General features: G+C 41.6%; 1 protein-coding gene across 2 annotated transcripts; it reads left to right on the top strand.

Moving 5' to 3' along the window:
* Positions 1 to 44,270: 44,270 nt before the first annotated feature.
* Positions 44,271 to 110,645, top strand: CPXM2 (carboxypeptidase X, M14 family member 2). 2 transcript variants are annotated; one of them, XM_059477015.1, is made up of 13 exons: positions 44,271 to 44,952; positions 64,864 to 64,973; positions 71,810 to 71,949; positions 86,169 to 86,253; positions 86,546 to 86,696; positions 92,982 to 93,070; positions 95,716 to 95,839; positions 96,743 to 96,939; positions 97,754 to 97,933; positions 99,077 to 99,374; positions 103,430 to 103,569; positions 104,930 to 105,029; positions 110,283 to 110,645. In XM_059477015.1, exons 1-13 carry the CDS (start codon positions 44,640 to 44,642, stop codon positions 110,531 to 110,533), a joined length of 2,178 nt encoding a protein of 725 aa, XP_059332998.1. In that variant the 5' UTR covers positions 44,271 to 44,639; the 3' UTR covers positions 110,534 to 110,645. The 2 variants fall into 2 exon arrangements, with proteins under 2 accessions (XP_059332998.1, XP_059332999.1); XM_059477016.1 differs by lacking the exon at positions 97,754 to 97,933.
* Positions 110,646 to 130,374: the final 19,729 nt, after the last annotated feature.

A 130,374-nucleotide genomic window follows, 5' to 3' on the forward strand; every position in this document is an offset into this window, starting at 1 on the left:
TAAAAATGGTCTGCACTAACACTGAGTGTGTTTCCTTAATTCTGAAAGAAAGATGAAGTGCATTCACATAAATTTGCAAGTCTCATTTATATCTTCAAGATAAATGGACTTTGCTAGCCATAGTTCTTGTAAGAGAAAATTTTATAATCCAGGTGAGAATGGATGGCTGAAACCTAAACAGGCCAATTTGGTGTTTAGCACAACAAATTCATTGCCTTCCATATTTTGTTCATGTAAGTATGAATATGTATAATTTACTCATATCACTCACACATTTTCCCAGGAAACCACTTTTATTTAAAAGTCCATTCCCGGCCATGAAGGGCTTTTATGGATATTCCTGCTAAATTCTGCAGGATTATTCTTCTCCGTTCTGAAGGAATACACATTTTAAAAGCCATATGAAATTTTGCTATTAAAATAAAAAATGAGCAGGATTCTCAGTACCTTGCAGAAAGGATGTGTTACCTGAGGAATTAGGTTATGTGTTTCCCTCTTCAGGAAAAATGTCCATATTTAGTTAAAGAAGTTGAGATATGCAGACTTGAGGAAAAAACCCAATATTTTGAAAGTTATGGAGAAACTTTGGACTACCTGAAAGTTTTAATTTGACAAAAAAAGCAGTTTTTTTCTATGGATGTGCAGCAATTCAATCTTTAATTTCAAACACAGCTGGTTAGGCCACTGTCAGCTACAATCTGCAGCCTTCTGCAGGTGGAAGTCCCACCTAAGCAAAAGATTTTTAAGAAACAAATATAAATGCTACCTGTTCATCATTAGCTCTCATGGGCTAACCTATTTCCTCCTCAATGTGTGTTGAGTGGGTCAAAGGAAGCTCCTACCCAGCTATGGAACCCCCAGAGAATCCTTTCTGATTGCCTTCACTTGTCCTTTCAACCACAGTGCAGTTTTATTGATGGTTTCACGAGTACATTTACAAATATTACAGGTACCTTCTCCCTATCCCCCTCCATGGGGACTTATTATTCACTTCATGTGTTTCTAAACTGAGAATTAATGCTGAAAACTTGATGGATCCTGCACATTTCACACGGGGATATGATTGCTGACATGTGAGATGTTTTGCAACAGAAGACTGTTCCTAGGTTCTTTGCCAGCTGGTAATGTGCTGTTTAAAAAAGGATTCAATCTGGGCTTTGAAAAGCCTAAAATAAGTAATTTAATTAAGTATTCTAGACAACCAGAACAGATTAGTTCTAGTTCAGAAATGCTCAGAGACCAAAAACGGTTGGAGAGCTGAGAATGGACTACTTTAGTAAGTACAAATAAAAGTATCATGGGACTGTGAAACAGAAAATCAGAATAATTTGCCACCATTTGTTGATGTAAAAATTTAATCAACAACTTATTTACACCAAAGAGTTCACCCAGCTGTGCTTTGATTTGGAATCAACACTGTGTGGTCAGGCTAACTCTGCACAGATATTTCCTAACCTGGCCTGCCACAGTCAAATATTTCCATTTGGTTGTCAACTACAGCCATGATCTAATGGTATTATTTTACCAGCCCTAGAAGCTAATTAATACATCTGCCCTTTTCATTAGCTTGAGTACTGAACAGCTCACACACTGATTTGTGCCTGTGGTCCTTCTGAAAGTCTTCAGTGAGGCTGATTTTATGTCTCCATCTCTTCCATGAGCTCCAAAATAGGCTCTCCTGATTTTAACACATTGTAGTGTGTTGGGTTGTGGCATGACTAAGAATCAGACAGCAGCAAATACTGGTCAAGAAGTCATTTTGGAGGTAAGGATATCACTCTCTAGCTCAGGCTGTAAAAATAAAATTGATTTGGTGACTCAGAGTTAAACAAACCAGCATTTCTTCAAATGATGTGGCAGTGCTGGGTGTCAGAGCTCCTCTTCCTCAGCCACAGCCAGCCAGTGGCTTCACAGTAAATCTCTACACAGGACAAGGCCCACCCAGTAATAAGTTCTTCCAGTTCCTTTTACCTTTCTGCTAACAATTCCAGCTGTGAAAAAAAATCATTTTTTTTGTTATTAGTCACTGTAGCACTGAGATGACCCCCAACCCCAAAAGAGCAATCTGCCAAGAAGTTGGAATTAACATCAAGACAACATGTTTTCATTTTTGGTGTCTTGTGCCAGAGCACAGCAGTGGCTCCTTGCAAAGACCTCAGAAACTCCGTGTCTCACGCTGTGCTTTTGCTCTTATCTCTGCTGAACAAAACTAATCAGACAAAGATGCAGCTTTCCTGAGTGCAGAGGCACTGAGGAAAGGGTTGTTTCCAAATGTTCTCACTGCTACTGCAGAGGAATGTGAAATGTGTTTTCTGTGAGACCTTGAGTGTTTGGGCCAAGCACCTTGGCTGTCTGGAAGAAGGACAATGAAAACAAAGGGAAACAGGCACTGCTTGACATGGAAAAGGATGTGTTGTTATCTGCTGAGTCCAAGCCACAGACCTTGAGCTTCAGCTTGGAAAACTGAGGAAAAATTGTCAAGTTGTTGCAGTTCTGAATGCGTCTCTCTGCCAAGAAATTAATCTGTTTTCCAAGTAGGCCAAACGTTCTTTTGTTAAAGACAAGGCACAAAAGTGTCACAAAAAGTCATTTCTGCTTGAGCGCCCTCACACAGGTGAGGGGACATTCAATAGGACCAGAGGACAGGGCCTAAATCTGCATCAGGGAAGGTTTAGATTGGATTGTAGGAGAAATTTCTTCACAGAAAGGGCTGACAAGCATGGAACAGGGCAGTGAAGTCACCACCTCTAGAGGGATTTAGAGGACCTGTGGATGTGGGGACATGGGTTAGTGGTGGCCTTAGCAGTGCTGGGGGACAGTTTCAGATCTCAGAGGTCTTTTCCAACCTTAATTCCACGAGCAGTGTGTGTCCAGCACGAATTCTTGTCTTGCAGTACCATCTCGTGGCCAAGCCCAGCACTGCCATGAACACGGGTTTTTCCTGCTCTGGAAAAAGAAGAGGCAGATGCAAAAGGAAAAAGATAATTTCTGTTGCTTTTCAGATGCTCACAGGAATACAATTTCCAGTGCAGCTCTGGAGCTGGTGAGCGTGTGAAGTGCTGGCTTGGCACTGCCTCAGCACTGTGGGATCACAGAATCATTTAGGATGGGAAAGACCCCTGAGATCATTGAGACAGAGACCCCAGCCCTGCCAAGGCCACCACTGCCCATGTCCCCAAGTGCCACATCCACACAGCTTTTAAATCCCTCCAGGGATGGAGACTCCACTCTTTCCATGTGTAATTTCCCCCTAAAATCCAATTTAACCTCCCCTGCTGCAGGCTGAGGCCTTTCCTTGTCCTGTCCCTTGTTGGGAAAAGAGACTGACCTCACCTTATCCAGGGGAAGATGTCACCAGGAGCTGCTCCCCTCTGCTGGATTCCTCCCTGTCCTGCTGGGGACAGATGCTCTTGAGCCACAGCTCCTGTGAAAAAAAAAACCCCTGCACTGCCTCAATCAATAGAGAGACCCTCAAAATGATTGCCAGCATGGCAGGGGCCTAATGGGCCACCAGGCTGCAAGCTGCCATTAAAATTAGAGGCCTGCTGTGTCTGTATTAAGGCACAATTAGCAGAAAATAAGGTCTGAAAGAGACATAAATGGTAATAACTGCATCACAGCTCAGTGAGGAAAGTCACTTTCCCTCACCTTCATCATCTCTGAACTTGCCTTTGCTGGGTGAAAAACTTCCAGCAGGAGTTGATGTGATGGTGCCTCAGCTGGGCTGGCAGGGTGGAAGATCTACTGAAAAAATGCTAAAATACAACTCAAGTGGTTGGAAATTGCAGTTTATTCTCTGAGGAGCAGTTGCTGTGTGACACTGAACAGCAGGGCAGCTGCACAGGACACCTTTCTTGAGGAAAATGGGGCAGATTTCCAGTTCTTTCCTCAGTCTGGGAATGTCCCACACACAGAAAATTATTTATTTCTCTATTAATGAACAGGAATGAGGAAAGAAAAGGCTCTGCTGCTACTCAGAACACTGCAGTAGATGGACAGCCTCAGAGCAGCTCCCAAAACTTCATTTAATTTGAGCTACAGAGGCCTAAGCAATAGATGACTTGCAAATAACTTGGAGTTTAGCTTTTAAAGAAGCTAAAACCAGCACATCCTGATTATTGAACACACTGGGTGTCTCAGAGACCAAACATTTGGGGCTGTTGCTGCACTGTCTGGGTGGTTAATGGGGTCAACACACATTATTTCCTCCTCTAGATTGTTGAAATTAGAGATAGAAAGCAAAGAAAACTTCTGTCCATCAATACAAGCTGGGCACTCCTACAGGGCAAGGAGGCAAAGGCTGTGGTAAAACAGCTACAGAAAGGAATGGAGAAATGGGAAAAAACAAGAAAGAAATCCTGCAGCTGTGTCTAGTGAGATCCTGGAATGCTGAGAACAAACTGATGACACAAAATTGCATGGAAAAAAGTAAAGCCAAGCAAGGCGGCCAAAAAAACACCCAGAAGAAATAAGACAGAGAGATAAGCAGAAAGGGATGTGTGGCTGTGAGATGAAAAGCTGATTTTTTTTTTTTTTTTTTATCATCTGAAAAGGCTTAGGAAAGGAAAATAATGATATCACCTGGGAAAGTGTTTTGGCTTGACTGGAAAGGATCAGCTGAGCACACTGCAGGCTTTGCTTTTGTTGTTCATTGCACTGAGAGGTTTAAATTCAGCATCAGGGGTGGGATCCATAGAAATGTGGGTTCCTCGCTTCCTCTGCCTGGCTTGCACCAGACTTAAGTGCTCCATTTAAGCTTGGGAAGGAGCAAACACTGAAAGGGAACAGAACAATTATTGAGGGGAAGGTCTGAAAAAAGAGCAAGAGGTGCTTGGCTGGATTAAGAGTCTGAAGGAGAGGCTAAAAGCTGCATTTCTGGCTAAAAAAGAGGAAAGGATTTGCATTAGAGATGTCTCAGGTATCATCTGTCCCTGAGTGCAGCCTTTAGTGAGAGGAGCCATAAAAGAGCAGGATGTATAACAGGTAGCAAAAATACAACATGCCTTTTATTTAGGGCTCTGTCTGGGGGAAAACTCACTGGTTTCAGGTGCTGGGGTGTGCTGCTGCTGACAGAGGCAGGTGGGGTGCAGCACTTTGCCACCCCAGCCCTCACCTGCAGCTCTGAGGGGTCACCAGGCAATTTTTTAATTTTCCAGTGATGTAAAAGCAGCAAGAAGTAAGCATGACTGGGCCAGCAGCACACCACGAGAGGGCAGGGCATAGCTGGAAATCCACCTGCAGCTGGAAATCCAGTGCTACACCAGAGGCAGCTCCTTGTCCTGCATCACAGGACACCTGGAAGGTGGGAAAAGGAGGGACATGGCTGCTAGTGAGTGTCTGGTGGGCAAAAACCTCAGAGATTTCACCAGAATTGCAGCAACTGGGGGAGAGAAATTGGTTCTCATGCTATGGAACATGATCACACACATAACATAGCACAATATAACTCATAACTTATGCAAAACATAACTGGGAGGGTTAGAAGGGCTGAAATACACTCAGCAGTGCAATTTACACACAGTATAGAATAATGGAATTGTTTGTGTTGGAAAAAACCTTTAAGGTCATCAAATCCCCCCTCATGGCATTGATGCTCCTCACACAGAGCCAGTGGCATCACAATCCTGTGACAGTGTTCACAGGGGTCTTAGGATGAGAGAAGAGATGAGGCTGATTTATTATTTTATGATATATATTACATTAAAACTATACTAAAATAATAGAAGAAAGGATTTCATCAGAAGGCTAGCTAAGAATAGAAAAAAAAAAAGAATGATAACAAAGGCTTGTGGCTCAGACTTTCTGTCTGAGCCAGCTGACTGTGATCGGCCATTAATTAGAAACAACCACATGAGACCAATCCCAGATGCACCTGTTGCATTCCACAGCAGCAGATGATCATTTACATTTTGTTCTTGAAGCCTCTCAGCTTCTCAAGAAGAAAAATCTTAAAGAAAGGATTTTTCATAAAAGATATCTGTGACACAATCCCACTTCTCTCTCCTGCTTGAGCCAACCAGAACTGGGGGAACTTAAACTCACTCTGATCCACACTGCTGAATGGAAACCCCTTCTCAAACCTCAGTGCAATGTTGGAGGTGCCAAATAAAAATCCCAATTTCTTGCTGTGAGTGGCAAACATAAGCCCATCTCCTCTGAGTTTATCATTTCAGTGGGATTTTCAGTTATCCTGTACCAGGATATGTCAGGAAAGGAGCCATGAACAATTGGTCCCCACTGAAAGTGCCTCCTGGGACAGTGGCACACTCAGCAGCCAGCTCAGCGTTCATGGAATCATTAACAGCATTTCCTAAGTGCTCTGGTGCCTCACAGTGATATTACCAAACCAAGCTCTGCTGGAGCATTTCTTGCTTCAATAGTACTATTAATCCATGAAAAAAGGTTTCTTGGACTGAAAAAATAAATGAAATAACACCTACCAAGCTGGCAAATGTGAGTCAGTCCTTGGCAGTGCTGTGTCATACAGCCCTGGGTGAATCCTGGAACATTTGTTCCCAGTCCAAAGCCAAATGAACAGGAAGCCTGGCCTATCCCAATGGTTAATATGTGCCTTCCTAAAACTGGATTTAAAAAGATTTCAGCAGGTGGTGCTGCAGAGCAGTCCTGTCATTCTAACCATGCCCGAGCTTTTGTGCTGCTGCATTTGAGAAGAGCTGAATTTATACATTTTCAATGGGCTGCTCTCAATAGTTTCCCTTTCTTCTGTACAGAAGTGAATATTTCCTAATGAACACCCCAGTAGGTACCTCTTGCTCTGGAATTACAGGCTGGGGGCAAAGGCAGCACAGCAGGAGCTTTGAAACAGAACAATTCAGCAAGAAATCAAAGCCCTGGGCTTCTGAAGGCAGGAGGTTCAAAGCACTCTGAGGAGCAGCAGTGAATGGTTGTGAGCACGATAAAACCTCAGGAGGCAGGAGCTGTAGGTGGCCAGCACTGCAGGAGCCTGGGTTTGCTCAGAGGCAGCAAATTGGGAATTTTAACACTTATATTGAGGAACTGATGTGCTGGAGAGCTGAAGAACTCAGGGCAGAGAGGAGTGACAGGCTCCAGGTGCAGCCCTGGTGAGGGTGAGCTGATTCATTGTAGGGAAACTGAGGCACGTGCCAGATTTGGTCCTTCAGCTGCAGAGAGAACCAGCTAACAAGAGATGTTTGTTTCAAAAATCTGTTACTGCTCCAAGGACTCCTTTTTTTAAGATCCACACATTCTTCGTTTTCATGTCTCCTGTGTTTTCTTTACTTCCAGAAATGCTCCATCAAGGATTTTCCCACAGACAACAGACCCAGCTCATGGTTGTAGTCACCAAACCTGAAGGAAAGGATGATCTTGCAGTTATCCTCTGCTTCCTTGGGATTCCGAAGGCCTTAAGGACCTTATCCTCATATCCTCCTCAAACCTCAGGGAAACCTTTAACAAGAGCCCTAGGCTCACCTTGCCTTTCCCTCAAACCTCAGGAGGCAAACCAGCCGTGCTGGCTTGGCTTTACACCTAAACTGGGACTAAAATAGCACCAAAAGTTCCTTGTCTCATGAGATAAACTGGAAAAAAAAAATTAAGAATGTAACCAAGTGTCGCAGACATCTTTTATGAAAAATCCTTTCCTCAGGATTTTTCCTCCTGAGAAGCTGTGAGGCCTCAGGAGCAAAATGTAAACAATGGTTATCTGCTGCTGTGGAATGCAACAGGTGCATCTGGGATTGGTCTCATGTGGTTGTTTCTAATTAATGGCCAATCACAGCCAGCTGGCTCAGACAGAGTCCAAGACAGCTGCCTTTGTTATCATTTGTTCTTTTCCTATTCTATTCTTAGCCAGCCTTCTGATGAAATCCTTTCTTCTATTTTTTTAGTATAGTTTTAATGTAATATATATAGTAAAATAATAAATCAAGCCTTCTGAAACATGGAGTCAGATCCTCATCTCTTCCCTCAATCCAAAAACCCCTGTGAACACTGTCACAACCAAGGTAATCCAAGCTACTCACACATGGCTCCAGGTGAGACTGAAGGACAGTGCAGAGAATTTGGTCAGGTTTGCATTCAGGCATGGGGAGAAATTCCCCTGCTGCAAGGAACCGGCCCAGTGTTTGCTTTCTGGTTGCTTTAAAAGGACAAGGCAAAAGGGGATGTGTGGAATGTAACTGATTAGAATGAGGAGCTTGAACAACATTCTGAGATTGTTTTGGTACATGGAGCTGTTCACAAAGCTTTGTGAGGGTAGCCAAAAACTGGTTGTCATTAAGTCCAAGAACCACTAAAATACTGATTTTTTTTTTTCTTATAAGAATATTTTATATACTTTGAAACATGCACATTGTTAAAAATGCACATTGTTATTTAGCTCCATCCAGGCCTGGGTTTCCTAACATATTTATCCTGATTTTCCCTGGAGCAACCAATCTCCACACACATGCTGCAGATTTTCTGCTTTGCCATTGAACCCATTTCCCAGAATAAGCTGGGCTGGTTCCTGGCTGTCCTTGAAGCATTTCCAGCCCAGGTTTAGTGAGCAGATACAACACAAAGGGCTCAGGTTTGCAGGCCAGGGAGATGCAAACACTTGCAGAATGCCAAAGTTTTTTCATGGAATCACAAAAAGTGGAAGGGACCTCAAAAACCACCAAGTTCCAATCCCCCACCACAATCAGGGACCCTGCTAATGTAACACATGCATTTTAAAACCCATCAGGAAGAATATTGAAGTATAAATTTATTTTCCCCCTGAACTACAATCCCTCAAAGTTACTCCACGTTAAGGATAAGGGAAATGCACACATTGACATGCAAAGCCCTGAGAATATTATTCAAGAAAAGCATCTCTAGGTGAGTCACAATAGGAAATGCATATGCCCAAAATGTGCATGCAGTGCTGTTCATTGTAGTTTAGAAATCATTTTACGTGTTTAAAGTCAATTTGAATATGACTGTAAGGGGCAGCAGCAGCGATTCCCAGCATCTACAATTTTGTTTTTGTGTTTTATTGAATGTATTTGGGAAAAGAATTGCCTTCCCTTGCTCCAGCATGAAAATGAAATGAAATGAAATGAAATGAAATGAAATGAAATGAAATGAAATGAAATGAAATGAGACTCACCCTTGCACAGCAGAGCAAAAGCCTGCATGTTGGACAGGAGTTGGTGCCACCACATTCTCATCAGCAGGGACATGCATCCCTCCTGCAGACAGCCAGGTGTGCACTGCAGGGAACGTGGGACAGCTGGAGAGGGAGGGACAGAGCCAAAGCCACCCGTGGAGAGAACAACACAAGTGCTCCAAAGCCCTGGTGTCGCAGACATCTTTTTATGAAAAATCTTTTCTTTAAGATTTTTCCTCCTGAGAAGCTGGGAGGCCTCAGGAGCAAAATGTGAGCAATGGTTATCTGCTGCTGTGGAATGCAACAGGTGCATCTGGGATTGGTCTCATGTGGTTGTTTCTAATCAATGGCCAATCACAGTCAGCTGGCTCGGACTCTCTGAGACAGAAGCTTTGTTATCATTCTTTCCTTACTATTCTTAGCTTAGCTAGCCTTCTGATGAAATCCTTTCTTCTATTCTTTTAGTATAGTTTTAATGTAATATACATCATAAAATAATAAATCAGCCTTCTGAAACATGGAGTCAGGTCCTCGTCTCTTCCCTCAACGTAAGACCCCTGTGAACACCATCACACCCTGGGCCTCCTCTGGGTGCTTCTTTTGGTGAAAAAACACTTCTTTTCTTGTCCACTAATCCTGCTTTAGCCAGTCCCAGCTGTTTTCTCCAGTGTTTGCTCCACCCAGGGCAGGTCACAGCTCAGCAGGTCCCAGGCAAACAGGAGTGCATCCAACACACCTGCTGGGACCCAGCTGGAGGAGCATTCCTCACAGCAGGAGTTTGCTCTGACCAGCACATCCAAGCTCCATGCGTGGGCTGCTGTCTTGGCTGTGTGAGTCAGATGGCTGGAGTGGCCTAGTTCTAGTAAAAGAGGCACTTTGGGGTGAAATGTTCAATCTTCTCATCCCTGGAAGAAAACGTCTCATCAAAATTTTATACAGCCTTGGGATCTTGGTGTTTCATCAACAAGGCCTTTCCAGATGCATAAATAAGTAAAGACTGGAATATCATAAATTGATGGTCCAGAGGAAAACTGAAAAGTAGATTAAAAAATAAAAAAATATCAAGCATTTACTCAAAATTTATGAACATTTATATACACATTTGGGAGTTCATCCAACAGCAATACTGCTGCTCTTGCAGGAAATAAAAGTAACCGGGAATTTCCCACATCACTCCTCCTTTCTCCCTGGTGTATTTCACCTTTGAGCTGAGCTCCTGAATGTGCTTCTGGGATAAGTGGTGGAGAATGTGAGGCATAGGTCACCTCAGATGGGGTTTTAAGGACCCTCCTAAACTGAGCATCCATTTATAAGGCAACCTTGCATTTCATGGGATGGGAGTTGATGACCCAAATGGTCTTTTCTAACTTCTTATTTAACAAAATTAGTGAAAGAAATGCTAGCTGTTCTGGGGCTCTTTTTAATTGCCAGGATGAAGCTCTTATATAATAAAGAGAAGATTTTAATTGGCCATAATAATGTAAAAGAGGGTCTGATCTCTTTGTACTCATCATCCACCTCCCTAGTGAAAATAACATTTTTTTTCTTTACAAGAGTAATAGACAAAAATTACTGCTGGCAGTGAGGTTTTTTCAGTCTATCCATACAGAAAATCCAGTTATACAATGCCCCATCCCTGGAACTGTCCCAGGCCAGGCTGGATGGGGTCCTGAGCACCTGATCTAGTGGGTGGTTTGCCTACCCATGGCAGGGGGTTGGAAAAACATGAGCTTTGCTGTCCCTCACAGCCCAAACCATTCTGTGATTCCATTAAAAAATGTAATTTTCCAAAATTACAAACTTTAAAGAAAATTACAAGCTTTTAAGAAAATAGAGATTTGGGCTGTTAAAGTACTCTAGGGTGCCTCAAACACTGCATTTATTCCTATGCATTATTTTCCATCCTTCCCAAATATCCTTGAAATTATTCAGAATCCTCTGTTTCTCATGGCCCTGCAGTGCTGCTTGTTGGGCTAACGCAGACTGGTAGAGGGGAATTATCAACTGCAGGGTGGTTACCCCACCCCAGGGGACAAGAATAACCCAGGCTGCTATTAATAGAGTCCTTGGGGTAGATTAGAGTGAGATGACACTGAACAATCAGTGTTTGTAGATATACACATGGAGAGTATTGTAGATATATTGTAGATATTGTAAATATACACATAAAGAGAGTTAATTGTAGAAAAATTGGGTTGTGCAGGAAAACAGGCATGGAGCTGGTTGGGTTGTTGTTATCCATAGGTTTATGGCAATATAAAAGCATAAAAACATCACCTGAGAAAATGTAGAAGAAGAGAGGGATAGTAACAGAAAGATCTCACCACCTGTAAGCCTTGTGATGAGACGTATTGAAATTTTAATGAGTGTTGGTCAAAGCCACATTTGCAGTCTGGATCCATGGGGTGGTGGGAGAAATCCCAAAGATGCAGGGGGCAGAAAGCCCCAGGACCATTTCTATCACTCAGGTTTAATGGGAATGCCCAGGCACCTCCCCTGGGGCAGGGAGATTCCACTGGATGACGGAATGCTGTGGGTCAGACACCTCAGGAGCCTTCGACACCTTCCAAGGGGATTCAGCTGGTGCCACATCAGTGCAGCTGGGTCAGCTGTGGCCCATCAGAGAGGGCAACACCTCCAGGCCATCTGTGGGTTTACCACAGCTGAGGACAAAGAATCAGTTCCTGCCTGCCAGGGTTCTCCTCTTTCCTTATCTTGTCCATCACCATCTCTAGCCTGACATGGGCTGACATATAGTCTACAAAGTCTGACATCCTCTGTATCGTTCTACAGAGGATGGGATTCAGCCAAAGCATCAACAGAACATTCATTCTGTACAGGTACTGATAAATGTCAGTTTTACTCAGCACTCCTACACAAGGTTCTTGGACCATGGTGTTCTACAAGGCAAAAGATCTCTAAAAACCATTTGGTCACATAAGAAGTTCTATATTTTCAGACCATTACAGATTAATTAAATGAAAAAAATATTGTATAAAACATGTGAGCTGCTGCTAATGCCATGTATTGAAAGAGGCAAAGTCTAAACCCACAAAATATGAGATTAATTAAAATAACACATTAGTGCTTTTTCTGAAACTTGCATTTCCCTGTTTCCTACTTCATTTTCACGTTTGCCTTCCCAGCCACATAGGCTAGAAATGAACCTCTTTTTAAAAGAAAGTTGAGACTCTTGCACATTAAATAAGTTCAGCTGAAGGAGCCCTAAAGAAAATATTCCTTCCCAGGTGAGCTGTAATAAAACCTGCCATGGGAGTGCTGGGTGATATCTCCTGGTGCCTGGCTGAACTCCAGCCCTCTGCCAGGTCAAGGCAAACACTGGAAGCCAAGGCAGTGAAGAAACCCCATGGTTTTGTTTATTCATTACTTTTTTTAAATTTGTTTATTCATTACTGCCTCATTATTTATTTGTTTATTCATTACTGCCTCATTATTTACCCCATTACTGCTGCAGGTGATTCATTTCCTCAGGTAGAGTTCCTCAAAGCCAAGCATTTGCATTCATCTGTTTTCACAAGATTCTGCTCAGGCTTTGACCCTAAACCAACACATTTCTGTGCTTTTACCATGACAAACACCATTTAAACAAAAAATGCCCTTTCTGTTCTAGCACCTGAGACTCTCAGGAAATACCAAATCTGTGCTGAGCTAAAGGAGGAGGAAGTGCCAGCACAGGAAAATGGAGCAGGCCTTGAATCAATTAACACCACATGGTTTTATTTAATGCATTTATTATGGTTTCTACTCAAAAGCCAGCCCTTGCCCAGTTACATAAAGCTATCATTTTCTGGATGGCAGGACTGGAACTGTCTCTACAAAATCTGATATTATTTTGGTTCATTATTCCAAGAAATGTTACTCTTTACTTTTGCTAAGCTCAAGGAAGCAGAAAGAGGCTGACACAGTTTGGAAGAAAACAGGCATGAATTTTGTAAAGCAGTTATTGTATGGGTGAATGAAATGTACAGAGAGGCACTGTCACAATCCCAGGTGCCATCGTGTTCAGTTGGACACCATCCATGGAGAAAATGGGACAGGGACACAAATCAAGTTAATTTATTAATCCATTAGTTACACAATCCATTAAACCCCAAACTTTAATTTTTATCCCTGCTCCTTCCCAGTCCCTCAAGGCAACCTCTTGGAGGGTGGTGGAGCTGGTGAAGGATATGCCGAGATTCTGAGAGGGAAATCCTGATTTCTCAACCTATTTACCAACTACAGTCTTAAACTCAGAGGAAAATTTTGTTACATAGTAATTTTCCACAGATTTTTTAAAATAGTGATATACAAAGCCAGTGAACATCAGCCATTGACAATTTTATCCAAATTTTGTAATTTTTTAAATATGCTTTTGATCCACTCTGAAAGTGGAATCATGTGAATCCTGAGTTATCTCCCTTGGCACTGAGGAGCTGATACCAATGTACCAAATCCCACAGATTTGTGCCAGCGGGAGATCCAGCCTTGGGGATGTTCCCATATCCTAAGAATATTATAGAGCTCATTGTGTTCCTGCCCTTCTCTTCTTATTTCCTCCAACTCTTCCTTTTTCCCAAATATTTTTCCCAAATATTGGGGAAAATTTCTTGCCACTTCTCCTCCCCCTTTAACACCAATTCCCATAATCAGCTATATCATACTTATTTTAGAGTTTGTACTGTAGATACAATCTCAGAATATGCATTTCCATATATTTTCTATACAAAATGCCAAATACTTCTGTAAACTTTGGCTTACATGAAGAATAAAAGGAATAAAGTCAGATCATTAGAAATTTTGAAGTTTTGAAAATTAAAGGAAAAGTATACATATTAAAAAAAAAAAAAAAAAAAAGGAAGAAATCAGCATTTGAACACATCTTCCTGAAATCTCCTGTCTGCTTACTCTGCTTCATGGTTGAACTGTCAAAACCCTCTACAAAATGATCTGTGGATCTACTCTCTTTGCAGAGCTGACATTTTACAGCTGGAAACAAGCACAGAAACAGCAGTTTGTGTTGCTGTTGAATATAGGACCAGTTTCACTGATTTCCAAGGTGTTACCCGAGCAATATGTGAATTTTTGATATAATTTTTATTTAAGAAATAAAAGAAAATTAAAATGAAAATCTGAGCTGAAATCTCTATTTTAATGAAAAGCACTTTCAAGGCCTGACCGTGCTACAGACCAAGACTTCATAACTGAGAAATTGTTTATCTAAATCACCACAAAATCACAAATAACTGCAAATAAAGTACTTGAAGTTTCCAACTGTCCAGGACCAGAACCACAATCACAGCCTGATGAGTTTTGAGTCCATGGTTTCACTCCAAGTTAGTTAAATAGAATATGAGTTGGTTAAACAGAACAGTGGGGTTTTGAGGATATTTTCTTTGGGAATTCCTGCAGTAGTTACTGTGGAATAGCACATAAAATAATCACAGCCTTCCAAGTGTTAATTGCTCTAAAAAGCAGGATAAAGTTATACTCCTGACATGCAGCCAACTTGGAAATTATCCTCTTATTAAAGCTCTGACATGAGAAGAAAAAACCTGTGACTCAGGACTCATGAGAACATTAAAAAATACAGTAGGAGCTTTTCTACTTTTTGTTCCCTTTTTCCTTCAGGGACAACAATAACAGCAATAACAACAACATAAGTTCTACCATTTTTAAGACTGAAAATGTTTCCTTGGTTGCATCATAATGACTTTGCTTGGATTGCCTGGGCTCAACATGGCACCTTATAATGAGTTTTTTTTATTAGTGTTTAAGGTTAATTATCCTGATTTTTTTTTTCCAATTAGAAAATTGGACTAATTTTAGTTCTTTTTGATGAAAACCCAGGTGAACTCAGTGGCACATATGTCACTGACTGCAGCACTGTAACAGCACAGGATGCTGGGTCACACCATGGGTTGTTCTCCACAGAGAGCAGCATCTTCTGCTGGGCACCTCAGAGACTGCAGGGGTCAACCTGGGGAAAATTTTGGTTCCTTTTTTAGGGGAACCAACCAGGACCAGGATTCAAACCTGTACAGATTGAGGAATGCCACTGAAACCTCTCAGCTGGGCTGAAATTCTTTGTTTTTCTTTACTTCATTAAAGAACATATCTGCATGTGCTTTTTGTTCCTGGGATAACCTCTGGAAAGCCTAGACTGACTGCAAGCAACAAACCATATTTTATTAATGTACCATGGGTTATTACCAAGCAATGGTAGCAAATTCAGAAAAATCTGTTCTTATTTAAATAAAATAAACGAGCTGGGTTTGAGATTTGCAAAAGCTTTTTAATAATATTTCTGTCTCAGAACATGCATTTTTTCATGCTGATAGATATGAGGAATAACCTTATGGAAGTTGCTGGAGAAAAATTACCGTAGTGGGAGAACTAAGGAAAGTAATCTGAAGCAGAAACCACAGCCTCATGGTAAGGGAAAAAAGGAAGTGTCTGTTGTTTCTTGTAAGTGAAATTTATCTGTTATACTGACATTTTGAGGCTGTAGTTGGAGGTCCTTTGAGAGTAAATATTATTTCACAAAGAAAAAGAAATGGTAGGGTCCTGACAACACAAGTTGTCAGCAATTTGATTCATTGCTTCAAGTAATTCTTGCATGTAAACAGAAGCCCCCCAAACCCACTCCCACACACTGCTGAAAATGTTCTGTGTTTTGTTTTGTCAGCTGGATGAAAAGCCATGCCACAGTTTGTTTAAAGAAAAAGCTTTTTATTTCACAAAACATACTCCTCAGGAAGCCACCAGAGACCAGCCTGTCGAGCAGAAAGTGCAACAAACAGATCCAGGGTAATCCTTACCCTGAGAATACCAGGGTAAGCAAAATACATTTTCCAACATAAAAAATCTCTGCCTTCCTTGGACATATTGTGTGATGAAGCCACCATGGATTTGCCTTCTAAAACATGAACAGGGATCTTCAAGAAAAGAAAGTTTAATTACTGTTTATCCCCTTGAGTATGTTCTGGGGGTGTTATTGATTCTCTGTGTTTTTGTATCCACACCAAGAGTGGCTGAATTCAGGGATATTCCCACACAAGGAGAAGCATCGTGGTGCTCCTTGAAGATACATGAGGAGGGACTTGTTCATCAGAGTCAGCAGCTGATTGAAGGCAAAACATGGTAATTATGGAATTGTTTGAGTTGGAAGGGACCTTTAAGCTCATCCAGTGCCACCCCAGCCATGGCAGGGACACCTTCCACTGTCCCAGGGTGCTCCAAGCTCCATGACCCATGGCCAGGCTGCTCCAAGACCCATGAGGAGGGACTTGTTCATCACAGTCAGCAGCTGACTGAAGGCAAAACGTGGGAATTATGGAATAGTTTGGGTTGGAAGGGACCTTAAATCCCATCCAGTGCCACTCCTACCATGGCAGGGACACCTCCCACTGCCCCAGGCTGCTCCAACCCCAGTGTCCAGCCTGGCCTTGGACACTCCAGGGATTCAGGGGCAGCCACAGCTGCTCTGAGCCCCCCATTCCATTGAAAACCCTCTGCCATTATTGTACTGGTGACATTTTCCTGGTGAATTGTGATATCTTTGCCTTTAAATGCTCCCCACTCCACATATTTGTGTTCCCATCCTGGCTGGGATCTGCCAGACTCGTTTCAGACTCATCCTTTGCTGCTCAGTGGGGAGGATAAGGAAAAGTCAAAGCAGCCAGAAAGTTCCAGCTCCTCCAAGAGAACACTAAATAGGACACCCCAACTTGAATAACCCTGCTGGATCCTGGGAACGTTTTGAATACTTCTGGCTTGGTGTTGTCCCAAAAAGTCGAAATTGTTCAGACGCATTAATTTAAAAAATAGAGAACAATCCATTTCTTTCTAACTGGAGCAGATCAAAAAAACACTCTCACATCTATTTTTCTTGTCCAAGTCCCAGACAACATCCCTCAACTTTGTGTTTTTGGTTTTGTGAGACTGAAATCAGACAAAGAGTGAAAAGCAGCCAAATATGGAATAAACATTTTTCAGGGAAGGCGACTTTGAGAGTCCATCCATGGTAACTTCCTGAATTACAGTCATCTTAGAGGAAAATTTTGTTCCATAGTAATTTTCTACAGATTTTTCTAAAAGTGATCTATAAAGCCAGTGAACATTAGCCTTTGACAATTTTATCTAAATTCTGTAATTTTTAAATATGCTTTTGATCCACTCTGAATGTGGAATATAATTGAATAATCTCTTATTAAATTTTTTTTTATTAAAAATGGGTGTTGCCATTACATTTTTTAGTTTTTCCTCTCTTTTTGCAATTGGCTCAAAGTCTGTAAAGGCAACTCTGCTTGTGGGCTTCATGGGCTTTGTCCCAAGACAGAATTCTGCCAGTTTATCATTCCACTAAAGAATTTATATTGTAATATAAGGTACAGACAAGCAAAAATAACTTGATTTTCATGTTTCTGAAGAAAAAAGTAATTCAGATGACAAATCATTCAGGCTAAAGAACAATGACCAGACTGAAAGGAAAAGTTTCTCCCCTGGGTAAAATCCCAAGTTGGTGAGGATTTGCATTCAGCAGTTTCAAAGCATGCTCATTTTGGTTGGGTTTTTTTTCTTTTTTGCATAAAAGTCTGAATGTTCTGCAGAGAGATTGAAGTCAGCATCTCACTGAGCCTTTTTCAGCAGAGATCTTTGCCACCATCTACTGAGGGGGATTTTCACTGCCAGGGAAAGCAGGAGATTGCAGTTCAAACACAGCTCTCTGCAAAGGCAGCTGCCATTCCTCCCCTCATTTCTGAACCTGAGATTGATCCATTTTCCCCTCATTTGTGGGAAAATCTCCTGACTTCTGTAATTAAAGCATTTTAACCAGAGGATGGGAGAGAGAAGAAAACAGAAGCAGTCAGGGTAAAATAATTTGCCTAACCTTTATTCCTAAATTCAGATGGAGATCCCTCAGAGCCCCTTCCAGCACCAAAAGGGGCTGCAAAAGAGCTGGAGAGGGATTTTGGACAGGGGCAGGAGTGGCAGGACACAGGGAATGGCTTCCCACTGCCAGAGGGCAGCGATGTATGGGATATTGGAAAGGAATTGTTCCCTGTGAGGGTGGGCAGGCCCTGGCACAGGTGCCCAGAGCAGCTGTGGCTGCCCCTGGATCCCTGGCAGTGCCCAAGGCCAGGCTGGACAGGGCTTGGAGCAGCCTGGGACAGTGGGAGGTGTCCCTGCCATAGCAGGTGTTAAAATGAAATGAGCTTTAAGGTCCCTTCCAACCCAAACCCCTCTGTGATTATGTAATTCTATATAATAATATAGATTATATAACTCTATATAATAAAATAGATTATATAATCTATATAATTCCCACCTTCCCACCACAAGTTTCAGCAAGATCCCAGCATTTCTCCCAAACCACATCAAAGCATCTTTCAACCCAACAATGTCAGCACACAGCAGAGCCCTCTCCTCCATCAGTGCCACCTCCACAAAGCTCCTGTGCTGGGACAAGTTGTGGGAAAACCTGCTTGCTTTTATTCTGCACTTTTGTGACACTCGGGGGGACAAAAATGAACAAGCCAAAAGTCTGGGAATTCCTCTGAGTGCACGTGGTGAAATCATCAGATCTCAGATCAGCACCTCAATCCCTCAGCATGGGAGAGGCACTTCTTGGCATTTCATGGCATTCCCTGGCATTCCATGGCATTTCCTGGCATGGCGTGGCATTCCATGGCATTCCCTGGCATTTCCTGGCACTGTGTGGCATTCCATGGCATTCCATGGCATTCCCTGGCATTTCCTGGCATTGTGTGGCATTCCATGGCATTCCATGGCATTCCCTGGCATTTCCTGGCATTGTGTGGCATTCCATGGCATTCCATGGCATTTCCTGGCATTCCATAGCATTCCATAGCATTCCGTAGCATTCCATAGCATTCCCTGGCATTCCCTGGAATTTCCTGGCATCCCAAGGCACAGCTGGCTGATAGTGATGACCAGAACAGCACAAGGTTGACAATGGATATAAAGAACTGTTCCCTGCACATTTCAAAACCTGTGCCACTTAGACAAAAATTGTTATTTTCTTTCACCCTGATTCCAGAGAGGCCCTGGAGCCTGCTGGCTCCCCAAGCTGGTGAGCTCATGATACTTTTAATAATCAGCATTTATTTCCACGGGGCTTGGCTGACAGACAGACTGACAGGCTTCACCTGCAGGGCAGAAATTGCTCTGAAACTGTAACAGCAGCATGAGGGATTGCTGTGCAGAGGTACTGGTTCTGTCTGCAGGGGCAGCACTGCTCAGTGCCAGGGCAGGATGAGAGGTGGGCTGAGAATCTGAGCTAGAAACAAACCCAATGTTCCTATTTTTTGGGTTTTTTTTTTTTTTTTTTTTTTTTTTTTTTTTTTTTTTTTTTTTTTTTTTTTTCCCAGGAGGTAAGATCTTTTAGCTGGAGGGTTTTGCTGGAAGGTGACCAGAACAACAAATGGGATTATTTAATATATTTCTTTTAGTTTTTGTATTTTGGATGCTTTAAATCAACTGTACCAGATTTCTGCCCATCACAGCCATGGCAGTGCAGCTGCCATGAGGTGGCTCAGCAGTGACAGCCACTTTGGGGTAATGCCAGCATCCTTTGGGGGTCTTCAAGCAACCACAACCTTCTGGGGGATCAGGGACTGTTGGAATTTCAGACTGGGTGCTGAGAATTTCAGACTTTCTGTGCTGGCAGCACTGACCCCCAGGAGAACACTGCACTGACCTGAGGCCGTGGAGAAGCTTCCAAAACGGAATGATGGAACTGGAATTGTGGGTGTGGAGTTTGGATTGAAGTGTGTGATATCACAGGGTGGAAAACTTAGAGTTTAAGGGTTTAGAATATAGTAATATACACAAAGCAAGATGGAGGTTTTAGGGCAGTGGCTGGTCCTTCTCCTTCTCCACCTTCTTCTCCATGGGTTTGGGTGTTTTTTTGTAATTGGATAAAAACGTCCCCATTGTGGGCATGAGTGGTTGGTTCTTGGGTTAAAAGTAAAAATAATTTAGGTGTCATTTCTTAATTGGACAGTTTATCCTTAAAATGCCTTGTAGAGAAAGAAATAGGGCTCCATTTTTACTTTGTTGAAGTGCTGTAGAACTCAGGGTTTGTGAGACTGTAACATAGATAAGAACTAATAAACATCTCAGCCCCAACAAGAAATTCCATCTCACACATTTAATCCTGACCCTGTCAAATAATAAGTTAGACTCCACAAGGGACACTGCTGTTTTCTCCATCCCCTCTGCCTTTGTGCCCAGAGAATTTCCTTTCCCGAGTTTCCTCCTTCTAATTGCCACCATTTTCAGCATGAGGGTTTTAGTGTTAATTTGATTTTTGCTTCAGCCTCGCTGTTTTCTTCTTATCCCCTGAACTCCCTAAGCTTTTCATCCTAGCAGGGCTGTTGGATGCTTTGTTTCTGCTGGTAAATCTAAATTATATTCCCTAACCCCATTTGTATGGAAGATTAGTAGCAAAGCGTGCTGAGGAGAGGGGGTAAGTCAATCAATGAATTAACCCCCTGGTTGAATGCCACAACATGTGACAGGACAAATGCATCATGGTTTAGAAATGCAAATTTCAACAAGGGGGATTAGTGCAGTTTATAATGACCCAGAATGTTTGCCTTTAAAAAATGATGCCCCAGATGGATCCGGCCTCTGGAGCTGCAGCAATGCGCCTGCCACATGAAAAATGTGCTCCCACTGAGGAGTGCACACTCCAGGCTCAGTATTGATTGAAATTTATCAGCATGTTTCACAGGCTTTATTTAGTGCAGACAACTGGCTGAAAACAATATTTAGCTGCTTCCCAGGGCTGAGCAGAGAGGTGTGTGGGCAAAATTGTGCATGGGGAAAAAACCAAATCCTTCTTTCCAAGTCACAGATCACTCCTGAGCCTGAAGGAGCAGCTCTGGCACAGGGGATGTGATTTGTGGCACTGGGAATGTGGAATTGGGAAATCAGCCATGGGACAGCTGGAGTCTGGGAATCTCAGCAGTTCTGCACCTGGGGGAGAGGAGCTGCTGATCCCTGGGGCACCTGGAGGAGCTTCCAGGATCTTCTAAAAGCACCTTCTTGCTCATTACTGAGGGAGGAGCATCCTGTTCCTGTCCTGGCACTCCTGAAGAAGGGACAGCTAAAGAGAATGATGAGAGAGGATCCAAGATCTGCTGTAAATGTCCCCATTTCCCTGGATTGGCCTGCTGGGGCCAGGAACTCTTCCTGAGGACACACAATTCTGTATTTCCATCATGGATTGTCTCCTGGCATCCCCTTTGGCAGGCTCACACTTTTCCTTTAGCTGTGTTTAAACTGTCCCACAGGTCAATGAAACAAGAAATTAGGTTGAGGGAAAACCTCCAGCTTGCAGGAACACTCCTTTGGATTTTACTATTCATTGACTGGCACAGACTTATTTCTATTTTAAAATGGAAATTTTGTCAGTTAAATATTTCTGCAACTCAGAAAACATTGACTAAACTTATTCTTCCTCTTATAAATGGAAATTTTGTCAGTTAAATATTTCTGCAACTCAGAAAACACTGGCTAAACTGAAGGGAAATAAAGCACTTTATTAGAAAAGCTGCACTCAAGTTCTGCTTCAGAGTGTATGTACCTGTCTTATGTATGAGAAAAACTTCAACTATCTATGGATATATCAGAGGCAAAATGTGGCAGAAAATATAAGATAAAACTCATGGTTTAGATTTAGACTGAGATGCAGCATCTGGTGATTTAATCTAAATTAGCTTTTGGAAAAACAGAGCAGAAAGGACAATTACTTTTATATATTTTCAAAATAATTTCATTAATCAATTAATAATACAATCGAGATTATCTCAATAATTTAGCAGCTATTTATTTCTACTACTTACAATATGGAAAATAAAAATCTGGCAGATTCTTATTTTAATCATGCAGACTAAAGGAGGAGACAAAATTGAGCTTAAAAACACAGAATAAAAAGTTAAGCTTGTTATTTAACAAGTTCATAATAAACGTTCTTGCTGCTCATATGACACTCACTGTTAAGTATAAAATGTGTTTTAAACTGGGGCCTTTCTCCTCACCTGGGAAGTGCTGCAGCATGAGGATACTGAACTGAACTCTGCAGAGACACCCGTGTTATGCACTCCACTCTATTTTGCAGATAGACCCTGAAGAAAGAATTTCTCACTTAAAGGGAGACTAATTATATGACCTTTGCATTTTGAGGATCCATCTGGAGAATTTTAATCACTCAGACAGCATGAATGGTTCAAGTCAGCTCTACTTACAATCAATTACAGCACATAAGCAAGTTTATCATTTGCACAAGCCAGAAAAGAGGCACCTTGATGGAAAAAATGCTGTTTACATTCATACTGTAATTCACTTCAGATTCATCTTTTCCCTGATTGCAATCAGGAGATCAGGGTGCCAGATTGCAATCAGGAGATCAGGATGCCAGCTCTCATCAATATGTAGTAGCAGGGACAATGTTTGGACAAGCTGGATTGAGAAGCAGTGCAATACATTTTCTAGATCAAGAAGAAAGGCTTCTATGGACTTTTGAAAACAAACAAACAAACCAACATTTGGTGGGATATGAAGCACTGTGCTGTTTTACACAGCAGTCCAGAGCCATGAAACTCCCAGACATGCTCAGTAAAATCATCCTGGTGCATCCTCAGGATTACTGTGCCTTTGGACAGAGAAACACAGCCAGGTGGGAAAGGCAGGGAAGGAGATGGGATGCATAAAAGAGAGGCACTGAGTGGAGAAAGTGCCTTGGGATGGCAATAGAAAAGCAATGGAAGACATCAGTGCAAGTGTTCTGAAATGCTCGTGCTTCCTCAGCTCTGGGGAGGTTTTATATGTGCATTTCTCACAGTCATTAACTGCCATCAGGCTCTGGAGAAGAGCTCTGCATGTTTTTCCATGAACTTGACAGCTGAAGAGCCCAGTAAGATCACTTCTCCCCTTTCAAAATGCAAATTAGATCAGAGATAACTTGATTATCTCTGCAACTTGCAAAGATGTTTTCAGTGCAAACAAGAGGCTCTCAATCTTCACTTTGTTAGGCAGAACAAATGTGAAGTTTCTCATTAGAAGGCATCTCTTCTAGGCTTTAAATTATGTATTGCTTCTTAAAAGTTCTGCTTCATTTCCTTTTCTTTGCAAAACTTACATTTTGCTATGGAACATCACATTTTACTGCCAATTCTCATTAAAGTTAGGGCATCAAACTACCACTGAAGATCTTGGCTGAAGAGTTTACAGGTTTCACCAGTGATTGTCACAGTTCTTGTCAATCATCTTTATCTCCTGACACCTCACATTTGATAATATCCAGCTGCCTCAGCCATGTGGGCTGAGATTCACTGAATTTTAATGTTAAACTTATTAAAATATATCACTGCTATGGCTGCTGCTCAATAAAGGTTTCTGTGGGGGTTTTGTGCCACTGCTCTGCCAGTAAAGTTGTTTCTTATTAAAACACTGCAAGTGAGGATGTGTAGAAGGCAAAGATCCTTTTACAGCACCAGAAATGCAAAGAAGGTGCATTATTTAGTTCTGGAACAGTTCAGTAATTTTCCCTAAAATACTAACTCAGCCTCCTTGTATTTATAAAGATGAATAGATTTCACTGCTCATTATCAGAGAAGCAAATACTGACTCAGTACTGACTCACAGATAAGAAAACATTGCAAAAGGACGAATCAAACTGTTGGCATTGTTGGGAGATTCAAACATAGAAACTTTTGCCTTGCTATTGCACTAATGATAAATATCAGTTTTAGGGAGCACAAGGCAGGTCTTTATCTCCAGACTGAATGAAATGAATATTGCAATTTGGAATTGAGCTCAGCTCAGAAATGAGAGTTATCTCACCTTTGGGGTAGATCCTTAAACTTGGGCTCATGTGGTGTCTTTGCTTCCCAGAGGAATCCCAGAGCAAGGGGAATGTATTCCATGATTCCTCTTGGACCACAGGTCATGAATCAAACCAAGAGCTCATCCTTGAGCTTTTAGTAGAAGGTTTTTCATATATGCATATTACCAGCTGGTTTTTGCCAGAGGTCCTTTGTTATTTTCTTAAATATTATCAGTTCAGCCATGGGAAAAAAATATTAGGAAAACAACTGGGAGATTTTATTTCAAGACTTGGTTTTCACCCCAGTGTCTGAAGCTAAACAAAACCATTTCCTTAATTGCAAATCCATTTTAAGATATTTCATCACATTTTGGACAAACTGACCCAGAGCCTGCCAAGGAACCTCTACCTCTCCATGATTTCTCTGTTTTCTGCTTTTCTGCTGAGAACATGAGAGGCAGGACACAGATACCTACAGATGATCCCTGAAAATTCATGTGGAGGTGATCTAAAAGATCATTTCTTCACCTGGTCACCATCCCCTTTGCTGTAAGAACTTTCCATGGCACTTTACAAAGCTTTTTCCAGCTCTGCTATGATGTTGGTGACCTGCAATGGCCGTGGAGCCTGAGCATCTTGGCCCCTGTGGAGTCTGTGGGGTGGAAGTCTCTGGGAATACCTGGTTCCAGGTATCTGCATAAATATGGAGACACCAGCAGCAAAAATAGTGGATACTGACAGCCTGGTCAGAGAGAGCAAAAGTCAGATAAACTTTCCCAGGAATTGTTCTGAGAGAAAGAATTAAAACAATCTTGCAGCTGGTGTTTTGAACAGTTGTTTTCTCATAAGATGTTTTAGCAAAGGGTGTTTCCTTAATTAGCCAACCATGTGAGGTGTGTGGATTAAAGGAATAATCAGGTCCACCTGTGTCAGAACAGTGTATAAAGAGGAATGGGTTCCCAATAAAATTATTATTAGCCACCTAAAGGGATGTGGAGTGTCACACATTCATCTGTTCCTGACTCAACAGTGACAAAAAATTGGGTGGGATATTCCCTGGTACAGAGCACCAAACCTGTTCAGATTTCAGGAGATGAGCATTTCCCCTTACTGAACCAGCAACTTTGATTTGATCAGCTTCTGCATCCAAACCTGAAACCAGAAATTGCTGTGATGGGCTTAGGGAAATCTACAGTAGGAATCAAAAATAGCAGCACACTGCTGATGTGAAATGCATGATGGTTTTATTTCCAGAGACAGACTCTGCTATCAGATGACAACAGCCATGAGTGAAGGCAGGAGGTGGTTAAAAGCAGCATTTATGGGATAAACATCACCCAGGCCTTCTGCCCCTACTGCTGATCATGTGGCAAACATACTGGCAGGGCTGGGGGCCTCACAGAATTTTAGTTCTATGTTCTTGTATAGGGGAAAATTAGATATTTTTCTGTTGTGACAGCTGTAGAAAATGCTTAGATGTGCCCTTTAATTTCCTCCATCGATCAGCTCAGATTGTTTTTAAATGGGGATCTTAGGGGAGCCATATGCTCAGAGACATTCTCAGTACATTGCTCAGTCAAACCCAGCTGCACTTGCTCCTTAGCAGGCTAATTTTTCACTGTGATGCTGATTTCTGATGGAGCTTCCCAGCAGTTGTTCATTGTGCAAGGGCCACTGCAGTGAACTCCAAGCTCATATGGCAGAAGAGCTCTTCTCACTTCCCTCTAATTGCTGCAGACCTCTCCAAATGCCAAGGATGCCCACAGCTTCTGAGCAGTGACAATGCACACAGGTTTTCTGCTGCTGAGCAGATCAAAGCAGAAGATTGTTATGAGGTGCTGTATTCATCATCTGAAGGAGTCTTTCCTTTGTCACCAGACTCATAAACGGGGCTGGATCTGCCTTTAGCTCCCAGAGGGACAATGGGTCCTTCTCACCCCTCTGAGCACTCAGCAAAGTCTGTGAGCTCCCCCCTACCTTCTCCTTTAATCGGTAAGGTTTTCTCAGCGGGATTCAAGCTTTGCAGAATTCACAATTTCAAGAAGATCCTGCCTCAGATCCCTTTGTGTGTGAAGACGTGCACCTTCTTTTTATCTCCAAAAGGAGCAGTTAGCTCTGAGAAGTTGCTGGCACTGAAATGCCCACAGTTGTTATGAGAGATAAATACTCACAAATGCCCTTTTTTCTTTTTTTTTTTTCCCTGCCCAGCCTTTTATTGCTCATGAAGGAGGCCCTGGAAACAAAAGGAGGGTTAATTGAGATGAGATAAAATTATTAAAATTAGATAAGGATGAAGTTTAATTACAGTGAAGGTGGTGAGGCTCTGGAGCAGCTTCCCTCATCCCTGGAAACATTTGGGTTGGCTGGGGCTCTGAAGAGCCTGGTCTGGTGGAAGGAGGGTGAAAACAAGACAATCATTCAGGTTCCTTCCAGTGCAAACCACTCTGTGACTCCATAACCTGTTCATTTTCAGGGATGTGCAGCTGGACGCTGTTCCCTGGGCTTTTTTCCATGAAAAGGAACAGGTTTCTGCATGAGGCTCAGCCCTTCAGTGCCTGGGGGCTAAAGGGTGGCATCACCTCCAAGGAAGAGGAGAAAGAATTGTTTTTAAGGCTGATGGAAATGCCAGCACTGGGCATTGCATAAATATCACCTGCTGCTTTCTGGGTGTGTAAATCAAGACAGGATTCATTCTTAGTAAGAGATAAAATGGTATAAAGTGCTGTACCTGGAGGGAAAAAAGGCAAGAATTCTGTTTCTTTTGCTGTCTGCAGCCTGTAGTAACAGCCCCTAGCATGGGAGATATTTTATAGAACAACATCTGGTTACAGAGTGCAAACAAACCAACAATTTACACAGGGGCATATGAAAAGTTTTGACATATGGTATTTATTTATGAAATTCAAAGAGCTGCCTGTATTCAGTTTACATTCAAATATTCCCTATGTCCCACAAAGAGACCCCACGTGTGGGCTGAAATAATTTCACTGTATTCACTCATGATGCTGAGCTAAGTAACCTCTAATTGGCAGACTCAGATTATACAGACATGAATCACAATTTTCCCCATAGAATAGATGGATACAGCAATGTTTTCTACAATAAATAACAGCAACAAATTCAGAACTGAGGAAAAAAAAATCACTCGATAAAATGTGAAAATTCTGTGGACAGCATTTGCATCAAAACAAATTTCTAGAATGCCAACATAAAAAATGCAAGAATTAAAATCATATTGACCACCCAATCCTCAACTTTTAACATTTCTCACAGGGCAATAAGAAGCTGTAAATTTGGAATGGATTGTTAAAATAATCCATTTTGATCTACTACATAATACTGGCTAGAAGGAGTGTTTTATTAGGTTATTTCTACAGCAAAATTCACTTTTAAAGACACTCTCACTTCTCTATCACATCTGTCAGCAGTTGAGCTGTTGCAATAAAGTTTAAATTCACAGCTCATTTCTGTTCTGCTTTTCATTTGTTTTATCAACTGGTCTCAGCTACTAGGGCTGACAATTCCATCATTTGCTGAGCCAAAAGAGCCCTCTGCTGTTGGAGACCTACCTCCACCCAGGGGACTTCTAACCCACAGCCAAGAGTCCAGTTGCATAGTGCAGAAAAACAAGCTTTTAAGCTTTTGGAAGGCAGAATTTCTTATGCTGGCAGCCTTCTCGTAGCTGTGTTCTGAAACATTTCTAAAAGCTGCCAAGAGGTGTGTGGGTTGGCATTGCAAACACTGGCATTTCAGCTGCGGTGGGATTCAAAAATACCTTCTCCCCTATTTCTCTTCCTCAAACTTTTTGAAGTCTCAGATTTCACCTGGAACTCGTTGTTCTTCAAACCAATATTGAGAAAAATGGCTCAAGTTGAGATGTTGTGTTTGGTGAGAACCAGGCAGCCACAAGGTGTGGATTTGACACTCGGAGAGAAGGTCAATTCTGTGGTGTGTAGGTTCTGTTTTGGACTGTGTGGCACAGCATCACCATTCAGAGCAGGAGAAGGACATGAAGTTCTAAAAATTGCAATTACAGTGCCTGAAAATGCCACCAAAGCTAGAACCAGTGCAAAGGCTGAAGCTTTCTGATTGATTTTCACAGCTCTTATTAAAAGCGTGTGAACAGACCTTTAACAAAAGCTCTGCTACTGCAAAGTGGAAGCAATGTGTTGGTTGAAACTCCAGGTTTCTGTGATGCCTTGTGCAGGCTGACCTAGAACAGAGGCTGGACAGGGTTACAGAATAAAGCAGGGATTTATTAAAAGGATCTCCTCCACGGATCCACCCTGGGCAGCACTAGAGCCAGAGCTGCACCCAAGATGAACCAAAATGGCCCCAAAATGCACGGCCGGGCACGGGCTCTGTCCCTGGGATCAGCTCTGCTCCATTTGCACCTTGCAGTTCATTGTCCCATTCCAGCTTTAGCCCCTGCAGTCCCACCCTGCTTGTTTTTCTCTCTGCAGCCCACGGTGTTTGTGCTCCTGGGATGAGATTTGGGTCATTTGTCCTTGGTGCCCAGCTGGAGCAGGAATTGTTTTGTGTCCCTGCTCTGTGCACAGAGCTCAGCATCCCTGAATGTGAACCCAGACCCACACACTAAAGCAGCACAGAATGTCAAAAATAGAAAACCCAAACCTGAGGCATCATCTGTTCTGTGAAAATTAACTGTGAGGGTTTTTTCTGTTCTGGTTGCTGCTCCCCTCACCCTGATGGACCTGGATCCCCTTGGGCTTTCCTGGGGCTGCTGAATCCTGCAGAGCAATCCCTGGTGAAGAAACAAGGATCCTTCTGGGTGGGCAAGGGAGTGTCCCTTCACTAGCCTAGGCATTCTGGGGCACTTCAAGAAAGAAAAGGAAGGAGAGGACAGGGCAAGCTGGCTCCAGGCCCACCATTAAAGACAGTCCTTGGAGAGTAAATTCACTTTGTGGAAGCCAGGACTGGGTCATTTATTCCAGTCAAAATGAAATGCTGATTTTGTCTGCACCAGATTTGCAGCAATTTACAGCTGCACGTGCTCCAGCCTGGCAGGATCAGCTCAAACCAGCAGGCCCAGAGCACTCAGCTGTGGCAGCAGGGATGGGGCTCAGCATGAGCCACCTTGAGGGCTGGAGAAATGAGCAGGGATGATCCTGGCAGCTGCTGTTTAAATTAATTATAATGAACAATTCTGTGCAACCTCTTGTAAATGGAAATGGAGACATCTTCAAGACATCGTCAAGAAGCTGAAAGTAAATAGGCTTCCCTGAGACAGAGACTGACCTTGGCTCTGCCACTGTCACCAGTGGCACTGCAGAAATCTCTTTAGAGATCTCTAAAAATCTCTAGATTTTTAAAGAGATTTCTAAATCTCTAAAAAATTCTAAAAGTGGACTCTGCTTTGGAGGGCCTCCTGTACTAATTGATGCCCAGTTGATCTGAACCTGATCACCAGACCCCTCTCACCTTTTCCTGATGTTCAAAGGAGATTCCAGAGTCATAATCTCTTGGCCCAAATCATCACAGCATGTTGATTGCGGCCATGTAATTAATTTTATTAGTGCTCTGGATGTGGTTACCAAATCCCAGTTTGATTCCCTAATTAGCCTGTTTTTTAAATTAATTAGGTTTTTATATCCATACTGTGAGGGTGTTTTCTTTAATAAACTTTTGTTTCAAATGGCCTGGCTCCTTGGATTTTGACAGAGAATATGGAGGCTACAGAGATTTAAAATTACTGCTACAGATTTCCTCTCACATATTCTGAATTTTATGAAATACAGATTATTGATGCTCTGGGTGAAGGACAGTCCATAGCTTGAACTGATTTGTTAACAGCCAATACAGAATTTATGTGGGCAGACACATCATAAGCAGCTCGATCACCATAAAATATTATTAATTTTAAATTTTACTGCAATGGGTTATTATGTAGTGTATATTATAGTTTTTGCTCTGATTTTGAGACAGATTTTGGCTCCATATTTGAACACAGCTATTCTTGGTGTCTGCCCAATGATGCCCATGGATTTTAGGGAAAATCAGGATCAGTGAGGCAAATGCCCCTAAGAATCTCCCAATCACTCTTGCCCACATGGTGAACCCACAATAACATGCAAAGAGAAGAAAGAAGAGTTAATAAAAGAAAAAAGTAGATCACAAAATGAAGGAAATGATGGAAACCCAGAGGCCCTCAAAGCAAACAGGCAATCATCCTTCTACAGCTCCTCTCCCAGGAAGATGCTCCCTGGGCTCCCTCACTGCCTGTCTGGGGGATACAGGAACATTTGTCTGGGCTCCTGAAAATTCCATTTACAGCTTAAATCAACCCATCCTCCCTGGGCTTGTCGCAGGATATGTGCTGGGGAGATCTGGGGACTCAAACAGGTCTGGGCAGGACGGATGGCTTGTAGAATTAATATCAATACAAGCCAGAAGCAAGAAACTCCCTGAGAAAGCATCTACGGATAGAGAGAGGGACACTCACACCCTCCTCCTCATTTAGGGTCATTATTTGTACTGAGCTCATTTGCATGTTATACTTAACGGTCAGTTTGGCTGCTGCTGCTGTTTATTTGCTATTACGACCTGCATTTATTTAGAGATGAAACAGGAGCAATTCGAGCTAATCTGTTCTGACCACTATCATGCAAATAGAAGTGGTAATCATAAACTACCCAGAGCCACACAGAGAGGAGAGTTAATTAATTGTAGGCACACACATGTATTAACCTTTTATTTTAAAAAGCTGCATGATAACGTCAGCCTTTTGAGAATGTCAACAGACATTTTAAAAAGTTTCTACTGCTTTTGTCCAAGAGCATTCAGCTCCCCAGAGCTTCTGGAAAGGGAGTTAAATATCAAATTATAACAATTTTTACCATCCAGACCATGAGCCTATTCTTCAGAATTAGCCTGAATTAATGAAAAGTGTGGAGAAAGGAGAAGTTACACATCATTACCAGCTGCATGTTTTTCTGGACAAACCCAAATCCCCCACCTCAGTTTTAAACCCTCATTAGCAGCATTAGCAGAGGAGTTGAGGCTGCTCCACATCCGCCAGCACAGCTCCTGCTGCATCTTTTCCTGGTGCTTCCTGGGCAATCCCTCTGACATCCCAAAGGACACAGGAGATCATGGCCAGCACCACCAAAAAACCAGCACTGACACAGCCAGCTGCAAGAAATCCACAAATCCTCTTGGGTGCCAGCCCTAAATTCAGGAACTGTGGAGCTTTTTTGAAAAGTAACTAATCTTCTACCTTGCTTTAAAAACATAGCCACCTATCACATTTGCTATATGCAGAAATTGGTATTTAGAGTAAAACTCAAATTTTTGCATTCCAGGTTTCTCCATTAGGGAAATGTCATAATTTCAGTGAAAAGTATAAACATTTTATTTTGTCTCACTTTATTTGGAAAGTACCTTTTTATTTGAATCAACTATAAATATAACTGGCGTTTTAGGTGTTCTTTTTTTTTTTTTCCTTTTGTTGCAAGGAAAGCCATGATTATGCTCTATCACCAGTTTAACCAGGAAATTTGCAGAGATGAGACCTCAAAAGCTGCCTTAGCAGGAGGGAGGCTCTTACAATCCCTTTTGTAAACATGCCTGTAAACTTATAGAGAGTTTCCAGGTTCTTCAAGAAATTACAAAACAGAGTGAGTGCAGGTGACACTATTGGAAAGATACCAAGAATTTTCCTATCTGTCTTCTCATTACGATGGTGGAGCACCATTTATAATCAACTTATTAATGGTTACTCTAAATATAAATTTTAAAAACCCCAACAAAACCACAATTATCTGTGTTCAACATACAAGTGCACACAAAAGAACAAGTGAATAATGCTGACAGGTCTCCTCAGCTGCATAAAAATAGAGAATAAATGGAGAAAGTGAATAAATGAAGAATAAATACAGAAAGTTTAAGCAACATGGGTAGAGTTCAGAGCAACACTCAGAGCTCTGCTATTCCTCAGCTTTCTGTGCTTGTGGTTGGAACTTGTGTTGCTGTAGTGCAAAGAAAGGAAAATATGCAAGGAACTGTCCCGTGCCTGGGGGAAAGGGAGTAACTTATGGAAAAAGGAAAGTTTTTCTCTCTCTTGAGTCCTAAATCTGATGTTTAAGGCGTGCAGTATTGCTGCTTATCTGTTGAAAGATGAACTCGCATTTTGGTTCTCCAGAATTGCGCGAACGCGTATGCGGCTCAAAGTCCGGCTAGCTAAAGGGGAAACGGCCGACACCTCCGCTGCATCTGAGATCAGCCCCCCTTGGCGTCGTGGCCTCGGGCTGGGCCGAATCGCAGACTGGATTTTATGCGCTGGACGAGACGAGGAAAGGGAGTGACCACTTGCTGGGGGTTAACGTCAGTTTATTGAAGGATGGCAGCTACCAACAGAGGGAGGGCAACGACCAGCAAAATGGCCTCGAGCAAGGGGAGAGGCGAGGTTTTAAAGGCAAGGGGCGGAGAAAGGAGGGGAACCCCGCTAGCAAATAGGAAAACATATAGGGAGATGCACAACATAACTGACATGCAAACATATCCAATAAACACAAGGTTAGAGAGGAGCCCCAGGACCCCAGCCAATTACATCCCCCAAAGAGAAGAAGGTTCTCGAAAGCTGGGAGGAGTGGGGGGTGATTGACTGAGCCCAGGGAGGAGGAAAAGCTTACTTATATGGTAAAATAAGGGAGGGGAAGTTACATAACTTGAGCGATTGACAACTGAAGGGGGCGGGGTAACCATAGTAACATAACTGTCAGGAGAGCTGTGGCGGGAAAACTGAGGAGGGCAGAACCATTTTACACAAAATGTGGGGAGCAGATACATAAAATGGGGGAGGAATTAAATGAACTTAACGAACACACTACAACACAGAATGAACAGTTTCTAATATTTTACAGAAGCACAACACTGTCCACTCTGAAGAGACCATGATCACAACTGTGCCATTTTAAACCCTTCTTTGTAGCACAGATCTTTATTTTCTGAACAGAAACTGAACGAGACTGACAGAGCAAGAAGAAACATCTGTCTGTAAAGGCAGTGTTTTCTCAATAGATGGATGTTTGGGCTGGTAATGAAACCTCCTGGGCTTGTAGAAAACCTCCTATTTTTGTAGAAAAGCAGCTTTTGGAAAAGCTGGCACTGAGAACACCAATAGAACCAGGAGCCATACGAAACGACGTCACAGGCATGGAGGCCCAAGCTACAAAATAACTGGGTTGTCTGGAAGGGAATGGAGACAGAAATCCATTCCCTTCCAGAAATCCAATCCAATCCAGAATTCCAAAGGGAATCACTAACTGGGGTGGCCTGAAGAAAGCTTTTTGGGGCTGCTGGAGGCCGGAGCTGGCTGCAGGCCCCGGCACCGCGGGGCAGGGCCGCTGCCGCTGCTGCCACCGGGAGGAGCAGCACTCTGTATACAGCGCCTCATTAGAGCTCCCTGAAAGGAAAATCCCTGGGAATCAGAGCTGGGAGCGGTGTTTTAGAGCTGGAGCGATGTTTTAGAGCTGGGAGCAGTGTTTGCAGCCAGCAGATTGCACGTTTCAGGCGGGGTGCGGGAGGGATGAGGTTGGGGTTGGGTTTGGCCTGGCTCCTGGTGCTGTCTCTTGATACCTCGAGTTTTCACTTTTTATTTTTTTCACATTCTGTGCTGCTTTATATGTGTTTCATATGAGGGGATGGTGAGCTCTGTGCACAGAGCAGGGAGACAAAACAATTCCTGCTCCAGCTGGGCACCAAGAACAAATGACCCAAATCTCAGGCCCAAGTGCACAAACACCGTGGGCTGGAGAGAGAAAAACAAGTAGGGTGGGACTGCAGGGGCTAAAGCTGGAATGGGACAATTACAATATACAAATGGACCAAAACTTGTAAAAATGTGAGATCTTGTGACCAAGCCCTCTTTGGCTTCCATCTTGGAGCCATCCAGGCAGAGCCATGACTGTGGCCTATGAAGGCTCTTTAATAAATATTCACTTTATTCCCCTTAACTCCATCTAGCCTCTGTTCCAGCTGCTTAAGGCATCAGTCTGCTGTGGCTGAGGCAGGTGAGTGAAGGCCGGGCAATTCCTGCAGCTGGAAGGGCAGAAATGCTAAAAAAATTGAAATACAGGAAGTTGAAATCTTAGAAATTGCAAGGATATTTCCCCCCCCCCCCCCCCCCCAGTTTAATGTTTATCTGTGGAATTGGCTGTCTGTCTGGAATTTACTGTGTCTTGCTTTGCCTTTTGCTACCCTACTGGTTTGTTTTAAGCTTCTGGTCCTTTCCAGGGTATTTTAAACATTGCCTTTTAAGTATTTTTTTTCTTTTGTGGCAGTCTTAGACAAATAGGCAGGAGGAATTTGCACATGATTGGGTGAAATAACAAGAATTAAATATTTTCCATTGCAATTACAAGGTTGGTCTCCTCCTGTAAATAATTTATGGAAAAATACACTTAATGCCATTACCCAGATTTTCCAAGATAAAGGAAGATGAAGCTAAGGTTGCTGCAGTGTAATCCATTAGTCTGGTATGTGTGATGGATCACAGTCAGAAGCAAACCACGTAGAAAATAGCTGTAAGTGATCCTCCAGCTGGACTTTTGGAGCTTATTTTCCACTACCAAGGTGTGGATACTTCTGGTAGAGCAGAAGAAAACTTTCTTCTAGCAGAAGAAAACATAACATCCTTTCCTCCCCGCTGTGTTATTGGGAGGGAAGTTTCCTTCTCCCTTGGCACTTGGGGTGAATATATGTGATTTAAACCAAACGTGCCTCTAAGGTTCCATTCCAAGTGGTGATGTGCTGCCTTCATGTCTGGAAGAGAAGGAAGAGATTTTGGCATTCACTCAGGAAGAGTTTTTGGCATTCTGCCCTCCTGCCCAGCCTGTCAGCCTTGGAGGGCTGTGCAAATCACACACCAGAGATGTTGGTGCAGTACTTAAAGGAGGCTTATAAAAATGACAAAAAGTGACTTTTTACAAGGAAAGGACAAGGGGGAACAGTTTCAAACTGACAGAGGGAAGATTTAGATGAGATGTTAGGAAGGAATTGTTCCCTGTGAGGATGTAAGGCCCTGGCACAGGGTGCCCAGAGCAGCTGTAGCTGCCCCTGTGGATCCCTGGCAGTGCCCAAGGCCAGGCTGGACAGGGCTTGGAGCAGTCTGAGAATGTGGAAGGAGTCCCTGCCCATGGCAGGGGTGGAATGGGATGATTTTTGAGGTCCCTTCCAACCCAAACCATTCCACAGATTCTATGATTCTTCTCTAGAGACTCAATGCCTAGAGCCACTCATCGTTCTGAGTTCAGTTTTTCTTCACATCTCCAGTTCCCCTGTCCTAATTGAGTACCTTTGGCTCCCTTCCACACCCTCAAATTGTCATTTTTGCAAGAGAATTCCTGTGCTTGGCTTGGTCTGCAGCTGTCTGTATGTTGAGAAATCAGCTAGCTAAAGAAAACAGAAAATTCTTAAATTCACCAACACAGTTTTCCATCCCTGGGGTTATTAACTTGGCTGTGTTTTTACTATTCAGCCAATTTTCTTAACATGTGAAGGGAATTTATTTGCCATCTTGATTTTTTCCATTCAATTCAAATGAAATCCATCAGGAATTGCAGCATCACTAGAGATGAGGGCACTGCAGATGGACAGACTTCTGGGAAAATGAGCAGACAGACAGCTTGGTGACAGGGCAACACAATGGGACAGGCATTTCCAAAGAAACTACTAAATCAATTATCTTCCATGGGGCTTGAGGGAGAAAAAATGAAAATATTATGCTTCTGTTACAGTTTGGATTTGATCCAGATGTATAGGAAGGGTGTGGCATTTTTGTTAAGACCAGTTTTCAAGGGACAGTTCACAAGCGACTTCTAAAATGTATAAAACATTTTGACCTCATGTGACTGTAATCTCATCTAAAATACATGAAAAGTACCCTTAAAACCTAAAGCTGTCACTGAGCATTAAATAACCAAAATTTGTGAGCCCATGATGGAGTTCTCTGGAGAAAGAGGAGCCACGTTTTCATTTTTTCTTATTTGCCAGCAGACGCCTTTGGTAACACTCCCTGAAAATGCCTCTTGTGAGGTTCCAGATCTTGTGAGTTTCTGCTGGGATTTTGTCTGAAGTGAATAAAACACAGATGATGAATGTATTTGAAAATGCTTGGTTATATTTAGAAAACACATCCTATTTGTTACAGCTCCAAGCCACCTGTGAAAGGAGATGGGGAAGATAATTATGGGATGGTGTTGGCCTGAACAAACACCAGGCCAACCTCAGGCTCAGCTCTGCAGATGTCTGTTTGGGATACAGAAGGACAGAGTTGACTGAAGAGGTGTTTAAAAGATGGTTTATTGCAAAATCAGTCTCATGGAAGGGTGAGACTGTAAGGTTGTTACATCCAAAGCCATCACATTAGAAGCCTTGAATCAGAAGCCATTATGATTCTAGTTACAATGTCTTTTATAAATTTCTTATCCAATCAGCTACTTCCACAAATCTTGCTAGCATCTTCATACCCAATTGCTAATTACTATGTTTTACATATTTACCACAGTGTGTCTTTTTCCATCCAATCACATAACTCTATAGGAACTTATTGCTTCATCTATTTTTTATCAATTCTTCAACAAGTTCTATTGTTAAACCCTAAAGTCTTCTATCTTGCTTAACATATTTATTCACTTATATGAGGCCTATATCTAATTGCTTAAAGCATATTTCTGCTTAAACTACAAATCTTTATTCTTATTTTGTGTCTGTTTCACTATTCTATTCTAAAGCTCCGAGCCTTCTCCAAGGCCTTAGGTCAAACATCTCTATCTCTGAGCTGGTATGCTCGAGGCCTTGGGAGCTCTCAGTGCTTGCATTTCCCACAGATGTCCCATTCCCCAGGCTGCCAGCCTTGCAGGAGTTCTGCTGATCTCATTCCCAAAGCACTGCAGATCTGAAATCTCCCATCATGTGGAGCCCTGAGCCTGTGGTCCCTCAGAAACAAAGAGGTGCCATAAAGCAGGACACAATGCTGAGCGTGGGGCAGTGGTTAGCAAGATTTGTGTGGAAATCTGGGAAAGTGGCACTGGGAGCCTCATTGCCTCCATCACCCCTCACCATGTGGAGGAGACCCTTGGCCCTTGCTCAGCCTTTGGGCTCAGCCTCTCCCCTGACACACTATGCTGAATATCAGAAAATATCAATAAGAGGAGATCCTTCCCAGGGCAAACCTGTAGGGACCATGGGAAGGAGAGAAAGAGAAGATCATAAGCAATAAAAGCACATAACAGCATCCCTAAAATGTCAGGAAAATGCTGAAATTGCTTCCTGCCAGTTTTGTTATCGATCCAGTTTTGGCAATAAATAAGGAATAAGAAACTCCCTTGTCTAGGTGCCGATCAAAGGAACCACCAGATCTTCTTCCTTTCAGTCACAAGTGGTTTCCTTCCAAAAATATTATCATTATTTCTGAGATAAAACCATTTAAGTACTGATGGATGGTTCTGGAAATTAGTCCTCACTCTGCTGACAAGCTTATCTGGTCTCAAGTGAGGCCGAGGTGTTTTGCTTGGACTGAGTTTGCCATAACCAGTAGGAAGCAAACAAAACCATATCTGAACTGCACTATGGGGTGCATTTGGCTAAATTTCAGTATTTCCAAAACCAAATTCAGTAACCTAAATGATAATGACACTCCTTAGGGTAAAACTGTTGGACTCAATGGTATCCCTAGCACTCTTGTTCCCATTAATGAATGGGATATACAACCACACTCTGAGAAATATACTCTGTCTTAGAGATCTTATACTTTAAACATACAAAGAAGGTTTTAAAAAGGAGATGCTGATATCACAAAAACCTCTTTCAACCTAAGCTGTTCTATGATTTTTGGAAACAAAATTACTTTGGATAAATTTTAAAATGCAAGCTAGTTTTTATATCTTGCTTTTTTTGGCAAAATTAGTGTAAAGTCCTGTGTGGAAAAATAGATTAGTGCTTTTCAAACAGTGAAACTTTATAATTTATGTTATGCCACCTATTAGCAAGAATCTGCATAGCATCAAAACTTCACTGTGCCTTTATATCCTATCATTTCACCTCTCAAATAGCCTTGTCCAGCATGCTGGCACAAGCCCTTTTTTATTGGCTACAAGTTCAGTTCAAACAAGTTTATTACACAGCTGTGAAATTATATTGGCATATCTGATAATGTAAGTCTGACATGAATCTCTGTGTGACAAGTGAAAACTCATTTCATTGCTTTCCTTTCACATTAATTCTTGCATTTTCACTATTTTCATAAGTGAATGAACTGTGGAAGGTACCTTCAGTATATTGTCAAAAATATGTGATTATGAACATAAAATTATATCGTCAAATATTGGCTTTAAACATCACTAAATTAATCAGTCTGGGGTTGGAATTAAGCTGTGCAGAGACATTGTTATCCATTGTTATAATGTGAAAATGTTGCATTACATTAAATATTTCTTCACCCAAAGTAATCCCAGCCATGAATACTGCTTGTACCTGAAAGAAAAATTCCTGGCTCTTCTCTCTTTAAAGCACCATCTTTAAATACAGAATTTTATGGATTACTTTCCAGTGATGTGTTTGCCAGTTCCATCACATTGAGCACAACAAATATTTCTACATTTATGTGCCATCTTCACTTCCCACTGGACCTTCATCCACGACTTCTCAGGCTACACTTAGGCTGTGGATATTGAAGGAATCCCAGGAAAAAATGACCTTTCAGACAAACTGCACACTGCATTTCCCTGCTGCTGCCTGGGATGTGTTAAACATGCTGCTCACACTCCACATGGCACATGTGCAGCAATTTCAGTCCAGGAAATACCAGACTGAAATGTGAGAGTCGTTACTTTTTGGGATTCAGCTGTTGGCAGGTAGATGATGTCCATGGGGACTTGCTGGAAGTGGCTGTTTTCATCCAAGTGAACCAAAAAAGGGACGTTCCAGACAGGCTGGGAGCACAGCAGGGGAATTTCATCCCATTTTCTCCAACTGTTCCACATAACCACTGTCATCCACTCATCTCTGTTGTCTCAGTGCTGTCTCGGTTTTACAGTTAAAATAAAATTTACACATTCAACTTGCCCATTTTTGGAAAATGCAGACAACTCTAAACCATTGACCAGGGCAGAACTACAATCTTTCCAATGCTGATGAATCAATAAATACTAATAGTATTAGAAAAAAATAAAACGTTAGTTCTCCTTTTTGTAGTGTTAGCATTTGAGAATTTTTAATCCCAAGGCTGCCTCTCCAGTCCCTTTCCTAGTGATAATTCTGCTGGCTTTGGTCCAGCAGTGGCTGCCAAATGCCAGGGCAATGGGTTGTTAACACAAAATCTACAGACATTCTGGGGCATGAAGAAATGTAGTTACCATAATAATAAAAAAAACCAAAATACTATTACATTATTTGCAAAAAATGCCAGAAATTCCTTTTCTGGCTTTGTTTATGTCACTGGTTAACTTTGACTTTCTTAAAATTCCGTTTTTTCTCATGTGTTCAGCACAGAAGGAAAAAGTAAAGAAAACTCTGGGAAAGTGTAGGTAGAGAATTTTCATTTCTCCAGCAGAATGGGGCTGATGCAGATGGATCTGATGTAAATATCCCCAAATAATGATGATGGTGGGTGCAGCCTCTGCTTGGCATTCACAGCATTTGTACCATGAACTGATCCATCACTTTGAGGTGCTCAAAACAGGAAAATCCCACAATTCCATTTCTGGCTGGGAAAAGTGTTCATATAGTGAAAATGATACCACAGCACGGGGAAGTATAAGAGAACAAGGAACTTTTGTTTCCATGGCAATCTGAGATCCTTCTCCAGACACCAGCACAAAGGCAATATGCTGAATGATTATCTGAAGGTCATGTTGTTTTTAGGAGAAAAAGTTAGGGAGAATGTACTGGGATAAATTCCCCAGCCAGGATGCACACTGCATTTCAAACCAGTTCAAATAAATGGCTGCTGAAGGAAATAATTGCCTTCATTAATGGCAACTGTTTATTTTAAAATCTGTTTGCCCAAAGGGAAGAGCAGCCTGATCAGAAGGATATTTTGTACCATTATTTGATATATTCAGAGACAAATGTTGAGAGGCTGGGTATATTTGGCATCCCTCACCTGGTAAAATAATTATATTGCCTTTAAAGTTAAATGTATCTTAAAACTGAGCAGAATGTCTCTATGTAAGAGCTTGTTTGTGTTTCCAGTCATTTTAATCTGTGGTAAGAACCACTCTTTTAAGGATCTGCCTTGTCAACAAGTGCAAGCAGGGCTTTAAATGCCAGGATATTCAGGGTGAGCAGGTGAGCAGGACATCAGTACCTGTCTCTGATAAGTGTGTAAGAAACAGGCATCAAAAAGCCACATAAATGTTCAATGCAGTTTCCTTTGTATTTCCCAGTGTCATTTTTAGGTTTCCATTTCCTTTGAGATGGTTTGACCTTGTTGACAGCAGGGGTAAATGCTTTATGCAGCAAAGAAAATTACTTTAGAAAGTGTAATTCTCTTCTCATGCTCCATTCTGTGCTTCATGATTTACTACAGAGCTGAAGTACAAAAGAACAGAAACTTCACTGGTGTTCAGGAGGAAAGTTATTTTTAGAGTCATTTTGTTGCCAAAGCATATAGAAACCTTATGTGCTACCTCAGAAAGTTACCCTGGAATGGCAAGGAAAACAGAGATGCCTGGTTTTTTGTCTTTTCTTTTTTTCCAACCACGAAGCTTTGCTCCAACTAAAAACTGATTTTTCCAAATGAGAAGTTGCAGGAGTCACTGAGCTGTTTGAGTTAAACCTAAATGTGTGGTCACTGATTGTGGGGTATAAATACAAATCAAGATCCTCAGCAAGGACTGTGCTTACAGGTACAACTTTACTTTCTCCTCAGTGAAAAGCATTCCTGAATCTGCACTTTCCAGAGTCATTTATGTTGGAAAAAGATATCTGAGATCATTAAGTCTATCCATTAACCTGCTAATCCCACACATGTCCTCAAATGCCACATCCACAAAACTTTTAAATCATTCCAGGGATGGGGACTCCACCACTGCCGTGGGCAGCTCCAAAGTTTGATCACCTTTTCCATGAAGAAATCTCCCCTAATATCCACTCTAAACCTCCCCTGGCAGGGCCAAGGAAGAGCTGGGAGTGCCTCTTTTTCCAGAGGTGTTGTTGAAATTAGGGAGCAAACCATCATCTTCCAAATAAATCCTTCTTGGAAATAGAGGGGGAAGCGAAACTCATTCACAGACCACAGCATGTTGTGTGTCCCTGCAGCAGGACAGACATTTCAAGCAAAGTGTGGAATGACTTCTACACTCTCACTGGCATCATTTCAGGGTTACAGTCAGAGTTGTTTTCTACAAAAATCTCAGTTTGCTTTATCTCCTTCCACATCAACGCAGGTTTTTATAAGCTATTGTGATGTTTCCCAGGCAAAAGAAAAGAAAAAAGCCCTCAGGCCCAAAACATCTGAGCCCTCAGTGATCTCAATACTTTGGGGCCACTCTTAGAAGAAGAAAAACCTCCTTTCCTGTAAGTTGTTTCTAGGATGCTGACAGATAAAAAACATTTTATGGTGAAGTGGATCAAAATTATGCCTAGAGACAGACTTTGTGTGGTCTCAGCTGGCTGAATTCATGCACATCACAAAAAGAGAGGTGGGCGTGGAAGGGGAAGCAGTGAATCCAACCCCACACCCACAGAAAGTATTAAAACCCTAAAGCAGAAATACAGGGGAGCTGGTTATTTGCACAGGTTGATACCCAGGAATAGGTATTGATGAATTAATCTTTCTGGAGGGTAATTAGAGAGAAAAGAGGGAATTATTTGTTGTGATTCCATGAGGAGCAGCAATGGGTTTAGTGCTGCCTGATGTCCTGCAAAGTTCTTCCCAGTGGAATGCAAGATTTCCCCAAATCACATTCCTCAGGCCTTTAATTAAAGTACACTCAACTTTGTATTTTATGAAAATGCTTCTTGTTATCCTTGAAAATGTAAATGCTTGTCTCTCTGTCCATCTTTAAACACTACAGTAAGTTAAATAATGATCTGCAGCTAAAGCTTTAGTTACCAAACAGCCAATTCCTTATTGACATCATGGAAAAGTTTATTTTTCTACTACTTCTTTAGGTATGTGAATATTCATAATGTTTTCAGAAGACTGGCTGTGCTGCAAATGGCAGCAAAATTGAACACATTTTCTGGAGCTTGTGCTCCGCCCTCAGAAATTAGGACCAAGAAGGGAGAGGACTCTGGAAAGGGAAAATGAAGTCAGAATATTTGTGAAATCACTAAGAGGGGATTTCCAGGATATTCAGCCTGCTCCCAGAGGCAGAGGTGACAAAGCCATCTATTACAGATAAAAGGGCCTGAAAGTTTGATGGGAAGCAGCTTTTCCTCAAATAAAGTCTATTTATGTATATGTATAAAATTCAACAAAGCATTGAAAAAGAAAAGTACATTTTATTCCAGTTTTAAAAACCAAAAATTCCTATATTTGAAATAAAAAGATGCATAGTTGTCAGATTTAAAGGAAAAAAAAAAGTAAAAGTTCAGTGTAAAAGTTCAGTACAAAAGTACAGCTGCGTTTTTATAAAAGGCAGGACAACAGACACAACAGCATCACTACATTCCTTTTGGGATAGCAACTAAGAAAGTAAGGATGATCATTGCATTCATGGGACAGGATCACCCACAGCCTGGAAACCAAATATATCACAATATACAGGTACCAAGACATGAAATGATGCTTATTATGGTATTAAAATGATGAGAAACCCACCAAAAATGCGTGCACAAAGCCAGAATAAAGACTGGGGTAACAGATGTAATGCTTTCTCCCAGCTGACTGGACCGTGGCAAGAAATACAATATACATGATGAAAATATAAGCTGGTATTTTCAACACAGAAGTAAGAATTCATATTTCATGTGAGCCAACTGTTGCACATTTCCTTCAGCACTGAAGGTTATTTTAGAGGTATGAAAAAGATGAAAGATAAGATTTTGCTCTCAGACAAATTGATTTCATTAATGACACTGGCTCGCGTGAGTGTAGCACAAAACATCCTGCTCTGCTGGGAAGATGTTTCAGGGGGGAGGAAATATCAGGATTATCCCAAAACAGTGAGAAAAAGGGCCACAGATGAGCCATGGTTTTCCTGATTTTCAGCTGGGCTGAATCCAGGGAGCTGCCAAGTACTCCAGAAGAAGCCTCTTATAACTTGGCACATGATGTGTGTTGATTTGTATAAGATATAGATAGTTAGTTAATATAGATATTAGTTATAGATATAGTTGTATTAGTTATAGATAATTTGCTGTAAGTTGCTATAAAATAATAAGCTTATTTTAAAATTAAATAATAAGCTTATTATTTCTTTGGAAAAGTGAACAGAAAACAGCACAGAACTTTTCCTGTGACTCTTTCCATATTTCTGCTTATTGATCCTCTTCAGATTTTTTTCCTTTCCAATTAGGAAGTGGAAAAATGCAGCCTATAAGTGTATCTAAAGCTATATGATTTAAAGTATATTATTTGAACAATAAACTATTGTTACTATAAGTTACTATAAATGAATATAGCCATATATACGTAAAGTATACAAACTATATATATATAAATTATATATATAAAAATTATATATACAATTATATATATATAAACTATATATATAATTATATATATAATTATATATATAATTGTATATATAATTATATATAATTATGTATATATTTTTATATCATTATAGATAATTTTAATATATTAAATTCATATTAAAATTATATATATAATTATATATATATAAAGTTATATATATTTATATATAAATTGAAATATAGTTTTAGATCTATAAACTAAGTTATATAGAAATTTTGTTGTCATATGGATGCAGACTAATAAAAAGAAGGGGGGCTGAGATTGATGCTTACTGGAGACGGATCCTACTCTGTAAAAGTTAAAAGGAGGGGGAAAGTTAAAAGTTAAAGGAGGGGGAAAGGGAATAACTTTTGCGGAATGAGGATGGTTTGCCCCAGTCCCGCATGCCCCGTGTCCCCGGCGTGCCCAGGGTGGCAGTGCCAGCGGATGCCCCCTGCCAGGCTGGGGCTCTGCGTGCCCACCCCCATGTCCCGGGGGAGGGAAGCGCTTCGGCCGCGGGCTGGGAGGAGAGGGCTGCCTGCCAAGCCGCCTTGCCTTGGAATCAGCGCTCTCTTGGATGAGCGGCGCGCAGGAGGAGCGAGGAGTCCGGGCACGGAGCGGGAACCGGCGCTGGGACACAGCGGCACCGAGAGCGGCGGGGCTGGGCAGCATCCCACCTGCGGGCGAGTGTCCGTGTGTCCGAGTGTCTGTGTGTCCGAGTGCCCGACTGTCCGAGTGCCCGATTGTCCGACTGTCCGAGTGTGCGTGTGTCCGAGTGTCCGAGTGTCTGACTGTCCGTGTGCCCGACTGTCCGTGTGTCCGTGTGCCCAGCTGTCCGTGTGTCCGACTGTCCGTGTGCCCGGCTGTCCGTGTGTCCGACTGTCCGTGTGTCCGGCTCTGCCTCCTCCCCGCATCCCCGTCGCGGTTCGGCTCCATCGCCGCCGCTCCCGGAGCGCTGTTCCCGCTGCCCGGACTCTCTCTGCCCGCTCTCCCAGTAAAGTTCGGGACTCCCGCGCACGGCAGCGATGATCGCCCGTGGCCGCTCCGCACTCTGCCTCGCTCTCTGCACCTTGGGGCTGGCACTGCTGGGGGATGTGTCCCGGGCTGTCCCCATGGACGATCAGGATTATTACCTGCAGGAAATCACCAACAGGGATCATTATTACTCCTTTCCGTATCCCGGGGAAGAGTTCTTTCCTTTCACGGAGCAACCCGGAGAGGAAGGACCTATCCGTGCTGCTGAGAGAGAGGAGCAGCCAGGGTTCAAACCGAGCAGGAAGGAGTTAAAACAGAAGAAAAACAACAAAAAAGGAAAACCCATTCTTGAACCGCCACCAGGTAACTTTCCACCTTCTCCTCCAGAGTTTGGAGCCTGCTGAATCTCACGCCGGCTGTGACTTTTAGCATTAATGAATTTCCATTTAATGGCAGTCTTGGTAATAATAACAATAAATGTGGTGGTGGTGATGATGATGACAACACATTAAATTTTAATATCCCACAGAACAGAACTTTTACATACTTTGAAACAATCTCTACTTGAAAGGGAAAGAGTTAAAGAGTCGGAATGTAGTAATTCTGCTGTACTCTGGCTAGTCTGTGGACTTTTCCTTCTTAATTATTCTTAATTACACTTGGCAACTGGCTTGCTGTGAAAGCTGCTGTTTTGTAAGCAAAAGAACAGAGCCAGATCTCATAGTAAAAGGTGATTATGTATAGTGACATCTCACCTTATCCCTTGTCACTTTAATCTAAGAAAGGTTTCTGAATTAATTTCACTTCTAAACCTGTGAATTTCTCTGAGATTTCACTTTTAAGCCCTCCAGAGGAAGATAGGTAAACAGAGATCTTCCTGGAAAAGACTAAGCCCTAACAAGCTCCATTTATTATGGACCAGTTAAGTAAAGAAATCAAACAGCAACAAAAATGCCTCAAAATAAAAAGGCCACCCTTACTTCCATTTTTGAAAGTTTGCAGAAACTTGATCAGCTTCTACCACCCACTTGTTCCCATTAACACCTGATTGCACCCCAAAAGAGTAATCCCTTTCTGTGTTCCCTGACTGTCTGATAGGTATTTTACTGGTTTGGGATACTTAGGAGTGAGTTTGGTCCATGAAGTTTAGAGTTGTAAAATTTGGGGCCAAATCTCATTCCTCTACAGCTGAACTTTCCTTCAGGAGGAAATTTCATGTTAATGACTGGGGCATATGGCACAAAATCTGTGGTTCAGAATCATCAGTACAGCAAAACAGGGCATCGGGGTTGTAGGGTGGCTTTAACTTTGTCCAGTGACATCCAGCAGGTAACAAACAAAATATTTGAAATTTAATGTTAGCAGTAATAAAAATTAATTAGCATTCATGCAGCAAACATCTGGGCCTTTATACTAATAAATAGTGATAAGAAAGTGTAATTTCTAACATCTGACATTTCTAAAACCATTTGTGGGACAGGCAGCGTGGCTTGTCAGGGTAACTCCAGGCAGAAGTCAAGGGTGGTGGCAGATGTACCTTGTCTGGGGAGAAGAGACACAAAACATCTGTGTCCCTGTCCCCTCAGGGGCCAGCAGCTTCCCAAGGAAATGACACTGCCTGGACCACCTCAAGTTCATTATCTCAGTAGGGTCACTGCAGTCTACGGGAGATCTGAGAATGTTCTTGTTGCAATGTGTCATTTGTTTGGGTTTTTAAGTTAAGGAAAAAGGTTCTTAACTTAAGAACTTTCCACCTCCACAGACTGAACAGCTGCATTGACAGGACAAGGGGCAACACTTCCCAGTGCCAGATGGCAGGGTTGGATGGGATATTGGGATGGAATTGTTCCCTGTGAGGGTGCTGAGCCCTGGCACAGGGTGCCCAGAGCAGCTGTGGCTGCCCCTGGATCCCTGGCAGTGCCCAAGGCCAGGCTGGACACTGGGGCAGGGAGCACCTGGGACAGTGGAATGGACTGGATGATGTTTTTAGATCCTTTCCAACCCAAACCATTCCATAAATTCATGACCATGGGAAACACTTGGATATTAAAGCTCTGTAATTAGGTTTTTGATTCCTCATTGTGGTGGAGACAATCGAGATTTCCATCTTGTGGTGGGATGTTCTGTGGTTCATCTCTGCTTTCACCTTCCCTGTTGGCTTTTTCCCAATTTTCCCAGCACTTGGGGATTCACACTTGCTCCAAACATGACACTGATGGGAAGAGAATCCAATCCATGAGGGCAAAGTTTATTTTTCTTTACAGACTGGCATCTTCCTCATTCCCCACCTGCTGCACTGAGCACAGGGGGAGAGGCTCGTGGTGCACCACCAAAAGCAGCTGGGAATGGCTCAATTTCCCCTTCTGCAGCAAGTTTGGGCTCTTTGGACGCAGCTGAGCTTCCAAGCTTTCACCAGCCATGTGCAATAAGAGGTTTCAAAGCCTCTGAGCTTTTAAAAATCAGCCAGAGGTACAACAAGCACCCGATCTCCTCCACCAAACTCCTGCTCCTTGATCCAGGACCTGGGTGATTGATGTCAACTCAGCAAACTGGACTTATTTATCTGGGAAAATTCAGTAGATTTCCCTGGGAGCAGCTGAACAATTTTAACTGCAAGAGGCATCATAATCCCTGAGGTGAACACCAGTGAGGAGAAGGGTCACCACTTGCTACAGATGGGAGTGAAAACAGGAGGGTTCCAGCAGGAAGTGTCAGGCAGTTTCAGCTGCAGTGTTAAAAGTCCTGGCTGTAATATTTAAATTTTCTCTTTTCTCCTCACTCAGAGGCAGGCAAGGGCAAGGTCCTGCCAGGGCAGTAACTGTGATGCTCAGTGCCATGTCCCCATGTCACCAGGGATCAGTTTGGAATGAAGATCTGACAATCTGGCCCTCACAGAGATGTTGAAATACTAATACATACCTATATTAACTCACATCTGCATGTTAAGAGGCCAGCTAGAAATAATAATAGCAGCTGTCAAACAAGTATCAATAATAATAACCATAAATCTGGCTGGGTAAGAATGTGTCTTCTGCTTACATGTACACAACTGTGTTTATGCATCTCTCCAGAGGTGGAATTAATTTATTGGACATGCAGTAAATACCGAAATTTGGGGTTTGTGAGGCTCACTGGCAGCCAGGACATGTGGGATTAATTAGCTGCAACAAACAATGGCCTGGCTGGGAGCTGAGATGGGGAAGGAGGAGCAATGGGAATGTGTGATGTGCCCTTTGGCTGAGCAGCTGGTCCTGATCAACCCCAGCTTTGGATCAAAATGGAAATCAAATGGAGCAGTCTCAAGGACATGGCACTAAACAGATGACACACACTCCATTTATTTCAGCTAATTACTGAAGGTGGCCAGAATAGCGATGTTTTCAGTCTGTGAAATGTTAATGTAGAAAGAAATCCAGTTGACGCCAATGGGTTTGCAATTTTTGGTTTAAAATATTAGAATCAATATTTGCAAATAGTCAACTCAGGTAAAAGTTGAAAGTATCAATCTGCCTCTTTGCCCTTTAAATGCCTCATAAATTAAGTGGTGCTAGGTCATCTTTGGAAGGCAAACATTTGGATTGACAGGTTTTCTGCATATAAACAGATTGCCATTTTCTAATTCTGTCCTTGTTTGTATAGGCCTCTGTCCAAAGCCCAATCAAATCAGTGGAAAGAGTCTTGTTAACATCAATGTTTTGCTTTTATGAGGCTTTTAATAGAGTCTGATGGATGGTGCCTCAGCTACCATCTGTGGGGCAGATCCCTTCAGAGTCTGGGGGTCTGACTACAGGCAAAAATTCATCATCAAGAGATTTTATAGGGCTGAGGTGCTCAATAACCTCGTCAGTGTAGCCCAAGTCTGCCGCAGCAAAGTTTGTAATTATTTTGATTTGATCTGCAAAATTTAAACTTGTAGTTCTTGTAGAGCCATACTTCAATTCTGAATGTATTTAGAAACTAGAGGAGTGGTGTTTATTTGTATGGCAGTGCTCAGAGTGGGGCTTAGAGCACATTTGTTCTGTATTTCACAGATCTCCCAGTGTTTGATCTCTGCACAAGCCAACATTTGTCTGTGTTTAGCTGAAATCAGGATTTCCTTTGCCTCATCTCATTTGGTGCTTTCCCCAGGCTTGATGAAACTCCTTGGATGCATCAGTGTTTACTTGCCCCATATTTGTTTATTTTTCTGCAATCTTGCCACCTGTTCAATAATGCAATTCTTAAGGGTTTGGTTTATTTCTTTTTAATTCTGTAGTGCATAGGATGGGCCAGGTCTTTCCTGTGAGGAGGAGGAGGAGTCAGTAAGGGAAGGCAAGGAGAGGATAAAATGGACAGTGCAGGCAAACATGGAAATAATCCAACAGAGAGAATGTGAATTTATAAAAATAGACCAATAGTACTTTAAGTGAGATGTTTATCAAGATAATGAAAACATGGAGAGAGATCAGTGAGTGAATGAGGAGGGAAAGCTGAATCACAGGGATGTTATTCAGGAAAAACTGGAGATATTTTGGTGTGAAATGGGGGCGAAGTTCTGAGGAGTGTGTGAAGTTAAAAACATGACAGGTTTGGGGTGTTACTGGCATCTGTGTGGTGGTTTTGCTCACTAGAAAGAAGAAATGACAGAATGATACAGAAGGCATTGAACTGACAGCTGAAAGCACTTGAGACCTGGTCACGAAGACACAGCAGCACAGAATTCCTCATGAGCTGGGGAACCCCCAGTGCTGATCTTTTCCAGTCCTTTGGTGTCCCCTCTCTTAAACTTTCCTTCTCTGAGCAGCCCAAAGTAGAGCTCTCCTGTGACCTAGAACACAGACTTTAATTTTAAAGCTTTTGTTTACGCTTCTCATAATGGGAACTCCTAAGAATGGACTTCCTGGCCCTAGGTGGGTATCCCATGAATTTTAATATGACCTGTATTGCATCCTAATTGCCATATGTGACAAGCAATGTGGCTTTTAATGAGTTTTCTTTCATCTACCAGCCTCTATTTTCTCCTCAGCACTTCTAAAATATGCAGAATAATGTAATGTGCACCATTCCATTTAAGAGCCCATCCTTTAAAGAGTGTCACAACAAAAGAGGACAAGGGATGACTAAGAATGAATAATGAGCAATACCCTCAAAATTGGCCAAATCTTTTTGATTAGCATCTTTCCTTACCCATGGCTTCAATGAATAATGTAACATGAGAAAGAAAAAAAAATGGGAATAAACACATTTGATTATGCCAGAGAAAACCACTTTCAAAGATAATTCTTCCAGCAGCCTTCTCTGAATTCAACCTCATGTTTAAGGTGAGAAAAATGTCTCCTTAAAAACACATCTTTAAAAGGGGGATGGTTTCACTGAATAGATTTTAATATCTCAACCTGAGCCTAGAGCTGTTCCTGAAATGCCAGCAATTATGAGACACTCATTAGCTGAATTCAGTCTTGGGGTTTAATGTTATTATCTGTTCAGTGAGCTGGCTAGACAGGTCAATCCCATGGCTCACAACCAAAGTTCACTTATTTCTTTTGGGTTTGGAATGAAGCTTTCTGTCAGCTATGTGAGCTTCAAATCTGTCAGAAAAATGAAGTGGTGGAAGTAGAAGCTGTGGTGCAGAAGAAGTAATTTCCTGAATTTTCTATATCTGACCTGGGATTTTAAAGTCTTGCCCAATTCACTGTGTAAAAAGCAAACTACCAAAAGACTGGTGGTCAGAGTTGAGATTTAAATGTCATATTCACACAGTGGTTGCTTGTGACCTTGTTGCTTTGCAAAGGATGCTCTAGATTTGGTCTTCTTGTTGGACCTCTGGTGAGGTGATGTCTTGTGGGATTATTTGCTCTATGGAAATACAAATCTGTGCCTTTAATGCTGGGAGCTCCAGGAAACAAGTAAAGCTCTGATGCAGTCAAAATTTCTTGCCTTTTAAGATGCACTTTTAAATTCAGTGCCTGGGGAATTAAATGAGGATGTTTAGAGGAAACTGTCGAGCCCAAAGACAGGTCTCCACCAGTGCTGCTGTCTGATTATTTTCCTGATGAGGATTCCTGATCCACAAATTCCTGCATCGTTCAGGGTCAAGCCTTGCTCCAGAGGAGCCTTCTTGTGGCTATTTCAACTTCAAAAGGTGTTTGGTGGGGTGTTTGCATATCCAATCAAGCCATGAGAAACACTGACATCAAACCATTAGTAAAACACACCGCAGTGCTAATTCATTATTCCTGATCTAGACACATTTGTAATTTCCTTGTGGCACAGCAAAAGGACTATTTCTGATTCCATTCCCCTGTGGTTTCAGCATCCCAGTGTGAGCAAGAACAGGCTATTCTGGATGTCTGCTGTGTGCTGCAAGGGGTGGAGCACTATCAGATTGGAGCAAGGCTTTTTATTCCTCCTGCACGTGCCTGGCAGTGCTAAATCAACTTGACAGGTGTAAAGGGAAAACTGTTCCTCTTTCCTACCCGTGGCTAAAAATGGCAACGAAGAAATAGGTGAGAAAAACAAGAATAATGAAGAGATGCCAGCTGGTGACTCAGGGAGTCAGAGTGCCTGTGAAGGCATCAGAGGGAGAGTGTGTGGGTCACTTAAGGCATCTTCAGAGCACTTGGGCTTAGCTGCTAATCCCTCCAGCCCTGCTCTAATTAAATTACAAAGGATGTTCTGGTGAGTCCGCTGATAGATATCTGAACTCCTCTTTTGGACAAAAAATGCTTCCCTCCTGGTGGGGAACATCCTGGTGTTGTGGACATCCATCTCATTATGGCTTAAATGGAGACAAGGAAAGACAAGGGCTTCATTCCTTGTTTGCTCAGTGATTTACATCATTTTTGCAAATAAGAAAAGGCCTTAAAGTGATTTTCTGATTCTGGAGGGGTATTTAAAGCAGCTCTCTTATAAATGGGAATCAGCCCCAATACACAGTGAAGTATATTTTATAACAATCCATTTCAAAGAATTACATGGGATAACACCACTTTGTAAGGAGGGGAGAAACTCATTTTACTCTTGGCTTAGGAAGAGTGAATCATTTTCTGTTCTGACACATGAATCCCCCCAAACCTGCCCTGTCTGGGCTCTGTGGGGCTGCCTTGCTGGGATTTGACATTGCAGAAAAGTGAAAAAAAGCTGGGAAGCTCCAGAGGGCCACGGTGACTTCCAGTAGCTGTGACTCACGGCTGGAGCTGAGCTGATTTAGGAGTGAAAGTACCCAGATATGGGATTTATCTTCTGTTTCTTTGCGATTAATTACCTGTAACTTACAGATCTATAAATAAGAGTAAAATAAAAGACTTTTGTTCATGCTTTCACAGAGGAATTAGCAGGATGCTGTACTTGCAAAAGTGCTGCTGCATCCAACCTGCCCAGCAAGGCACACAGTAAAAGTTGTGTACATAAGTTAAACAAAGATCACAGTTACATGTCCTTTTACTCTGCTACACAGTGCATCTGCTCTGTAGATACTGACATAGAAAATATGACTTTCAAAGTGGATAGTGGAAGTGATTAATTGAGGTTTTTTTATACGGGGGGTTAGTTACTTACAGATTTATTTTGTGGTTTGCTTTTTTTATTAATGAATTGCCAGACAGACTTCTGGTGTGACTGTACATCATCCTGGGGCCGCTGGTGAATTATTTAAGGTATGTACCTGGCAAAACTCTTCTCCTACAATCAACGTGATTCCCAAAGACCATTTAAATCCAACTGAGATCTTCCATGAAGTTGATGGCAAAGAATTATGTGTATATCTATAGTTTAAAACTTTAAAAATATGGGAATTTTGAAAGTTCTACAGTGGAACTCAGTTGGATAAAGCACCAGAGTCCTCTGTTCAGGTTGATTTTTTCTTTTGGACCTCAGCAGCTCATCCAGAAAGTGGATGACCTGGTAGACCTGGATGACCTGGTAGACCTTCCTAAATCTGATTTTCTTGCTTAGCTTATGGGTCTTGAGTGCTTCCTGTAGATGATTTCTTCCTTACTCTCCCATGTATCACAAATTTAGTGGTTTTCTTGTTGCTTCCCCTCATTGTGGCTCTATGGGATCAATCCTTCTGACTGGGACCTCGAAGAGATCCTGAGGGTGAACACCAAATGTCCCTGCTTGTCTTCCAGGACAGTCCCCACTCTCCCCAGATTTGCTTTTTAGCTGTTTTCTCATTTGAACTTTAGAAAGCAAAGCAGCTTCCCATTTTAAGGGGGTTGTGTTTGAGAGGGGGAGCACAGAGCCACGCTGAGCATCCCCTTCCTTCTCCACATCCAGAACTGAGGGGAAATGCCAAGCCCACCAACCATCCTGGCATGCTAGGACAAGGTGTTGCTTGCACCTTGCAAACTGAAACCCGTCTCTGTCCCTCTTTCCCAGAAAGCAGGGTATTTCTATGTTCTCCCCTTCAGGGATACAGCAGTTTTTGGTGACAGGTTTATGGCTCCTCACGACTTTCAGGGTGCACCTGAAACATCTGTCAAAGGAAGGGAACAGTTCAGAGTATTTTGGAAGAGCTGGTCTCAGACCTGGCTGTCAGCACACCCTGCAGCACTGGTACAACCACCCCTTAGGCCAGATTGGCTCAAGCACACCCCTTTTTTCCTTCCCCAAGATTATTTTCAATAGTGTAATGAATTTTCCTCATGTACAAGACAGAGGATGTCTGAAAACAAGGGGCCAGATCTCAACCTTCCCAAAAATGCTTCACTGACTGATAACAGAAACTGCAATTTCAGCAAAACAGCCTTTCCTATGTGATTGCCCAAAAGTAGAACTTGACAATGTGATTTTTCTCTTTTTCCCCCTTAATTGCTCAGGCACTGAAAAATACTGTTAAAGGTTGGACTGGATGATCTTGGAGATCTTTTCCAACCTGAATGATTCTGTGATTCTGAGTTACAGAAGGCATTTCAGAACGAGTTAGAATTGTGTTTGTCATCACAGGCTGGATGGGCAGTACCCTATCCCAGGGGACAGACCCAGCTTTATCCCAGAGTGGGCAGACTGCACTATCTTTAAATTCCAATTAAAAATTCCAGTGAGAGCTCTGCCAAAAGTAAATCTGGGCTGTATGGATGGCTGCTGGGGAGGCTGGGATTTCCCATGGTAAAAGTGGAGTGGATCTGGATTTGTTAGAGGATGGGGCTGACCCAAGAAGATGGGGATGTGTCCCAGCCTTCAGTGATGTCCCTGGAGCAGGAGGCTTCCCCAGGCGAGGCCAGAGCTCTTATGCTGCTGGGGAACAGAGTGATGAGGAGAGGAGTAGCCAGGCCCAGCACGCGAGCTAAAACAAAGAGAAAAGTGTCTGACAGCTCTCCTGGGGGATATTTTGTTCCTCAGACTCCTCTGGATAATTCTGGATCCCAGCAGAGGACTGCAGTCCAGAACTCCTGCAGGCTCCCCAGAGGAGTGGCTCAGACCTAGACCAGTTCCTCTGCCTTTCATCAGATACATGGAAGTGACAAAAAGGGACCCCAAAAACCTTGATTCCATCTGGTGGTGGAACAAAGGATTGGGGAATCATTCGCAGAGTCAGAAACGTGAGTGATCTCTGAGTGTTCTTCCAAAGACCTTTGGAAATGCTGACAGGGTCCAGGTGCTGCAGAAGCCAAGAGATGGATGAAAGGCACGAGCCCCAGAGAAGAAAATGGATAAATCCCAAGCTGGCAGGAATGAGGGGTCTGAGGCTGGTACCACATGGAATCCAAAATCCTGCAGACACATCTGGTTTGTTCCATACCCCAAATATGTACTTGGCTTTTTTTTGGTGCTTGAATGCATGTCAAATGGCAATCAGACATGGAGACCCCCCTGCTGTCTGACAAGAGGAATAAAATGGGAAACCTTAAAAAATATTTTTTAAAAGTGCTAGTGTGGAGTTAGTGCAGATAAAATGCCACAGAACTCTCTGAAAAAGGGGACAGAAAATAGGACAGAACTTTTCCTCTGCAACTCTTTCCGTATTTCTGCTCATTAAACCTGAATCAGATTTTTTTCCTTTCCAATTAGGAAGTGGGAAAATGAGGAGTAGTGTGCTCAGGGAAGCTTGCCTTGAAGCTTTCCCTATTCCACGGCTTTTCAAGTGCAGAATACCTGTACTTAACAAATACTTTTGGCTCCTGTGGATGGGAAGGAGGCTGAACTCTCCAAGGCAGCACTGGAATTAACAAGTCCCAAATCATGACCTGAACTTTTCACATTAACACCTTGATGTTTTGCAGTGCAGATGAATCTCTGGGTGACAATGTGGGCACTTTTCTTCAGGGGAAGGATGTCAAACCTCACTGAGCAACTGATAAAAATTAGATTTTATCTGAATGCACTCCTGAGCATTCCTCCTTGTGTCCACAGGCTGGGAAATGCATTGCCTCCAGCTTGCATTTTTGGGCCTTTTTTTAAATTTTATTTTTGGACTTTTGGGCTTTCATCCTGGAGCAGGCAGAGGTGAATGCAGCCCGTTTTATACTCACTTATAACTCATATTCCAATTCATTTGGAGCTCCTGACACACTTTGCTTTGAACCAGTGAGGCCTCCAACGTGCTAAATGTGGAGCCTGTGATTCTGAGCTTTTGCTGGACCGCAGCTGAATTGTTAAACAAAGCAGAAAAGATGTTTGGACAGAATGAATTTGGGAACCGTAGGAAGCTGGAATAGGGAGAAAGGAGCTCTGAACATTTGTGCTGGAGAGGTGCCCACCCTTGGAGATATTTGTCTGAACCTTGCTTGAACTGCTTTATCTCCTTTGCTCCATAGCTTGGAGCTGCAGCTTCACACCAACTTCCCAAGCTTCAAACCTCCCCTGCAATCCTCCCAGAGGTCCCCAAAAGCAATGTCTGACTCAATTTTAGCATTTCTCTTCCTGCAGACAGGAAACTCAGAGCCTTGAGAGAATGCTGAGTGTTCAGAATTTAAAAGGTAATAACCAAGATTTTAAATCCACAGATACCTGGTGCTTGCTTGGGCTTGAGGCATTTTAAAACTTATTTATTGGGTTATTTCTGTTAGCTGACTTTTCCATGATTGGTTTGAAGGCAGGTAGAGAGGGGGAAGTTGAACAGAGAAACTCTGGTGTGTCCAAATGTCATCTTCACAATGGACACATGAAAGCTAAAAATTCACCTGAGAGCTGAAATCCTTGGGAAGACGAGCAAAAACTCAGGGAATCACCTGCTGAAATGTGGGAAAGGGAGAGCCTGGCTGCACAGAGGGTTTTCTGAGCTCCTTAGGAATCATTCCTTTAAAATTACATTGGGGAGGAACTGATTCCCTTTGCAAGCTGGGCTCTGTCCTTGGGTTTTCCCCGTTCCCCAGGGGATTCCTGTGCTGCCCTGGGGTTTGTGTCCCCTGAGTGAGCCCAAACGCCAATTTCAGATCTCCTCTTCCCAAGGAAATCCTCTCTCATGCACCCCTACAATTCCACTCCTCTTTTCTTCTTTATTTATTTCTGGGGTTTGGTTTGGGGTATGGCGGTTTTGGTTGTTGGGGTCTTTTTTTGTTTTGGTTTTTTTTTTTTTTTTTTTTTACTAAAAGAGGGTAGTCACTCTTCAATCCAGGCCTGGATTTGATTTTCTCAGATCTCAGAGATTTAGATATCTTTTGAAATGTTGCTTCTTGATGCTTTGAACTCTTAAATCCTCTGCTCTCAGGGTGTTTCTCAAGGGTGCAACAGCTTGGACATGGTGGGCTTTAAAGGAAACAAGAAAGCTCTGTTATATGAGTTCCTAAATCTTCTGCTTTTCTGCACTTCTGGATATATCTAAAGAACCTCTGGTTATTTTCTATGTGCACCTGGCCAAGTTTTTATCCCTCCACTGAAGCAGTTTCCCACTGTTTGGGATTTAAATGTATAAGTTCTTTCTGACATTTTAGTGCTGTCTTAGTGCTGTGTATCAAAGAATACTCAAGAATTCAGAGAATTCTGTGGATTCAAAGAACATACAGTCCATCAAATGAATAATCAGTTAAATAAAAAAGAATAATTAAGTGAGAAGCACACAATCCAACCAAACTTATTTTTGCTTTTTACTCTGCCCTAGAACTTACAAACTGATTCCTTTTTAAGGGTTGGGAAGGAGTACAAAGCTTGAGTTCAGGTTTATTGTAACCACACAACTTTCCTCTGGAATCACTGCCTGAGCAACAGCTCCAGGCACTATGAAAACTTCTATGCCTTATGAGAAGTGTTTCGGTTTATTAATTTCTCTTATTATTTCCTATGAATTAATAACAACAGATGTGATGCTAGAAGGAAAAAAAAAAGTGTCTAAATGTGTAAACTTGCTAGAGCAGCCACACCAGGTCTCCATAAAACTCAGACCTTACACTTTATAAAAGGTTTTAAAAGCAAGCTGGATTGGTTTGAGATATTTCCTGTCACAGGCTCCTTATATTTATCCCAGATGTGCAGCCTGGCAGAGGCTGGGCAGGGAGGGAGGGCAGGGTGGCAGCTCTGAGGGAGCCTGGGGCTGGGGCAGAGCGTCCCAGTGATGCTCCTGGTGCTGCTGGGGCAGGAGGGGTGGCAGTGCCAAGGGTGAGCCTTGGCTTGGCAACCCCAGCCCATCCTTGGCGGTGTTGCTTGTGTGTTCAAACTTTCATGTCAGCACTGAGCAGCTGCACGTTGTTGGGAAGATTTCAGATCCAAAGGATGGATGGATTCCATCCATCCACAGGATGAGTTTTTCCCAAGGCAGCATGTCGGTGATGGAGAGAGGAGAAGGGGTGGCAGTGCCAAGGGTGAGTTTTGGCTTGGCAACCCCAGCCCATCCTTGGGGGTGTTGCTTGTGCATGGAGCTGTGTTTGCAGCCCTGTGTTCAAACTTTCATGTCAGCACTGAGCAGCAGCGCGTTGTTGGGAAGATTTCAGATCCAAAGGATGGAAGGATTCCATCCATCCACAGGATGAGTTTTCCTCGTCCATCCAAAGGATGAGTTTTTCCCAAGGCAGCATGTCGGTGATGGAGAGAGACAGAGAGACTGACTTGGTGATCAGAATCCCATTTTATTATGGGATACAAGCACTTATATACTATTTCAGGGAGACCAGTAATGTACCAATCTCCCTGAAATAGAATGTAAGTACTGCAATGATTCGGTTGAAATCACATACACAAACTTATGCATTAACCACATTTCTTGCTTGCAGAGTTCAATGGGATTTTCTTTATTCAGTAGACCCATGTGATTTAATGCAATCCAGGTCTAATTTTCAAAGTTCTGTTTGCTTTTGCCAAAGCATCCTGTTATAAAATCTCTAATGTTAACCAGGTCCGAAGCGCATCATCTGTGTTGTGACCCCCAACATTCCAGCAGCAGCAGAGGAGGGCTGATGATCCTCAGAAGGATCAGAGGGATGATCCTCACCCAGCTCTCACTGCAGATACGGACTGCTGCTAGTCTGCTCTCTGTTGGCAGTTTGAGTATTTTTAACTTTAATAATAAAAATATGGAAGGTGACATCTCAACTCTCAGCTGACTAATGAGTCTCAGCTGCCTAAAGCACAGCTCGTGCTGCTTCATCAACGTGGCTCTGGAGGTTCCTGGTTTGCATCAGGAGCCAAGTCAGGCAGCTAAATGGGTAAAAAACACCCTATAAAACCCAAAACTGAGGAGCCAAGTGATTCTATCCACATCCATGATTCACTCATGTTTAAACTACATCATCAAAGGAAGTTCACGTGTATGTTTCAGTGTCATTTTCAGCTCATTTTCTGCCTTGTTGAGAACTAAAATAATGTAGTTTTGTCTGTGCTGGAGTTGAACTGGATTAAAATTTGAATAACATTAAGTGGAACTGTCTGGGAAGCTGCTGATTTCAGTCCTTCTCAAGTGTAAATTTAGCACTTGGGAGTGGAGGTGACTGTAGCAGTGGGGATGAAATTTAATGGCTCCTCACTGCTAATGAGAACTTTACAGTTTCTCAGGTTTTTCCTGCTCCATGTGTGTGGGGAGGGTGGGAAGGTGAAAGCTGGGTGATATCAGAGTAGTGCCATTTATTCCAGTGGAATTCGGTGTTCCCAAAGGATTTCTGAAGCTGTTCTTGTGGGTCTCAGCCCCAGGTGAGCAGTTCTGATTCTCAGGGTGGAGCATTTACAGCCCCTTTCCTGTGTCTTCCCACTTGTATAATTCCTTTGGACCACCTCAAATCCATACTTTGAGAATGGCTGTGTTGCAAAATCCTCAAAAAACAGCCAGAATGTTCAGTAAATGTATATTTCTAGGACCAGGAGTTGTAGATACTTTCCAGTTTATTTATGTTCAAGGAATTTCATGACTGTGCTGTCGCTCTGCCCAGTGAATTTTCTATACCAACTATGGATATATTGGATATATTTACTGCTGTATAAAATTCCTGGAGGGAGAGTGGAAAAATTGCACCACAAGCCAGTTTTATGCTCATACTTCTTATATATTTATCCTATTTTTGGTAAAATGCACTCAAATTGGATTGCTTATATGGTTAAACTTGAGCACTTCTAAGATGTCTCATTTATTGAGCCAGGGTTGTATCTTAAGATCAGAGTTATTTCTGTCTTGGTTTTATACTTGTTCATGGTATTCCAAGTTTTAATGTTTATTTTTGATGGCTGCAATTAATGCTCTGAGTGTAGAATCTCTGCTCTTGCATTACACCTCAGTGACCTGGTATTTTGAGCTATTTCTGGCATGAAGATGTGTTTTTAATGGTAATTTTTGTCCTGTACCCAGCCATTGTGCAAGTGGTCTGTCTCGGGTTTGTTCTCCATTTTTTTGGCTGCCTGTTTGTTTGGCTCTGGGAAAAAAAGAATGGTTCTCATTTTTGATGGCTGTACTCAGTTTTGTGGCTTTAGCTGGAATTACAGAAACTCTTCACCCTGTGCTTCAGAAAAAAAAAAAAAAACATCAGAGGAGGCATTTTAAAATTAATAGCACAGAACTCAGCCTCATCAAAGCTCATAATAGAAGTTAAGAGCTGATATGATATTTTTCAGGCTGGGTTCCTTTGGCCATTAAAAAAAATATGGTTTTTTGAGAGTGATTAAATTAAATACTTTGGAGAGAGAGGGGAGATCTTTGCAGATCTGGGCACAAATTGGAGGGCACCTTGTGCCACATCACAAATCCCATCCTGTGCCAGGCTGGTGGCAGCAGAAGGCAGCTCAGGGAGTGAATGTGATGTCTGGAGTTTAGATGAACCTCTTGAGTCTGAAGGCTTGGCCACAAAACCCCCAGGCACTCTGGAACTGCTGCCTCCAGCTGTGCCAGCAATAATAGAAGTTTTCCTGCTAAATGTTTCATTGCATCTGCAGCCAGCCACAACCTGGGCTTGTGAGAGAGCAAAAAATGTGAAAAGTTAATAAGAGAAAATGAAAAAAAAGTGCACTTTCAGAATCTCATTTGGTTTCATGTCAGACCTGACCTAAAGAACCCAGAGAATGCTTCATTTATTCTTTATTTCTTTTTAAATCTTCAGGAGCAATCACAAGTGTAGGTTGCACTGCTGTGGTAAATATTTCCTCCTGATATTGAAGACCTCAATGCAGCATTTGGTGCTTGTCCTGGAAAAATATACAGCTTTAGTGCAACATTAGCCAATAATTAATGTGGTCTTAGGACAGGAAATGTTGGCATCTCCTTAATTCATTATTTGATCTTTGGCCTGGGACTGTAATTCAGCGTTTCACCTTCTGTGCAGGGGATTTGTTGTAAGTGCACTTTGCTTGCTTTGCTCTCACAGTGCTCATGGGTTTTTCAGAAAAAGCAAATAAAAGCAAAAGGTCTTTGAGGAACTTTAAGCTGCCTCAAGATGCTGCTTGAAATGATCTGGGGTGTAGGGTGGCTGTGGCCTGAATTCAGGTCAGAAGAGAAACTTGTTATTGTTCTTAGCAGCACTTGATATATGAGCAGAGTCAGAAAAGCACCCAGACTGAAACCCATGGACATTTTTCCAGGGAAAAGCAACTGTGGAGTGTGAGTCATGAACATCTGTGGGAATTTCACACTTCCATGATCACATCATCAAAACAGCAACATTGAGACCAGATTTGCACCCCTCCGTGCCCTCATAAGTAAATATAAATTATTTACGTAATATATATATATATAAAAATTATTTCAAAAATTGAAAACATTATTCTGTTGAACTCAGCCCTTACAAAGGCTGTCAATCACAGAAACATAATCAAAAGATATTTTCAGCAAGGTGAAGGTTGTCAGAAATGGTCTTTTGCTGTTATTTCACCTTGCAGGTGCATTGCAGTATTAAAGTCCTTTGCCTACCTGCGACCTAAGCAGAACTTTAGCCACGGAAATTCGACTGCCAGAGCTCCCATTAAAAGTTTCTGCTGTTGGAAGATGAATTATCAACCACACTTTTCATAGGAAAACCTCTAAATTTAGCTGCTACGGCAAAATTTATGATAGTGGCCTCATTAAGAAATTTTTGTGTGAGACCATCAAGACCTAAGAATAGTATGAATGGTGCAACGAACATTAAAGTCCTAATTCCCACAAAATAGACATTTATTTGTGTGCTTAATTTACCTGTATCTGTAGGTAAATTCACAGTTTTGCCTCTTAATGGCATGTTGAAGTGCTCTGTTTAAACAAGATTTAAACCCTGTATCTCCCCTGGGACAGGAGATTGTCAGGCTGCACAGAGCTGATATTTCTCCATTTCCAGATCCCAGTATCTGTGCTCACGAGGAGTTAGACCAGCACAGACTTGCAGGAATTGAAGAGGGTTACAGGTATGGCTTTTGTGATATGGGCTGAAGAGGAAACATGGTGCTTCTCTCTGCCCTTCCATTTGAAAAGCTGGAATATACATATTTATTTATTTATTTATTTATTTATTTATTTATTTGAAAAGCTGGAATATGTTCCATTTTGGAACTTATTCCAAAATTGATGGGAAATTCTCTTTAAGTAAAAGAATTGTTTGCCTGCTTTGCCTCTGAAAGAGGAGGACAGAACGATTTCCTAAATGCATCTTTATTGGATACAAGAGCCACGAAGGCAGTCTGGACTTATCTGGCATTCTTTATTTAGACCAGAAGGAAATAAAATAAATGAGTAACTTAAGTAACAGAGATGAGCACAAGTGTTTTCCTGGCCTGCTCCTGCAGCTGTGTGATGCAGAGCAGCTGAAATTGCAGCACAGCAGCTGTAATTGCCCTGCAGCAGTGAAGGAAGCCAGGCTGGCTCTGCAGAAGGTGGGGTTTGACCAGGGCTCCAATGGAAGATGCTGCAGCCACAGGACAAAGCCATCGTGAGGATGAAACTGCTTTCAAATATCCCCCCACAGTGAGATTGCAAAGTGAGCCCCTGCTGGCTTGGGCAGGGAGCTCAGCTGCACACCCAGGTGCTCTTCCTGCTGTAGGCAAACCTGGAATAAGAGGCAAATTCACATTTCAGGAGATGAAATGGAGACTGAACTGGTTCCTGGCTGTTTCTCCTGCTGATTTTACGGGACAGGGATTTCCCCCAGGTACCAGAACTGCCTTGGTGCCCTGCTGGGACTCCTGGGGGAAGAATAATTGGCAGTAAAGGACACTGAGATGTGGCCATTCAGCATTGCTGCAGGAAACCTCACAAGAACACGCTCCCACAGACAAATGTTATTAACTCTGAATCCAAGCCCTGTCTCTGTTTACTGGAATTAATTCATTTGATCCAGACACCTTATTAATGCTCATTTCTAAAGTGAACACCTATCCATGGCTGCAAATCACACACAAAATCATGTTTGGATATGGACCAGGAGGGAAGAAATGTCCACAGCAGCCCCTTCACTGCATCTTCAACCTTAATGTTTGCTTTTTGTCCCTCTAAACCAGAAATGCTGTAGCTGCATTTATTTATTAAGTTCTTATGTACACAACACGTGTATTTCAATATCTCAAAGCCACAGTTGAATTCCCTGTGTTTTATAATGATTAAATTTTCAGCTGGTTAAAGAAATAACCAAATAATTGGGTCATTTCCAGCTGAATCCATTATGCAATAGATTCACACAATCTCTGGTCATTCCTGCTGTCCAATTTCTGTGGCTTCCCCAAGGTTTTTTCAAACTGGCACAGAGAGTACAAAATCATTAAGACAGCCCTGCTGATTGGGTGGCAATTTTCATTGGTTTGTGAAATATTTCTTCAAGTTAAATAAAATGTATTAAAGCAATCCTTTAAAAAGTAAATTTTTATGAATGCCATAAATCAGTTTCTTTTCCTGTATGTTTTTCAAAACTAGGCTGTCCTGATTATCTCCAGTAGCTCCAAGAAGCAGGGGACACACACCCCAACAAAATAATTTATCCAAAATTAAATTCTCAGTATGACCCAGAATTATTTTTTTTCAGTAGTGATATGGCAACTTCAGGTGGATTTTGTTGTATTAAAATGAGTAAATTTGAGGTAATCAGAAGAAGCTATATTGAAAAATTTGTCCCCACCATCTCTGTACATTACATGTTGTTGTTTTAGTCTACATGCTTCTCTTTTCATCCCTTTATTGATGTTGGAATTTGTATGCATATGAAAAACATTTATATTCCTAAAGTGCTAATATTCAAACAATATGACTATTAAGAGAAAACATAATTTTATTTTAAATAAAAATCAAAAATTTTCTCTTGTGGAAAACTGCATGAATCCCAACATTGAAAATAAATAAATATCTAAAGGTCTTTGAATGCAAATCCTGCTGCTCTGCTCCCAGTTTGGGATGTCCACTGGACAAAGAAGAGCCAACAGTGGAAGAAAGTATTTTCATTTATTTTCATTCAAGTATTGAATGCACCATGCACCATGAGGGTGATTTCCAAACCTGTCTTGAGGACCAAACTTGTTAAAAGAGGCAGGCAGTTCCCAACAATGTAATTTACTCCCAGAGGAGATCTGTCAGAGCCTGACACTTCCACTTGGAGTATGATGAAAGATGCAACACTCTATAAGGAAATGAAATTAAAACAATCAGACAATCATCCCAAAATCCTCCCAGCTATTCCTTCCTCTGCCTTTCATTACACATCCTGTTTCTTCTCTGTTTTGGATAATTTAATTGAAAGCTCTTTGAAATGAGGAGCTGTCTACATTTCAGCTCTTATGTAACACTAAGATCACTGTTGGTACTTCAGAAAATATATTAATTTTTACTTTATGTCTTTACTACTTCTGAAGGAGACATTTGGCCCTGGATTTGTGGGGGAACTTCCTAAGGATGACCAAAGAAACAGCAGCATGAATTGACAGCCACATTTTGTGTCAATTGATTGTCACGTTTTTCCTGAGGGTTTTTAATTTGTTGGGAACTAAGGAGGAATCTGGGAAATCTCACACATTGCCAGTTTGTGCCTAATAATGCAAAATTGCACCTGAAAGTTAAAGACAACCTGAAAGTTAAATACAACCAGGTACATTCCCTGTCCAGGGCAGAGTCCCCATCCCTGCAGGGATTTAACAGAGATGTGCATGTGGCATTTGGGGACAGTAGTGGTGAACATTTCAGTGATGAGGGAATGGTTGAACCTGATTATTTTTGAGGGCTTTCCCACCATAAATGATACTTTCATACTTTGATAACCTCATGACATTTCAGTGAGTGAATAAAAAGCCAAATATTTGTCTGATAATCACAGAGCAGATTTTTCCCAACCTCTTATCTTCCAAAGCCAGAGCTCCAAGAACTGCTTTGCTGAAGTGCTTGCATTTCCTTTTCTGTCCTCAAGGATGTGCAGAATTTGGGGCTTAGAGAGATGGTCCTTGGGTCAAAATTGTTCTGTTTGTGTTTAATCACCACCTCTGCAGAGCTCAGCTCTCTCTGGGCTCCCAGACCTCTGGAACAGATGCTGTTGTGCAATGGGAGGAACTATGAGTGAAGCTTCCAGAAGAGATTTTAATTAGAAACATAATTTCATACAGTAGCTTGGAATGAGTACAGGGAGGTAGAAAAAAATCCAAGCAAGAGATGAAAAAGAAAATACAAAAAGTAAAAATAAAAAGGGCGTTTTGCTGGTGAAAAGCACTTGACAGGAAATACTGTGCATATCTGTGAGAAACTGAAGCACAGAGCAAGCAGCAATAACTCTCTGAGCCCCGGCAAAGGGTGTAAATCTGCATTGCCTCATTGATTTTCTGAGAGCTGCCATTCCTCATTGCCCTCAGCACTGCTCTGCTCCTCCGTCCCAGCGAGGGCCCAGCCAGCTTGGCACTGCCGAAATCCAGGAACTGTGAATGCTTGTTTGTTTGGTGTTGTTTCGTTGGTTTGTTTTTTGTCGTTTTCCTGTTCAATTAAAACTTAATCAATGTTTTGTTTTGTAGATTGCCCTCCACTCGGTCTGGAGACATTGAAAATTACTGACTTCCAGCTCCATGCCTCCACGGCCAAGCGCTACGGCCTCGGGGCCCACCGAGGGAGGCTCAACATCCAGGTAACAGCAATTCCTCCTCCCGAGTGCCAGAATGGCTCCAGGTTGTGCTGCTGAATAAAGAGAACCAGTGGATACTTATTGGTTCTGACTGCTTTGTCAGCTCATGTAATTCAAATGGAGGGGAAGCACTGGGGATGTGCAAGGGAGGGCGTTTGGTGGATAACCTTTGGGTTCGTGGGATAGTTGGGGAAATCTCCAGGCTTGGTGTGCAGATCCTGACTCTGAGCAGGCAAAGGTGGAGGCAGCTCCTTTCCCTGCTGTGGGAACCCAGAACACCCCTCTGGCTGGCCAGGATGGCCAGGACCCCTGCCAGGGGGCTCAGAGACCCTGGCACAGAGCCCAGGATGCCTGTGGGTTTGATTATGACCCATGGAGCAAATAACCAACCTGATATGAAGATCTGCAAGCCACAACAGTTTAAGTAGAATAATAGTGAGTTTATCACAGGGTGAAAAAGTAGATTTTGGGGTTTCTGGTTGGTATGGGGGTTCAGGGGGCAAAATGGAGGAATCTGGGTACATCCAGCCTTTCTCCTTCTTCTTCTTGGCCTCCATCTTCTGCTCTGATGTTGGCACTTTTAGATTGATTTAGAGTAGAAGCTCACTGTCTAACACAGGTAATAGGTATTGGGAAGTTATTGTAAATATTGCACACGTAGTTTTTAGTATAAAGACATAACACTGCCCTGGGGGCAGGCAGAGTGCCTGGACTGTCTTGCTAAGAGGACCTCGGCAGGGCAGGAAAAATTTTTTATAGATAAGGAACAATAAACAACCTTGAGACTGAGAAATGGAGAGCCCTGACTCCTTCTTCAAGCACTGGGCTGGGAAAAGAGACTTTCTAACTTTTCTTAGGGTCACTGAGACCAGCTAAAGATCCCAACACCCTGTTCCCTTCACCAGCCTGCAAGGAAGCTCTCACAGCAAGTTGCTTTTTCCTTTGTTGTCTGTCTGTAGTTAATGACAGTGGTCAATTGAAAGTGTGGTTTCAAGTGAAACCCTTTCCCTAAGGCAGTTGTTTTCAGAAGCAGTGATTATACCATCCAAAAAATGCTTCACTTCCGAACTCTCTAACACAGAACCCTGTTTAGCATCTTTTGTTTCAGATTAAAAATGTGTTTAGGTGCTTTGCAGGACCAAATGCCATTGTCCCATTTCTCATGTTTCTATTTCCCACTTTATTATTAGGGCTGTTCTCTGAATTACAGTCTGTCCAGACTAAAAATGTTACTTTGCATGATAAAGCAGAACACTTAAAGTCATAAACAGGATATCTGCACTGAGCCAACCGTGAAAGATCTCTGGAGTTTGTTTAATTTATCTTTCATTTCAGACCCCTCCATTTGTGTTTCTCCCCAGCTGAAGGGATTTGATGCTTAGGCTGGGACTAGGAGGGATGAGCTCTCATCACCATTGCCACATTCCATGTGGTTCACTCTGGTAGAGGGACTGATTTCAACCAATCAAGTTTTGATTTTTCAACCAATTTTTAAACCACTCTGCCTCTGCACAAACATCTCTCTGAGGAAAATGCCTGCATAGGCCTCCTAATTTTTTTTCAGTGTTTGTTTTAATGTATTAAAGTTGGTCAGAAAGCTGAGGAAACCAGTTTGGAAAAGGCAGCTGGAAAAGGAGGATGGCAGGCAGCCAGGCCAGAGTGGGAATGGGCCCAATCCAGGTCCATCCAGGCCCTTCCTTTCTAACCCAGGTCCATGGGGTTGTGTGCAAGGTGAGCTCTCACCTGCAGCCTTCATATTCATTGACTTTGATATTTTCTGCTAGGAAAAAAACCCTCATGATCAAAAAAATGGAATGCAGGTGATATTCAGGGGGGTTCTTAGTTATTTTATTGCAGTCTTGTTTATATAATGGCATAAAACCAAGGACTGTGATGCACACCTCTGAGTTCTCTGTTGGTTCTGGCTACTTGTTTCTCATGCTGCTGTTGAAGTTCAATTTATTTAAACACATGACCACACTGGTTTAGGGCAGGAGTCCATCCAGTCCTCTCATCACCAGTAGTGTGTTAAAATAAACAGAGAGGTGATAAATAAATATATAATGTATATATATATATAATAAATAGAGTGTTACCAATGACTGATGTTTCCTCTAAATATCATCTCCAGAGAAGTCAAGGGCACAGTGTTTTACTGGGAAGCAAAGCAGAAGAAAAATGCCACTCAGCTCTTCCTGAAATTTCCCAAATCTTGGATTAGACCATTTTTTTTTACCCCTACTGAAACTATAGATGGAGTAATTCCCTGAACCCCCTCAGCACATAAAATTACTGTTAAAAAAATTGGGCTTGCCTTTATTTTTCTTTAAAAACAGTTTTCTTTGTGCTTAGTTAAAAATGAATAGCACTAAAACTTTTCTAAACCTGGAATCTGCATGTCCCTGTCACTGGGGTTTCAGTGCATGAAGATTTCTGAATTTCACTCGTATTTAGAGGGAATTTGCTTTATCCAGGGACAGGTGCTGCAGGTGGCTGATGTGCCAGGTGGGTGATGAGCTCCCTGGTGCTTTCTCTTTGCTGCTCAGCACAGGAGGTTGCAGTGAGCTGGGAAAGGCAAAAAGCTGCTGTGTTTTCCTGCTGTTCAGAGCTGTACTTGAAGGAAAACACTTGGCCAGCTCAGAGCCACCGCTGTGCCACTGGAATTCTGTGAACATGTTATGCTGTGGGGATGGTGACAAGCAGCTTTATGGGCTGCTGCCCCTGTCCAGTGATCTGCATTTCACCACGGAGTTGTGACAATGTTCTTGGGACTGTGGTGCTCCCCCCCCAGAATAATACAAAATCCTCTCTCTGGCCAACCTCACCCTCTGATGCAAAGTCAGCTGAGAAGCTCAGGGCTCTCCCCAGGTAACTGGCACTGCCTCAGTTCTCAGACAATTTGCAGAATAATTAAGTTTTTCCAAAGCTTGTCAGGGTTTGTTTTGGTTATTTCACTTTTCCTGTTTAGATTATCTGAAGCACATGAAATGAACCAGTTGGTGTGTGCTTTATTCCAGGGAAGGACAGGCTTAAAACTGGGTAAGACTTTGCAGGATCTGCTTCTCTTGTGCCCTTGAATTGTGTGGGCCCTGATTTTCCTCCCAGTCCTGCCTGAGTGTGGGGATTAAGGTGGGATTTCTCAAGGGCATGAGCCATGTTAGTAGAGTGCCATTTTTTGGAGATCTAACCGCACTAGTGATAAACCAGGAGTAATTTAACATCATCAAGGGAAATCATGGCATAAAATAATATTAATTGAGGCTCTCTGCCTTCAGGGATGAAATTCATTAGTATTTGTCACTTACATGATAATTAAGAATGGATAATTTGTCAAACTATGTTTCTTTCCCTTCCTCATTTTCCTGGTTGGAGAAACCCAAACACTGAAGATAACCCAAGTAAAGCAACATCATGTCTGCAAACTCAGGCATTTGTGTCTAAAGGAGACCTCCCTGTGCCCAGAGGGGCTCCAGGAGAGCTGGAGAGGGACTGGGGACAAGGGATGGAGGGACAGGACACAGGGAATGGCTCCCAGTGCCAGAGGGCAGGCATGGATGGGATATTGGGAATTGGGAATTGTTCCCTGTGAAGGTGGGGAGGACTGGAATGGATTTCCAACTGTGGCTGCCCCTGGATCCCTGGCAGTGCCCAAGGCCAGGCTGGACAGGGCTTGGAGCAGCCTGGGACAGTGGAAGGTGTCCCTGCCATGGCATGGGTTGAAACTCAATAGGATTTAATCTCCCTCCCAGCCCAACCCATTCCATGGTTCCATGATTGTCATTCCAGGTCTTTGCTCCCTTTGAAAAGCTGCATCATCAAATCACAAGGAAAAGGCAAAATTGTTGAAGGTTTCCTTGCAGCCTGTGTGTTTCAGTTCTTCCCTACTGGCAGTGGTTGCTATAAATACCTGTGATGAGTAATGCTCACTTTTTTTTCCCCTCCCAAACTTCCTATGGTAAAATAATTTTTTTGATCATCCTGCTGGGAATGGAAAAGAGTTGAAGCAGAGGTGGTTTGATATTTGGTGTATTTTTACTGCTACTCCAGCTGATTTGAGGCAGAAGACTGGAGTTTCTTTATTTGAGTACATTTTGGTAGTGTCATCTTTCTCCTCATTATAGAATAATGAGGACAACATTGATATTGTGAGCAACTTTTTATTCTTGCACACATCTAATTTGGAAGACAAACATGAATTAAAATGCAAAGTCATATTATTTGTAAAGGAATTTATAACCTTCATATTATTTTCTGGATACCTAATAAGCAGCTCATTTGGTTTAGCTGAATTACATTTTTCAGCTTTCACACTTGGGAATAACTGATTTGTGAGGGACAGAAAAAAAATCTCTTTTCCTCTGTCCAAAAGGGTTTGGTTTTTTTTAATAAGACACTGTATATTGAGAAATATTTTTTGCATTTGGCTGCAAGTGAAGCACAAACTGGGTTAGACTTGGAGTTATTCTTGAATATTCTGTGAAAGGAAAAAGACTTAGCCCTGGCTTCCAGTTTTCATCAGCTGTTTCAGTCTTTCAGCCTCCTGCTTATGAAGATAATTTAAGTACCCATGGCATAACTTGAATCTGCTTTTTCCAGTAATTCAATATGGATTTTTCAAATTCAAGTAAACACTTTGTGGAGGAAAGATCTTGATCTGTATTATTTGATAGAGTACTTGGTGAAAACTGTACAAGATCTTTCAGGAATGAGCATTTTCCCAAAGAAATTTAATAGGAATTCTAATTACTAAATACTTGATTGAATCTATAAGTTTTTATTTTATAGAAACAGTTTTTGAAGTGGCCATAGGGAGAGAAAGCACCTTCAGAAAAAAATATAGACTTGAAGCTTGAGAAATTGTAGCATAAATTTCTTCAATTTTTTCCCTTCAGATACATTTCTAAAAATAACTTCTCATTGATTAAACTCCTGTTTTTCACATAGTATTTTGTGGTGATTAGACACAGACACCTCCTTCTTTTTACCCAGTAAAAACCTTTTTTGTTTTTAGCTTTAGAGAAGCTGCTATCAGAAAATAAGAGAGCAGGAAGAAGTAGCAGCATGGGGTTTCATCTTCTTCCTCCTCTTTTTCCTCTTCTTCTTCTTCTTTTTACTTTATTTTAATGGGATCTTTGCCCCTATTTAAGGCCAGAGTATTTTAAGCTGTGGATAACTGAAACTCCTCGTATTTTATAAGCAATTTCAGCTGAAATTTATTTAAACCCAGTTGAAACCATGGATACTCATAAATGTAATTTAGGTGGGAGGGTTTTTCATTTTAATAAGCACTTTTCCCATATTTTTCCTCTACTTTCCACTTCTCATTGCAATATGGAGGAGAGGTTTATTCCCTGATGAGCATCACACCAAGGGAAATATCCTCAGCTTAAAAAGGAGCAGGGATTGGGAGACAGGGGCACTTGTTCTGCAGGAGCTGCTGGAATTTCCAGTGTGAAGGGATTAGCAGGATGCTGGTTCAAGGTGCTCTGCAGATCTTAACACTCCCTGGCAAGGTTTTAAAGCCTCAGGCTACTTCAAATTCCATCTTACTTTAAAATGCATTGAAACCTTTTCTTGCCAAGGGTTATAACTCAGGTCAGTGACCATGTTTGTGTTCTCATGTTTTCCCGTTGTCCTGCTCTCCCTGAAGAATTTATCTCCCATTGTTAACAGGCTTTTTTCTCTGTGTTGTCTTATTTGACTTTTATACAAACTTCGCCTTAAAATATCAGAGCTAATGCATAAAATAGGGGGCTTAATTTAATTTTGATAGATGTAGGAAAACAAGTGATTTTTAAGTTGCCTTATTTCAGTCCTGAAAATGAGAAAATGAGGTGTTTTAGGAATTGAATCAGTGTCTTGTGTTTTGGAGCACGTCTTCCAGATGCCACACTGGGGAAAGGGATTAACCACTGCATCCTCTCTGAGTTAGAGCCACCCTTTTGGGTAGAAAAGTCTGTAAACCTCTTCATTTTGATTTGGGAACTATTTAATGATCTCCATTCCTGGAATTACATGGATGGCAATGATAAATCCACATAAACCACAGATGAAATACCACAAAAATACAAGTAGCCTCAGAGGACCACATGGCAAAGCTTCTCTGCTCTTTATGCCAGCATCCAGCTTGGTGCCAAACATTTCCTGGGCTTTAGAAGGAAAATAAATCTCTGAAAGCTTCAGATGCTATGTTTCATTAAATTCTAGTTCAGATTTATTTGGAAAACAGCTTACCCAAAATACCTTCAACTATTTGTTTGAAATGCTGGGAAAGCTGTTTGTGGTGGGTTTCCAGCAGAAACTGGGATACAGGTTGGTGCTCCAGTTGGGGAGCAGCCAGATATTCCTGAATTTTTAACCTTTGCCACCCTGGCTATGAAAATTAATAATTCTGGTTCTGGTGTGGTGCTGCTGTTTCCTCATGCCCTGCACTCTGCTTTGCTGCTTCCAGGGAAAACAAGATTTTCTAATCACTGATTTTCTAATCACCATTATTTACATGGGCTAGAGCTGGCTTTTTAGGACTTTCCAAACTCTGCAGACCATGTGAATAATTTGTTCTGGATAAAGGCTGTTGCTCTGGATCTGTGGCTCTATCAGGCCACAAGAACAGACTGAAGCTTTGTTTATCTTTTCTGACTGAAATTTATGTGTAAACATTCTGAGTTTTCAAAGGGACTTCCCAGAATTTCCTGCCCTGCCTTGAGTAAGGAAATATTTTGGTGAGGGCCTCAAGGGTCTTAAAGTGAGGGGGATGAATGATGTGTTCCTTTCTTTCTCCCATGAAAAACCTGCAATTTCTTAGCTCTGATTTATGGTCAGCTTTGCCTTCTTTTCAGGCAGGTGTTAACGAAAATGATTTTTATGATGGTGCTTGGTGTGCAGGAAGAAATGACCCCTACCAGTGGATTGAAGTCGATGCTCGAAGGCTGACAAAATTCACTGGAGTCATCACCCAGGGAAGAAACTCCCTCTGGTCGTAAGTACACCCTGACTTTTCTCCATGGCACTCTGAGCTCTCAGAACAAGGAATTCATGTCCTGATGTGCTTTGGTTCTTTAGGAAAACCCCCAAAAAAAACAGATTGGAAATGCTGTGAGACATCAAGTCATTGAATGGGGCAGCAGTCATTATATATAAGAAAAAGTCATTATATATAAGAAAAAGTCATTTTTATATATATATATATATATATATATATATATATATATATATAAATATATATAATTACTAATATAATACAATATAGTATAATATAATATAATATATATAAAATACTTATTTTTATATATAAAAAGGCAAAGTCATTATATATAAAAATACATATATATATATTTATATTTGCATCTATATATAAGGCAAAGTCATTACATATGGCATAAAATAAAAGTTTAAGGGTAGCAAACTTCTCTAGTAATGATCTACATCTGGGCCTTTACACTCACCCTGTCATATTTGCTTGTGTTAAACTTCCTCATTCTTTCCCAATATTTAACTGGATTAGCTTAGGTTGTAGTTTTAGGGACCTTTTTAATTTAGTTTTAAATAACCATTCTTCTATGAGATGTCTTAATCCCTATGTGATCACCAAGTAATTGCTGTAATTCCTAAACAACGCGATTTTTGAGAGCAGATAAAACAAACTTTATAGTACTATGTATATTTACATAGGTATTATATATGTGAACATATTATTAATAAATTTATATATATTAAGAATTAATTTAAAAAAATATTACTTAATTACATATATGCATATAATTATGCATATATAAATATAGTGTATATTAAAAATATACTATTTTTGAGCTTTTTGGCCACTGCTTGTGCTAGAGAATTCTCATGGCACAGAGAAATAAGTGTTTTGCCCAGATTTGTCTGCATTTACTCCTCTGTGACTGTTGTGGAATGTATGAGAGGGATACAGGAGCTGGAGGTGAGGATTTGGGGTTTTTTCCTGCTCTTCACATGTTTGTTTGGCCTTTTAATTTGTCACCGAGTCTCACAGCTTTGTGTGAGCAGATAATGGCACTTGTGCTGCTGGACCTTTTGCACAAGTGTGCAAGAGATGCACAGTCACTCTGAGAGATCCATTCAGTCAGAACTCTCCTTAGAAAATGAATGTGACACATAATTGAGGGTAAACCAGAAAAAATGTCACTCGTATCTTAGAAAAATCATATTTTCCTTTCAACAGCTGAATTTTTTGTGGGGATTTTTTTTTTTGTTTAATTTCTTTTAATGTGCTTGTGGGAGTAGGTGCTTATTTGGCAATAAGGTTTCTATATTTATTCCACATTGTTCTGTACTAGGTAGGTAATTATGAAGCAAAGCCTTACTCTTTTCTTTACTCATCCTCTTGACATTGCTGTTCCTCTCAACGCCAGAGCTGCACTGCTTCACCCTGTCATGCTTCTCTTTTTAGTTCAGCTCTGTTAGGAGTTTACAGCAGATCTTGACACTCTATTTATGGCTGGTATTCACAGTCATCTTGGGGTTTTGGGGGTTTTTTAAACCATAGGAACACCAGATTACAGAAGGTTGGAATGGACCTTCAAGATTGTTGAGTTTCAGTTCCCCTGCCACGGGTCAAATTTTGTGTTTGACTTTTTCCCATAAAAAATTGGTGTGCAGAGCCCTGAGGGTCTGCAGGAAGAGCAGGATTGGTGTTGGGAGAGCAGGACCAGGCTCCTCCTGGGTTACTGCTGAGATTTGAGGAGAAACAGGCACATTTCTGCCTGCCAGGAGCAAAGATGGGCAGGTTAATGTCTCCTGAAAACACCTCCTGGAGAACTGAGCTGTGCCCCATGGAAGGAGCAGGGCAGTGGGGAGAAACAGTCCCAGAAAGGGACAGAAAGAGAGGAGTGGGACTTATTTTGGGATGGGCAGGTTCCTTTGTGCCTGTTTTGCTCAGAAATCAAAGGAGACTCATCAGCTTCCTTCCCTGACCCTCAGCTGCTGACAGGGATGGTACCAAAAGGGATTGTTTGTGATGGGAAAGTTTGTACCAAAAGATGCCCTTCTGTCACCTGAGGCGCCTTCCCAGCTCTATGAGGCCGTGTGACAAGAAAAGAGTGCTTTCATGAGTGATGGAAACATATGCTGAGGGATAATCTTATTGTAGGTATGAGAGCCAAGAAAACACCTCTCTGATCTGTGTTGTATTAGAAGTGAAAACCTGCCAAGCAGGGGAGCTGAGGGAAGATTTTTATTTAGTCCAAAGCCTTGGAGACTTTCCCAGCTTTATATTTTAAAAATAAAAAATCAAGGCACTGAAGGAGGGCAGGCTTATATCAGATACTAGGAAGAAATTCTTTCCTGTGAGGGTGGCAGGCCCTGGCACAGGGTGCCCAGAGAGCTGGGGCTGCATCCCTGGAGATCCAAGGCCAGGGTGGACGCTGGGGCTTGGAGTGGGACAGTGGAAGGTGTCCCTGCCCATGGCAGGGATGGAACAGGATGATCTTTAAGGTCCCTTCCAACCTAAAGCATTCTGTGACTCCATGACACTGGGATAAGGAACCACTAAACCAATCTCTGTATTGAAAAAGAGTTTAACAAAATGAAAAAACTGTACTTCACTGGAAGTTGTGCCTAGATCAGATGTGTACCTGTCCTGGTCCCTGCAGTTTCCTGCTGCTGACCTGATGGGGACATTTAAAATGCCAGGGGAGGGCAGGCAAGGACACCCTGCAGGATCCTCCCTCAAACACCTTTGCCCTTCACTGCAAAGCTGCAACACTTGAGCTCCCAGCAGTGTGGCCTGTGCTCTCCTGTGTGTGATGCTGCAGCCAGAGCTCTTTTTCTGGTGCTGGACTCATCCTTTTCCTCCTTTGGGACAGCTCTGGCACCTGGAGTCTGGTGACCACTCTGATCAGACACGATAATATATATTTATATATATATAAATTTCTGTCCCCCAGAAAGAAACTATAATATATAATATATAATATATAATATATAATATATAATATATAATATATAATATATAATATATAATATATAATATATAATATATAATATATAATATATAATATATAATATATAATATATAATATATAATATATAATATATAATATATATAATATATAATATATAATATATTATAGATTATATATTATAGATTATATATTATATATTATATATTATATATTATATATTACATGTGTATTATATATTATATATTATATATTATATATGATATATATGATATATATGATATATATGATATATATGATATATATTATAATTTCTTTCTATATTTCTATATATATAAATATAGAAAGAATTATATTATAAATATATAAATATATATATTTAAATATATAAAATATATATACAAATATATTCTAAAATATATTCTATATATTTCTATGTTATAATTTCTTTCTTTCGAATTATATATATAATCGACTATATAATATTCTACATAATATAAAATATATAAAAGGCAAAATCATTACATATATAAATAAATATATAAGAAATTAATAATAATAATATATATGGTTTTTTATATATGTTGAAGGCAAAGTCATTAAATATGGCATAAAATAGAAGTTTAAGGGTAGCTTAAGGCTGCTCACATGCAGCTTTGCTCAGTGGGGGCTTTTTTGGGCTTTCTGGGCAATGATGAACTGAAGGTTGCACTGCACACAATGCAAAAAACACCAAAATGCTTGGGGTTCCCATGGCCTGTGCACTGGCAGGAGCTGCTTCTGCTCAGCCCTTCCTCTCCTGCTGTTCCCTGTGTTCTCTGGGGGGTTGTGGCTCCCCTTGGCCATGCCAGGCTCGAGACAGGAGGGCCTTGCAGAAGCAGCTCTGGGAAACACAGATGACCTGATGGGAGAGAAGGAAACTCAGCCTGGTTTATAGTGAATACTTGGGTTGTTTCATCATTTCCTTTTTGAGGAAAAGCACTTCTGAGTTGAATTTTTTGCTCGGCTGTGGATTCTGTGAATCAGATTTTTCTCCTCTCTTTTTAAAGCCTGAAACAAGCAAAAACAGGCTTTGAACAAAAAATCCTGGATTTGAGGAGTCCTTCCTTTTACCAGTCAAAGGAAGCACGTGAGCTTGAGGGCTGCTGCTGTTCAGGCACCTCAGTCATTCCTGGGAAACCTGAAATCATGGAAAAGTGTTCTTTTGCCACCATAAATGGGCAAATCTGCTTAGATCATCCAGAATATCTGCAGATTATGAATTCCACAGAAAAAAATTGAGCCCAGCTGCGAGAACCAGGACTTCTTTTTTGATTTTTACACTGAAGATATCCAAAAATCAGGATTGCCACAAATGCTGGCTAATAGGGATAAAATCCAATGCCTTGAAAGTGAGCAGGATATCTGTTGCTTTGGGGGAGAAATAATATATGTAATAATAATATGTAATTCTTAATAATAAGTAATTCTTAAGTAATAATAATGAATAATAATAAAAATATATATATTAATAAATGAAATAATAATATATGTAATTCTTCATATTGCTGCCAATACATCTGCCAGTTTTAGGAACCAAATATCATTAAAGAACTGTTCAAGGCTGTAGAGTGAGACACTGCAAGCATCACTGTGGAATTGTGCCAGGGATTTAAAGCAATGATGTTGTAATTTAAAATATGCACTCTCTTGACAGAGGGAAAGAAACTATTAATCACTCTTAGCAGCTTGGCAGGAATTTGAAAAACAGAGTAAACTTGTTTCCCACAAACCAAACTCTCTTCTGATAATTCAGCATCATCTTTTGTATCAAGAGAAAACCCACATGTCAAAATAGAGTCAGTGTGTGCTGACAGTAATGTAAAGCTTCAGGCTGTGTGAATGCAGAGGATGTTGTGGTTTTCAGGAGAGGATGTAATGTTGCAGTGAGTGAGATGTGTGTTCTAAAAATTAACCTTTCAGTCATGGTGAATTGTGAACTATCACCCCACGCCATGGAATGACAAAATGACAACAATAAGGAAAAGCATGGATGAAATGATCTGTGCAGAAAGTTGGAGTTCTGCAGCAAAATTATGAAATTTTTAGAGAAAAATCAAAATAGACTTACTTTCAAGCATGCTCTCTTTAAGACCTTTCAGCTTCATAAAAATATTGGAGATTTTTTACTTTTATGCAAAGTATTTGTCTTTAGGACAAAAAATTTTGGGGGAACATCTTAATTTTTCAAGTCTGATTTGGGTAGAGGTTACTTCCTTTGTCTCCCAAAATTGCAATAGCTCTTTAAAGGTTTGAGGAGACACCAAATCAGTGGTGCTGCTGGCTGGAAGGAATGACTTTGATGTATTGCATGGTTCTAAACTGACACCTTTTTAAGCTGGTCCCCTATTTTCATTAGTGCTGAAGAAACATTTTAGCCAGAAGCTGGTGTAGACACCATGGCACACTCCCTACTGTGGCACTCCTTCGCTTTCCCTGTGCTGCTCTGTAGGAATAGCAAACAATAAATACCCAGCAGATTGGATTTTGTTTCTGATCATGCTTTTGCTACAGACAAGATCCTTGTGATTGAACAGGAGAATGATTTTGCAGTATTTTTGGTGGTGCACCCTCGACCTCAGCCTTCCCTGTGTGCAGTGCAGCTCTTCATGGTGCCCCAGCGTCCCTTTTGACCAAGTGCCCTGAGGGAACTGAAGGTCTGTAACAAGCTGGGTGCCTTCCAGAGATGCAGCTGAGGATAAATTTAGGTCAGTGCAATTTGCCTGCTTGCTTCTAATTTCGGTGCTACAGCATTCTGCTCTTCAGTCACAAAATGAATGTGCTGCCCCACATTCCAACTCATTGCTGCACTCACTGGCAGATTCTCAGAAGCTCAGATTTGGTGTTTAGGCAGTGTCTGTGGCAAGGGGGTCATTTCCTTGCTTGCAAGGCAGTAATAATCAGAGTCACAGAGTCATTAAGGTTGGAAAATGCCTCTACATCATCAAGTCCAACACTGCCAGGGTCTTTTCAGCTGTTCCTGGTGCTAAGGTCATGGTCTCAGTAGTAACACTGGCTTCCTGAAGAGGTGATCACATGAGCATCTTAGCATTCCAACAATACCAGAAGAGCAGTGATAATCATTCCAGTGGCACTGGGGTGGCATTCAGGAAAGTGGCGTGGATATTCACAGGTATTTTGAGCTGCTACTACAAGCTAAGAGAAGAGAATTTTGCATTTTACGCATGAAGGGCCAGAATTCAGCAGTGCAGTGCTGTGCCTCTCTGCTTGTGAGAGCAGAGAAGAATAAACCCCTTTGAGCTGCTACTACAATCTAAAACAGAATTTTGCACTGTACACATGAAGGGCCAGAATTCTGCAGTGCAATTCTGCTTGCGAGAGCAGAGAAGGATAAACCCCAAACCCTGCCCAGCTCACAAGCACAACAGACAAAGCTGGCTCTGCCTTTCAGAGCAGCTCCTCCTGTCCCCTCGCAGAGGCTGTGAAAACACACCCTGGTGAAACTTCAACAAGTCCAGGGGATTTGTCTCCATGTTTTATCCGGATCATGTAACAAAACAAGCAGCTGCTGTGTGCAGACTTGGGTAATTCTGGTGCATTAAATCAGTGCAAACTGTTATTTGTCCTGACTGGGTGACAGGACTGCAGAGATGATTACAGCTTTCCCAAAGTCAGCCTCATGGGGTGAATTGTTCCAAATCCATATAAATCATATCAAGTGTATTGATGGGAGTTATAAAACAACCCAAACTCATGGCAGGAAAAGCTCCCTTGAGATAATAGCGTCAGCAGTTCCATCTTACACTAATGATTATGATGGGTTTACCTAATAAGTTTGATTTTCTCTGGGTGTGGCTTGGTGAATCCCTCTCATGGGTTTTCATGAGCCAGCCTTTGACAGCTGCACCTCCAGGGCTGTCCATCTATTTGTTTAATTTCACTCCCTGTGCCCTGTTGATTTTCCAGCTCAGTTCTTGCCCCCTGCCCAGGATTTTGTCACTGATGAGCCCTCCCCACCTCTGGGGAGCTGCCTCTGTGACCAGCTGGGGTGATCCTGTGTGGGTGGGGTGCTGACAGCACACCCAGGCACAGATTGATGCTTTCCCAAGTCTGTCTGACAGAAATGTCAGAGCTGATGCTGTTCTGTTGTGGCTCTGATTTGTCACGGGGATCCTGTGCCCAGTCTTTGTCACTCACTGCAGGGAACAGGACAGTGCCACCCCGGGGCTGTGGTCACTCTGCACTCCCAGAGGGGGCTGAGGAGGGGACAGAACCTGCCCTGCACAGTGGGGATGCTCAGAAGAGGAAGGAAAGCTTTGCAACCTCTGTGGAAGGGACTTGAAATCAAATGAGGCGAATCCTTTTGGGGAAGGAGACTTCTAGTGAATTTGGGCATCTGCTGCAGCTGATTGCTCACCCTTACTCATCACAGCCTGGGTTTGTGTCTTTGGCACGTGAACGATGACTTGGTACAACAAGAATGGTTGGGTGGGGGTCATGTTCATCAAGCTCCTTGTCCCTCCACTTGTGCCCTTCCCAAACCAATGTCCCTTCCACATGCACTGGGTGGCACTTGGCCACCTCTCTGTGGGCTTGAGAGCCTCCAGCATTGCTGTAAATATTCTCTCAGCTGTGGGCACAAATGGCAGTGTTTGTCTGCTGGTGACTCTCAGGGCTTTTCATTTTCCTGTATTTTAACATTCATGAAGTAAGGAATTGCCTGGAAAGTCTGGATAGCTCTCCTCAAAATACATGAATGATTTACAAAGGTGAGGTATGCACAAAAAAAGAATGGAAAATTAAGAATGCCACAAAAAGAGGTTCAGAAGAAAAGGCATCACAGCTTGGTTGTGTTCAGCAGATACAGAAAATTCTGAAAGAATTTCAAACTCATGCAGGTCTCATTGTAGAGTGGCCCAAAATGGTTTAAGACCAAAATGTTTGGGGCAGAGGATGTCTCTGAGCCTGGCACCTTCAGGCATTTCTGGCTGAATGTACCACAGCAAAAAAAGAAACATCCACAGTGGCACCAGATTTTATAGAATTAATAAAATTCTTGTAAAAACCCAGCTGTAAGTTGCAAATGTTGGGTTGGAAAGGTATTGGCAACCCCAACTCCTGTTTATTGAGTAAAGCTTTGAAAAATCTGTGCTGAATTCATTTCAAGCAAGTGAAATTCTGGGTCTGAGCTTTTCTTCGTTGGGCCTCCAAAGAGATGGATTTCACAGCAGTACATTCATTTCAGTCAGCTAGAAGCAATTTTAAAAATTAAACATTCAAAGATTTCAATTATTAAAAAAATACCCTTGCTGGCTAGTCAATCTCCATCTCCTAAATCATATTTATTTTAATTAGTTTGCAAAACTTGCTGGGCTACCTGTGGTTTGCCTGGGCATTTTCTGACTTGGCTGATTTGGAAGCTGTTTGGCAGTGGGTGATTTAAAATTTTATCAGCATAATTATTATTATAGAATACTAATATTAATGGTTTTACATTTAATTGCATGAGAGTACAAATTAATTTTTCAAGTAGAAACCCATTTAATTGCCAGCATGCTGATTCTGTTGCATGAGTATCATTTAGTATAAAGCTTGTCCAGCATTTTTTTGGTACAGAGATTTTGCTATATCAAGTATTTTGGTGTTACACTTTATTTATTATTGCTGGGTACACATTTATTTGCCTGAATGGGTCTATTTTATATTAATTTTAGGGGTTCTATTGCAGATAAATCAGGTTGGCCTGACAGCAGAAGAATAAAATGCTCAGTTGGAGCCAGGTCTGTTGTTCATGGGAGCTCTGCTGGTGTTTGCTGGTCTAATTCCACGAATGTCAGAGAATCATGGAATATTTTGGGTTAGGATGGATATCAAAAGTCATCCTGCTCCAATCCCCCTGCCATAGGACACCTTCCATGATCCCAAGCCTGGTCTTGGACACTTCCAGGGATCCAGGAGCAGCCACAGCTGCTCTGGGCAATCCATTCTCACAGGAACAATTCCCAGTTCCCAATCTCCCATCCATCCCTGCCTTCTGGCAGTGGGAGCCATTCCCTGTGTCCTGTCCCTCCATCCCTTGTCCCCAGTCCCTCTCCAGCTCTCCTGGAGCCCCTTCAGGCCCTGGAAGTTGCTCTAAGGTCCAATCCAGAGCCTTCTGCAGGCTCAACACCCCCAGTTCTCTCCTTTCCAGACAGGAAGATGCTCCATCCCTTCAGTCTTCTTTGTGGCCCATCTCTGCCACTCTGGGCTTGAGCTTCTGCTCACCAGCACCTCAAATCCCCTGGGCTTTCCTTGATGTGGAAAAGCACCCTCAGAGATGAGGATCAATATTTATTTTAGATTTATTTCACTTGTTGCCGGTCAGCTTTCCATGACTGAGAAGCTTGGCATTTAAACATGGCATGCAGCAGGAGCTGCTCAAAGGGAAAAAACCCAAACAATCCCAATTCCCAGCTGATCCTCTGCCTGCTGGAGCCTGGGCAGGAAAAACCTGGCATCCTTCCTCTGCTTCCCATTCTCCTGAGCTGGGATTCAGCCTTTGTCCAACACACAGAGAGAAAAGTCAGGAAATTGTATCAGGGCAGGCTCAGCTGGAAGGTGTTTTGCTGTTCTGGTGCTGCCCATGATCTTTTTGCTCAGTAGCTGATGCTGTGGGTAGATAAGGAAAAGCTGATTATTGGGACTGGAACCTTCCAAAGCTGTAGGAGATCTGCTTTTAATTCTCTGCTTTGATTCAGGTTTACTGTCTCTGTCCCTGGGCAAGTTATTTATTCCCTCACCTTTTCTTTTTGGATAAAAATGGAAAAGCAGGACATTTCCATGCATCACAAAAGACTGAATTTGAAATTGAAGGTGTTCAAATAAGCTTTGTCTAAGGCCAGTGCATTACAGATAAAAATCAAATAATTAGTAATAATTCAAAAATCCACCCTCTATTAAGTTAATTTGAATAATATTTTGATTTTTGCATTTACTGTCTCTGAAAAGAATTGATTAATATTGTCAGTGGATACTCAGATTTTTCAGATTGGCTGCGTCTGAAGAGATAAGGCTGCCATAAATTTTAAAAGGGATTATTTGAAAGGGATGCACCTGAATCCAAAGGCTCCCTGTCAAATCTGTACCTTGGATCTTTTTCCAGCATGGAGGAAATTTGTGAGGCAGAAGTGTCACTTTGTGGCAGAGGGTGATGGGCTGGGGGTAACCTCAAACACTCCTGGATTGTCACACAATGGCTTCTGTGCCAAGAAAGAGCTCCATAATTAATGCTCTCTTTTGAGAATGCTGGCCTAGGACTTCCCTGGAATTCAGTCTCCTCAGCTCTATAACCCCAGCAAATATCTGTATTTTTCTCTTAGGAGTGCTGTGGTAGGTCCTGAGAGATTTTATAGAGTGAAACCAGAAAAGCTTCTGTGAAACAACAGCAGGGACATCCTGAGTCTTGGAAAACATTACAGCTTTATTTCAGCCTTCCTTAGACAGCTTTATTGTCCAGTGCTGATGGGCTCCAAGGAGATTGGATGTGACAGAAATCCCTGTCTGCAAATCCCAAACCTGAGGAGATGGATCTTGGTGTCACCAGGTGATCACACACACAAAATTCCCCAATATTTCTCCTAGCACAAGGCTTGGCTTTAGCTGCCATGTTCCTCTGATGGATTGCCACAAAAAAAGCTTTAAATTTCTGTGCCTGCATGAATAAACCAGGTGTTTCTGGAACTCCTGGATCCCAGGAAATGCTGTTCCACATCCAGCTGCTCCCTGGGGTCAGCAGCCCTCCTGTGCCACACACGGGAGGGAAAGCTGCAGCTCTTGGGAGGATTTAGTGAGTTCTTGTCTGTCTGGAGCTGTGGAAGCGTCTGGGGTTTGATGACACTCAGTCAGTTAGGGCTTTGCTGGTTTTTTTTCCAGATCCTCTGACCCAAGAACCCACACACAGCTCCCCTGCCCCAGCGTGGGGATGTGGCTTTTAGGGAGAAGGTGCCATTTCCCAGGGCAGTCTGAATTTACAGGAGCCTCCTTAACATTGTCAGAAACTGTTTTTATGGTGGCATTGGGGGAAAAGTGGGAAGGATTTAAGCCCCTGGAGGCTTTAAGTGAGAGAAGGATCTGATCCCTGTGATGTTTTTATTCAGCTTTTTCCTCACAGGCAAACACAATGAATAGTATATGGTGTGTACCTTCTTACATTGCACTGATTTACCTCCTCCATGACCCTCTGAGGTCCTTCTATCCTGCCAGTGTCCAAGACTGGATGCAGTCCATTAGGGTTTTAATTGCATTCTGTCCCTCCACAGCACGCTGCTTGTTGCCACTCAAGATGGAAAATGTGCAGGACTACTTGTATGTGTTTTCCTTTGGGAGAGGTTTGAACTTTTGTAGTGGTAGGGAGTGAGAAAATCAAAATATGTTAAATGAAAGTCCCAGCTTAGAAATGTTACTGTGACAGCAGCATTTTCTCATGCCAGTAAATCAAGCTTGTTCTTTTAAAACCCTGTATGTGCCATGATTTTCTTACAAAAGTCTGTCCATGTTTGTCATGGTTTCATGTGACTTTAGTACTCTGTTTGAATTGCTTCTGCAAATGTTGAGCAATGAATATGGATGTGTTGTGTTTGCCTTCCTTATCTGATCTGTGCAGTTGAAGTAAAAGTTCTGTAATACTTCAGGAGCAATGATGTAATTTGGGTTGTGCCGTTGCCTCTCTTGGTCCTTTAGCCTGATTTTGAGAGATGACCAAGAATAGTAAAAGAAACAATTATGCAAAGCTCATGTAAACTCCCAACAAAATGAGCAAGGAAATAAAATAAAAATAAAAATAAAAATAAAAATTAAGAAAAAAAACAGCAAAAAGCTCAATATAATTGTATGTGCACTGAATATTTACAGTGCCACCAGCACCCTCCTTCAAACCCAGGAGTTTTGCTCTCAAGCTTGTATTTTCCTAGTAATTCAGAAAAAGCTATTTTCCTCTTTTTAGAGTTTTGCTGTTGGCCATTTTATAGAATGCTTTGGGCTGGAAGGGACCTTAAAGCTCATCCCATTCCACCCCTGCCATGGGCAGGGACACCTTCCACTGTCCCAGGCTGCTCCAAGCCCTGTCCAACCTGGCCTTGGTCACTGCCAGGGATCTGGGCACCCTGTGCCAGGGCCTCAGCACCATCACAACCAAGAATTTTTTCCCAATATCTGATCCAAACCTACTTTTTTTCATCACCCCTGTCCTGGCACTCTATGTCCTTGTCACAACTCCCTTTCCTTCCCTCTTGTCAGCTCCTTTATTTGACAGAAGTAAATCAGCCTTTCTTCAACTTGAGAATACAGAGAAGCTGAGGGAAGAAAGTTCTTTGCAAGAGTCAGGAGAAACTTATCCAGCATGCTGAAGTCACTGTTTATTTTGTTGTGTGTCATTTATCATTTTACAGCCAAATTTTAGAGACGCCAGCACGGCACTTCTCAGCTCTGCAGTAAATCTCCTACCCCAGGAGCCCTTCCACTGAAAGGCAGGCAATTAGGATTTTCAGAGTGCTGCTAACTTGTTACAGTTGTTTACCAAATACTAAAGTTGTGTGCATTACAAGTGATAGATGTACCCTTCTTTTCATTGCCATAACAAAAAGTTGCCTGCTTGGCAATAGTCAAGATTTTTCCATTTAATCTAACATGAATGGCAAAGTCTATTCACTGAAGGAGGCTGGTGAAAGAGTTGCAAAGGACTGGTTTAGTGTCTAAAACAGAGCTGGGTTTGTTCAGTTGTTATTTTGTTGGGTTTTTGTCAAAATCTCATTTTTTTACTTTTGTGGGCATTAGTATAGAATTTCCAGACGTGATTTTCCAAATCCTACTAAATATTTACCTCATCTTTGTTTTCAGATGTGTAAAAAACCTCAGTTGTCTGTTTTGTACAAGGTTTGGTGAACTGGAGCTGATGGTTTTTCCCTTGTTCCATCCTTGTCCCTTTTTGGTCTTCATTAGAAGCCTGACTCTTTAGTGAGCACAAAAAGGCTGGTTTGTCCCTAAACACAGGCACAGTGGGTTCAATGTGGAGTGTGTGTTCATAGGTAGTTTGCCATTATTAGCTGATTTTAAAAGAAAAAACAAAACAAATCAGAATTGTATTTGTACAGGAGCAGTACAAGAGGAAGTCCTTAGGTGTTTCTGTCCTTCCAGGCACTCCTGATCTTCAATTTTTATGCTCTGCTGCTTCTCTAATACCTGCCCAAGTGCCCTTTTCTTCTCTGCAGTGCCAAGAGCTTTCCTAGCCCTGGTTTCACTCCCAGCCATGGGACTGTAGCTTAGCTGTGCTGAAGAAGAGCAGCTCAGAGCCCTGCTGGTTGCACATAAATATGGAATTTAATCATCCTGGACTGACTTCATGGTACAAATGTTCCTCCAAGCCACAAGTCTCCTCCAAGTCCCTGCCTACTGAAACCAGGTGTTAGGGGAAAAAACAAATCACTGCTGCCCTTTCTGAGTAACAAATGTGGGAGGAGAGTTGGGCATTGCCTTCTCCAGCCTTCTCCAGCCCTGTACACACATTGTTACCTGTCCACAGGTAATGCCTGAGCAGTGTGAAACTCCACAGCTTTAATCCAGAATATAGGAAGCAGCATTTTACATTTGCTCATACTCTTCTTTAGCTGGATCCAGATGAGACATAACTGAAGTATTTGACTTTTTTAGATGAAAGGGGATTTTGCTGTAAATCAGATGACATTAGAAAAATCAGCCTATTGGGGATTGATCAGGATATTGTAGGAGTGCAGTAGTCCTGTGATCAATTGTCTCTCTGTCCCTGTCTCTTGCTAATAAATACAAGAATAACTGCAGGCACCAGTTATTCTTCTATTGAAAGAAATGGAAATTTTGCTGGTTGAAATTCACAGATGTTTCATCCTTGAGGATTTATTACTTTTTTCCCATCCTCTCTGATAATAACAGCAGAACTAATAAATGCTCTGCAGCTGAAAAGATGATCTTTGAACACTGCATAAATCTATCCTAGATAAGCCATTTATCCCAAACTCTGCATATAAAAGGAGAGGAGAGCAGCAAGTCTCTCACCCCCTGGAATCCCAGAATATTATCTCACCAGGATTTTGCCTCTTTGTGCCAGGCTTTTTGAAAAGTGTGTTGAATCCAGATTGGCATGACTTTGCCAAATGGGATTTCCACTGCTAGCAGCCTTATAAGTTTGATTATATTAAATAATGTGCAGCCATTCTAAGTTCTGAAAAGTAACTTATTTATTCTCTTTTTCAAGGAGTAACTGGGTGACCTCTTACCGAGTGTTGGTGAGCAATGACAGCCATGCATGGACTGCTGTGAGGAACGAGTCTGGAGATCTGGTGAGTAGAACAAAACATGTTTTATGGGGAAGAGCAGAGGTGGGAAAGCAGGGGCTGGCCACAGATTAGTCAGTGGCAGCATCTCTCATTGATTTCAAGAGCAAATCCCAAGGTACAGAATAAGAATTGCCATGGGGGAATAGGGGGATTGCCATCCTCAAAGAGCAGATCTGGCCCGAGCCACCATCAGCCTGGAGCTGAAAGGTGATTTTACATTTTACATTTACATTTCTCTTACCAAAAGCACTCTGAGTCAGTCTGAAGCACTGATGTTGCCCTTTCTTTCCCCCAGATTTTTGAAGGGAACAGCGAGAAGGAGATCCCAGTGCTGAACATGCTGCCGGTGCCGCTGGTGGCGCGTTACATCCGCATCAACCCGCGCTCCTGGTTCCAGGAGGGCAGCATCTGCATGAGGCTGGAGATCCTGGGCTGCCCCTTGCCAGGTGAGAGCCTTTGCTGGTTCATGTTGGCATGGCTGCATGTGACTAGACTCAAAAAGTGCATTTCCTTTGGACAGCTTTGCTTTTGGTATAATATTTATCTTTAGTGAGTGGGGTTATGCAGAAAGAAATAGAAATATCTGCCCAAGCCCACAGAGAGTATCAGGATAACTTTTGATATGCAAGCCATAGTACCTGTAAGTGCCTTTATTAAAAAAACAAGATTGCATGGGTGATCTGACTGTTTCCTAGGGCAATTTGTATGTAAATTCTCGTGATCCCTTTCTCTTTCCTAAAACTGCATCTAAACAGGAAAAAAAGCAAAAATGTCAGTATTTGGAAAGGTGATTTTTATTGAGTGCAGCAGTTTTTCACCCTGGATTCTTACTGGCTTTACACCCATCCAGGGCCAGATTCTGCTCGGCAGTGCTGGCATTTGTTACCCTTCAGCTTCACGGGTCTGTGTCAGTGGGTGAAGCTGGGAACACATCCCCACTTTCAGCACTGTCCTGCTGAGTGCTCTTCCAGCTTTTCACAGATCTTGGATTCACACGGAAACAGCATCAGAGCATCCCCCTGGTAGTCATTTATTGAGTTAATTGCCCGCAGTGGCTGATTCAGTATATTCCTGAAAGAAAATACCAGAATCATTCATTGAGAAACACAATGGGAATGGGGTGTGTTCATTCAAAATGTAATTGGACTGAAGAACTAATAGGTTTTGATAAGTGCTGACCCATCTTTTTAGCTCAGAAAGAGCTGGCATTTCTTTCTCCGTGCTCATTTTGCGCGTCGCACGCGAGGTGCCCGGGACAAAGCTGTTCCCCAGGTTCCAGAGGCCTTTCCAAGCACGTTTTCTTCCTCTGGGATGGGACATGTTTTTGCAGCTCCCTCTAAGTGGATTCCTCACCTTTTATTGGTGTCATTTTGCTCATTCCAAGTTAAACGTCTGGGTGGTTTGGCAGTGGGAGCAGTAAATTTGGCGGTGCTGCTCTGACACTCTGTATTGACTGTGGGACTGGAAATCAAGGGCTCTTCTTTTCTGACAGGTTTTTTTCCCATCAAAATGACCAATTTTCCTAAATTCACCAAAATCAGGAGGTGGAGCTCTGTTAGTTGACACACCTCTAGCCTGTCCAAAGCTCAGGGCATAGGGAAATAGCCCAACAACTAAAGGATGATGGAAGGAAAGAAACCCATTTTCCTAACTCTAAATTTCTTTTCATGTCTTCTAGATTTGTGATTTTAGGGTTTATGCCTTCATTAATCCCTGAATATATTAAACCATTTGCATTCAGTCTGTGTTCTGTATTAGCTTTCCATCAAGCAGGCTCAGAAGTGAGGGTAATAAAGGAATAAAGAGAAAAGATAAAAGGAAAAGAAAAAACCTGAATAAGATTGATATTCTAGGTTATCACTGTCTGAATGAGATGGAAATGGTTAAAGACAGCTAGAACCCATTCCTGTGGGTAGGGTCTTGTCCTTAAAAGCTGCTGAGTGTGCTAGATGCACTGAAAATTGGATAAATCATGATAAAAAACAATTTGGACAACTGGAACATACTTATCTAAGCAGTATTATATAAGATAATTGTAATTTTTATCAGTGAAATGCTTATCCATAGCATACACTTTTGTTGTATCTTAGGCTAGTGTGGACAAATAACTTTTTGTAGATTGTTACAGTAGCTTTAAAAAAAAAGAAAGGAAAAAAAAGCTGTGTTGTCCAACTATGTCAATGCTATCTTTGGGCAACAGAAGGGATTTGCTGTTTCACCAAGAGAAAGACATTTCCATGGAGGAAAGATGCCAGAAAATCTTACCTGTAACAACAATCAGTGCTGCCATGTCTCAAAAAAGAGGGCAAAAGAGGACAAAACCCAAAAACATTTAATTCCCTCTCCACTTTCCAAAAATGCTGGTATTTACATAGAGGGAAGCTGACACACACAATCTTTTGCAATTGCCTCAGAGGGATGGATGTGCTTTCCTTGCCTTCTATTCCTCAAATCTAAGGAAGGTCAAAACAAAATTATATGTGATCAAAAGCACCCAGAGATTGGAGAGAGAAAATCAGTTGAGTTCTTCATGCATTTATTTATATTGTAGAGTATTCAAGGCAAGAGACAATTATTTTAACGGAATAAATTTGTGATGGAATTTAATTTTTAATAGTTCTTATATAGAAAACTATCACTGGTACCATGATCATGCCATTACTTTGAAGCCAAGATAAAAAAAGAACTTTACCAGCTCTGTAATGGAGCACTGTGTTTTGCAGTGGCTTCAGTCTTATTTTTACTGCTTCTCTCTTAGTGCCAGGCTACCTGGTCAAGTCTAAAGTTCTGATCATTTTTTGATAAAAATGTGGCTTTTTACAAGTATCTTTCATTATAAATGTCCGTGTCAACAGCAGCTCTAAATCCAGCATCTACTTTTGAGAATAAAAGGAGAAAAGAATCAGTTTATAGTTGAAAAATATTATTTCATTGCTGATTTCATGTGTGATGTTAATGCTCATGAGCAATGCTCATGAGGCTGCCATGAAATAGATCATGTGGAAAAAAACTTAGAATCACCTGATGTGGCTGCCAGCGGATTTATTTCAAGATTACACATGTGCTGTCTGTGAGATGTTCAATTTAGTGAAGACAAGTCAAATTCACTTAAATTACATGGAAATTAAAAAAAAACCCGCAGTCATTTGTGAAACAGCACATTGGGGTTTTTAAGGCAGTCTAAGGGATTTAAACCAGAATATTCTTTTTATTAAAAACTTCTCTGAAACCTTTGGATTGCCTTCATTTGGAACAGCACTTCTGAGAAGCTGAAACCCACTGGAAGCATCAGGGCCTCGCTGGCTGAGGTGCTGTAGAGCTGTAATAAGTGAAAATGCCCCTTTTTTTCATCAACTGCCAAGCAACTGGTCCTTTCTGGTACTTTTGGTACTTTTTCTGGGCAGTTTTCAGAGCCCTCATGCTGTAAAGTTGTTGGGCATGAACCCACTTGGAGTTTTGGGATCCCCAGCACAGGTAGTGATGCCTTGTGAAGGCTGCCCTAGAACAGAGGCTGGACAGGGTTACAGAATAAAGCAGGGATTTATTAAAATGCCTCAGTGGATCCACCGTGGGCAGCACAAGAGCCCAGCCAGGGCTGCACCCAAGATGAACCAAAATGGCCCCAAAATGCACGGCCGGGCACGGGCTCTGTCCCTATGATCAGTTCTGCTCCATTTGCACCTTGCAGTTCATTGTCCCATTCCAGCTTTAGCCCAGGCAGTCCCACCCTGCTTGTTTTTCTCTCTCCAGCCCACGGTGTTTGTGCTCCTGGGCTGAGATTTGGATCATTTGTCCTTGGTGCCCAGCTGGAGCAGGAATTGTTTTGTCTCCCTGCTCTGTGCACAGAGCTCACTATCCCTGATGTGAACCCAGACCCACACACTAAAGCAGCACAGAATCTGAGAAATAGAAAAGCTAAACCTGAGGCATCAGAAAGACGTGGAGCTGTTGGAGACCTCGGAGGTGATCAGAGGGATGGAGCAGCTCTGCTGTGAGGAAAAGCTGAGAGAATTGGGTTTGTTCATCCTGGAGAGGGGAAGGCCTTGGGGTGATGTAATTGTGGCCTTCCAATCCCTGAGGGAAACTACAAAAAAGATGGAGAGAGAGACTTTGGACAACGGCCTGGAGTGACAGGACAATGGGAATGGCTTCCCACAGCCAGAGGGCAGGTTTAGATGGGATTTTGGGAAGGAATTATTCCCTGTGAGGGTGGGCAGGCCCTGGCACAGGTGCCCAGAGTAGCTGTGGCTGCCCCTGGATCCCTGGCAGTGCCCCAGGCCAGGCTGGACATTGGCCTTGGAGCACCCTGGGACAGTGGGAGGTGTCCCTGCCCATGGCTGGGGTGGCACTGGGTGGGATTTAAGGTTCCTTCCAACCCATACCAATCTGTGCTCCTGTGAATCTGTGATTTAACAGCTTTAGTCACTTGTCCATCTTTACAAGAGTAGAAAGATGAAGAGCACAAGGTGCCTCTCCCAGCAAACTTCATTACCTCTACTTTTGATGCATAAGCAAATTAGTGGTAGAAAAAAGCTAATATACCCCTCTGTATAAACGTGAGTGCCACAGTTTTGCAGGATCTTTTCTCCATGGAAGAAAGAGAGACTTTCTGCAGAATTTCTGTGAATAAATCAGTATATTTCTCTTATAAATCTTCTGTAGTTTGAGTTTTTCAGTCTTTTATTCTCAGTTTTATTCAAAAAATAATTTTTACCAAAGTGGACCCATCCAGCTGTGTGCAAGCCTTGTTTGTCTTTCTACCTTTTAGCTTTTAATGTTCTAATCTGTATTCCTGCTGCAGCAGAACTCCAGCTATCCAAGCAGGCTGCAGCAGAGCCTGGCAAAATATGAGTGTTAATTCCCCAGGGAACTGTCAAATTGAGCTCTGTTGTTGAGGAAGGGCCAGAGATACCATCATTTTCACTGCAATTTTTTTAAGTTTCCACCAACTCTACAGCATTCACAGTCATTCCCATGATATTAGTGTTTGATGTATGGAAAAAGAGCCAGGCTTTGAAAGGCATGGGATTAAAGTATCAGGGAAAAAAATCGGTTGCTGTATATTTTGGCTCATGGGGATACAGAAAACTTTCAACATCCTGGCAGTTTTATGACATTTATTTTTATATTTTTACAATGTGGAGGTATTTTTTCAATTATGAAGACGTTCTGTGGGGCATTGAACACATTGTCTCCTTTTAGAAGAAGTGGTGGTTTTCTTTATGATTTCCATTTTTCATCAGTATATCAATGAGTGATTTCTACAAATTAACATGGGTTTTGATGAGACAAGATTTTTCTGGGGACATTTTTCTGTCATATTTGTAGAGCAGCCTTCAACTGACCTTTCAGCATCTCTGCTGTAGATTAGGAAATGGAAGTGGAGACAAGGATGGGTCATGTTACTGTGAAGCTTAATTAGACTTGCATGTTTCATTTCATAAATAACTTAAATGGAGCAAAAAAGCCCCAAAACTTTAGAATTTTATGAGAATATTTAGTGGTTTTGATGCAGGAAATATGAAACTTAAAAATGTTATAAAGTATTTCACACTGTTGTGAGTTTTCCATAATTTCAGTAAGGATTTGTTGCTGTGGGATGGTAACTACATATTTTTCCTACTCAGAATTGTTCTTTTTTTTCCCCCCACAAAAAAAGTCACAGCTGACAGGTGATATTATGGGAATATAATGGTTTAAAACTATTTTTTTCTCTAGAGACAATGTCTTTTTGTGTTGCAATAAGGATGACATTTAAACTTTTTCATATTTTGCTTCTCCCTCAATAATTTTAAACCAATGAAGATGATTTTGTGTGAAGGGAAACAATTTTTCATAGAAGCCTGACAGCCACTGGCTTGACAAATGATTACTCAGAATTCCAGACATCCCAGATGTGGCAAGTTAAGGAATGTGTCTGATGTTTTCCAAATAGACTTGTTTGTCTCTGAAAATAAATCATAATAGATTAGGCTAGGAGCACATTTATCAGGAACTTCAAAGCTCAGCCATAACAGTCTTGTCCTGTTTCTTTTTGGGTTTTTTTTTCCAGGTGAAGGGCCTGGAATGTCAAGGAAACAGAAGATTCTTTTCTAACCACACATCCTCCTTTGATACTCCAAAATGAACAAACTATAAAAAATATCCATAAATAAGTGAATATGTAAATTTTTAGTAACAAACACCTCTGACTTCCACAGGAACTCCTTTGGAAGATAATTAGGAATGCTTAATGTGCCAAATTATTCCTTTCCATGTTTTGCAGTCAGTGCATGAACTTGGAAAATACTCATCAGGAAAACAAAAATTCCTCGCAATAGTAAATTAATCAAGTGGACACAAAGCATTTACTGTGGCTTTTTCCTCTAATTTGATTTTTCTTCCACTCTTTTATCTTGCATCTGACTCATCATTTCCCAATGACTTTTTCCCTCCTCTGCAGCCTAAGGCTGCCCTTCTGCTTTTCTGTTGAAATTCAGGTTTTTGTGCAGAGGAGCTGTCTGGAAAGCTGGTGCCACCTTGCTTTTGTTTGGATCTCTATGAATTGATTTGTGCAGTGATTAGAAATATTTCAGATTAGTTGTTTCTCTGAGTTTTGCTTTTGAAAACCTGTTTTAGATACACACAGGACAGTGGAATTCAGATTTCTATGTTTCTTACATGCATTGTGCCAAAGCATCTCTATATTTGAAATTCCTAAGCATGAGAAAACTCCTTTTTTTCTTTCTCAGACCCAAACAATTATTACCACAGAAGAAATGAAATGACAACCACTGATAATCTGGACTTTAGGCATCACAACTACAAGGAGATGAGGCAGGTAGGCAAAGAAGGATGGTGTGTGATGGAGGGTGGATGGGTGAAGGCTTTTCAGCCATGTGGAATCTGAATTCCACAAAAATTAAACTATTATTTTCATTTTAAACTCTGTCTGCAATATGGTTTTAAAATATTTTCTCTGCTTAAATCTATTAAAAGAAGCAGTCCAATAAAGTCCCAAAGTCTTAATTTGTACATAAATGAACCTGAAAGAGGTGACACTATGTGACAGAGGAAGTATTTTCATATAATATGCCCCTCTTTTTCTTCCATATGTATTTGAGTGGTGAATGACAGGGTGGTTTCTCCTTCTAGATTTGACTCTGATTTAGCCATCAGTTTTCTCATCTATTTCTGTGGGTTTGAATAATCAGAATAAACTCTAGAGTCCCATTCCATATTCACAGTTGTGAAAATCAGCAAAAATTCACCAGAAATACCAGAAAAAAAACCTCTGCTAGTATAATTTTAAACTTACCAGCGTTGTTATTCTTGTTCCTTTAGCTTCAAACAAGTTCTTGGCTTTGTTATTGTTCTTAATCTTGCTTCATTATCACCACAGACACAAGTGTGGGCTGTCCTGAAGAAATATTTCTGCCCACTTTCCCTTCAAATATAAAGATAATATGTTTGGACTTGATGTGTGTGAATCACTTGCTGTGTGCTGGGTTTTCAGTGTATTTATACTGCATGAATCACCACTGGGTTTTATTGAGCAATTGTGTACTGAGTCACACGTTTATTTTGGTAGAGATTTCATGGCCTATATTTCTTAGCACAAAGATTAGACGAGTAGGAACTCAATTGGCATAATTACTGTCAAGAACAATAAAATAAAATGCACTTATGTTGTCATTGCAGAAAGACAGGTTGGTCAGGTTAGAAATATCTTGGGGGAAAAAAACCACAGCTTTAAACCAGAGTGTTTTTGCACTCTTCTTACAAATGGAAAATCTGTGACTGTGGTTGAGAATTGTGAACTGTGTGCTCTCCCAATTTCTGTGTCAAAATAGTTAATTTTTTTAGAGCTCATTGGATTTTCATTGCTGATGGGCAGAATGTTATGGGTTGCATTGCAGCAAGTCTTATATACCCAAAACTATTCTCAAAACCTCAGTGCAAAATGGAATAATAACTGCCAGAATCAACTTATTATTAAAAACAAACAAACAAACAACAGCAATCAAAAACATGCCCAACCCCCAAAAATTGCATTATTGTCACTTTTCATGGCTACTTCACCACAAAGCATCCTAGAAAAATGCTGGTTTTTGATTTATTATCAACACTGAGGGAGGAGGAGATGCTGTTCCCTGGGCCATGTTCTGGAAGCATCACATTACATTGCAATAAGTCGAGTATTTGTGAGAGGGAGGGATTTTCTCAGTGTCAGGTAATTTTAGTAGAACTCTCTGCTTAGGAAGATGAAATTTGCAGCTCCAGTTTTCTCCTTGTAAAAGAGCATTCAGTCTTCTTCTTCCAGTCAATGGGAACCCTCACTGTGTTTTGTGTGCAGGATTGTTTCACAGCCCAAAATATTTCTTATTTTTTAATTTCTATATATGTATTTGTATTTATTCATGTGGTACAGGAAGCTGTTACATGTTTGATGTGGGTATTTGAGTACAACCTTATCTTTGAGACAACAAACCCAGATCATAGTTGAAATATTTTGCCATTTGTAGGAAATAAGAATGAGAAGATCAAATATGAAATATGTTGATTTTCAGCATTGTATTTCCATTAACTCCACTGCATTACATTACCAAAAGAGTCACAGCAAATGTCACTACAAAGGTCTAATGCAGGAAAAGTTCTTTGACTCAGAAAATAATCACATGTTTGCAATTAAAGACATGATGGGGAGTTTGCTGAGGCCAACACAAATATTTCCACTGAATGTAACAGACTTTGAACTTGGTTCTGGGCATTTTTCTCACTATTAATGAGCATTTCCATACTTTCAACCACGTCTCTAAATTGATGTTCCTGGTATCCTGTGAGCACTGGAGTGCCAGGCACGTCAGGAAAGCTCCTGCACATGGGAGTTTCAGAGTCAGGGGTTTCAGAGGAGCTCTGAGACAACAGGCTCACATTCCCCATTTCTCATGGATGGAGCTGCATGGATGCAGGGAGCCATCAGCCAGCTCAGTTTGCTTCAGTTTGAAGAAGGTGTGAGGGGAGAAATTAGTAAACACAGGTCTGAGTCAGTAACATTATTTATACAGCAGGGTTGTAGCCTTTAGCTAAAATAGAACTGCTTTTAATGCAGGATCTCTGCTTGCTGGCAGAGTGGAAAAATTCATATTTCTGTTGAAATGTGGCAACCTGCAAAATAAATGCATTTCTGTGCACTGACACCCTGGGTCACCTCAAGTCCTTTATCTATAGTACCTCACAGGGTGTGGTTATTTTATTCACTCTCCATTATTTTAATTACTCTCTATGGCATAATGTTTTAAAAATGAGATAGCAGAGCTATAAATTCATGAACTAAGCATAAAGTTTTTACAACTAAGAAGTAATCAGAGAAGAAAATTAAGAGTTTGTGCCACATTCAATTTAGAATGAACTAATTCATCATGGATCTGTTGTGATGCTGCATTGTCTTAATATGTTCTTTTTTTCCTCTTTTTTTGTTGGCAGCTGATGAAAACTGTGAATAAAATGTGCCCAAATATCACAAGAATTTACAATATTGGAAAAAGCCACCAAGGACTGAAGCTGTATGCAGTGGAGATTTCTGACAACCCAGGAGAACACGAAGTTGGTTAGGATTTTAATCTTCACTAAATCTGTTGAAGGGGTGTTGGAATTTGGCCTTTTTCCCCCTCCTCTTCCTCCATATCTGCACTAATTATCACTGATGGAATTATATTCATGGCAGCAAAGATTTCAAATGTATGTGGGTTGAACCTCAGTGCTGTATTTCTAAATTGGGAAGAGGAGGGCAAGCACAAATAGAGGACATTTTGAATGTGGGATCAAATTCTTTAATGATCGTTCTTCACAGTAGTAAAATAAAAGTGAACTTTAATACTGGAGGATGGATTTTAGTTATGGCATTGATGTAGCTTTGGATAGAAATTTACCTTAATGCATTGCAGGGACAGGTCAAATCTCCAAATAATTTTTCACTCATGAGGTTTGGGGTTCAGTTTCCTACCATGATATAATTCTTCAGCATAGAAGAAACTCATTCGATCTTTGGTTGTTCTCACTGTGCCAGTGCCTGGGAGAGCTGTTGGAATAAAAGAATTTTGTGCTTTGCTGTATCCATGAATAATATCCTTAGATTGGTTATTAGGAAAATTCTCTTCTAGCAAACTATTTTTCAGTATTTTTCATGTGACTTTTAGACCTTTAAAACTGTTAAAATCCACCTCTAACATGCTGAAGTTGTGAGTATAATTAAAGATATGTTTAATCAAATATGGGTTTTAGAGCTTTTACTCAGTGGCTTTAGATATTGCTAATACACAAGCCAGTTCTAAAATAGCAACAGAAAGCAATTTATTTCTCCAAACTGACATTTTCACCTCTCATCTGTGCAGCTGAGACATTTCTCCACACTCCTTAAGTGAAATGTTGCTGATTGACATTGAAGCTGTTTGATAGAGATTTGATTTGCTGCTCTGACTACAACTCTGCTCCGTGTTTTTTTTTTCCACAGGAGAGCCAGAATTCCACTACATTGCAGGAGCTCATGGGAATGAAGTGCTTGGCCGAGAGCTGATCCTTCTGCTCATGCAGTTCATGTGCCAGGAATACCTGGCTGGGAACCCACGCATTGTGCACCTCATCCAGGACACCAGGATCCACCTGCTGCCCTCAGTGAACCCTGATGGATATGACAAGGCCTATAAAGCGGTAATGGGGATGATGAGCACATCAAGGAATTCTTTTCTTTCCAGTAGATGGATCAAAAATGCTCCTCCTGTCTTTATTTTCTTCAAAGATCACATTTTGTGAGCGATCAAAATTTAAAAATGAAAAGATGGGCACATCAAAGTAAACACAAACTGTCTTGGGGAAAAGCTGAAAGAAACAGTGTTTGATGTGATGTTGGCTAACAGGAAAATGTACATGAAAGAAGGATCACAAACACTGCCAGGGGAAACCATCCTGAGATGTACAGAGCCATGGGAACTCCATTATGGAAAATGGAAAATTTGTGCAATCTGTTTCTCACTAGAAACCAAGCTCAGCATGTGAAAATTTGCATTCCTCTCCAGCTGAAATTTTATAGTGTGCCTTTAAGGAGAGCATGATGTGTTGGGCATCATAATAATTCAGTCTGGATGAAGACAGACACCAGGAAAAATTGTAGAGGCTGGTCAAATGCGTTGGAAAATCATCCAGAGCAGTCTGCAGAAGACTGGAATAGGAAAGTCAAAATCATAGTCATGGGAGGGAATGTCTGCTGTCTCCATTGAGAGATATATTTTGGCTAACCTCAAGTAAATTTTCATGGGTTTTCCTTCACCTCATTCAAGATTTCATACAAAAACTTTTTTAAAGTGCCAATGAGTTAATTCAGTTAATTAAATAATTAATCTTCCATTTCTCTATATAGAATTATCTCTGGGACATTCCCAAACATTCTGCAGGGGCTCATAGGTGTCTGTAATCTAAATGAACATTAATTATTTTTTTCTTTATTTTTATTTTTTTTAAATCCAAGGGTTCAGAATTGGGGGGCTGGTCTCTAGGACGATGGACTCAGGATGGCATTGACATCAACAATAACTTCCCTGACCTAAACTCTCTGCTCTGGGAGTCAGAAGATCAGAAGAAAAGTAAAAGAAAAGTTCCAAACCATCACATCCCGATCCCTGACTGGTACCTGTCCGAAAATGCCACTGTGAGTAAGGCCAGGAGAGGGGACACAAAAGCTGGGACGTCCTGAGAGAGTGAGATTTACATTCTCAAGAGATGAATAACCTGGGAGTGAAGTTCCACACCTGATCTAAGTCAATGATTCCCTTTATGTCAGTGGAAATAAAAATGCACCACAAAAGCACCATTTCCCCCAGGATTCAGAGACAGGTCTCAAGGAAGAAACTGTTTCCTAGAGGATTTTCTTTTCCATCAGCTATTGCAAGAGCCTGGAGGACTCCAAACCCAACTTTTAGGCAGCAAGGTAGACAAAGAGAAGCACAGCATGAGCTCAGCCATGTGGATCAGGCTTCTCCCAGGTTTTGTGGCATAGATGAGCTCTTTGAAAACTCACTCACAGATTTGTCCTGGGATTTTCTTACTTGCTCTTACTTGAAATATGTTCTTATCTTGAAAAACACAGCAACAGATCAGATACATGCAAAACCTTGCTGTGGGCTTATGTTAACGTCATTTATTGGATTGTAGTGCCAGAAATTTAACTTATTTTGGCCTGACCTTTGAATTATAATGTCAGCTTTTAATAGCAGCTTCACTGTGGCAGATTTTAGTACTTTAGAATCACACAATCATGAAATAGCAACAGTTTAAAGGGGCCTCTGGAGATCAATCCAAGGCAGGGTCACCTGGAGTGGGTGACACAGGAACACATCCAGGTGGGTTTGGGATGTGTCCAGAGAGGGAGACTCCATGACCTCCCTGTGCACCTGCTGGGGTGCTCTGCCACCCTCATGGAAAAGTTTGAGTTGAAACTTCCTGTGTTTTAATTTATGGCCATTATTTCTATGTTTAAAATCCTTTCTTTTGTAAACAAAGAGGGGGAGCAATGTCACCATCTGACACCTCTGTCAGTTCCTGCTCTGGGCCTCACTCTGCATAGATGTTCCTGTTCCATAAATTACTGATGTGAAGGTTCTGTTAGCTCTTAAGGCATATCTGTGACCTCCCAAAATGGCTGACAAGTACCATAATTTAAAGAAGGCCTTCTCCTTTCCCACATCCCTTCTGCTGGCTTCTCACTCTCAGCAACTCCTGATCCTGCTCTCCTTTGAAGCAGTACAATCAGATTTCCACGCTGAACCAGATCTGCTGTCGCTTTTTCTCCCAGGTGGCAGTGGAGACGCGGGCGATCATCGCCTGGATGGAAAAAATCCCTTTTGTGCTGGGTGGCAACCTGCAGGGGGGAGAGCTGGTGGTGGCCTATCCCTACGACATGGTGAGGTCCATGTGGAAAACCCAGGACTACACACCCACCCCTGACGACCACGTGTTCCGCTGGCTGGCCTACTCCTACGCCTCCACACACCGCCTGATGACGGACGCCAGGAGGAGGGCCTGCCACACCGAGGACTTCCAGAAGGAGGATGGCACTGTCAACGGAGCCTCGTGGCACACCGTGGCTGGAAGTGAGTGGCAAAGTTCCAATTAGTGTTCCCTTGCTAATTAGGGTAAAGCCTGCACTGCCTGGTGTGGGTTGCAGCACACAAAAATGTGTGTTCTAGGAGGAATATTTCCAGATGTCATTGCTGTCGTTAATACCTGGTGACTGCTACTTTTGCAGCCAAGTTTTCCACAAATGCACGTTCAAAGCATTAGCTTTAAGAACTCTGTGCACTCAAGACTGTTTGTAAGGAAGAAACCAACCCAGTCCAAACCCCCACACAAGGTGACAAGAGGAAAACTGCTGCAAAGCACTACAGCCAGTGTCAGAGCTGAAGCAGGGGCTGCAGGGAGAGATTCCAGATAAGGAAGTCCTGATTACAGCCTCCTGCTGACTGAACTCAGCCTCAGATCAGCCCTCACTCACATGCACTGGCAGTTGCAATGAAATGCCATAAAAAGCTACTGTTTGCCTGCTACTCTCCTATTTCTAAAACACTTGGATGTCCTTACACTTAAATTTTGCATGGGCTGCACAGGCATTCCTGCTGCCAGGATAAATCACAGCCTGGATCAATCTCCACACACCCAAGCCTGTCACCCTGTTAAGGAGCACACAGGGGAAGCCATGGCCTGTGGTGTGGCCAAAACCTTGATTTCCAGGAAAGCCCAATTAGAAACCCATTTTTAACAGCATTATGCACGTTTGCCTTTGCTCAAAATCCTCATGTTTTTCTAAGTGCATCAGTCAAGCAGCATATTCCCTGAAATTAGGAAATGACACAGGCATCTGCCACCAGTGGGCTGACAACAGGAGCAGCACTAATGGCAAACAGATGCAGGCCAGTGTCTCTGAAACCCAGGTTTAGCTGAACCTGGCTCATGTTTGGAACTTGCAGGTCCACTGCATGAACATTTTTGGGATTTTGGACGTGGCTTTTATGGCTTTTATGTTGGCCCATGCATAGTTAGTGTTGGCCAGCCTTTAAAGGCTACAGTTGAGAATTAGCTTTTCAAATATTTTTTCAGGAGGTTAAAAAATGTTGGATGAGTTTGGGGAAAACCTTGAACTCTTAGGTCTGAAAGTACAATCCCGTACATTTCTACAGATTCTAAAGCATTCTCTGAGAACTAACTTGACCACTTCATTATCCAATTTATGAATTTAATTTTCCTAAGTGCAATAGGAAACATCATTATGAATCAATCCAGAAAAGATGGCATTGGCCTTGTCACTAACAGCTGTCACACTGAGTTCCATTAAGTAAAGATGGACAATATAGATGCTGAATATTACCCTGATTTTTTAGGACCAATTATATTTTGGATTTGTTTCATCTGATTTGCTTTATTTCTTGATGATATTTTAATTATGATTTATGTCCTTCTCTGTTACATTATGGTAAGACCTCTAAAAAAGTGCTTGCAGAAGCTCTCCCACCCATCCTTTTGTGTGAGTGACATCTCCTCATTGTACCACACCTTGAAACTGCCTCTCTCCTCTTCCATCTGCTTCCTTGCAGTGGTCCTGCACAGAAACTCTCATTGCTCATGCCATGGCATTAGATAAATTTAATTTAGAAAATATCTAATATTTATATAAATATTAAATAATATTTTCAGTATTTATTTCATTTAGAAATATTAGATTTCATTTCAGTCCCTAGAGAAGCATGTGCACCACAGATACCCAGCACCTCCTCATGCCTTTAAAACCCAGCCATGATTTTTCCTGCACATTATTTTGACTGCAGTGAATGCAAGTTCTCCAGCAATTTTACATATAAACTTTCTGCACTGGATAAACTGCACAAAGGCAAAGAAGGGATTGATTTAATTTTATTTCCTGTGTTTTTGAGGCTGGATTTGCATGTTCAGGCACTAGGAAAGAGTCGCTCTTGGCAACACAAAGCCATTTTCTTAAATACACATATTAAAACTGAGCAATTAGTGTGTATGGCAAAACATTTCACAGCAGATTAATCAGAATGTTGTACAGTATGTGAGGGGAAAATAATTGTGGCTGTTTCTCAAGTGGAGGGGAAGCACATTTATGTAGAGTAGCATATGCCACTGGCTGATGTTTAGGTTTTCCCCATCAACAAAAGTGAAAAGTTTAACATCTGTATTATATAATCCTCCTGCTCTGCTTCCAGAAGGCACTGAGGGCTCATTAAATACTTGACTACTGCTAATTGGACAGGAACAGGGATTTTGGTTTAACTCTTCTTGCTCAGAAGCACCCGGTGAATGCAACTCCTGCTAATCTTTGTATTTAAAACACAACAATTAATGATCATTAAAAAACATATTTTAAAATATTTTCTTATTAGAAGTGCAGATGGAACAAGAAATTTCATGTTCTGTATCTCGTTATCTGTGTGAGAGTGGAGAACTAATAAGGAGGGAAAATAATGGTGAGAAAGAGGAGAGAAACCTGGAGAATGGAAATATTTGAGCTGTGTATGTAAAGACAGCTCTCCTTAGTGCTCCAGCCCTTTGCAAAGGTGACAGTGGGCTCTGTAATGCAGAATTAAACTGCAGCTCCTCAGAGACTGGAGGCACTGGGGTTCCTGGGGCTTGATTAGGAGATATTTCTGATGGGAATCCCTATTGCAGAGCAAAAGTGCAATCCCAGTTTTCTGCAGCACCATGATAGGGAGAAAAGAGACCCTTTCACTTCTTACAAACTACAGACACCATATGTAACATAAAATAATTATTACTGCCTTGATTCTTCTGGCTTTTCTATCTGTTAGATTACTCAGGGAGGAAAACAGACTGAGGAACTCTTTCACCAACTGCTCTGATAAATCACTTTTACATAACAGCCCCTGTGAGCACATAGCTCTGTGTCCTGGCATTCAGGGTTCTATCAAATGGGAATTCTGTGAATTGGGTGAACAGCTGCACCTTCCTGCCACCCAACACAGACAGATTCCATTTCCACCCAGGGCACTCATAAGGGAGAGCTGCTTTGTGGGTGATGTCCAGGATTAGGAATGCTTAGGGCTTTCTTCAAAAAGAACAATTTTTTCTTATAGAGACCTTTCTCCTGGTTGTGCTCCCATCTTCCCCATCAATAGAATCCCAGAAGGGTTTGGGTTGGAGGGGACCTTAAAGCCCATCGAGTTCCACCCTTGCTTGGAGCAAATTTCACTATCCCAGATTGCTCCAAGGCCTGTTGTCTTACTTTGAAAAGACAGGTGTCTTCTAAAGAAGGCAGGAGCCTCCCCTGAAATGGAAAATGCAAACCCCCTCCCTTAACTCTTCCTTAATAAAGAGTATTTTATTAAGGAAGAAAATAAAAATAGAATAAAAAATGCACAAATACAAAAAACCATTGACAGAATCAGAACATGCCCTGTCCCCCTGTGTGTCAGGTGGTGTCCCAGCTCCATCCCAGGGGGGCTCAGCCCTCCTGCAGTGCCAGCTGTGGCTCTGCTGCAGCAGGGATCCTGCACAAGGGGGGAGTTTTCCTCTGCAGCTCCAGGGCTGCTGCAGATGGGCCTGGGCTCCCTCTGGCCATGCAGGGCAGCACAAAGCTGCTCCTCTGGCAATGCAGGGGGCAAAGGCTGCTGGGGTGTCCCAAAGCTCAGATTGGATCCAGGTAGGAATGCTTGGCTCCTCCCCTGGGCGGAGCATCTCCCCATGGGATGCTGGAATTGGATCAGCCATGCAGGGACACTCACTGGCCATGGACAGAAGGTAATTAATAATTAATGGCCCATTAACAGCAGAGATCTCCTGAAGGAAGATTGGCTGCGGGAGAGATAAAGAAAACTGCCCAATGAACAGAGATAACTGCCCCACCTCTGACAGGTTGCAATGGAATACACACCCCCAGCCACATCTTGCAACCCAGGCCACCTGTCCAACCTGGCCTCGAGCACTCTGGTGCTTTGCTACAGAACATTTGGCATTTCTAAAATCTTTTTTCCCTTCCAAATCTGCAGGGTAAGCCATCTAGATGAATTCCCAACTTGCGTTTACGGAAGTTACATTAATTTGCGTAAAAACAGATCTGATCAATAGATTAAAAAGGCCATGAAGTTGTTCCCTTTTTCCCCAATATTGTCAGGCATCAATGACTTCAGCTACCTGCACACAAACTGCTTTGAGCTCTCCATCTATGTTGGCTGTGACAAATATCCCCACGAGAGCGAGCTGCCAGAGGAGTGGGAAAACAACCGCGAGTCCCTGATTGTTTTTATGGAACAGGTATTCACCTGAAATTTTTGGTTTGGATTTAGATGTTTATTAGTTTTTATTTGTATTAGTTTTTCTATTTCTATATTTATCAATAATACATTAATAATATAGAATATTATTATAATTATATGCTATGTTATATTATGTTATATTCCTTAAACTATGTTATATATATACTATAGAATATATAATACATAATACATAATATATAATATATAATATATAATATATAATATATAATATATAATATATAATATATAATATATAATATGTAATATGTAATATATAATATATAATATATATATTATTATATTATATTATATTATATTATATTATATTATATTATATTATATTATATTATATTATATTATATTATATTATATTATATTATATTATATTATATTATATTATATATTACATGTTATATATTATATATTTATTATATTATATATTATGATATTGATGTATTTTTATACTTATTTATATTAGTTTTATAAGTTGTGAGTTTTACAGTACTTTATTAATCACCTAAAAAATGGAGTTGTGTTTTTACAAGGTTTTTTAAGGATAAATTGTCTAATTAAGAAATTGTACTTAAATTATTTTGATTTTTAACTTAATTAATTCCTTGTGTTTTGCAATGTGGATTTTTTATTTGATTATATAATACTACTTAAATTTATGAAGAAGAAGGCGAATAAGAAGGTAAAGAAGAAAGATTATTTTCTGTTTTAAAACTAATATATTATTATATTTTTTAACTTTAAGTTTTCTATTATGTGATATTATACACTTTTATTTAAACTACACACTTATAATTTTCGTTTTATTATTTCATTTTGGAAGTTTTTTTATGGTTTTAGGATAAGTGTAGTGGTTTTTTGGGGGTCAGTGCCTGATAGTACAGAATGTCTAAAATTCTGAGCAACTAGGGTTCCAACACCTACTATTTTTCTTGCATGACTAATTATGTGGTAATTGGTATTTTTATAGACATAGAACTTCAGCCAGGCTGGTTTGACTTCAGGGAATAAAGTAATGAAGCTTCTGAAAATGTGATGTGGGTGCCTAGCTTGCTAGAAAGGGCAGCTGGAAAAAGACCCCAATATTGTGTCTGCTGCTTCACCTGTTCTTTTTATCTTGAATTTGGTGCCTCAGGTATCCCAACAAAATTCACAAACCGATTCTCAAGTTAATGCCTGCAGGGCTGCTACAGGATTAATAATGATGTTCCACGATGTTGTGAGCCATAAAGTAGGAATAAAGAAATGTAATTCACTTGTGGAATTAAAGATTCATTGTAAGTTCCTAGGAATACTACTGTTCTTTGCTGTGCAATATTTACTTGTTTTTTTTATTCTCTTCCCAGGTCCATCGTGGCATCAAAGGCATTGTGAAAGATGTGCATGGGAAGGGAATCCCAAATGCTGTTATTTCAGTGGAAGGTGTTAACCATGACATTCGCACAGGTAAAAAAAACCAAAAATACAAAATATCAGTGCAAAAGAACAGATTTGTAGTTAAAAACAAACCCACTGAACCATGTTCCTAAGTACCATATCCACATGTTTTTGAATGCTAATTTTATGGGTTTTTATCTCTTTACTGGGGTTCTGTGCTCTTCATTTGCTACCACTTCCATGTGCTTTGCCACTGAAGCACAGAGTGAGGCAGATAAACTGATTTCAGGCCTTGGAATATCATAGAGCTTTGTGACTTCCAAATCTTTCATGTTTGCCACAAGAGGTGATCTGAGCCAATAATGAATCATGGAATATCTAACTTAGTTTATGATTAATTTCAGTGCTACTGTGTCTGGATTGTGAAAGAAAGCATTGAATGACAGATACTTAATTAGGCAATAATGATTCTACCTTAAATATTTCAAAATGGGACCACTGGGAAATGACAGTGGGAATTAAAGTAATCAGCTGGTTTTTCCTGTCTTGGAAGCCTTGGCAGTGCTGAAAGTCTGCCATAAAGTGTGGGTTGTGTTACTCTGTTAACAAAATTAATGTACTGCTCTGAGTTAATGCAATATGTGATTAATCTCCAGCTCCCTATACTCTGGATTGTCATGAAAAAAAATAAAAATAAAGTGCAATAAATGTGCAAGATCTCAAAATCCACCTTGTAACACTCAGGGAATCTTGCAGCTATTTACATCTTGACTTTTTGCTGAGCCTCTATGGCTCAAGGCCATCTGCAATTGTTAGTAAAAATAAAAATACTTATTTAATTCCCTTTAATTTTTCTTTTTAATGAGACATTTAAGCTCACACTCTGGAGTCACTGTGGAATTGGGAACATAAAAGTTCTATCTTGTTTCATATTATCCATACAACAATACATGTCTCATCAGTCCCTGAAACTAGAGGATTTGTGCTGGAGCCAAGAAGCTAAAATGACATGTATAACTCCAGAGAAAGAAGGCAAATTGTCAGCAGTCTCCCTTCATTTATACCTTTTAAAATGAAAAATGTGCCCATTTAAACCTCTGAGTTGCCTTGATGTAAAAATAGGCCAAGCAGGGGAAGAATTATGGCCAGGATCTCTATTCACAAAAGTTTTGTTTCAAGTGAGCAGAGCTCTGCTGTTTCACTGCTGCATTACCGTGGTCAGCTGCCCTGTGGAGCCAGACAGAAGTTGCCTGTAAAAGCCTTGTAATAACATTTAAAGGTTTGAGAAAATTCCTTTGCTTCTTCCTGTAGACTGAAATAAAAGCAGATTGGTTTGGCTTTCTCCTGGATACAATATCCCTGATGGAAGGAGAGGGATGCTGACATTCAGCTAACACCATTAATGGGCTAATTGAAGGCATTGATTCCAGGAGCAAGAGCTTTGTGGGGAATTATTCCATTTTCCCTCAATGCAGATGTAACTATTGATTAAGTCTGAGTGATTCCACATTGTTACAGTCAGATTTGGGCTGGATTCTGTGAGAAAACCTCTGCAGAAAGAGTTCAGTTGGGTGGACAAATGCACCTTTTCCCCCTCCATGGTGTCAAGACAGTTTTGGGGGTTGCCTCCTGTAATTTGGGAAATGACAAAGTAAATATTAATGGAGAAATGTGCAGTTTCTTCCTGGTGAAACACTCGTCACAGCCAGAGTTCAAAGACAGATGCTTCTGTGTGGTTTCTGAACTAAGTTGTAATTAATTTAATTTCACACAGTGTCCAGAGAAATTTTTATGAATATTTTGGTAAGTTTGCAGTGATTTCATATACGTATTTTCATTTTATGTACCAAAACCCAAGGATTTTGAGGTAGAATCTAGTAATGTTTAATATATTAAATATATTTACCTATAAAATATTTATTTAATTAATCCAAGCTAAGCATAATTCTGGTATTACCATTCTCCAGCCTCATCCAGCATCCATGGACCTGGATGCCTGGTCCATACAGAAAAGTTGAGTTTAAGTTGTATATAGTGCTTTGAGTATGCAGCACTATGGCCAGGTTTCCTGGAGAGTCTTTTGTTGGTAAAAAATCATTAGAAAGATTTTTATAATATATTTAAATCTGTGCAGTTTGGCACATTTAAATGTAAAAACTGCTTTTGCACTTTCACAATTGCTTAATTGTAACTAAGGTCTGTCCTATCAGGCTCAAAGGACATTTCTCTTAATTGTGGAATTTATGGAGTAGTCTGGCATATTGAATTCATAGCAATGCTGTCTTTGTTCTGTAATGCATTGTTATTTTATCAAAGCAGACATGGCAATCCCTTTCCAGCCCCAGTAGGTGGGTATGGATGCAGTCTGCCTCCAGCCTGCTCCCACTGGAACCTATTATTTCAGCAAACCTATTATTTACTAAATTTATCTGTGTTTTTAATTGTGTTTCTTTTTGCCATCTGTTCTGATTTTTTTTTTTACTGGTTTTAATCTGATTTTCAGAAAACCCCAACCTTTTAGCCTGGTATTAAATTCTGGGCACTGACAGCTGACAGAAATACTCCTGTCTAAGTGGAAACAGGGAATGTGCATCCTGCTGCAGGTTTAATACCCAGCTTTGCAGTGAATTCCCAGTGGGGTGTGAATGTGTAGGTTTATTCCTGGCCCTGTGTGGGGTTGTGATGAACTGACTGTTAAATGTGTCAGGGAAATGTGGGTCAGCTTTGCAGTCCTGGGGCTGAAGCCAGGCTGGGAGCAGGGATGTGATATCCCACAGGGGATGCAGAGCCCTCTGCCTGCCCCGTGGTACTGCCAGGGCATTTACAGCTGAAAATGAGCCCTTGGGGATAAATAGGAGGAATTTGGGCAGATTTGTGGTTTGGCCTTTTGTTCAGCTTCCAACAGTCCCAGTGGTGAGGGAGAGCTGAATAAAGAGCCTCTCTTAGAGCCTTTCCTAAAAATCCCCGAGTCATGAGGAACAGAAAATGTGGGCCTTATTATCACCCCAAATGTGGTCATATTGACTTAAAACCCCCCTGATCATAATGGGATGTAAGAATGGACCTGATCAGAGACAATTCTGGCACACCCAGAGGCTGCACTATCAGGGTATAGTCAATATTGCCATTTGTTAACACTTGCTGTTTGCAAACACATTTTTTATTTTATATAATCCTAAATTAAATCACTGTTTCTTTAAACAGAGGCTGACCAGCCTGATCCTTCCCCAAAATAAAATATTTTTATTCAAATCATCTTCAGTTTTTGCTGCGCTCTGCACTGCCAGTGAGCCCAGGCTGGTGTTAGTAAGGCTGTCAGGTCTCATCAGTGCTAAAAAACCCCAACCCCTCCTCATGCAGAGATGTTTCATTTCTATTTTTACATGGAATTGCATATTTGAATATCTACTTTCCTTCAAAGGGAGTTCCTCCAGGACAGAGTGAAAAACTAATTTTAGGTAATAGTTTTTCCCCTTTTTCAGTTCACAGCTAAGAATATTCGATGGTTAAAATCATATCTAAAAGAAGCCTAAAACAATCCTGATGCACATATGGGTGCATAAAATGGATATATCTGAGATCATTCATGGGGAAAAAGAAGAAACCAAAATCTCCTGATTCAATGAGGTGCTAAATACATTTTTCTGAGTAGGTTAGTTGATTGCAGGAGCTTGGTTTGTGCATTTAACCAGGTAGTTAAACGTCCTGGTGAATTTACTTTGTAGGAAAATTAGTGTAATAAACCCCAATGTATGGCTTAATAGAAGGGAATATTTCCTAACTCCTCAAAGTGAGTTGATATTATGTATTCACACACTCTTCCTAACAAATAGCACCAAAATCAGTGTCCTGGCAGTCTGATCAGGGATGTGTGATGTGGATATTTCACTGGGGCTCCTCTGGACCCCTCAGTTAGGATTGGTTTGGGAAAGGTCTTTCCTACCCCTTGGGAATCACCAGATTTTGCCTCAGGCCTTTCCAGCTGCCAAAAACCTACAGCTGATTTGGAGCCTTTTTGCACCATTTGGAAAATATGATTGAGATGTGTTTTTCTATAGGGTTGGCAGGATGAGGAGGGGTATTTGTGGTGGGAGCAGCCCCTTGGACACCCTCCTGGTGTGAGGATGGAGGGTTCTACCTGTGGTGTCATCTTACCCATGGCCAAGGACTCCTCCTGGGGATGGTGAGGGCTGGGAGTTGGACTTCATGATCCTTGTGGGTCCACTCCAAATCAGCTTATCCCATGTGATTCTGTGTCCTCATTTAATGGACTGAGGTTGCCCCAGTGTGGTGGTGTTCACAGGGGTCCCAGGACGAGAGAAGAGATGAGAATCTTGACTCCATGTTTCAGAAGGCCGATTTATTATTTTATGATATATATTATATTAAAAGAAAATCATATATTAAAACTGTACTAAAAGAATAGAAGAAAGGATTTCATCAGAAGGCTGGCAAGGAATAGAAAGGAATGATAACAAAATCTTGTGACTGACCAGAGAGTCCAAGACAACTGGACTGTGATTGGCCATTAATTAAAAACAACTACATAAGACCAATCAAAGATGCAACTGTTGCATTCCACAGTACCAGATAATTATTGTTTTTCTTTTCCTCTGAGGCTTCTCAGCTTCTCAGGAGAAAAGTCCTAGCAAAGGGATTTTTCAGAAAATATGTCTGTGACACTCCAGGAAAGGTTTGGATGCAAATATCTTCATGGGAAGGGTTTTAAAGAACTGGAGCAGGCTGCCTAGGGATGTGGTGGAGTCTCCATCTTTGCAAGTGTTCTAAAATTCTGTGGTCATGGCACATGAGGACGTGGTTGAGTGGTCAACATGATGGTGATGGTTGATGGCTGTACTTGATGGTCTTAGAGATGTTTCCCAACCTCAGCAATTCTGTGACTTTATAAACACCACTCTCCTCAAGGAGAAAGGGGAAAGGACCCGATGGTCCTTGTGGGTCCCTTCCAAATCAGCTTATCCCATGTGATTCTGTGTCCTCATCTAATGGAATCAGGTTGCTCCAGGAAAGGTTTAGATGTGATATTAGGATAAATTTCTTTGTGGGAAGGGTTTTAAAGAACTGGAGCAGGCTACCCAGGGATGTGGTGGAATCCCCATCTTTGGAAGCATTCAAAAAATCTGTGGTCATGGCACGTGAGGGCATGGTTAAGTGGTCAACATGATGGTGATGGTTGATGGTTGGACTTGATGGTCTTAGAGATGTTTCCCAACCTCAGCAATTCTGTGACTTTATAAACACCCCTATCCTCAAGGAGAAAGGATCAAAACCCTGAAAACCATTATTTTTTGCCCCCACCAGGAGCTGACGGGGATTACTGGCGTCTCCTCAACCCGGGCGAGTACGTGGTGGGCGTCAAGGCCGAGGGCTACACCGCCGCCACCAAGACCTGCGAGGTGGGCTACGACATGGGTGCCACCCAGTGCGACTTCACCATCTCCAAGACCAACCTGGCGAGGATCAAGGAGATCATGAGGAAGTTTGGGAAGCAGCCCCTGAGCCTGGCGGCGCGCCGGCTGCGGCAGCGGGCGCGGCGGTGGCAGCGGCGGTAGAGCGCGGCGCCAGCTCTGCTTCTCCCAGCCTGGCTGTAGTCGTAGTGAGAGTTACGTAGCCCATCTCTTCATGCCTTTTTCTCTGCACCGTGAGGCCTTGCTGTTTGTGGAGCTGGATGGATGCTCGGGGGGGGGGGGGGGGGGTCTCATTTTTTGGTGGGAAAAAAATCAGAATGAAGTCGAACCAAAAGGAGCCCCCGGGTGAGGGGAGGGACAGGGAGAATGGAGGAAGGTGATTTGAGTTGAGCTGGAATGAAATGTTTTGCTTGTTGAGTTGTTTAATCCTTTGTCAATCTGTTTTCTTTTAAAATTGAAGAGAAAGGATAAAAACAACAGCAGCAAAAAAGAGATACTTACAAACGAGAAGTGTTCTGAATGAAAAAAATGAAAAAAGTATGTAAAGTATGAAATTGATATATTTTTGCAACTCAAAAAAGTTTTGACACTCTTTATGTTTTATTCTCATATGGGAGGAAAAGCTGAGAGGCGACAACTTCTGTTTAATGTGATTGAAACTTGTGTCAGAATTTCTCTCTTTCTCTGAAAGTTCCCCCTTTGATAAGCACTACATTTCAGGAAAAAAGCCTGCAGCGAGTAACCCACCTTTGCTTTCCTGCTTGGGTTGTTTAGATTTAAGGATGCTTTGTGCTGCCAGAGTTAAATTCCAGATGTTTTCTCCTCTGGCTTTTCAAGGCTGCAGTTTTACTCCATGAACTAAACCTGACAAAAAGGTTTTGGGATCAGGACAACTGTGGTGTGGCAGTTCTTCCCTGATGTGGGAGAAGGACCTGAACAAAGCTTTTCCTGAGGATACAGCCACTTATGTCATGTATGAGAGGAGAGGCTTAGTCACTGAGGGGTGCATCCTCTCTACCATCTTTTTTCTTGATTTTTGGCCTGACTTGAGGTGCCTTTTGTGCTCCTGCACATCTCCTGCCACTGCCTTCTGTGACATACAAGGGGTTCTGGGCTCCTCTGCTCCTCTTGCTGCTGCTTTTCTGGCCTCGTGCCTCTTTGGGAGCAAGAGTTGTGCTTTAGTGTTGGCTTTTGAGTAGTAAAATTGTACAGCAGGACAGGACTGAGGTTCAGGAAAGATGCAGAGCACATCTAGGAAAGAATCAACTGATGTTGATTCTGACACTTTCCCTGTGAAGGAAGGTACCAGCTGATGAAAATACGACTTTGCTCCATTAGCTTCAATGTTATGACCTAAATTATACCTAAAAAACCAGAGTCAGCTGCATGATTTTAGCCAGTCTGTGGTTAAATAAACATCTCTGAACATGCTTGGTAGCAGACTGCAGCATACTCTTCCAAATACAATTCTGGTTTAAACATTTTGATTGCTATTTACGGTTTTTGCCAGTTTGATAGGATTCTTGGAAAAGATGTTCAGCAAAATATCATTGAAACTGAGGAAAAAATAAAGCAGAGCAGAAAAGTTACTGTAAAAATGCCATGTGCCATCTGCATTAGTTATTTTTTTATTGTCAAGGAATGAAGGAAACACATAAAAGGCAAAAGACTGCAGAATGAAAAACATAATCTAGAGTCCTTGCGTAGTAAATAATCATATTCCTAAATTTCTTAGGCAATTTCAGCCCTTCCTGGTTCTGCAGATACCATTAACTAACAGCAAAGGCTCCAATGAAACAGAAGAGTGCACTTTTAATTCCCTGTGACTGATATTATGGAACGCCTCCAAGTCAGTATCATTTCAATTAAGTAACAGAAGTAAACAACTCATCCAATCATTCCATCCTGTGGAATTATATTTTACTAATTTCACCCTCTTTGCACCCTTACAGCATCCTGTATGCCATGTATTTCTGCATAGCAAATATAATTGCAGTTTGTCAAGAAGGGATATTTTTTTTTCTTGAGAGGTGGGAAGGGATTAATGATGTCTTTGTGCAGGTAACAAAGTGAAATAATTTTGGAATAAGGAGTAATGACAGCAGACAATTTGTTTGCAGCTAAATTGATTGTGTTCACTGGCATACGTAGATTTTATGACCATCACGATAGATTAAGAGCACACAAGTTTTTTTGGGTTATGAACTGAGTTTTTTGGGTGGATTCTCTCTGGAGTCCCCAAAGGCAACTTTGTGGGTGGTTGGAATGCACTGGCAGAAGTGGAACAAAATAGCCAAATTTAAATGGGATTGAAGGGGGAAATCACTGCTTTAGTCCTGGTGAGGTCTTTCTACCTTGAGATAATGGTGTGAGAGTTTAACTTTACAAACCTTGAGGTTCCTGTGCTTTGTTCTCAGAACTGAGGTTCTTCCTGTGAGGAATTATTTTTCATTTGACAACAAGAAATGGATTTGATGGGGAATCCTTGGACATCTGTTGGCTGAGACTGGATGGACTCTGATTGCTGCTGAAGGCCTCAGGTGCTGGGGACAGTGGCTTTGGTGCTCTTTCCTGGCTGTCACTAGTGCTTACACGAGTTTGGGCACAGCAGAACTGGGACTAATGCAGGTGACCTTACTCCATTTTAGTCCAGGCATTCCTAAATAAATGGCCTAATAGCTGTCACGTGGACTTGTCTGTGCAATTATTTTCTGATTGTCCAGCACTGGAAAACACTCAGGCTCCAAGGAGTTTTACCAGGAATATCAGATGTGTGAATGTCTCATGCTGTTTATACCTGCCCTGGATATAATGATGGCAAACTGATGTGTGCCCTATTTACTGCTGTAGTTATGCACTTGGGAGTTAAAATGTTCCTTTCCTTCGAAATACACAGCACCATTATTTTGCCTTCAGACACATCCAAACCACAAGCCAGTAAATCTGGATACCAATGTTTTCTATTTAGCCTCCTTTTCTACCTCTTTAGAACAGGTAATTTTTTTCTAGAGTCTGTGCTTTAAATCTCTTTTCCTTTTAGTCTTAGAGGAAAACAGACAGCCCTGCAGAGATGCCAAGAAATAAAACTTGAGGGTGGATTCAGCCCTATTGTAATTACAGATCCATTTGAACAGTTTATAGCAGTTCTCTTGTGTGAGAACTTTGCTAAATCTTGATCATCCCTGATATAAAAGAGAAAAATACAATCCTTTCCAAGTAGTAAGAAATTCAGCTGCACAACCTCACCCACACAGTAAAGGTTAAACAAATGAAAGGTTAAAACAGGAGATGCTCCATTCTGCTTGATAATGCCAACCATCATTCATCTGCTCCCATGCAGAGCCCTGACAATCATAAAACACAGTGGGAGCTGCCTGGCTTCTCCTTAACTATCCCTGTCAGGTTATCCAGCTGCTCATTTTTATTGGTTTCATTATCATCTGGGTTTTTCTCATGCAGCCTGATAACCACAAGTGCAGTAACCTCTCAAAGAAGCTATCAGAAGGTCTCATTTGCAGTCTCTCTGCAAATCCCAGATTGGTTGGGTTGGGAGGATCTCGGAATCCATCTCATTCCACCCCTGCCATGGCAGGGACACCTTCCACAATCCCAGGTTGCTCCAAGTCCTGTCCAACCTGGCCTTGGACACTTCCAGGGATGGGTGAGTCAGGTTGGGAATCTACAGAAACAATATCTGCTTACACATGTTGGTAGAAACATGGTGCCATTTGGTAATCTCTGATCCAAATTTAATTTACTGGCAGCAGAAGAGTTTTAGGAATATCTGAGTATGGCTTTTACCAGGAGGTTGAGCTTTGTGTGGGTAAAACACTGATGAAAATGAAAATGAATGAAATCATTGTCTGTGCTAGTTAGGAAATACATTTTTTCATTGGATATTTTAAGCTGTCACATATTTTCAGCTTCTGTCACCATCCACTTTCCCTTCTCTTATCCATGTATCATTGTGGGTTTTTTCCTCTAACTTCAGCTCATTATTTTCACTGAATTTGGGACATGTCCCCAAAGTGTGGATTTCAGCAGTGACTGACAGAGACCCAGCCAGATTTCCTTGTCTCTTTTGTCACACTGTGGCAGGTGCTTGACCTTTCTGAGAAACACCAAAACAGAGACAAACTTGAAACATAACACAAATGGATCCACACCAATGCCTTCCACTAATTAACCTTTAAAAACTGCCATGACACACCTTTGCCGTGGGTCTGAAAAAGCCCAGGTTTGGAGCTTTTTTTAACTTTTATTTTGTCACCAGGCTCTGGGTGAATTTAGGCAGCAGCCCTAAGCCTGAGGGGGAAGTGTAAAAGCAGACATAATTTGTGTGGATTGTGATGGCATCACCTCCTTCTGCAGGACAGCCAGCTCTGTGCACAGCTTCCAGCCCTCCAGCCAGAGCCCAGGGAAATTCTGCTGCTTCACCCTCCCCAAGGACACAACTTTTCAAAGCCTTTTTCCTCTCCTACTGCAGCAGCTGCACATCTGGAGAAAGAATCAGTGATTTTTACCTTTGATTTCATGGATACTTTTGTCATAGAAACAGGATTTTTTGGCTCTTTCCAGTCCTTAATAAACAGTTTTGAATCCTCTTGGCTTCAGGTGATTAACTTCTAGAAGTTTTAGTGTTTTCTTCTGATATTTCCTTAATATTCCAAGTTTAAATCACATCTATACACTTAATCTGAAGTGTTTACTGGTCTTTAATTGCTTTTTGAAGGTCATTAAACTTCAGGTGACATTTTTGTATTTCACTGTAAGGTTGTAAGATTTTTTAGCAGAAAAATTTGCATTCAGTGAAGCCATAACAGTGAATACAATCTTGTCACTAAATAACCATTCTCTGCCATCTTCCATTGGTAAAATCAACATTTTGCAGCATCCATGGTCACTTTATAGCTAGGTGAGGTTTACAAATCCACCAAGGCCACACTGAGATTTGCAGAACAATTTGTTGATCACTTTTGTGGCTTCTCTGTCCTCTTGACAAGAGACGCAATTTGACTTTGATGGAGATTACAGCTTCCATTAAAATTTTAAACATTGCTCTCATGCTTGAGTTTAATTATCATCTCATGAGTTTGATGAGAAAAACTCATAATGAGTTTTTCTCATTAGGCACATAAAGGATACTATCATATATTTCACAAATTCCAGACTCAACAATTTTTGGTGGAACCTTTCAACTTAATAGGTAAATGAGTGCTTTCATCAGTAAAAAATGACAATAATTGGATTTTTGACAGCTTGTAAAAAAACTCCAGGCAGTGAACACAAAGGTGCTTTACATGTGCATGTTTTTAATACTTTATCTGCCTTTTCAGGAGTTTGAGTGCCTCTGTTCACCTGCTGGGTGTCACTCTCGGGGGTGTTAAATCCACCTTCCCCTCGCTGGTGTTTGGTGATTTCCACAGGCTGGATTAACCAATATCCCACAGTTTTGTGCTCTTTACTAAATTGAGCTTCAGACCAGACCCCTTTCAAGCACTTTCCTCTCCCAGGGAAGGTCCCTGGAGCATGATTGGAGTGTCAGCAAAGAACGTTTGGATTTTCACATCACAGCAGCACTTTTGAAAGTGATTTTTTCCACCAAAACACCACAAAAGAACATTGCACTGTGTATTCTGAAATACTGCTGGTGTTTAGAGAAAATAGTAACAATTCTCACCTATTATTACACTGAGTAATCTCAACCACCTGATATTTTAATTATTCTAGTCATTAACTTTCTCTCCTAATTTGCAGCAGCTGCTTTATAAAATTCAATACATCACTTATGTCAGCAGCCCAGTCATTCTTATTAACTTTGCTGTCCCAAAAACAACAAAAAAGAGCATTCAGAGTAAACTGTCATTTGTAGATTAAATATTCATCCAGCCTTACTGTCAGCAAGTAAAAAGATGAGAAATGGAATTACTTTTTGTGGTTTAGATGTGACAGAAATTCAATATCTGGGTTAATAAGGAGCAATGGCAGCATAATCTCACTTAACCAGACCAGGGAGGGTTTAAATCTGAGATCTGCTTCTTACCACAGAGATCTGGATCTGGTTCCAGGTTTTCCAGTGTATAAAGTGGTAAAATCACATTGCTATTCATTACAGTTTTGTGAGCCCTGGAACCCTCATGTGAACAGAATCATTAATTTGGGTTTGGCTCAGCTCAGGGATCATCTCCTGGCTCCAAGGCTGTCCTCACAAGCAGAACAGGTGAATTTACAGAATACTTGGGAGAGGAATGGGAACTGGAGGAAAAAACTGATTCTGTTTCTATGATCCACCCTGTATCTGCCTTATTTTTCTGTATTTGGCTAATGAAGGGCAGCTGGAGCTACTGTGATGAACATAATGATTTCTGGGAACATCCAACCCCAATGATTGCACTGAAGGACCAAGGCAATCAATCAACAGCTCCACCAGAGGGACATAAGCTGTTAAATCTCCTTATTCAGTTTCATTCTAAAGGGCTTTGCTCCTGGTGGCTGCTGTATGGTCCTTTAAAAATACTAAAACAAATTCCTTGACTATTAGAAATTTGAGAGTCGTTCCTCAGAGGTATTTATCTGCTTTTACTTGCACATTTTGTGTGACTTTTGCCCTAAAAAGGTCATCAAGGACCAGTTTGATGACTCTAAATTTGGGTACCGAAGGTCCTGTCCACCCTCAGTCAATGCACCCTCAGCACTGTGTGCAGAACATACCTGGTTTGGAGAAAAGCCAGCATTTTAAAATCTGTTTCTCACTAATGAAAATGTCCATAGGAATTAATTGCTGATTTCCATCTCAGCTTCAGGAGTAATGTATCATTCTTAAAGCAGAGTCTCCAGAGGGTATTTTTCAGATTATCACAGTCTTCAGATGTATTATTAAGACCTTGACTGCTGCATGATTGATTTAATATAAATATAAATCAATAGAGCTTCCCTAGAACTCTTCCCTGTCTTCTGCAGGAAGCTTGGTAGATTTTTGGGAAATGAGACCAGAAAAAGTGTGAGAGTGGGGTGGGAGAAACAGAACTTCTATTACAGAGAGAAGACTGAAAGGTGGAAAAGAAGATTCCAGTTGAAATATTCTAGTCCCATATTTTTCCTGAATTAATTTTATTTTTCCTGAATTTTCAAATAGTCCATGTTCCTTGAGCAGCCACTGAGGTGAACAACAAAGGATAAATGGTGGCATTTCAGGATTGCCAGCCCAAGCCAGAGAGTTCAGAAGCAGATGGTGGCAAATTATATTTCAGCAAATGCTGATAACGAGTTTATCATAAATCAGAAAATTACTCTGAAATCAGAAAGCTGAGGCTATTTTTTTTCACACCAAAGCTGATAAAAGCCCAGGGTAGGAAATGGGATGGTCAGAGCAGCATTCCTTCAATGAGTTTGTGATTTGACAATCAGCTGTTGATTGAAATGTTGAAGATGTTGAAATCACCCATTTCCAATTTTAAACAACATGAATGCCTGTTACTAGAAAGAAAAATATAAACTCTGGAGGGGGAGGAAGGAGCAAATCAGGGTGGTAAAAATGAAGTAGAAATGAATGTCTGTGACCCCCAGCAGCAGTGGGGTGTATGTTTGTGTGGGCACACAAGAAATGGGAGGGCAGGCAGCCCTCAGGGGGCATCAGCACTGCAGAGCTCCAATTGTTCCACATTAGAAACCCCAAACTGTGCAAGTGCAGCCTAAATATAGCAACAGCCAGAGCAGGGTGTAGGAGTCCCCAGTGTTTATCTGCTTCCCTGATTGCATCTCCTCCAATTTCAGCGAGCCTGAGAGCTCAGGATGTAAAATAGTGGTTATAGCATCCCTCCCACCATGCAAAAAAAGAAAAGAGGGGAAAAGAAAACAAACAAAACAGAAGCCCCACCCTGCTGATGAAACCCCAGAATCTCCCGTGACTTGTGTATCTGAAAATGTTTCCTTGGAAATATTTGATAATTTGGCCACAGTTTATGCCAGGTTGTAGAGAGACTTTAGAGAGGAAACAACAGATTCTCTTCTGCTGAAACCATACAAAGGCTGCTGATATCAAGATAAAACTGCCCAGCCCTTTTGGCACTGCGTTTGATAGACTTCCTTATCAGCATCCCAGAGCTTGCCAAGAGTCTCTCTTTATCGAATTCCCACTGGGAAAGTAGGGGAATTTCTACATCAAAGTTCATGACCCATCCTCTCCTGGATGTTCATAAAAGGTCCAGCACATTGTGGGTGCTGCTGGAAACAAAAACCACTAATACAAATGTAATTTGAGGTATATTCTTAAATTTATAGAGCCTTTCATGTAATAGAATTGTTCAGGCTGGAAAATCCCTCTGAGGTCTCTGAGTCCAACCATGCCAAGGCTGTGTCCTCCACATCTACAGAGCTTTAAATCCCTCCAGGGATGGGGGCTCCACCACTCCCCTGGGCAGCTGTGCCAGGGCTGGACAAACCTTTCCATGAAGAAATTTGTCCAAAATCGACCCTGGGCCTGCCCTGGCCCAGCCTGAGGCCGTTCCCTCTGCTCCTGTCCCTGTTCCCTGGGATAAGATCCCAAATCCCCCCCGGCTGTGCCCTCCTGGCAGGAGCTGTGCAGAGCCACAAGGGCCCCTGAGCCTCCTTTGCTCCAGGTGAGCCCTGCCCAGCTCCTCAGGGATTCTGCAGCCCCTGCCCAGCTCCTCAGGGATTCTGCAGCTCCTTTCCAGCTCCCTCAGGGATTCTGCAGGCCCTGCCCAGCTCCTCAGGGATTCTCCAGCTCCTTCCCAGTTCCCTCAGGGATTCTCCAGCTCCTTCCCAGCTCCCTCAGGGATTCTCCAGCCCCTTCCCAGCTCCCTCAGAGCCTCCAGACCCTTCCCCATCTCCATTCCCTGCCCTGGACACCCTCCGGCCCCTCCATGTCCTCCTTGCAGTGAAGGACCCAAAACTGGACAAGAATTTGAGGTCCCTCAGCAACCCCAGCACAGGGGACAGGCCCTGCACTGATCCTGAGGCCACAGAAGTGACAATAATATATTTTTTAATTGCTTAATACCTCAGTGCTCTGTTGACAGAGCCACTGGTTAGCACTGAGGGTGTTTGTGTTGCACTGCTGCTCTGTGCACATCTGAATTGATGATGATTAGAGCTCTGATAACCTCCTGAAGATCAGGCAGAGCCAAAGTGCTCCCCACAATGCTTCAGCCACCATTTGTCACATCAGCTCTCTGTAAGCAACAGTGGTGCCCCTCTAGCCCAAAACACCTGAAACATCTTGGATAGCTTCAGTGACTCAGCAGCTCTCTAACCCTTCAAACAGTAATTTGTGAGCAAAAAGACCTAAATCTGATCAGCTGTTCACGACAAATAATTTGAACATCTCTGTGTGTGCAGTCAAAGCTGATCATCTTAATATGAAAATGATGGCAAGTATGGAATCACTTTAATAGGATGATGAAGAGCTGTGGGCTCCTGAGGAAAGCAGTGCAGCAGTGTGTGCACCTGCATCCATTAAAAGGAGCAAAATATAGGGAATAACGAGCTGTAACTTGTCAGCCCATCTGACTGAAGAGCTGGTGGGAACTGGGGTGGACAGGGAAAAGAGGAAATACACTGTAAAACAGCCTGGGATGGTGTAATGGAGCTTACATGGGGCCACACTGGATATTTGCCTCCCTCCTAAAACTGATGGAGGTTTTGTAGCACTCATGGAATTTGGGTTATAGAGGAAGAAAAAGTAAAATTAGAAAGGCACATGTAGTGATGCCTTGTGAAGGCTGCCCTAGAGCAGAGGCCGGACAGAGCTAAAGAATAAAGCAGGGATTTATTAAAAGGATTTCCTCCATGGATCCACCTTGGGCAGCACCAGCGCCCAGCCACGGCTGCACCCAAGATGAACCAAAATGGCCCCAAAATGCACGGCCGGGGACGGGCTCTGTCCCTGGGATCAGCTCTGCTCCATTTGCACCTTGCAGTTCATTGTCCCATTCCAGCTTTAGCCCTGCAGTCCCACCCTGCTTGTTTTTCTCTCTGCAGCCCACGGGGTTTGTGCTCCTGGGCTGAGATTTGGATCATTTGTCCTTGGTGCCCAGCTGGAGCAGGAATTGTTTTGTCTCCCTGCTCTGTGCACAGAGCTCACCATCCCCTGATGTGAAGCCCAGACCCACACACTGAAGCAGCACAGAATGCCAAACATAGTAAAGCTAAACCTGAGGCATCACTAATATCTATGTGACCTAATCAAGTCCATCTACTCTGCCCATTTTCACCATAACAAGAACATGCCTCAGTCCCTGGAAGGAGTCTGTGAACTCTGGCCAAAAAATAGAGGAGAAAACAATCCAAAGTAACTCCAAGTTCTTCTGAGATGATCTCACTGCCCATGTATATTCATTGTTTGCTGCTAGGCAGAAACATTCTTTCAGTCCTCTTGATGTGGAAGAAGTGGAGATTATAATTACAAAATACTAATATCATCCATAAAATTAATTGATCAATTTTTAACAGATAATAGATTTTATTGCCTTTGTAGTATTCCTTTGGAGGAATATGTATGTAAAGGCCATACATATTTATAGGTGCTACAAATATAGAAGTATATAAATATGAAAAAATGCATAGATATATATATTCCTTTCCTCTTCTTTCTTTTGCATTGCAAAGAAGGGACGAATTATGAGAAAAAATATCTGTAACAAACCCACCCAGGCTGCAATTTCTGTGTTAAAGCTACCCAGGAGAAGATGATGTTTTATTTGATTACCAGTGACAAATATCAGCACTAATGTGAGTGTATTGACAAGCACAATGGCCAGGACAGCGAGGTACAGGCCCTGCAGTACACAGAAACTGAGAAAGTGATTTCTCATCTAATAAAGGATGCTGGTATGTCCCTCCTGGATTGGATCTATGTCCTTGAATTATCAGGCAGCACTTCTTTACATGGAACATCTACCTGCTGCTAAACACACCATTATTTAGGGAATGGTGTAAGTTCATCATCATTTACATTTTTCTTTAGATTCAGATACCATCTGCTGCTCTATTTTCTTTTGCCTAATGTCACAGTCATAAGCATGTAATTACCATACTCCTACTCAGTTTTTTTTCATGTTCTTATTCATTTCAAGCTTAATTTCAGTCAGTTTTTGTCCTTAGCTTTCTTAAACCCTGCAATTATTAGAAGACATTTAATGGGATCAACAGCAACGTTTCATGCTGCAAGGATAAATTTTGAAATGGATTAAATGAGGACAGATGACAAAGCACTGAAAGCAATCTTTGGATCAGAAAAAACGGAAGGAAAAAGCAGCCTTGTACAAACTAACAAATGATGATTTTTTTAAAAACTCTAAACCTCAGGGGTTTTTCTCGTAGTGATAAAACAAGAATTCGCAAGCTCGAGAAAGTGTAGGTCTTTGTAGATATTAATGGAGGAAAGTGCAACCCTGCCCAAGTTCAGAAAAAAAGCTCAGCATGGATCAGTTCTGACCCTCAGAGTCCTGCCAGCTTTGCTGTTTGTCTCTGGGTTATTCTGTATCTTAAAGGGGGTTATAAAAGGGAGGGAGGGGGACATTGCATACAGGGGGACATTGCAGGCAGCTGGTGACAGGACAAGGACAGTGTCACCTTCCCAGGTAACAATTCCCATCCAGTATCCCATCCATGTCTGCCCTCTGGCACTGGGAGCCATTCCCTGTGTCCTGTCCCTCCATCCCTTGTCCCCAGTCCCTCTCCTGCTCTCCTGGAGCCCCTTCAGGCCCTGGAAGGGCTCTGAGCTCTCCCTGGAGCTGCTCCTCTCCAGGTGAGCATCTCCAGCTCTCCCATACCAAGGGTGCTCCATCCCTCTGTTCAAAATTGATATTTCTGTGAAGTTTGCACTGCATATTCCAGCTCAACACAGGAAAACAGTCTGTGCAACCCCACAAAGAGATGTAATACCAGTTTAGGTCAGCTGCTTGTCACCAGATGTCCCAGAGGCCACTGAATGGCTCCCAACATTTTCCCTTCAGAGGCCTCTTGTGTCCCTGGTGCTGTGCTGAGATTTGCTCCAGCGTCAGGGACCAGAATGGCTCAGGGACACACCTGAGGTCTTTATTTTGTGTTGGGACTCCTGCAGCTCTGGCTGGGCTCCTCTTCTACACTCTGCACGTGCTATTAAGTACAAAAGATTCAAATAAATATTGGCATTGTTGGAGGTGCTGGAATGTGCCCACTGTCTTGCTGGCATTGCAGCTGCTCTCCTCCCAGAGCCAAGCCAGCAGAAGTTGCCATGAGGCTTTTAACCTGTTTCTAGCACGATGCTGGTAAAGGAAAAAAAAAAGTTATATAATGATGTGGATGGTAAGTCCTTTGAAACTGCACTTCCTTGCATTTTCCAGGGTAATTATTCTGTCTCTGCTACATCTCCAGGTGAAATTTTCCAGGAATTAATATTCCTTTGTGCTGTGAAAGACAATATTTAGGTCCTTCCTAAGGGATGGGGAAAAAAAGGTTGTAATGGAGACCAGAGCAAAATAAAACCTCCCACAGATTCAGAGAAGGAACAGCATCCCAGAGTCTCTCCCATGGTGTCAGCAGCTTTCCTCTGCCTGTTTGCTGGAGCCTGAAGCCCAGGATGGAGCTGTGATCCTGGGAAATGCCTTTTCCCTGTGTGAGAACACCATTGTTGTGCTGAGGTTTGCAGAGCCAGCTTCTCCTTTCAAAGAAGTGAAATCTTTGCATTTGGAGCCTGATTTGTGCCTTGCTCTCAGTACAAATTAAAAGTGGCTGCAGGCTGGATGTGAATAAATGATTTACCTCACCCAGCCCTGCCAGCCTTTGTGGGACCAGGGTGTTAATCTGGAGATTCCTGTTAATTTGTGCCTGGCAGGGAGGTGGGGCATGCACAGGGAAAGGTGGGGAAAATAGTGATTTAAAATAATGGGGGGAAGTGGGAATAAAAGACACAGCACAAAATAATCGTGTTGGTTAAATCAGAAATTATTTGATGTCTGTGAATTTTCAGCTCTTCTGGGATCTCTTCTGCTTTTCTACAGTGGAGATTTAACACCTGGGTGGGAAGCAAAGGAGCCCTTAAGAGGCCGAATCTGTGCACTGGAGTGGAATTTAATCTTCAACTCAAATCTCTGTCTGGAGATCACAGGGAGAAGCTTGGAAATGTTGCTGATTCCAGGGAGTGGAAGGTGGTGTGGAATGAGATAACCTTTAAGGTACACCCCAATCCAAACCATTCTGTGATTCTATGTTAATAAAATTCATTATTAATTATTAAAGTATTAATGATGAATCCCTGTAAATCAGAAAAAAAAAAATTTGGGGACCAAGAATTTGGACTTTAAATGGAAAATGAAAGACTCTGCTCTCTGAGGACCAGAATTTTGCCCTGTGCAGAGTGCAAACCACTGAGGTGGTGCTGAGGAAGTCTTCAGGCCTTTCTGTGGGAATTCTGAATGAGGAAGGATGTTCAGGGAGCAGGAGAAGGAAGCCACTCAACCTTGAATTCACACCAACCCTGAAACCTGCCCAAGATGTCATGGAAGAACTCAACTTCAGCAGAATCACATCTACCAAGGCTAAACATATATCCAAGATTAGATATAAACATTATTCTCCAATAATACCTAGTGCTGATCATATTGGAATGAAGTAATATTCAATTGCAATGGACTTTGTAGCTGTTTTCCAAAAAAATGGGAGAGACTGACCAGGACTGACCTGTCCCAGCATTGCAATGACACCACAGGCTTGACTTTTGCAACAATGAAGTGAAACAGGCTTTTTAAAACATTAATTTTATATGAAAAAATAGCTCATGCCAAGTCATTTGTCATAATCACATTTCATTAACAGTAAAGTTAACAAAATCACAATATACAGATTTAGTATGTATTTATGTATATATGTCACTTTGTATTAACCATTAACTCTATGTAATAAAAATATATTACAACATTTGATATGTACCCACAAAGCACAAGCCATTGTAAACAGAACAGACAGCACAGGCCCCATTACTCAAAATTTGAACTCAGGAATGATAATTATTTTATTGTATTCCTTTAAACTGTAGACACAGAGGATTTTATGTGTTTGCCTTTTCCATTAATGGATTTGTTTCTCTGGAATATCTCTTAGGAGACTCTCAGAGTTTAGCTTACCTGGGACCCTAAAATCCATGTTAACTCATGGCACTCTTAAGTGTGTTGTCATTACAAAAAGGTATGTGCATCCCTTTATCCATGCAACTTAGAAAGATTTCATTTATATTCCTGTTTTCTCCCTAAATAAATAGCCCCTGAATTACATCCCATTGTTATACAAAAAAAAAAAAGTTAAATGCAATAAATTATAGTGGTTTATTTATAATAATATAATCAAACATGCCCTATCTACAGCAGCTATTAATGTTATTTCATAACTATCTTCCTTCAGAGTGGCTCTAGGTGCTTTTAGAAATAGGAAACCATCTATTTTCAATATTTGCAAAACAAAATAAATACTTTAAATACACAGACTGAACTTTTTATACCTCTCATGATATGAATGGTCCTTACTCACCCAAGCAACCCTACTGTCCTTGCAGCAAGGAGTTGTAAAACCAGCTCCTAAAAACTTTTTAAAAAATCAAATAATCTTCTAATAGTCTAATCTAGGGACTAAAGTTTATATCCAACTGTATCTGGAAGGATTGGTAATAAGTTACATTCCTGCAAGAATTCAGAAGGGAACGATTAGTGACTGCCAAATACATGGAAATTTTAATCCTAAAATAATCTTCAAAACTAAAAACGCTGTGAAAAAAACTTCTAAGGATTAGAAAAATGCCCTGTGTGTAAATAAAGTTAATCAAGGCACCTCTTAGTTACCTATTTCTATTTTCCAAGGCAATATGTGATAATAGTTTTCAAATGTCTTGTCTGGGAAGCCCTATGGTTTCTGATATAAAAAGACCCATTCTTTAGTCTGGCTGATGCAGGTAGCTTTATTTTACTATTTTTTAAATGAGGCTGGGCACAAAGCACAGAGAACTTGTCCCCAGCCTTATCACATGTTTGCTGTGTGACCCTGAGGGCACCGAGCATTTCACTGACATTTTCCTCACAAAAGTCACTCAGTTAATGAGATTCCTTCCTTTGTATTTTTCCCCCCTCTGTTGGTCGTTGATCCCATTAGCAAAACAGGAGGAGAATTTACCTGTCTGTGCACAAGGGTTTGGTGGTCAGGAGGTAAATTAAAACACTTTGGTATCTGACAGGGCTTTTTGAAGTTGTTGTTCAAGAGCTCAGAGTGCAATAAGGAGCAGGACAGTGGGATGGGCAGGAAGGCTGCAGCCAATTCTGCACCATGGACCTGCTGCACTCCCACTGAAATCTCACTGGGATGCTCTGGCATTGGACCCAAATCCCAAGGGAATGGGGACTTTTGATTTTTTTTTTTTTGCTTTGCATGACCTTTAAAAAAACATTTGTTTTAAAGCTCTGATTGTAGACCTACAGTGACTAGAAAAGAGAAAGATGGAGAGGAACTTTGGACCAGAGCAGGGGGTGACAGGACAAAGGGAAATGGATTCAAACTGCCAGAGATTTAGATGGGATTTTGGGAATCAGGAATTGTTCCCTGTGAGGGTGGGCAGGCCCTGGCACAGGTGCCCAGAGCAGCTGTGGCTGCCCCTGGATCCCTGGCAGTGCCCAAGGCCAGGCTGGACACTGGGGCTGGGAGCACCTGGGACAGTGGGAGGTGTCCCTGCCATAGTAGGGTTGGAATGGATGGGATTTAAGCTCCCTTCCAACCCCAAACCCTTCTCTGACTCAGTAATAATTCCAGATGGAAACCCCTTCCCTGACATGACTTTGTGTGTAAATAATCAGCCATATGGACTTGTGCCCTTGGGTATATTGAAACCATGTGAAATAGCATTTCTTCAACAACAACAACAAAAAAGTTATTTTACTCCTCAATTGCCACCCCTGCTGTCACACCCCTGATGCTTCTGCTTCTTGGCACACACGTTTCTGAAGGGCACTTACAGCCTGTGGGGCTAATCCTCCTCCTTAGAAATATAGACATATAGGGTAAACTACAGCAACTACTTCAGCTCATAAACCAGCAGTATTTTCTTTAAAACCCACAATCCTAAATACATATTTACACCAAACACACCAGGAGTACAGGTAAGAAGCTGACATTTTACAAAGACTGCAGCAGCTCTTTTCTCTGTGTAAACTTTTATACCCTCCCCACAGGGACAGCTGCCTTTTGGAGCAGGATGGTTTTCCTAAAAGAAAACCTTCACCCATCGAAAATTTTCACTATATTGAATGCTGAAAGCATAAGAAGCAAATTAAAAATAAATAGATTTAAGGCTACAATGACATTGTTCTCACTTATTCGGGTCTGGGCAGGTTACAAAGACATAATCCCTGATTCTGCAGACACACAAGCTCAGCCCTCACAATCCAGCAAAGCAAACACCCAGCAGCTCTGGGGTCAGGATCCAGCTGAGCTTTCCGTGCTGCTCAGTGACTTTTAGAGTCCAGTAACAATGAGCTGACAGAGGTGTGAACTCCCTGTCTTTGCTTTTAAGCTTTGTTTAATCAGGAGAACACTGTGTGGGTAGAAGACAGATCTAACAGCAGAGAAAAGCAATTTCCAAAGGGTTATTCCAGAGATATTCACTGTGCACATAAAAACGTACAGGGCAAGATATTCAGAGCCTTCTTCATTTAGGATTAAGACAGGTGAGGGAGCTATGAAACCTAGGGCATGTAGATCCAGAAAAATTCACATTTTAGTGACCTAAACCTCCTAGACTCTAAGAATTATATTCTCTGGTTGTTCAAATTGTGTGAGTAGTTTCCATAATAACCATCTGAATACCATGAGAGTCCTCCCAAACCCAAAAGGTTACTCCTTTGACAGGATTTCACCTTTTTCTTTGGGATGAGTGAATGTCTGAGAGGCTTGGAGAGCTCTCAGGGTAGAAACAGGGCACTGGGAAAAGCTCAGTGCAGCCAAGGAATCCCAAACCACTGCAGCAAAGCCAGTTTGTACTTCCCAGCCTCCCACTCACATCCATTCCTACTTCACTTTTGGAGCCTCCTAAATATGTTCTGAGTTTTGAAGTTTAGTCTAAAATGTCTTCTCAGAGTTATTTTTTTAAAAAAATATCCTAGCCAGAAGATTTTACTGTTGACCTGAAGCAGACCAAGATAATTTTCTAGGTGCTTTGGCAAAACTGAGAGGGTAAATCACTGCCAGAGGCAGGGATGTGGATTCTGGGGGCTTTTGGGGGCTTTTTGAGGTTCCTTCCAACCTCAGCTGGTCTGGGCTGCTGTGATTTGTGTGGCTACAGTTGCAGCAGCCATCAGGCTCCACAAGGATTTGTCTGAAGCATTTTTAATCTCTAGGTTTGTAGGTTTGGTTTTTTTCAGAAATAAGGAAAGTTCTAAAAAGTCTGATTTGGGGCTACTGAAAAGAGGTTTTTAGGGTCATCCACTCAAAGCGTAAGAACAGGGGTAGGACTTAATTGGTTATGTGGCTGACTGACTTTGGAAGTGAGCACTTGCACATCAGAGGAACTCCCTAAATCCTGCTCACACCCTTCCACTTGTAAATACAATTTTAAAAGGGCTCTAAACATAGAGAATAAATCTATAAACCCTGGATAAAGTCGCCTAATGGACCCCATCCTCAGGTGAAACCACCATTATTTTGATTTATGTCAAGAGAGGGCCTGGTACTTAATAATTGCTCAACAATCCTTATCAGTTTCTCATAATTTTTGCCAATTGCAATTAATCTTCTCATTCAAACTGGCTCACAAACACAACAGAAAACAGGATGACAGCTCACAGTGAGGGCCCTGAAATGGTGTAAAAACCGTTCAAATGAACAAAGGGAAAAGCTCAGAATCCACAAAACAACGTGGTGGTGGTGGTGGACTACATTCTCTTAATCATCTGCCAGTGCTCTGCCTGCCAAATTCACAAGCTCTGAAGGAAATGCTAATTGAACATGCGTGTGAGGAGTAGATATTGCAGATGGGTCACAGATACAACAAACAGAAATCTGCACATTGCCTAAGCAGCTGCCCAGGTTTTGCACATGCAGCTCCACATTTTGGGCACAGGCTGCAGCCAAACTTGACAAAACTTTTTCAAAAATATTGAAGTAACAAATGGAAATTCCCCCCACCCCCCTCCCTCTCCTTGCACACACGTGTGTTAGACAAGAGAACAGCTCTGCTTGGTGAGCAGAGATAATAAATACTGTGCATTACATTTACCAGCGGGATTTTAACCCACTCCAGCCAGAGTGTTGTGCAGTACATATAATACTCAGCAGACAGATAGTTACTCATATCTACATTCATCACTGAGACACACATTTTAGACAAATTTTGCCAGTTGCCTATGATAATTCAGCTGAAAATCTAGCACTGAACAAGCCACAGCATCATATTTTGAGTATCCTATAAAATGTCATCAGGAAATGCTGGGGTGGTGTTTTTATTTCGTGTACTGAGGCAGTTTGTCAAGCACCAGCATTTACAACTCCTGCTTGCTTCAGATGGTCAAAACATGACAGAGAGATGATGCAAGGAAGGGGAAATCATATCTATTCTCTGTTATAAGATTAATTAGGGGAGAAAGGCACCAGGAAAGAGAGACAAATTTTTAAACACATACAAGGGGAGAGATTTATTGCTCATGGTGGGATATAAATCAGCCAGTGACTGACTGAGATACACAAGCATAATGAGACAAGTCCAGTGCTGTATTCTCCATCTTTTACTAGACGTCCTAAATGGATTATGCTTTTTTTTTTTCTCCGGGGAAATTAGCTTACTTTCTTTGAATTTGCAGGTTTAAATGTTTCTGGAACTGCCCTTATTGACCTACAAACCTCCCATTGGCTTTGGCATCAGCTCCATGTGTAAGTTTACAGCAGCTGTGGCCTTTCCTGGTGCAATTTAAGTCAAACATGCTCAATATAGAGCTTTTTTATCTTTTTAAACTCAATACTATTCAACTTGCTAACATCCTGTATTCCAATACAATCTAATCATCAATATGTCTTGAATTTCTTAAGAAATAAGTATTGAACTGGGTGTTTTTATCTATTGCACCTGAGAAAATTATGTTAAGCCTAAGAAGCAAAATGATTAAGATGAGGTAGACTATTTAATCTGGCTAAGGGCTCATTTGAATGCAGTGTTTTAAAAGCTTCCTAAATTCTGTGGCTATAATTATGCGTGGATTTTATTGTAATTATGGTATTTTTATAACTGAAATTAAGGATTAAGCTGATTTTTTAAAATTATTTACATGGTAGCTGATAATCTTCAGATAATAACTGAGGTATGACATTCACTGACTCTGGGGTGAAGCTCTCATTGAGTCCCCTGTCTGGGCTTTGAATCAGAGGCCAGAAAATTCAAGAGGGGACATTTTTTGCAACACACCAAGCTCTTCTCTTGCATGAGAGAAGGTGGCAACTAAAAAGTCATCCTACATTTTTTACAACTTGAGGCCTTACTTCCTCAGAATGGCATTGACAGTTGGGATATGAGCAGGGATGGATGGCAGAACAGCCAGTTGTGCCAGCTGTTATTGAAGCTGCCATTGCATCCAGGAAGCCTAATTAACCAAGCCTATTTTAAAATCTGGGCAGGCATCTGAGTGCATGGTAAATGTTAATAATGTTCCTATGCAGAACTGCAATCCAGAGCTATAAAGATTTGTACTGACACCTCCAGAGATTTGCACATTCAGGAGTGGATTCAGATTATTGGCTCCACTTTCATGGTGGAGAGGGAGGCCTATTATTTGTGCTCCACTTGCTTTGGAAATTATATTTGAAACTCAGACTTAGGCTCCTCTTTCCTTTAAGTAGGAAAAAGCCCCATGATTAATAACTCCTCAGAAAAAGATATTTGTTATTTTCCTCCTGGGCACAGGGCCCAGATCTGCAGCTTTGGGCAAAATCCAGCTACTCAGAGCTCAGATATATGGAAGGGA

This window comes from Ammospiza nelsoni, chromosome 8, assembly GCF_027579445.1.
Source record: "Ammospiza nelsoni isolate bAmmNel1 chromosome 8, bAmmNel1.pri, whole genome shotgun sequence".
NCBI classification, from domain to species: Eukaryota; Metazoa; Chordata; class Aves; order Passeriformes; family Passerellidae; genus Ammospiza; species Ammospiza nelsoni.

Coding starts and splice junctions, on each gene's coding strand:
- CPXM2 (XM_059477015.1), top strand. CDS start 44,640: ATGATCGCCCGTGGCCGCTCCGCACTCTGCCTCGCTCTCTGCACCTTG. Junction 95,840..96,742: donor CCCAGGAGAACACGAAGTTG/GTTAGGATTTTA, acceptor TTTTTTCCACAG/GAGAGCCAGAATTCCACTAC. Junction 96,940..97,753: donor ATGACAAGGCCTATAAAGCG/GTAATGGGGATG, acceptor TTTAAATCCAAG/GGTTCAGAATTGGGGGGCTG.